Consider the following 101,357-nt stretch of genomic DNA (forward strand, 5'->3'; position numbering starts at 1 on the left):
CAGATCCTGTCCCAGATGGAGTTGGGAAGTTTGGCTCCGGATCTGAAGTCTGCTATACAAGCAGTCCACAACAGGCAGACAAACTAATGTGCCTCCCTCATCGGCTTCTGTGTCAGCTACAGCTGACTCTATTTACTTTTAGCCCAGAGGAGGAACTGGGAGCAGAAGGAAAAGAAAAAAAACCCTTCATTGATATTCACAATGATGTCTTACATGTCCAGCGTTATTTTTGTCCAAGGGAGCTCCTTCAGAAAATGGGAGAAAACAAGTGATTAGGTGGAAGAATGGCTGTCAGGAGTGAAGAAAGGACCCTGTTGTGGAGGAAGGGGCTGTATTACGCTGTCTATTAAAGTACCATGAATCATTTTGATTACTGTGTGTATATTTGGTAACAGAAAAGTAAGGTGGGCTCAGTCAGGGCACCGTGGAAAAACAGGGTTTGTTACCTTAACTAAGTGCCAAATTCGAAAGTTTCTAATGATGGAGGCAGAGTGGTTGCAATTGTGGCTGGCAAGTAGCCGTGCCTTCACCCGCATGGTGAAAGAAGGGTAAAATCTGTCCTTGTCCCCAGTGCCATGCAAAAGAAATGATGTCCTGAACCCACAGCACAACCCCGCTCCAGCCCAGGTTGCTGTGCTGAGGTGAGGTGTCTCACCGTGGGTGAAAATCCAACCGCTGAGCTTTGTAAAGAGAGAAATCACCCCCGGCTGTCTGCCTGGCCGGGGTGGCGGCGGCGTTTCCCAAGCGCCGAGCACGAACACCCGCATCCCGAGCCATCCGGCCCCGCGGCCGCGGGCAGGCAGGCAGGAAGGAGCCCTGCCAGCTGGCTCCCTGCTAAGGCTTTCCAGCAGCGAGAAACCGCTCTGCCTGCATCGCTGCCCGGTGCCCCTTTCACATTTCGATTTATTCCTCATCACTGGGGATGAGGACCTGGCTGGGAGGGGAGGAGGAGGAGCCGGTTTACCTGTGCGCGGCCGCTCTGGATGTGAAGCACACTTGCATTTTTCAAGCCCTGTCATTGGGAAGCAGATTTTTCCGGTACTTTCTCCTCATTTACACGTAGGGAGGGTTTCTCCCTGGCTGATGGAGCTCAATTTTGGCTCCGAGCATGGCATTTACACTGGTGTGAATGATGTCCAAGAAGGCAAGACTCACAGGAAACTTCTAATTGACCAAGATGTGATTCATTAGAAGGCTTGCAGTGTCTGAATTAAAACAGCATCACAAAAAAAATCACTGAAGCCCCCAGGCTGTCTGGCAAGCAAGTGCCCCAGTAACCCCATCATGCTCGTGGGGGATGGCCAGGACTTCTTGCAGGCCGCTGCAGTGCTGGAGCTGCTGCAGCCCCTCGGGTTCAGAGCTGGGGTCTGCCGGGGCTGCAGCTCGAGCTGGGTCCAGCTGAACCCTCCTCCCTCGATAGCTCTCCAGATGCAGCCACTTGTTTTTTGGCAGTGGCTTTGCACAGACCAGAAACAGCCCTTCTCTGGGAGCACGGAGACAGAGGGAATGAAGACTGGGGCAGGAAGGAGTGCGGTGAGGAGGGAGCAAGGGCCAATGAGCCTCTGGTTTCCTCAAATTAATGATAGAATCATAGAAGCATAGAGTAGTTTGGGTTGGGATGGACCTTTAAAGGCCATCTAGTCCAACCGTAGGAGAGGCTGAGAGAGTTGGGGGTGTTCAGCCAGGAGAAGAAAAGGCTCTGGCAAGACCTTATTGTGGCCTTCCAGTCCCTAAAGGGGCTTCAGGAGAGCTGGGGAAGGGCTTTTTACAAGTGATAGGATGAGGGGGAATGGCTTCAAAATGGAAGAAGGCAGATTTAGGCTAGATATTAGGAAGAAATTTTTCCCCGTGAGGGTGGTGAGCCCCTGGTGCATGGTGCCCCGAGAAGCTGTGGCTGCCCCATCCCTGGAGGTGTTCAAGGCCGGGTTGGACGGGGCTGGGGGCAACCTGGGCTGGGGGGAGGTGGCCCTGCCCAGGGCAGGGGGTGGGACTGGGTGATCTTCAAGGTCCATTCCAACCCAAATCATTCTATGACTCTATGATTCTGTGAACCCCTCTGCTGTAAGCAGGGACATTTCCAACTCGATCAGGTTGCTCAGAGCCCCGTTCAACTTGACCTGGAATGTTTCCAGGGATGGGGCATTCACCATCTCTCTGGGCAACCTGAGCCAGGGTTTCACCGCCCTCAGTGTAAGCAATTTCTTCCTTATATCTAGTCTGAATCAACCTTCTTTTTGTTTAAAATCATTACCCCTTGTCCTATCGCTATACACCCTATTAAAAAGTCTGTCCCCATCTTTCTTTTAAGCCTCCTTTAAGTATGGAAAGGCCACAATAAGGTCTTCCTGGAGTCTTCTCTTCTCCAGGCTGAACAGCCCCAACTCTCAGTTGCCATAAACGCAGAGCATCCACTCCAGAAGCACAGAGCAGAGATCTGGGAGGATTTTAGGCAGCAGGAAGGATGGACCTCGAAGGGGACCCCAACTACTGCCTCCAAATTAAGGGCTGGAGTGAGGCTTGTTCTGACTTACCGTCACCTCTGCCTTGTCAACACTCTCCACTCATCCAGGCCCTGCCACGAGGTGGATCGCTTCCCCAGGCCATTTCCCTTCCCATCCATTCAATACAAACTCATCAAAGTGGGTGCGTGGCCCCATGGATATCCCACCACTGCTTCACCAGGCAGCACTGGAGGAGGGTCTACTGCACACATCTGCGTGAGCACAGGCAGAACCAGGCACGCAGAGGTGACTGGAAAGCCAGGAAAGCGACAGGGACAGTCGGGGAAGAGATTTCAGCCCACCAAGGGTGAGCACGGGAGCGACCACTCACCCCTCACTTGGGTTGAACTGAGACAGTTCAACGTTTGCCTGTTCCAGAGCCCCACAGAGGAGTTTCACTGAGACAATTTCGCAAAGTTGAAAAGACGAATGATTTATGGAGGCAACAGTGGTCCACACGATGATGCCCAGCAAGCCCGATGCTCTATCTGGCTGTAGATGGGAATAAACTCCCAGGAGAGGGTCATTGTGAAATCGGGGTCTCCAGATTCACAGGCACCGAGGTGACAAAGTGCAATGGTTGGAAACTCGACAAACAGCCATCACTGGCAGCGCTCAGATCAGCGCTGCGTGTTTGTCTAGCCCAGAGAGGGATTAGTCCAGAGCAGCCCCATGCCAAGTGTCAGAGAGGAGACACAAGTGCCCTTTCAGCCATGGTGAACTTTATCAGGTTTTCAGTAGGAAAAAAAGATTATCTGCTCACAACAGCAGCCTTGTGAGGCTGCACATGTTCTCACCGCTTCAGGCAAACAGAAGTGGAAAGGCTTTTTCCTCTTTTGTATGCGCAGCCGCTATTTAATGTAAATGTACTTACCAGAAATTGAATAACTCCCACGCGAGTAATTTTATACCCATCCAACATTTAAATTATGAATGCAATAATCTGCAGCACCACGAGTTGCAAGGCAAGGCTAGAATTCCCAAGGCAAGAAAAGTCTATTTTTAGACCGTTCAAACTGAAATTTTTACTAGATGTAGAAATTTGCTTCCTTCTGCTGCCTCGGGTGTTAATTTGCGTTAAAAGTTCCAGGGTTTTGTTTTTCAGGCTTTTGGGTGGTGCCTGGTCAAACACCAGCAAAACAAACCAGCTGCTTTCTGCCACCTGTCCTTGGGGAAGGAGTGCAAGAAGGAACGCCCCGCGCGTGGCTCTGCAGCTCTGCCCGGGTAATTGATTGCCTAATGGGGTTACTCTGAGACCAGAGAGAAATGATGAAATTCGTTGTTTCCCTTGATGACATCCTCTGGCTGGGATGTAGCCTGGCTCAGGAGTTGTGCGTGTCCTCCTGGAGCAGGGGCTGTGCTGACCCTCGCCGAATTGTTGCAGTTTTAGTCCGTGTAGCGGTTGTACAACACTGCTGTCTAGAGATTTCGGAAAAGATGCTCCTGACTCATATTTGCAAATACCATTTAAATTCATGTGTTATTTTCTTTTCTAGTTTTTTGAGGGTTTTTTCATATTGCAGGCACTGGGTGTTTCACTTGCTCTTCTTCTGCGTGTGGTACCCAGGAGAGACCAAAACACTGTGCAAACCTCTTGTTACCCACTGGTGGGTGGCAGTAACAGAAAATAAATGAGAGAGAAAAGGATCAACTACACCACAATAACCAGAAGCTCCTTTCTGCTGAGCGCCCCGAGGGGTCTCTGTCATCCAGAGCAGGGAAGAAGCACTGGTTCAGGATGGGCAGCTCAGGGGTGCATCCCTTTTTGCATCACGTAAAGGCATTTATCAGCAGGGCTGATAAAAACTGGTTGGCGAGGTGTGACGCTCCTTCCAAATCAGGACCGTAGAGTAATGTCTTCCACGCTGAGCTCCATCTGGGATTACAACGGGGTGAGAAATCCTGGCCCTGGCACTTGGCACTTTCTTCTCCAGACAAATCACCCCATTGCCATTTCTTAATCAAACACTGCCAAAATGGCGGTGCTAATACTGACTCGTCTGCCCAAACCCAGCTGTGTGGCCACCCAATGGCAAGAGATAAGCACCATTATTTTGCCTCTGAATATCATATTCAGAAACAGATGCTAGATCTCTGTAGAAGCCCAGGATCCCCAATACCCCATGAAAGGCTCTAGCAGAGTAGATGGACCTTAATTTCCTCCCCTCTGCAGAGAAACGCACTGGTTTCCCTGATGTCATCAGGCTTTGGTTGTACTTGAGGGGGGAAAAAAAAGAAGAGATTGTGGCAAATAGAGATGCAATTCTTTTAAAATGTTGTCTTTTTTGAGAAGCAGCAGCAACAAAAATTACATAAAGATCAAAGAGAAAAGAGGCTGTACTCAGGGACAACTCAAAAATAATATAGGGCAGTTGCTGAGCAACTCTCCAATGCAAAGTATTGCTATTTTCTGGTACCTCCCCCATCTGTACAAGAGGGACGGTGTCTAGTATTACTCAAAGAAAAAGTCCGTGTGATTGCCTGAGTACAATTAGATCTAAGGTCTTTGCAAACAGCTTCTATGTGTATGTAAGATGTAAGATCAAGCCATTGATCTTACATCTAAAGCACTTATTGAAAAACAAATTATGCTTTTTTGATCTAATCAACTATTAAGTATTTTTTTCTTCCCTTTTTGAGGCTTGGTAAATAAAATTCTTCCATCAGAACTTGCTTAATAATTATTCTGGACACACAGTGGACCAAATCCTGAGTGCAAAGCAAAGCAATGACTCAGAAACCAAAGGCTGATTTCTTTTTCTCTGGTCTTCTTTTTTTTTTGTTCGAATAGCTATTCTTTAACCAGGCGTTCACACGATTTGGTGCACAATGCTAAATGCATTCCCATAATCAGGGTATTGTCTGTTATCTGCCGAGAGCTGCAAAGCACATGTGCCGCGGGGATCTGCCTGCCTCAAAGTGGTACCGGAGGATTTTACCTTTCTCCTCCCGCAGCTGGTTCATCCCTGTCCTGCTTTTGTGCAGCCGCTCATGCTCGGTTCCAGATGCAGAAATGCTGTTATCCTCTGAGGAGGGGCAGCAAGTATCCATCCGTGGGGATGCTCCAGCATGGAGATTGCACTGACACTATCAGCCGGTGCGTGGCCGCGGGGAGGGCCCGGAGGGGCAGATGCCATGACAACTCCGCAGCAGGGCTGGGACCTAAGTCAGGTCGTCGCCATCCTTCGCTCCTGCTGGGGTCTCTGGGGAGGAGAGGTTTAGATCCCCGATAGCCATGAAAATATATCACTTCATCTCGTTTTGCCATGGAAGTGAATAAACTTGAGGCTCCAGAAAGTGAGGAATTAGCAAGACTGCCTTGGGGCTGCCTCAGGCGAGCCGGGCAGGGGAGCGGGTCTGTGTGTTCAGCTCTCTGCCAACACACAGGTGGGGTACGAGGCCGTGGCCCGCCGCCTGCAACCCCTTGTGTCGCGCACGGAGTGATGCAGGGGAGAAGCCCAGAGCTCCCACCATCTCCACCCCAGCTCACAGGAATACGGGGACCCCACTTTTCCATCACCCTCTCCAGCAGGGCAGGACGGAGATGAGACACAACAGCACGCTGTGCTCCCCGGGAAGGGTCCCCGTGAGCAGCCCCGGAGTGGGGTCAGGATCGGGGACCGGCCGAGCCCCTTCATGGCGCTTCTTCCCAAGGTGATGGACCTGAGGCAATACAAACGCTTGACCCCCGCTGGCACTGGCGCGGCAGGGCTTGCCCTGCTATTTCCCAGTGTTTTTTTAAAAATGCCCCTTTGAAAGCGGCGCAGCCAGCTCGGCTCTGCCTCTTGGATGCTGGCAGGCTGCCACCCTTTAATTAAGTCTGCTGTTATGTCTAACGCTGGCGGCAGCGTTTCAGGGCGGCAGTGCGGAGGCTGTGGGAATCGGTGCCGGAGATCAGGTGGCTGTGGAGCTGTGTGATGATTTCGACGTTCGGGCTAATATGCCAGAGTAATAGTGTCAATATTACCACCCTCGCCGATCAGATCGAACGGTGAGCACAGATCCAGCCGGGGCATGAAAAAATGCCTTTGCCTGCAGGGAAGAGAGTGGCGGGGAGCAGAGAGCATTGGTTTGAAACCCGGCTCCTCGCTTCGTGGCACAAACCACAGGGAAAAGTGCTGCCCGAGCCTTCTCTGAAGTCCCCCGGTATCACGGGGGGACTACACCCCACACCTACACCCCACACCTCGGGGCTGCCGCTGGTCCGTGCCCGGCCAAACTGGGCCTGAGCTGAGCTCCCAGCCCAGGCGAAAGGAGCCGGGACTGAGGAATGAGCGGCTTTAGCATCTCTCACTGCGCTGGAAACCAGATCTCAGGTTTAATTTGGGTAGTTTTGCCTCCACTTCTGGTCATTGCATGTGCAGATTGATGCTGTATCACACACACACATTGTTAAAATTAGAGTCTGTGACCAGCTGCATTTCACTGTTCCGGACACTCTTTCTTGCAAGATTCAACTTTATTTTGGTGCTTTCTTCAACCTCCTTGCTCCTGGCACAGGCTCCCGGGAGGAGAGGGCTGTTCCTCTCCCGGCCACCCGCCCACTGCAGCTGTGCAACCCTGGGGCAGTGTTTTTATGCCAGTGTGCAACGACTGTGCGCAGGACATGGTGACGAGGCACAGCAAAGCGTGTCCCCACCTCAGACCCGGGTTTCTAGCAGCCACCGCACTGCAACTCCCTGTCCCCCCTCTCGGCCGTGCCCTGCAGAGAGACTGAAAGCTGAAGTGGGTGCTTTGGAAAATCAGCGTCACGTTGCAAAGTGCTTCAGGATCTTGGCTGGGATGTGGGACTCTGCCTCCACCAAGTGATCGGCGAAAAGAAGAGGAGAGCAAAGACTGCTCGAGGCGGCACTTGTGTAACCGCGGAGTGGTGCGCAGCGCCCTGCCATTTGTATTCTGCCTCTTGATCTCCATCAGCTGTACCCGCCGCCCTGGAGGAGCTAATCGCTCCCTTGTCCCCACAAGGCAGGCTGATTTGATCTGCTCTGCTTGCAGATAATGCCGTAGACAGAGCGGTGTTGCAATTAAATATTTTCCCCGCTCTATGCTAACGAGAAGCAGGAAGAGCTAACAGAATGCACAATGGCAGATAATTACAGGCCAGTAATTACCGACACAATCCTCTCTTCTCCTTGTCCTCGTGCTGCTTTTTCCACTGCTGCACACTTGCCATGAGCCTGACACAGCGACCGGAGCTGTGAAGATGATGAGCAGAGCAATAGAAAAGCTCTTTGAAGCACATCCCCTGAAGCTCCGTCAGCCCTGATCGTCTCTGCGTGGCATGCTTCTGCAGGACTGCGTGGCCGGGGCGGGGAGGGGGAGGCTGACTTCAGCTGGGCTGAGCTGCTAAAATTAGCGGCATTATAAAAAAAAATAAATCTTAATCATGATAATCGAATTAAAGGAAAATTACGGAATATCTCAAGCTTGTTTTCAAGACAGGCTGCAACTTGCTAAAACTTTTTGAAGTCTAGCTGCTGGAAATAGCAACCCATGTGCTTTCCCAATCGCTTTTATTTCTTGCCCAAGACCGAGTATCTATTTAGGAACTGTTTTTCAAAATACCGTGCACTTTGCACAATTAATTTGGATGTGAAAGCCTGCCAGTGTGTGCCGACGCTCAAAAGTGCTGTGACAGCTTGGGGAGATCACACATATAACGTCGAAATGTGCGTATAAATAAGCACATTTTTATACATGCAAGCTCTCAGGTGGGATTGCTTTGAAACTGGTGAAGTGCTTTAAAACAATGCCATAATATTCTTAAATGCCAAGTGTCTTGTGAAATGTTATTCAGGATCCCTTCTCTCTCCTTCCCAACCTGCCTGCGAACAAGTGGGATCCACAAAGCCCGGCTGTGGGCGCTGGGAACAGCACCAGCTGCCTGTGATGCATTATTAACAACTGGAATTATTAACTCTGTTTCAGAAAACTGTTCTGTGCCTCTACACACAATTGTTTGCAAAATGATTTGGACAATTCATCTTGTACCTGAGCAAATGCAATTAATTTATCGCTGTGCTCTGCAATCCCTCCCTTTTTTGATCACACCATGTCGTGCCGGCAGACAGTGCTGACAGACAGCAGAAAGCAAAGAGAAGGGGAAATAGCATCTGAAGTGACATGTAGAACTGCAAACAACCTAACTCGCAGCGTTAAAGCAGAGCAAGACAAGGGGAAATTAAAAGAGAAATCATACTGCAGTCCTGGCTGGGAGGTGGCAGCAGGATGGCAGGACTGGTGGGAGGTGGGGGTGGCGAATATCCCAGCTCCCCACCAAAAGCCAAAGCTTTTACCCACCAGGGAAATATTAAAGGCAACTGGCACTGGTTTGGTCCCCTCCTCCATTCCCAGTTACCCTGACCATGCTTCGCAAGCCAGCCCCAGCACCGGCAGCAGCTCTGGGAAGAACCCTCTGGCCACGGGAACCATTGGTTTTTCTCTCCTTCAGCATCTGGTTGGGAAATAAGAAAACCCTCTCTGCACAGTGGCAGAGAGAAACCCCCGTGGGAGCTCGATAGCCGCAGAAAGTCTCCGTGCCCTCATGCCAGATGCAGGTCTGCATCTCGTTCCTATTTTTGCCGCTCTCCTCGGTTTTCCAAGCAAATTATTGAGGAATCCTCCACCCGCCTGGCACCGACCCAGCCTTCATCAGCTAATACCACCTGCAAAAATTGCACGACAGAGTTTTGTGTCTGGTTGACATTCATTTTCAAGCTTCCCTGTGAAAGAAAGGAAAGAAGAACAAAAGAGACAGGTGGGGAATTATTTCTCGCTTTCCCTTCTCTGCTAACAGGCGATGTTTCACAGCCTCCGCGCGGCGGAGAGGTGTGGGAAGCGACAGGGTAAGAGGAGTTTCTCTGGCTGCTGGTTTGGGATAAGCGGGTAGGGTTTATCATGCAGGCTAAAAGGAGACCTGGTTCCTGGTATCCCCCCAAATTCTCACTCCTGTAACATGTACTCCTGTGCTACAGCACGAAGGGAAATTGCTGATTGAGCATCGTCCCCTGGAGGTGCAGGATCCGATCGGCGACCCTGTGCACTACCAGCCAACGGCCGGGGGATGACAGCAAACACCCTTCAGAAGGCAGACCTGGCTCCTGCACAACTTGTTTTCCTACAGCTCTTGTGTGATTCAGTCCCTTAATTCACACCGGAGGCGTCTAACATTGTTCCTTGTCCTCGGCTTCTCCCGGCACCTCAGCTCCCACCTCTGCCGCAGCTGCACCCTGGCTGGGCAGAGGTCAGTGCGGGCAGGACGTGATTACTTATTGCAGAGAGGAGGACTTTCGTTTTTTCTTTCTTTCCCCATTATTTGTTCCAGGATGTTCTGAACTCTGCTCAGACCACAGCGACTGTTACATGCGGTGGCAGTTATGTAGCGTTGGGAGTCCCCCGGGGCGGCTTAGCTGAGTGGTTTCACAAGAAGAGGAGTATCATAAATGCAGACAGGAAAACGAGAATCTTCTTACATACAGCACCAGCAAACTCCCTCTCTTTACAGAGGAACAGCCCAGAAACCTCAGCAAACACCAGGCTGGGTGGTGAGATGGATTTTATTGCTACATCACTGGTCGATGCGAGCCAGCCCAATAAACAGACCTGCGGGGAGTTCCAGCTCCTCTCCAGACCCAGGAGGGCTCTGCCTCTTTTGCCCCACACTGTGTCTCTCTGCGCAAACCTGACGCCAAATGACTGGCTTGTCTAGAGGCCAAAGCAGCTCCAGGAATGCCGACTTGGGCTTGGAAGGGGAGGACGGTAGATAGCAGCACAGGCAAAAACATCCAGAGCGTGGCTGCAGCTTCGCCTGCAGAGAGCTGATGCTTCCTAAATGCTTTGTCTTCCTCCTGTCACCGTGTCCCTTTTAATCCCTCTTCCCCACGCTTTTGTAGTGGGATGCCTGACATACTCTCTGTTAGTCTCTGCTGCCTTATAACGAACATCAAAAGGAAGCCTGAAAAGATGAGGAATCAGAGATCAGGACCTAGAGCAATAGCTAATAGAAGGGAATACATTAGGCACACCGAGGCTCAATATGAAATACATTTTCCGTCTGCCTTTGTTAGACAGATCTAAGGGCAGGCTTGGCGCTGTCACGAGCAGCAAGAGATGGGGTTGAGACGGGGGGGGGGTGTATGAGAAAAGCCAGGAGTCAGGGAAAATCCTTGTACAGATGAAGGTCTTTCTCAATGAGACTGCTCTGGAGACTGCTGGCGACCGGCGGCGGGGCTGGGGGAGCAGCAGCCATCCCTCTGCTAGCAAACTTGTAACTGGGGAGCTGCGCAGAATCCAGCCCCTTCAAACACAGAAAAGAAGGGTCACAGTGACTCACAGGTGGTGCGACAGGGAAGCCGGATGGAGGGGCAGAGGGACATGCTCCCCTCTCCCCAGGAAGGATACCTTCCGTTGGAGAAAATGCGCTTGGTAAGTCAGGATGAAGCTGTTGGACCTCACAGCCTTTGACAAGTTGCCCTTGAAAGTGCTTTTAGCAGCTCAGCCACTTGAAATTCCTGCTAGGAGTGACAACAACAACGTCTCCCGTGACTTCTTCCTGCCCTTCGCCCCCGGGATCTCTCGGGAGATGGATCTGCAGGTCAGCCCAGCGTACCCGCCTGACGAAGGTGCTGGTCACAGCCCATAACCCTACAGTGACTTTTTGGACAGGCAGCTTTGGTCCAGCCAAGCCAATTCTGCCTGCGTCTCTGCTTGTACCTCCCCAGCATCTCCCCCCTGCCCTCCTGCACAGCAGAGCAGGGGTTTCAATTTTAATGCCCTGTTCTCCCCTCTTAGGGACAGCCTGCACACAGAGGCGTCCAGCGGGCGTGGGTGTCACCAGTGAGAAGCGTGTACCCATCCCAGGGCAACGTGAGTGCGGTGCCGGGCCGTTCTCGGGGGCTGCGTGTGAACAGGAGCCTTTTCTGTTTCTCGTGGCTGGCTCAGATGAAGAGTCCCCTACCCCGAAGAGATGCAGCCCGGCCTGGAACAGCGGAGACTGCCCTGTCTGCACGGCAGAGGGACTTCTCCCGCAGAGGATGTCTCAGTGAATGAGCGTGCTCTCCATCAGGCCTGGGCAGACACTGCTGGATCATTTCACGGTAGCCACTGGAGAGGGAGAGAATAACAAGCTTCAGTCCCCCTTTCCAGCAGCCTGGAGACACCAGTCTTCATTGTCAGGGGCTTTGCAGAAGTCCAATGGTCAAATAAACAAGTTAAAGCTAGCTAGGCTGCTGATTTTCCTAATCTCAGCAACAAAGAGCCTGTTTGCCTTCTCCTCTTCAGAGAAATACCTTTCCTTCTGTGCTGCGCTGCTTTCACAACTTCATACGCTTGGGGAATAATTACCAGACAGCCAGTCCAAGCTTTGACTTACAGAAAAGCCCCTCCGACATTGTGCCTGAAGGACCCTCCAGTTTGTAAGAGACCGAACATCTGATGGGCGGGTTTGGGGACAACTTCTGCTACGCCAGCATGACTCTGAAGGCACTCTCTTGGTTCAGGCAAGTTGTACAGAGACAAGAGCAAAGTTTTCTTTGTATTTCTGCTTGGAAATGATCTGGCAGAAGGAGGGCTGCGTTGTCCTCTCTGACGCACACAATGAACTAATGCGGTTGCATCTTTGTAAGGGAGAAGAGAATTGGGCCCACATTGAGCAGCGGTAATGAATTAAACTCAATTAAATTTTGATACATATTAGAGATATGTTAGTTACTATATAAAGTAATATACTTAATTAGCCCAGGAAGTCTGTTAAATATTATATGAGGTTACCAATGAGTTCCCCACCTCCAGGCCCCCGCGGGCCAGCGGGAAGCGAGGGAGCTGACATTTGTAGGTCTTCTCCCATGAGAACCTGGTGAAGAAAACCATGGACTCCATAAGTGGGCTTAAACTCTACCCCTCTAATTGCTTAGTGTCATGAAGTTTTATAAAGTTTGATGACGTGCTAAGGAGCCCACTGTGCGGCAGCTCACACCAAAGCCCAGAGAAACCCGGCTCATTTCTCTACAGCTGCTCCGTGTTTCCGTCTGCCTGGGAACAGCACTGGCTTCAATTAGAAGTTGTTTAGTCCTTCTCAAATGTCCTCACTTCACTCCTAACCCACAGCACTTACCGCCGTTAAGAGTATTAGAACGAAGCCCAGCCCTGCTCCTTAAACAGTCTCCTGATGGAGTACCAAATTTAATGGATACTTTTTCAACAGAGCTTTAATGTTTACTCCTCCATGTGGCAAAATGCTTCCAGCGTCGTTGGTAGCAGCTGTACATGAATATCATGTCTTGTTATTCAGACCCTGCTGTCTCTCTCTTAAAACATCTATTGGTCTTAACAGCAGCCGCCAACTCGGTCCAAGCTGACAGATGCAGGATGACTTTTGTTTTTATTCTCCTTGTGCTCTGAAATTTTCGTTTCAAAATGCAATATTGAATTGGCCTTGACAAGAACCAGGTGTTAATTCTTATCAGACAGTTACTTCATTACTAACTGTATTACTCATCCTGCTCTGCTGTGTTTTCCTCCCCCAGAGTAGCTAAACTCAGCATTTTCATGCTCGCAAAAGTGCGGTCGGTTTGCACAAGACTAGAAATGTGACTTTCTTTGATGACAAGGTGATTTGTAATTTTAAGAAGTTAGTTCCCAAGAAGCCAAAGACAGCCACGGCACTTTGGGACAGGTCCAACTACAAACAGTCTCCTTGCGCTAAAGGATACATTTTTTGACACTTTGGATTTGCAGGTTACAGCTACAGCTGGGAACAGGGGAAAAGAAGGAAGGAAGAAGAGGAAAGAAGGAAGGAAAAGAAAGAAGTAAAAAGGTGTTGGGCTTTTTTGAATACAGACGGATACATACTGTGCCCAGGTCGGGGGTGATTTCCCTCCAGCATTTGTGGTCCTTCTCAGAGACCCAGTGGCTTTGGTGCGGTTGGTGCCATGCGGTACGGCTCTCAGCGTGTGCTGCTTTGAGAGCAGAGATGTTAGTGCTCTTCTTACCTTCTTGAAGGCTGGTTCACAGGGTATGTGAACCCTCTTAGCATTTTTGAGGACTACTCCTGTCATCATCATCTTTATCCAACATTAAACTTTCTCAATTAAGTCCCTTGCAATATGGCAAGGAAAAGACCTTCTTCCACCAGCAGAAGCCATAGAATCATAGAATCCTCTAGGTTGGAAGGGACCTTTAAGATCATCATTGTTAATAAGTCGTTTTGGCATCTGGCTGAGCAGCAGGATGAAGTGCACCCAGCAACTGGTTTCAAGATGTCCCATCAAGGTTTGGGGTGCCATGCTATTTTTCAGTCCTAATAACTCACCAAGTCTGACAAACAAGTTGTTGGTGGTTTTGTTTTTGAAAGAGAAATATATATCAAAGAGTAGCATTTCACTGGAAAGGCATCTCTAGAATGGGAAATGCTCCCCTGGCATTTTCTGTGTCCTATCCTCTGATGCTCCAAGTAAAAAATTCATCTGGGGGCTTGGCTTCCCCATTTGTCCATGGTCTCCATGGTCTGGCAAAGCAGGAGCACAGGGGCTCCTCCAGAGACTTCATCCTCAGCCGCTCTGGGATCTCTTTTCTCTGCCACACTGCCCTTACCCTCACCCACGTCTGCTGGAAACTTGTGAGGGAATTTTCCAAACTGAATAAACTTTTCCCATGATGAAAGGCAGACGAAAAGGAAAGAAAAGAAAGGGACGGGTTTCATAGTGACAGATACTTGTGTGAATGCCAGAGGACTTTCAACCCTCATCAGTAAAGACACGAACACAAAGAGGTTTTTTAATCATCTCTTTCTTTAAAGTTTGTTTCACAGACAAGCTGGCTCCATGGGACAGAAATAAGCAGTGGAAAAACTACAATTCATGCTTACCAATAACAGCATCTCTCCTGGAGGTGTGAAGCTTGCGCTGCCTCCAGCCCTGCACACCCTCGCTGCCCCCGGACAAGCAAACTCCTCCATGGAAATGCAAAGACAGACATACACCCAAGAGAAGGTGTCAGGAAAGCCCTCATTTCCCCATTAAATGTTACTGACACTAATATGTCTTCTGATTTCCACAACTCTTGATTTCGGGACACAGCTGTCCTCACTGTGTAATTGCAACGATGCGTACCTAAAGCTGTACCACGGTGCAAATTCCTCCGTGGGAGGGTGGAAGGAGCCAGATCAGCATCCAGAGGACGTTACTTCTGTCCCTATGGATTATGAATTGTTATTTGTTAGCACCTCATTTCCTGGGTTTATTTGATTTATTGCAGGAGAAAGTGGAGTTTCCATCTCTCCCCTTTGCCAAGAAGCGAGGGAGAGCCGTGCCCAGATGGGCACACATGTGTGCCCTGGCACAGCTGAGCTCGCCGGCGGATGGGATGCTTTGCCCACACATCTGTGCCCCGTGACGGAGGCACTTCTACTGGTGTCAAAGCACCTTGTGATTCCTGAGCTGGAGCCAAGCACACCAGTGCAAGCGCTGAATTATAGATGTGCCTGGAGGAGAGGGGCAGCAAATTTTTGAACCTTCTCAGCCATCTGTCCCCTCATGGAGTCGGGGGTATTTGTGTGTAGGATTTGGCTGTGACCATCTCGGTTGGTTTGGATGGGGATGTGCGTGAAAGCAATTTCAGGTCACGTATTCTCCAAGACAAACCACAGGGAGACAGTGTTTATTAAGTATAAATTTGTTTTTGTTTTAATGACTCAGGCATGATTATCACTCTGTCACTTGTAGAAGATCACAGTCTCCGAAGGTGGGAGATGCTGTCAATTATGTAGCAATATTTAATCAGCCAGCTAAAAAGGAATATCCTCCCAGCTCCAGGTTTACTCTATAGAAGAGCTACCTGTGCGCAAGAAGGTGCTATCTTTAAGAGACTCTTTAATGTACTCTTCAGAGCTAAAAAGACATTTCATGGAATAAAACTTAAATGGATCAGATAAAAATAACAAAGCAAGCCAACAAAGTTGTCTCATCACAAACATACTGACATGCCTCCCTGAGCGGGGAGCAATCCAACTCCTTGCATCTGGATTTCTTGGTTCGTTAGAAAGATAAGGAGCACCTAACGAAATCTAAGAACCTAAACAAGCATCCAACAGAATCTCAGCATCTCTACAGCACTCCTAAGAAGCTGAAAACAGGTTGTGTAGCACGGTTCTCCACATCTAGTGTCTTGGCTTATGTCATCCTGAGATTTTCATGAATTGCAAATAAATGCATGAAGTAACGAATGACAGTGGTCCAAGACAAAACACACGCATGTATAATAGGCTCTGATCTGACATGGACTGTAGCATATGTCTTGTAACTCAAGGAATCCCTTGACTATTACAGTGAAAACATCTTGAACTGCGTGTTTAATAAAACGATGTTATTTTTATAATATGGGAATTATGGGGATTTAATAAAACTATGGGAATAATAAAACTAAATTTTAGAATGAAGGAGGATTAAACCTGGCCTGTAGAGGAAGGTGCCCCACTGGGAAGAGTGGATCCCAGCACTGTGTCTTCGGTGCATAATCAGTCTGCATGGAAACTTTATTTATTTGGATGAGAGTTCTTGGAGAAGACAGAACTTCTCCACACCTCCTCTGTCCAGCTTGTAAATCTATGTGCAGTTCTGCAAGTCACAGGAGAAAACATAAATGAGATGCTGAACGGAGGAAATATATCTGTGCGAAGGAAACTCCAAATTGGTCCCTCTAGGACCTTCAAACTAAAATAATAAGCAACAGAAACAGAAGCAAGTGGCAGTAAGCCACATGCATACAAAGCATGTACAAAACACCCCATGAGTCAGCCCTGTGGCCTGTTTCCCCACAGTAACCAGTACCAAGCAGAGAGGCGATGGTCACCAGCGAGGCTGAGCGGAGCCGGCAGCAGTTGCCGGTCCTCAGGTGCTGCTCTGTGATGTGGCACTACACAGACTTCACAGTGCCCAAAACCCAGGACAGGGACGACTGCTAAATTACATTCAAAGCTCGAGTTCCCTAAACACCAGGAGGCTGCAGAAGCTGTTTGTCTCTTAGCCCGAAGGCTTCACATCACAGAGAAACTCCCCAGAACAGCCATCTTACAAGAGGGTTATTCACTTCTTACTCACTCTCTGCTTGAATGTGAAACAACTTTCAAGCACAGACTCCTCTTCCAGTACAAAGCAGCCTTAAAAAGCCACATATTACCCTTGCCCCTTTTTAGAGATGTAGAACATCTGCAGAATTCATGTTCCAGCTAAATGCTTCTCAAAAATCCAGGAGGGAAGGAAGCAGAGAGGGGAGGAGAGCTCCCCCCCCCCCCCCCCCCCATGCTCAGGAGCCCCCAGGAGAGGAGTTGCTTTGCAGGCGGTGGCAAGCGGGGCTGCCCCCAGCTCTTCCCGCTGCCTGGGGGCTTCTAGGGCTCGTCTGCTCGCGTAGCTGAACCTTGCGTGTGTGTTCAGGGACCGCTGGATTACCCTGGCACCCAGGCCGTGAGCTGTGGCTCCTCCAGCGCCTCGCTGCAGTCGGCTGGCACGTCCCCGTGGCAGGGCAGAAGCCCTCCAGAGCAGGCTCGGGTGGGAGCTCTGGGCCGGGACCTCTGCATGTGCTGTCCCCGGTCCCTGCTTCTCCGTCACAACCTTAGAGTAAACAGAAACCAGGCGCAGGAGAGCTTATAGTGAGCTATAGCTCTGACCCACCCTTGTGGTATCCCCCAGAGCTCAGTGTTGGGGCCACTCCTGTTTAATACCTTTATTGATGATCTCGATGAGGAGATTGAGAGCACCCTCAGTAAGTTTGTGGACGACACCAAGTTAGGTGGGAGTGTTGATCTGCTTGAGGGTAGGAGGGCTCTTCAGAGGGACCTGGACAGGCTGGATCCATGGGCTCAGGCCAATAGTACGAGCTTCACCAAGGCCCAGTGCCGGGTCCTGCACGTGGGCCACACCAACCCCATGGACGCCACGGGCCTGGGGAGGAGTGGCAGGAAATCTGCCTGGCGGAAAAGGCCCTGGGGGTGTTGGTGGACGGCCGGCTGAACACGAGCCGGCAGCATGCCCAGGTGGCCAAGAAGGCCAACGGCATCCTGGCCTGCGTCAGGAACAGTGTGGCCAGCAGGACGAGGGCAGTGATGGTCCCCCTGTACCGGGCACTGGTGAGGCCCCACTTCGAGTGCTGCGGGGTTTTTGGGCGCCGCAGTATAAGAAGGACATTGAGGTGCTGGAGAGGGTCCAGAGAAGGGCAGCGGAGCTGGTGAGGGGTCTGGAGAATAAGTCTTATGAGGAGCGGCTGAGGGAACTGGGGGTGTTTAGTCTGAGGAAGAGGGGGCTGAGGGGAGACCTTATCGCTCTCTACAGCTCCCTGAAAGGAGGGGGCAGAGAGGTGGGCGTTGGGCTCTTCTCACAGGTTACAACCCATAGGACAAGAGGAAACGGCGTCAAATTGCACCAGGGGAGGTTTAGGTTAGACATTAGGAAAAACTTCTGAAAGGGTTATGGAAGACTGGCCCGGGCTGCCCAGGGCGGTGGGTGCATCGCCATCCCTGGGGGTATTTAAAAGCCGTCTGGATATGGTGCTCAGGGACGTGGTTTAGAAGTGGGCCCGGTAGAGTTAGATAACAGTTGGACTTGATGATCTTAAAGGTCTTTTCCAGCCATAACGATTCTATGATTCTATGAAAGGTCCCATTTTGGCCCCTGTATCTACACAAGGATTAAGCAGTATTCAGGCTCTGAGGCTGCAGAAGAGGAGCCCATGAGCTGACTGCAGGGTGGTCAATACTCCCTATATGAACATATATAAGCACTTATGAACATATAGGATAACTATATGTGGCACAAGTACTGCATAAGCCAGGTCAAACCTTTCATGATCATACCACTTCTTTGCATGTCTGTATGTAATCTGCTTTAACTACCCCTTCTAGGTTGGGTGATTTCCTTTGTTTTATTACCAAGATAGCATGTTTCCTGAAAGATAGTAGAAATATATTTGCAAATCACTTTATAAATTAGCTTAGGTACGAAGTACGGTTTCTGTTTTCTATCTGGATGGTGAAAACTCTGAATAATGAATGACAGCTTACAAACAGCAAACAGCTCCTAGTGATAATGCCGCAACATGCACACAATAATTTGGAATTTGTAAACATTTCAGTGAATACTAATGATTGTCTGAATAGCTAGAGATTACAAATAACACCAGACCACAAAGAGTCGCAAAATGAAAGTGGTCTGTGGGTTCATTAAACAGGGGAAAATAAAGAAACCCTTTCTCCATCACATCTGAGACAATATGCACAAAATTCAGGTCCTCTGCGCTGCGTCTGTGCTGCAGCTGCACAGCTGGGCTGCTCACCGCCCCAGTGGGAATTTGGTCGGGTGCATCTTTAAATCTGATCTTCCTCCAAGCAGCGCTGAACCCATGCATGAAGTTCCTCGAAGTTTCCCATGGGCGCACCACACCCTCCAGCCGTCACCCCACCACCCTGGAGTTCCTCGCACACGCAGCATCCTCTGCTCTCCCACCCGCAGCTCCCACGAGCCCACAGTGACATCCTCCGTCGGGACGCGGCAGCGGCGGGGACCCAGCCTTCCGTGGAGTGGGGTGGCCTGGGGACACTTGGCTCCCTGAGGAGGGGCCACACGGTGTCGAGCACAGCCTGCCTGCTCTGCCCCTGCGCGGCGCCTGCAAAAAGAAAGCCCAGATCTACACATGGAGCCAGCAGGTTGTCTCAGTGCTGGGCAACTGGGCAAGTTAAGGGACAGGACAAGGCCGGTCCTTGCTGGAGGTTACCTTTCGAAGGGTGCCACCAAAGGCCACCCCTGCGGGAGCGCTTGGCGAGCTCCCTGCCTGCGCCGTGCCGAGAGGTGCTCTCACCTCCCAGCTTTGCTGGCTGCAAATGATTTACCGTGATTTAAAAGAGCCCTTTCAGCCTCCTCCCAGCAGGATCAGCATCTGCTATCAAGATAGTGGCTGTGGTAGTGGGTTTGAAGAGGAATTCTGCGAGGCTGTAACAGTTCCTGATGTGAAAATAGCTTTTGGAGTAATCAGAAGGCAGCAAACCCCCTGGGCATTAGCTTCATGCGTGTTTCTGGGTTTGCACAATTTTCTTGCCTTGCTTTTTTAATCCCTGTGCTTCACAGATATACACAACCTATCAGACTTCCCCAGAAAGAAAGGCGCTCGGCCAGGGTCTCCAGCCCGTATCCCACTCTGGTTTCCAACGTTTCTGCCCCACGTATCCCCATGCCATTCCCCAGAGGTGGTGATTTTGGTGAGTGGATCCTACGCCGGTGACAGGACACCCGTGAGGACGTTTCTACTCCTGCAGTCTGGAGCAGGCACTGCACACAGGGCTTCTAGAGGTAGGTAACTTCATCCGGGAGCATCACCAACTGGAGAAAGTATTCAGGTAAAAGTTATTCTCCTTAGATATGAAAAGCTAAAGAAGTGGAGGGAGGAGGGAGCACTAACCATCCCCCTGGAGCTGGGGACTGTGGGCAAAGGCTCCTTGGTGTGCAGATCGAGTGACATGGGCACTTGGCAGAGTTGCCTGCTCCCGGGCAGCTCTACCTCTTCCTCCTGCTGCCAGTGAGGGGCGAGAGCATCACCCGCCTTGCTCCCCCGGCCTGGGGAGCACTCCTGGCTGACCCCTGAGTAAAGGACAAGTTAAGCCTTGACCTCCACTCCTCTCCACTAAGGCAGAGACCCTGAGGCAGGAACCATAAGCACTCCCCACGGCCTCTGTTGTAGGGGTGATATGTTGGCGAGATGTTCCTGGGGGAGAATGCAGGGATAATCTAGGAGGATTCAAGGATCTTCCCAGGTTGAGAGGGAAGGACGAATGTAGGGGTGCTCTGGGGGAGACAGGGATGTTCTTGAGGGACACAGAGTGGCTCTGAAGGGATGCAGGGATGTTCTGGGGGGATGCAGGGATGCTTTGGGAGATTCAGGAGTGCTTTGGGAGGTTGCAGGGTTGCTCTGAGGGGACACAGGGATGCTTTGGAGGATTCAGGATTGCTTTGGGAGGTTGCAGGGATGCTCTGAGGGGATGCAGGGATGCTCTGGAGGGATGCAGGGATGCTCTGAGGAGATGCAGGGATGCGCTGGAGGGATGCAGGGATGCTCTGAGGGGATGCAGGGTTGCTCTGAGGGAACTCAGGGTTGCCCCGAGGGGACGCAGGGACGCTCCGAGGGGACGCAGGGATGCTCCGGGCTGGAGCGCCGGTGCCACCGGGCGCAGGGCAGCGCGGGGCTGCGGCCCCCGGAGGGGCGGGGAGGCGGGGCGGGCCGGGGCGGGGAGGGGCGGCAGCCCCGCGGCGGCGGCGCGGCGCGGATCGCGGGCCATGGAGAGCGGCGGGGCGCTGAACGGCTCCGCCGCCGCCGGGCGGTTCGCGGCGGCGGGCACGGCGGCGCTGGGCGCGCTGATGGCCCTGCTGATCGCCGTCACGGTGGCGGGCAACGCGCTGGTGATGCTGGCCTTCGTGGCGGACTCCAGCCTGCGCACCCAGAACAACTTCTTCCTCCTCAACCTGGCCATTTCGGATTTCCTAGTAGGTAAAGTGCCGCCCCCTCCCCCCCCTCCCCGCGCCCCGGCCCGGCAGTAACTTTGGCGGCGGACACCGGCGGGGCGGACACCGGCGGCGCCCGGGCTGCCCCCGACCCGGCTGCTCCCGCGTCCCCCCACCGCCACCCGCCGGGTCCCCTCCGGCCCTGCCCCGCTCCTGCCCCCCCGACACCCTCCGGCAGCCCCTGGGGTCCCCCAACCGGGCACCCCCCGGGCACCCTCCCCCCTTCCCCCGGCCGAGCGGCGGCCGCCGGCGGGTTCGGGGCTCTCGGAGCGGGGCCGGAGCCCGCGGTCCCCCCGGGGGGGGCAGGCGCCGAGCGGGTCCCCGCGTCCCCATGCCGAGGGAACCGTCTGGTTGCAGGTGCCTTCTGCATTCCCTTGTACGTGCCCTATGTGCTGACGGGGAGATGGATCTTCGGGAGAAGCCTCTGCAAACTCTGGCTGGTAGTTGATTACCTGCTCTGCACCTCTTCGGTCTTCAACATCGTACTGATTAGCTATGACAGATTCCTCTCGGTGACAAGAGCGGTGAGTCCTGTCATGGCAGCTGAGAGGGGAATAACTCTCCTCCCGCTCTATTCTCCAGATTCTTTGTAATAATTAAAAGCCCTTTGAATCCTCCAGAAATTAGGAATCTTTCAGCCTGGTGATGGAAAGCAATAATTACCCACAAATACATAATTCAGCTGTGGTTTCAGATTAGTATTTCTGGCACAATTAAATCATTCAAGGTTCAGACCCCATTGTGCAGGTGTTCCCTTCCCAGATGACAGGACAGTAGTGTACAAGTGAGTCAGCGAGGTAAGCAGACCTATTACTAACTTGCAGGGGCTTATTATCTCCAGGACAAACAAGCGGATTGCAGTCGGACTCCCAGCTTCTCCCTGGCTACCAAGGCAGTAGATTGCAGTACCGACTTTGGCAGGGCACAGACAGCCCTGAGGTCTCTGGGTGCGTGGAGAGATGAAAACTCTCAGCCTTTCGCAGGAGGTAACGAGCAATTCGCAGGCAGATCAGCTCCATTGCTCTCTGCTTGTTCCCCAACTCCAAATACAATGCGGATTAGCTGCAAGGCTCGGGGAGAGCCAGCGCTAGGTGCCTGCCCAGCCCAGGCGTTGGAGGCGTGCGTCTCCCCGGGAGTCGCAGGGAGTAGCTGGGGACAACTCGGGCGAGTGGTGATGTGTGGTGGACTGCCGCGCTCCGACCAAGTCAGTACGTTTCCACTAAGCAGAAGCCACATCTGGTTTTGGAGCTGCAAGATGAGGGTTCTAAGTCTTCCCTGCAGGAGTGTGATTTATCTAGCAATTGCTCCTGTTGCCTATGGCATATGAATTTGTTAGACTGCTGGGATATTGCCTAGCAACTTTACCAGGAACGCTAACGGTTCATTTGTGAAGAGCCTCAACCAGTTGGGGTGTGTGGCCATTCTTAAGAAAAGGTTTCCCCTTCGCAGGTCGCCTACAGAGCCCAGCAAGGTAACATCAAGCGGGCGGTGCTGAAGATGGTGATGGTATGGGTCTTGGCGTTCCTGCTCTACGGACCTGCCATCATCAGCTGGGAGTATATATCAGGCCGGAGTATCATCCCCACTGGGGAATGCTATGCTGAATTTTTCTACAACTGGTATTTTCTCATGACAGCCTCTACGCTGGAGTTTTTCACCCCTTTCATCAGTGTAATGTTTTTCAACCTGAGCATTTACCTGAACATACAGAAGCGTACCAAAATACGCCTGGATATTTTCCACGAAGTGCACAACCAGTCCTTCACTGAAGAGATGGAAATGAGCCCAGAAGCAAAGCTTTCTTTGAAATGCTGTAAGTGGGAGCAGAAGGAGCCAACGGAAACCCTCGACCTCTCTAAGAGCAAAGCTCAAGCGGCAGCCTCCACTGCCAGCCTGGGTGCCAAAGACCTGCTGTCAACAAGCTCCGAGACCTCCGGGAAACCCAAGTGTTGCAACAAAAAGAGCTGTAAAAATTCAGCATCCACTCTGTCCTTAGAGAAACGGATGAAGATAGTGTCCCAGAGCATGACTCAACGCTTCAGGCTCTCTAGAGACAAGAAAGTGGCTAAATCACTGGCAATCATCGTGGGCATTTTTGGGATTTGCTGGGCACCATACACTCTCCTGATGATCATCCGCGCTGGCTGCCATGGCCACTGCATCTCTGACTACTGGTACGAGACTTCCTTTTGGCTGCTGTGGATCAACTCGGCTGTCAACCCTGTCCTCTACCCTCTCTGCCACTACAGCTTCAGGAGAGCTTTTATTAAACTCCTCTGTCCCAAGAAGCTAAAGATTCAACCTCACGATCCCCTTCAGAACTGCTGGAAGTGAAGCCAGCCCTGTGTGTGGACGAGAAGAGCCTTGTTTTAATCCACCCATGTTATGGAAAAGTACTGTAGCTTGCTTCCTCGGAAGAACCGGGGAGCAGCGCTCTGGGCCATGCGAGGAAGGCAGAAGTGAGACCATTATTCATTTATTCTAGTCCATCAACAACAAAATCGCGCGGAATGGAAGGGTAAGGGGTTTTTTTGACATTAATCACAGGCAGTGGAATCTGTGTCCTCCACTTGCAGGTGCCACGAAAGAGCTCTGCTGCCACCTAGTCAGCCGGAGCGGCACCAGCATTTTGTTAAAAACTGAAAAACAAAAGCTGACAAAAATAAATACCTAACCTAAACCCACTGGACTAAACTACATTTTACCTGCTCGCAAACCTGATGTTTCCTATGAATGGGAGGGTTTTTTTCCTTACACTTAAGATATTAAACACGTGTGATGATACAGAAAGAAAAGAACAAAGCAGAAGGAAAACACCTCATTTCTCATTACTGCTACAGCAGCTCCAGCCGTAGTCTAGATGTCCGTTGCATGTGGTGCAATCGACGTCCCTTCCACTCCCCAAGAAGGGACAAATCTCTACCTGAAGGAGCCTCCAGCCAGACTCGGAGGTGCCGAGCACCCTGAAGCTCCCTGTTGGCATTCCCTGGTCCCTGCTTCAATACCGACCCGGTTTCCTTTGCGTCGGGCCGCCCGCGGAGCAGTGCTCCCGCAGCACCCGGCGCACCGCCGGCCCTCCTGCCCGGCGCTGGGCAGCAGGAGCGAGGCAGCCCCTGGCCTGGCCGGGCACGGGAGCCCTGGCGCACCCCAAGAAGAGGGGGAAAGGCGCCAGCGGGGCAGCGGCTGCTCCACAGTCTCCCTTGTGATGACCCAAAGACTTTTTAAAATCTCTTCTGCCAAAAGAGTATTTTTAAGATCCTGCAATGTGCTAGAGAACGACAAGCACTGGGAGAAGTGAAACTTGTGTTCCATTTTTTAAAGTTTGTTTCAGACCTCTTAATTTTAGCAAGTTCCAGAACTCTTGCATGCTTCCTTTTAAAATACGTAATTTGAACGGAGACCAGGGTTGAGCTGATCCAGGCAACATAACCATAGGTTTTTTTTAATTTTTAGTTTTTTTTAAAGCAGTCAACTCTTTCCACAGACAGAGCACCAGATTCAAGAGAGCAGGGGTCTAGCCTCAGTCTTAACATAAAATCTTGGGCATTTTGTTGCTGCTTCCCATCTCGTGCTTCATCGTGCTTGTCTATTTATTCTGTAACCTCTTTGGGAACAGGTGTGGTATGACCATAAAGCAAAAGACTTCAAGTGCCGATCTCTGCTGGCACTGCTCACTGACATAGTAATACAAATGTGTAATTAGTTGCCAAGGCAAACACTCATATTTAACAGTACTGTACAGGGAAGTTCAAGATCATAAGTCTGAAAACTACAATTACAAATAGGAACCCAAACGCTGTAAAGTAGTACCCAAAAGCTTATGATGTTGTGATTGCCAATTACACTCCGCTGTTGTACACAAACTGCTGCTTGGCTGCTGCTAGGAACAAAAGCAAATGCAACTTTATTCCAGTCATACTTGTTGAGTAGATCAGTATTGTCACCTAAAGTCAGGTTTTAAATGATGTCTTGTTTTGTGTATATGATATTTCAGTCTTGTGATATGTTCAGTCAGACTGCTATATATGGGTTAAAATATATCCTTTGAAGTAAGTGTACTGAGAATTGACAGTTTGTGCTGTTGAGTCTGCTTGTACCTCTCCTTGTGTCTGCTACCTTCTGAAAACCCCAATAAAGTATTTTTATATGAAGCTTGCCAAATATTTTATGGTAAATAGGGTGTTGCTGGAAATGGTAAAATCCAACTGAAAGCAAAACATTGATGGATTTGCTGGAAGAGACAGTTAAACCCTATACGGTTCGCAAAAAAAAAAAAAACCAAAAAAAAAACTCCTGAAACAGCTGAGTTTCTCCTACCTCTGATGAGCAGGTTCCTGACCGCAGACTAAGGCGGGGTGAGCGCACATCTGTTAATTGTTTCCAACTCTGGTTCTTTTCCGGAGCATGTTACATGCAGCTTAGATCTGAAAAAGTTACACCAGCACCAAGTCCTGTGACCCATGAAATCCACTGGCCTGCCTAAAAAAGCCAAAGTCATAATGGGAACGAGGTACCGGTTTCCAGCTGTGGTTCTCTTCCTTTGTTCCTAAAGAGAGGTGGCACTACTGGATTGTTCAGTTGGGTAAAGAGAAAAGCTACAGGCTGTGTTAGACCTTAAGAAAAGGGTGGAGAAATTGTGTCTGTCTTTTTTCTTAACCTGGTATTAAATAGTGGTTACCCGCTCCACGTTCTCATCCTCCAGGAAAAGGATTTTGTCGTCTTCTTTTCCAGACTACGCTGCATGATCTTCACTGCATCAGTGGAAGGTCTCTGAAATGCAGCAGAGACCAAGCAACTGTTAAAATGATACTAAAGGGAAATAGCCCCATTTCATCATTTCTTCATTCCATCATTCAAAGAGCCAGCTTTCTCCAGGAAGATTTTCTCCAATTCTGAAGTCATGCCCACACCACTGGCTCCTGTACCACTTCTTTCACCCCAACATGACACAAAAGTCTCTTTCTTGTACCTGTAGAACACACACCCCTCTGGTTCCCCCGATTTCTCCTCACCAGTAGGGCTTTCTAGTAGAATAAAATAGGAAGATGACAGAGGGGAGTGGGTTTGTTTTCTTATTCCCTCCACATTCCAATACACCTCCAGAACATTAAAACATTATTATGCAAGAAGACCAGAGCTACGCAACAGGGAGCATGTACTGAGTTATTTTAGCAGGCTTTTCTTCACCCCTTTCTATAAATTTCCCCTTCTTAAAGCTTGAATTCATTGAATCAAATTTAAAAAACAAAACAAAACAAAACAAACCCCAACACATTAACACTCCTAACTCCAGAACTGGTTTTCCTGCACATGATGAGCAACCATTTAAAAAAAAAACATTTAAAAAGGGAGTTGCAACTGTACAAATTCTGAATGTGACTTTTTTCCAAATAGTCTGAGCCTCCCATCTCAACTTCTTCGCTTACGATTAATTATCTGCGTACCGAAGGCAAACAGCAGGTTTTCCCCTACATCCACTGGTGGTACCTCTGCTCAAAAGCGATGAGACCCGCTTTAAATTTCAAGGTGATTTTGCAAGCACACGGGCTAGGAATTCCTTTCTTTCCCATGTTCACATAGTCAAAGAGCTAAAGCTGTAAGCAAAATACCCAGTTTTGAGAGACTCATAAAATTCCTAATTCTCACAGGGAGTTGGTGGAGATTGGTTTTGCCTCCAGTGATCCGTAAGACCACAATGTACCTGTGTTGAAGGGCACATGCCATCTGTGCCAGCACCGCGCTTTCTTAGAGTCCCACTGGTGACATCAATATATTTCTGAATAATTTAAAATCCTAATGGCACTTTTCTCGGAGCTTTCAGAATGCGCTTTTGGTCTTAAAGTCCTTTCCCCAACGAGTAAAGAAGTGGATACGTTTCAACATGAGCCTTTTGCACAGTATTTTTACAGTCTCTGACCTCCATACAGGCAGCATTACCTAAACTTAGCTGGAAGTAATTTTATTCATTGGTGGATTTTGCAAGGAAGATACTTATATTCCTTCCTGAAAGAAGAGCTCTTGCCTTGCCAAATAAAAAAGAAAAATAACTACTTATGCTTGGACATGAGGTCACACCTGAGCCTGGTTTTCATACTGAAAATGTTATAAGCTGGTTTGAAGTTCCAGAGTAGCTGATTACCAATTCAAATATGCTTGAAAGAGTATTTGAGTTCTGCTGATTTTTAGTGTTCAGAATATGAACGTCTGTATGCACTTGGAAGAGGCAGGGGCTGGGGAGCTCCTAGGCATAATCACATATGAACTCTGAAAACACGGTACCCTTAGGCAAGGTAGGGCTTCTTGTCGACTAGCCTAGCAAAACACCTATATATATTTTTTGCTACCATACCTGCTGACAAAACCACCCCATTCCTATTGCCTAGACATAAACCGAGCAGGCAGGACCCGTTTTCAAAAACTATGAAAGGAGACTTGCAGTAATTAGGAACACGCATCAAGCATTTGTGGAAGCGCATAGACTTCCGCACAGAAAAGACACCCGGCTATTTCCAGAGAGAAGTACCAAATTTATGCACGGAGTGTTAGTAAACAATGCTGCTGCAGCTGTAAATCGTACCCAGGAGTTTTTTAAAGAAACGGGCTTAGTGTCTTCCCATAAGACCTGTGCAGAGGCGACGCCAGTTCCCTTAATATAAACCTACACCCCATTGACTCAAGGATGCAAAGGGCACCATAACGAGGTCTGCGGTCCTGTCACAGAACAGCGTCTGCATATCAATAAACTATCAAGGAACATTTTTCAGCACAGCACAGCTACTTTCTTTTTGGCTCTGTAATGCTTCCTCCCTAATCACCAATAATGAGCGATCTCTTTACACGAGTAGAGGAACTCTGCTCCCGCCACCTCTCCTCGGCACCCTTCCTCAATTACCATCCCTCGTTTGTTCTCTCCAACCTGTAGTTACACAAATTGCTCTGTTGTTCCAGAGGCATCACTGAAGCTTCATTTGCTCAAGTAGGAGGCTGGAGAAGAAGAGAGAACGCAAGAAGGAGCTTTTGTTGAAAAACACCTGTCTGGGATAATTAATGAGGTTTGCCGGGAGGGATGGGCTTTGAAATTGGGAAGATGAGATTTTATTTTGATTTGAAAGAACGTTAATGGTTTTCCTTCCATGTTTGTAAATGAACATTCATTTTCACAGCAGAACCAGGATGGAAATACAGGCGGTTAGCGTCCTTGCTAGAGAGAAGTTTAACAACACGATTTTTATGAGGGGGGATTAATTTTTCATAACCCCAGCTCCCGTGCAGTGATACCAGCACAACTTTGCAGTATAGACCTGGTCTTGAAAAAGACCTACTCCACTCTACAGAAAATAGACGGAACACAATAAGGAGTATGAGTATCTTCACTTCTGATGGGGGAATTGCAGGCAAGAATGAAAACACTTCGCTAGCCACCCTGGATGAGTGCCACAAAAGGGAAAAGTGCTCTCGATTGCCAACCCCGCAGAGCTGGCCTTTCGCGCAAGATTTCCCCGGTGTCCCGGTGGGTGGTAGAGAAGTCACAGCACTTCTGTGCTCCCTTCACCTTGATGTAAGCCTCCTCCTTTCCTCCGAACCATCGCACAACGGACTTTTTTGCCAATATAGCTGTATTTGCAGGATTCAGGAATTAGGGGGTTTAGAAAAGCAACTAGGAATTCTGCAGGGTGAGAGGTATTATCTATAACGTGATATCACCATTTTATTGAGATATAAAACTATCATTGGCATTAAATTGAACAAACCCAACTGCTACCTGGGAGAGGAAGACTCGTGCACACCTCAAAGTCAAGAAAACCCAGGTCCGTCCCTAAACTTCTTGCTGCGAGCTCAGGAATGCTGATGACTCATTAAATCAGCACCATTTTTATTGCTATAGCCCAGGATGCATGAGCATTACTTATTACTGGGTATTCACAAGCTCCACACTTTTACCCCATAATTTACAAGCTGCTTGCACAGTCTGGCTACAAAAGGGAACTAATATTTAATCCAATTACCGAACATTATAGGTAGAGCTATGCACGCACATTTGTGGGGGATGAACAAGACTATTATTTTTCCATCTGTAAAATTCTACAACCTGAAACAATTTTTTAATTGACTCAGATGCACCAAGCAGCACTTTTTGTTGTGTTGTAAAGGCTTTTCTTATACATCAAATACCTGTCAATAACTCCTCGGACCCCCTGCCATAACATCCAATGGTTATATATTAGAGATGGAAAGGAAAGGCTATGAAGGTAGGCAGTTGTGGTGCATGTGTGTACAAACACCACAAGTATCCCTCCTGCGCACCTAAATGCACAATTCATGACAAAAATGGAGTTTTTATAAGCAGACTGTGCCCACAACTTAGGCATCTGTTCTTCTAAGCACAAAAATGCATCTGTGATGCGACACTGACTTTTGTATGTTTTTTAACACACTATCCTAGGATTTCGCAGTACAATTAACACTCAAGGAAAACTGATTGCAAAGTAGTTAATAATCTCAATCAAGATATCTCTGAGAATTCACAAACAACAAGCTCTCTGCTAGGAGGGCAATGACAGTTCTGGCAAATTTTTTAGCCGTTAAGTAACAGCTCACACACAGCTTTAGTCATTAGAAGCTGTTTATTGAACAACAAACAATAATGGGAGTTGCATATATAATTCCTTGAACATGAGGTTGCACGTACACCCTGCAGTGTTCATGAATTGATGACGGATTGACAAAGCAGAGCAATTACCTTCCATTACGAAAATAATTTACACTCTAAAAAGCACAAATTTAATAGACCATTACAGCTAAAGCACTGTTTAATATCTCCGATACAGCTTGTATTCAAAATATACAGGGATCAAATAATATGTGTAATACTTGCATGAAGCTTATGTTAAGCAGTCTGAGAAGGAGGAATTAAGCTGTTATTCAAGAACGTTTGTGAAAGTAACAGTTTGTTGCCGTTAATACTTTTAATCTATATGAAGGTTGTAAAGTACTTTATAGGACTATAAAGACAGAAGAATGCTGACATATAGCTAACTGTAGAGTCAGGGAAAGGCTGAATTCAAACATGCACAGATGACTGCCATTGCAAGTACACAGCGACAAGGTAAATTAAAATCTCAGCAGAGGACTAAACCACCCAACGTATCCTTTCTGAAGTTCTCACTGGGAAGAACTCATGCAGGCCGAAGTATGCACAACAGTTCATTTATTTCGGAAAGACAGAACTGAAATCTCTTAGCAATTCCCCCTCAAAAACGCCACATGCTCCTGACCTCTGCTTCAAAACGACCATCTCAAAAATTGTTTCTGAGAACATGGCTTTTATAGTAATTTCCTTTGAGAAAACTAGAAATACAACCTTCCTTCATCCACCTCTTGAGCGGCTGCCCCAGCTAACGTACTGAACAGAAGACTAACAGGGAAATCAACTATTTAAGGTCATTATGATCAACATGTTTTCACCTCAGCAATTATTTCACTGAGTACTATTTGCTATGCATCACTTCAGTAGAGAGCCTTTCAATCACAATTTATACATAGGGAAAAATTCTAATCAATATTAATCACTTGCAACTGTGGCATGACAAGTTATCAAATCAGCAGGCAAAACAAGGGGAGAATTGCCTCCTCCACACCAAAGCAACACACAACATCAACTTCAGTTAGCCTAAATGTAACTTGGTCTCCAGCCTCTGAATATGTATTTGTGTGCCAGCAGGATCTACCAAACTGCCTTAGAAAAACAGATATATTAACTTTCAAAGACAAGAACCAGCATAAAATACTTTCTGAGAAAATCTGAGCAAGTTCCTTCTTTATTCAATTACATTTGTCACCCTCTACAATTATTTTCTCCATTAATACTTAAGCACTCAGACTTCACCTGCATGGAAGTAGGAATATAGCTATTTTTAGCTTGAATATTCACTAAAAGCAAATTTCCGACTGTGCGACCGTTCATCAAGCGACCTGGTTAGTTAAATGCATTATTGGTTTTGTTCCAGACGAAACACATTAGGAAATTATCTTCTCTAGCACTAACTCAATTTAGTCTTAATAAACAATTCTAGAACTGTTCTGTGTCGATCAGTTTCAGAAGCCACTTCAATGCATTTAATAAGCATTAAAAAAATCACTATCTTTAGAACATTTAGTTAGTGGTAATTTACACGAATTAGTAGCACCAGCTAATGAACTGTACATTTCACATGGCGATTTTTATTACCCACCTACAAATCAAGGTTTATTTACTGTGAAAAAAATCCTGAATGCCTTCAGAAAAAACCCAGGCGGTGTCTTGAGCTGGCTCACAGAAAGCTCCCGAAGGCTACGCCAGGCTGCAGTACCGTGAAGAGGGCAGAATGGACGCCGGAGGATTTCGTGGAGGGCCGATACGAAGCAGCACGCTGAACTGGGCACCTCTTCAGTGAGTCGTGTGTTTCTGTGCTGCTCTGCACACATTTAGGTGAAGTACTTTGAAGCTACAAATGCAAATATGACACACACGGTTACCTCTATGGTCTGCTTGATCAACACACCTAGAATAAAAATAGTAGCATTACAGGACTAGCACTACGCTCAATTTTTTCCAAATTCCAGGTCCTCTGCCTTGCCACAGATTTCCTACATGACCGTGCAAGTCACTGGGGTCCAAAACCAGACACATTTAAATTCAAAATTGCTAAAATTCAGTGGAATGTAGGCTTTCCCCAGTCTGGCTAGATGGACCTCAGCCTCCTGTGATTCAGTTTCTACCAGTGAAAGAAGGTTAATAAATCACTCTGAAACATAAGGTATTGTAATATTAAAAAAAAAATAAAGAAAGAAGATATGATGTAAAACACATGAAATTTTCATCCCTCAAAGCCATTTTCCTAATGGCGATAAATTAGTTAATGAAGCTAGAAAATTTCAGTTGATATAGAAACAGAGATGGGTTAGCTTACCCAAATAAAACACATTTCTTACACCTATAGTTACAGGAGCCATGAGGACTTTGCACAGCTAGCATGGGACTTAACCCATAGCACACATGGGAAAGCTTCAAATCCACAACTTCTGGCACTGAAGTTATTAAATGTCACCAGGTTTTGTTTTTCTAGACAGAGCTCACGTCCCAGTAATTGTTTATGTGAACTACTGTTCTAAACTTCCATTATATGTCTGGTGTGGGGGTGGGTAAATGAGGAAAGTAAACATTTTCTAAAATAATGCAGTAAAAAAATGTTGATTTAATACGTTGACCTTTTACCAAGTTATTTTTTAAATGTGATAAATGCGTGTCCTGTCTGGACAAAGCAAACTAGCTGCTCAAACTCATCTTCCTGATTTGTAACAGAGGAAAACAACAGGAAATGAATAGCCACAAAACAGCACGATTTCATGAATAAGATAATCAAAATATGGATACTTCATCTATAATATCACAGATGTCTTTTTGACAAGCAGTGTTTTAGCAATTACATCGCCTCATGCAAATATTTTTCTTCATAAGCATTTTCCACTTTTAGTGGAAGATTAATTTATCTGGATTTAGCCAGTGAATAGCTAACTTCTCTCAATGGTTAATTAGTGTGTGTACAAAGGATGTACGGGGTGGGGATTCACATGTCTTTGGAAAACAGTGATGTTCCAATCTCAATGGTAATTAAGCATGAGGAACCAAATGTCAAGATTCAAATGAAAAATCTTTAAAGCTATGACCAAGCTTTTCCATATGCTAAAATCAATCCAAACCCCCAGATGTTTTCTAAAATATTGACTCTCACCTACACATTAATTGACTATCGATTTCTCCAGTTACAAAGACAAAAAGGCACTCACTGAGGATTTGAATAACAAAAGATAATTTGTTCTGCAGTTAATTTTCAGTCCTGCTTTTCAGTCAGTGCTCCTAAGTCCAGATCTAAGTGCATTTCTAAAGCGTGTATTTTACAAGGTGATTTAGTCTGTATAAAACATTTTCAGCATATGTGAATAAGCACAAGGCTCTTCATGTTTTGTGCCTTATTTTCCCCAATAACGATGACATAAAATAACAGCATTTTACCATACTGCAATGCTACATTCAGGTTAAAAAAAGAAAAAACAAAACCCAACCTGGGCCTGGGTCACCACTGCATTATGCCAGAGTGATTCCAATTAAAATGAATGGAATGTTACCAGAATAAAATGGATTGTAACAAAGTAACCAGCCATACCCATTACCTCTTGCTGAAATTGAGCAGGCAGACATCAGTTAGTTATTAAACCATAATTATATGGTTTAGTGGTATGGCTAGTCTTTCGTCTTTACTCATCATTCGGGAAATACATATATAATACACAAATACTGCCCACCCTAGTCACATAGCAGTATAGCTACAGCAATAAACAAAGAACAGAGCTTAACCAAGGAATGCACACTTCAAGGAGTCAAAGTGATATTTCATATAAACAAGGGCAGAGGAAAAAAAAACAACCCGTGGATAAGAAATCAGATGCTGTTAAGGCCTCCTTGGACAATTCTATTTCAATCAGGAAAGAGGAGATGAAAAATTACTCTCAGTGGGAAAATGAAGGGCAAACACAATCTCAATATTAAAACAAGGTTGATAAAAATCTCCCTGCCTTTGTCCTACCAGCTATGTTTTGTGTCTCAGAAAAATGGGCATATACCACATAATAAATTTCAGAACGGCATAGAGAAAAATCAAGAGTGCAGCCTGAAGGTAGCTTTGTTCTATTATCAAGACTTGCAAAATCAACCCTTATCATTATTGGCACACACATATAACCTCCCCTCCAAACATTAATAACTTCAGTCTTTCCAGACCTCTGTAGTGCAGGCACAATTAATCCCTATTTAACAAGTCAGGGAAACTTGTTAATGGGGAACAGCACTGGAAACTGCAGGATAGAAGACAAACAGAAGAAAACAAAGCTGTTCTTTAAAGGCCAGGCACACAAACTTGGGAGGAAGTTTAGCACTATCAGGATGAAGTTTTAATTTATACCAAACCCATTTTTACAATGGTGATGAACTTCATTATTAACGGAAGTGGACCAAAACCAAAACACAACTTTCACAGGAGCGACAGGGCTGTAGACCCATTGAAGAGATGCTGAGCTCCAAACTTGCCTATCTTCCCTACACACACTGTACAAGGTCCTACCTCTGCCAAAAAGCCTCATCTCTGATAACTTGCACGCAGGACAACAATCTCCAGGTTATGGGTTACAGTGTCCCCAAAAATAAGAGCTGCCAAAGTAAAGGTAATCTTGCTACTAGTAAAAATGCATTTTTACACAACAATGATACTTGTGGAAAGTTTAAGCCAAAGCATATATTCATTGTCTTTTAATTCCCGTTGCAGAGTTAACAAACAATACATTAGCATTCCAGCAGCCTGTCTGCTATTTATGTTCCACCTGCCACTCAATTAATAACTCATTAAGTTGCACACCTGCAACACACCTGACCTCTGGTCCCAACATTAACCTTACATTACAGGTGGCAGCCAACGAGCCCAGTTAGCAATATCCTGTGGAAGACAAGACAGCAGAGAAGTTAGATTGTACAATCTGCTGGATACAGAACACCAAACGTGCCAACTGCAGCAAGCTCCTGTTCTGCCAGTGGTAGCACCTCTGGTTCATAGCCACTCCTGTAATTCTGTGATTTCAATCAGCATCTAAAAACAACAGGTTACGAGTTTTTAAACATGTTCGACTCAGAGTACCTATTCACCTACTACAAATTTACTTAAAAGTAAAAATCATTATGAAGAGGCTTAACAAATACACATAAAATAGTGAAAGAAATTTCCTTTGCGATGGAAAAAGAAACCAAGTGAGATCTGGCACTCGTGGCAGCCTTCACTTTTCATTGCATTTCAGCAACTGGTGACCCACCGCTACTTTAATATCAAGACTCTAAGCATACATATTATCAGAGTGACTAGACGCAGACATTACACAGCATCTGGTGTCGTGTCCTACACCTCCTGTCCCGTACCGAGCCCCGGAGCAGCGCTACCTGCACGGCCGCCCCAGGGCTGCACACAGGGGGAGGTGGCCTCGCTCTCCTCCCAGCATGGGGCTGCAGCAGAGCAAAACCCCTGAGCACAAGTTCGGAGAGGGTCTCGTTTTTATTGCTGTCAGGTCAACCCACTGCAAGCACATTCTGATTCACCTTAAAAAATATTATGTAATCCCCAAAAAAGTGCTTAACAAGACCAAATAAATAAAGCAGATTGCAAAATACACCATGCTTTATTTAATGTACTGCAATGAGTCCTCAGTATCCATGTTTAAAAAGTGTGATCCTTTTTAATGCTTGGTTTTGTATTAGCATTTCTTTTTCTGTTCGATTGATACCACCTACGCTTTCCAAGAACCTACAAAAAGGGGAGGGGATTGCAAATAAGTATAACCCCCCCAATTAGCACTAAAGTACTCTTGTAATCACGTACTAAAAAACGTATTCAAAAGATGAGTACTAGAACTGTAAAGTGCTAAACAAAATTATGGCTCAAGCTTGTATAGGAAATATAAAATAGACTGGACTGCAATTCACATTAAAATAAGTCTTATGTCAGAATGAAAAATAAAATCCCCCATCTCTTTCCTCTTGTCAACTTGAAAATCAAGGACAACATCAAAGGTTTCAGCAGAGGAAAGCAAAAGCTAGTTAAGGAAAACGATGGAGAAAAAAGCCACCAAACCCCCTCCAAAACCTAAACCAAAACAAGCTTGCCCACCCCAACCCCAGCCAAGAAAACAGTGGGAAGAAATCCTATAGGGCATCATTCTTTGAAACAATTCATTCTCCTCTCTTTTAACCTGATGATGTTTTCTTCTTCATTCCTAGATGTAAAACAAGTTTCCATTGTAAATACCTTATTTTCAGCAGAACCAGAGGTTACTCCTCAGTTCTGCACTTTGTAATTAGAATGGGATGCAAGAGATAACTCATGCTAATACTGAAGGAGCACTATGGAGAAATGTGACCTGAGCTCTTCGCTCTGCATTGTGCCGAGCAGCACACAGCCGCTGCCTTAGTCTGGCATTAACATAGGGACCTTTAGCATATGGTTACTTCATTTGCTGTAGATGTATACTGACATAAATTCAAGCTCCTACAAAGAGTTGTTACAACACTAAAGCTGGAGCTATTTAGCACTTTTCACGGACAGATGAAGGAGCATCAGCTCCTGTAAAGCCTCTTTGAACCCTACAAGCACACGGTTAGGAACTGGTACTGTCATCTCAGAACAGGTGGCTGAAATGTTAAGAACAAAGAAACCAATTACACGATCAATAGGACGTTCTGTCAAGCTATCTAGCAACCTGCTGTGCTTTTTGCACATCAGTATGAAAAATACCCTCCACTCCAAGAACTGAGGTTGCATGAGCACTGGGAAGTAAGGGTGAAAACTCCTGTCAGTACAGAGGCTTTTAAAACAGCATCTGTCATTCTCAAAGAATGCCAAATACTAAAATACAGCCAGAGAGAGCACAAAGCATTTGTAGGTATCAAACGTTCTGCAAAGTGGCTGCCCCAGCTTTTGTGATCAGGCAATCTTCTCCTGGTTTTAGTAAATGTGGCTGAAAAACACGTAGCGATAGACGGAAAAACAACAGTGAATCTTAAAAATGCTGCACAAACCCAAGCAGAAGGACAGAACTGAATATTAATTTCTACCTAATTCAGTTTGGTAAATCCCAGGGATGAAGCAAATATGAAACAAAACATGAGAGCAACTTTAGGATTTAATATTTGTTTTCTTTTTTTCCTGATCATATTTATACCAATATCACTGCTTATAATGCATAGATTACTTTTCACACCTGACCACAGCTAGAAATTCTCCAAATACGAATTTAGGAGAAGTAAAGACCAGGTTTACCCATGATTTTTATTTAATAATTCAGGCATTTGAGTAGACCTTGCACTTTTTCAGAATAAAAACCTGCTGCTCTTAAGAATAACAAGGGGCATGCACCTTCTTTCTTATACAGGCAAGGTTAGTTCTAATTCATAATCATAACCGCAGAGCTGATCCAAACACTGATACAGCAGGAGGGCGTAAGTTGAGCTTTAATTTAGAGATTGAACAAGACTGCCCCGTTCCAATCTTCACTCATGGAAGCCGAGAAAGCCAGCCTTTTAAAGATGCACCATTCAGAAGCTTTAGAGATGAAATCAAACAAAATATGCAAAGTGACAGAAGCAGAAAGAATTATCACCTTCACTGAAGTGTACAGAAGGAAGTAGCTAGAAGCTACAGTTGATTTTTTTTTAAACCCACCGAGTAATTCCTACTACTGCTGACTGAAAACAGCCAATTTTAGTTTAAACATAATGAAATCCTTACTTGTAGCTAATAAAGCTTAACTGAAGACAAGTCATAAGTTCATGTTTTATAATGCACCAAACTGTCCTTAAAACTTAACTGTTGTATTTCCAAAAAAACCAAAGCCAAGTTTATGAACATCGTATCTTCTGTATTATGATGGTGCTAATGAGTTTACTTTGTACTTCACTGATGTGACAAAGTATGTGCAAGATCTGTAATTCCAGACTGATGGTTTGGAAGGCAAAGTTAATCCGCTTTAAAAATCACGAAACTTAAGTAAAAGCTCAAGAACAACTGTTTCTCTTGACTACTCAAGTATTTGTGTCTCAGCATTCCACAAGTCTGTCAGGGTCCCTTATGAAAAAGCTTAATAATGTTTTGATAAATTTTGACTTTTCACTGTCAAGATAATCATCTCTTACACAGAAAATAACCAGAGTATAGAGAACAGCTCTTCTTTCAGCATAAGGAGAGGGCAAAGACCCACTGTTCTAAATGAACATTTCTGAACTTCTAGAGAACAAAATTTAAGAGCATTGTCCACAAAATGACATAGTAAGAAAAAAAAAACAAAGCGGGGGGGGGGAAGGGCAGAGAACTGTGTTTTTCTTTTATTTGGAATATCTAAGTTTAGGATTTCTCAGAACATCATTTGAGGTTCCTCATGGAAACTAGAGAAGAACTCCTGACTAGTTTATACAGCTACTTAAAGCATTTAAAGATAGTTAATTATTTATACTAACAAGGAAATAATTTCAATCATTAATTGCAGCTGTTTCATACTCCTCCTCCCTAAAAACACTGAGCAGTTATGTCTCCTGAGGGAAAAAAAAAAACAAAAAAAATAAGGGAAAAGTTTAAGAGATGACTGGAAGTGGTTATGGTATAAAAAACAAATAAACGTGGGACCACCTTATTTTTATTTTAGAATTTTTGATTAGTGAAAACTGAGAAGCCATTTGTGAGCAAACAAACAAATCTTTCAAATGCAGCAGTCCAAAACAAATCCACATGCTGTGGCCCATACATTAAAAAAAAGAAATCCCAAACCACACAGATGCCATCTAATCAAATGATGATTTTTTTTTCTCCTTCCAGTACAGTTCACAGTAGTTCTGGTTCCTACCACTTGCCTGGGCTTTGCCCTCGTGACTGTTCTGTCTTCACATAAGTGTCATACAGTTCTCTCAAATGCAACAACAGTTCCTCTAGGTTGTCTCCTGTCAATGCAGACAGTGCAATGACGCGGTCATCTATCTGTTCTTTAAGGAGTGGCAGATTGATCCTGGACTGAGCAAGGTCAATCTTATTCCCGATGACAATGCAAGGCCTTTCAGACAATCCTTTTTTATATTGCTCCAGTTCATATTTTAAGTCTTGCAGTTGAATCCATGGCTGAGACACGGAGAGATCCACCACATATAGGAGAAAGCGGCAGCGTTCAATATGCCTTAGGAAGGCTATCCCGAGGCCCCTGTTTTGATGAGCACCTTTGATTAGGCCAGGAATGTCAGCAACTACAATGAGAGAAATTTTACAGTGAATCCCACATATCCAACAAAACAAAAAAAACCCAGTCATTTACTGACCAGTACAAGTACTTTTAGAACTACATCTAAATGCATCAACATTAAAGCTTACCTCATCCTAAGTTTGGCTGCCTTTATCTTTTAAAAGCCCTAAATTTACATTATTCCAGTGAAGACAGAATACAGATTGCTAGTTTGATATTAAAGAGCACATATAAGTGAATGTGAAATGGGCTTTCAGCATTGTTTTGTTTGAAGTTCCTCAGAATGAGCAAGAATTCTACAGAAGTACTAAACTTACTTCTGCAGCAATTCAAAGAATAACCCAGGTGATGCAAATTGCTATCAAGGTACACACAACATACTACAAAATCTTACCTGCTACTTGTTCATAGTCTTGATAGTGGACAATGCCAACGTGGGGATTTAGGGTTGTGAAAGGGTAGGCAGCCACTGCTGGCTTTGCCCTGGAGATTGCTCTCAAAAGTGATGATTTGCCAGCATTGGGAAAGCCCACCTGGAATACAAACTCATTAAAGCCCCAGTTGTAGACTAATCCTGATAAAAAGAACTGTAAGCTTTTGCAGATGTGGCAAGGTTCTTCCAGCACGAATATTACAACATTAATTTTGTGTACTTAGTTCTGAAAAGCATCCTGGTTCCCCTTTTTTGTTTCGCCTAAGCTCTGTTTTATTTATATGTGTATTTTCTCACAAACATTAAACAGATCAAACATAGAAAGGTCCCCTTAACTTTTTTTGTGCCATCTTAAGTATTGAGTATGTTCAGAGTCAAAAGGGTATATACCATAAGATCTCTTTTACCTTGAAATAATGTTACAACACTTTGTCTTGCACTTCCCATTTTATCTGTATTCTCTAACTCTGATGCATTATTTCCCAACATAATTCAAAACTGTTACTGATTCAGTAACATAGTTTGGCCTGCAAGTAACCAGAACATGTGCAAATCTGGGATTTTACAGCTCTTCATAGACTCAACATCGAAGAACTACATTGAAACTTGCCTTTCTGGGAAGAAGACAAGAATTTAAACAAACCTATTCCAGAAATGAAGTTACTCTGGGATATTCTATGGTTGATATATGATAGCCATATAATTGGTCAATACTACTCAGATGAAAGTAGATCAAATCCTAAATTCTCCTATTTGCTGATGTCAGACACTCTGAATTCTTGAGGAAGTGAAGTGAAAAACAGATTCATCTCAGATTTCCAAATTAGTGCCAAAAATGTGAGAAGTGGACCAGAGTGTCCAGCTGGTCAGAGAATTAAGTGTATTGATCCACCAATGCCAACTCTTTTCTTAGTCTCTAATTAAATACACAAAATTCTGCTAGACCAGAAAGATATTCTGCAGTTGTTGAACTACAACAAGAACTCTTTGCAGCAAATGCATAATTTTAACTGCTTTGCCAGCTGGTGCTAAAACATTTCCATATTTAAGAATGAAAACAGCTTAAGCCCTAAATTGACTCAGCATTCATGTTTAAATAGTATTTTCATTTCAGAGGATGCTAAATCTGGAACTTAAACTAAAATGTTTAGTATGTGTAAAAAGAGAAATAAAAGAATAAAACAGAAGATGATTTGAACTTTATCAATTTCCTTTAAAAAAATAAACAAGAAAACAGAAATTAATTTTGAAGAACTCTCCATACTGTACTGTTCATCTGCAGTACCGGCAGACAAAGCCGGCTGTACATCATCAATGAGTCTATTAATCACTGATGAATCTTGCACATTGCTTTCCTATATATAGTGTTGATTTTAGTGAAAGTAGGATGACGTCAAGTAGCAAGAGAGTGACAGCTCTGCAAATCACTTTGGACACCCTTCTACCAAGTAACAGCAAGAAAGCATTGAGTTGCATCTCTAAACAAGCAAGCAAAAAGGCTAACAAAAATGTTATCAAACATTATTTCTTCAGTCAGTCAAGTGTCATCCTACAACAATAAGGAAGTTGAAGGACCACAGCGACACTCACCAATCCTGCATGAGCTGTTGTCTTGAGTTCCAGATGGAGGACCCTTTCCTGACCTGGCTCTCCCGGAGTAAATAATGTTGGAGCTCGGTTCTCATTGGAAAGAAAAAAGCGATTACCTTTCCCTCCAGCTCCTCCATAAGCTGCAACGTACTCTTCACCATGTTGAGTGAGGTCAGCCACAACGTTTCCATCCTCCTTCACTAATGTACCTACAGGGACCTTAAAGTGAAGAGAGATGCAAGCATTACACTTGAAGCTCAAAGTCTGCAGCACAGCTGTATTCAGCAGATCCTTTACCAGCTGATTTCAGATTTGTTGAAAATCAGCCCTCCATATTCTCAAGCTAGGGAATCCAAAAAAAGAAGTGTACTTCATGAGGATCACTTTCTGGACCCAAACAGCACTGTCAGACATTTACGCTTCATTAAGGTGTTAACAGCACTCTCCTTTTATGCAAAGAAGCCTAAGCATAGTAGTGAGCTAAGAAACGTACTGTAGGTGTACACCAAAACAGGCATGTTGAGGAAAGAAAAAGGTTTGCTCCTATTTAAGAAGTTCTGTGTTGTGATTGCTCTAGGCATATGACCCCTAGAAGTAAAGCAAATCAGAATGGTATTTTGGCCAGATGTACTTTCCAAAGAAGTCCAATTTTTACAAACAATTTAAACCAGCTTCATCTGCCTGTGTGCCAACCAGCTCTGTCTCAGCAGAGACAGCACACAAGGCTCCCTGAAATCACATGAGATTTTCTCACAATAAGGTCACCCAGCTTGAAGATGTGAATTTTGTTAATACAAAGCTTACAGACTAGCATGCAATCTTAATCTACTTACTTTAACATACACATATGCACCACTAGCTCCATAACAGTTTTTGCTTCCTCCTTTCTCTCCATGAAAACCCTGGTAGAAGGGGAGGACTGAAGAAAGTGATTTAATTTGCCGGTCAGCTGTAAAGCAAAAAATGCGTATTTTAAACTCACTGCATTAGCAGAACAGACACAGAAAAGCAAGCTTTTGACTGTTCTTTCCCTTTCTGAATATTGCATAAATGCACATCCTATTTACTGCTTCAATAGTAACATATCAGGGAAAACTAATATTAATGTAAGTTGTGATGAAGTTTAACTGCCTTTACTTAGGTTTATTAACCATGGGCTTTATTATGTGGTCATTCCAAAATCAACTGTTACAAAATACTCAGGAAAACTCATTTGCTTGATTAGCAGATTTTGCAGCAGGGTGATGGCAGAAGCAGCTTTATCCACCTTAAGGGTAAAATTTGATCAGAACCCAGCCTTATCACAACATAGTCAGGCACTAGCCACTAAAAAGCCTGCAAAATATCGTGATTTTCAAAATGCTTTCTAAGGCTGTCAGTGTCATTTATGTCCCTGTTACCACAGCTCAGGACAAAGCTTAAAAAGCAAAGACATCCTATACAGAAATAACCATTTTAACACTTTTGACATTTACCAGCTCCCACCATAGAGTGTGTTGTAGGGTTCTGTTTGCTGGAGGGTGAGGTGTTAAGTGATAAGACAACATGAAACAAAAGAGATTTAGCGAGTTTTACCTTTCAAAATGACGTGACCCCCATCACCTCCATTTCCACCATCCGGACCTCCAAATATTTTTCTGGGTTCACTATAAAAAGAATGACCCCCTCCTCCTCCTTGTCCTCCAATCACACGTACTTTCCGGTGATCCACGAAATAGCGCGTCTGTAACAAGGATGGGTTTTGTACCCCTTGAGTTTATCAGAGTCATCTTCCAACAAGTTGATTGTTCTGAAAAACTTAGTAATATGCAGACCTGTTATGTCATGAGTTCTATTCAACAGCAAAAAAAAAAAAAAAACCCCAAAAAAAACCCCAAAAAATCAGAATTCTGCTATCATTCGCAGATCAACTAAATACAGCACTCTAAGTATATTATTAAAGAAAAACAGATCTCATTTTTAAAGTATTTTTAAGAACCCCCTTAAAAGTACCTGCCTGAGGCTCTGTCAATATAACCTAATGCAGCAGCTCAGATACCAGAAGGCAAAATTCACATTAATTGGACTAATAACAGGAAAAGTATCCTTTTAATACAGTTATATAACGCTGACAGGTAGCTCATGAGAGCTGCCACATTATAAGCCAAACATCACTCAGTAACTGTGTTCCTACTCATGAAAACAAAAATTTTTTAAAAAATTATATATATAAACTTTTTATTTCTTTAAATCAAACTGAACTTTGGAAAAAAAACAAACATAGTGCATGTGTGGGAGGGGTATTCTCATCCTGATTTACGCTTTCTATACCAGGCGATGAAATCAAGGCAAACTTCAATCTTTTAACAATTAAGAGAAGTATTAAAGACAAAGAATAGAGAGCATTTGCAAAGAAAGTAAGCAGAGGAAATCTTAATATATGCCACAACCATTTGCTCAGGGGCTAAAAAAATACAGTATAAAGAGAATTTCAGCTCTTGGCTCTATTTCTGACATTAACTTATTATTTGACTTCCAGCAAACTAATTACGCTGCACTATGTTTCAGCTTTTCTGTCAGCAAAAGAGGTTTGATGATATTTACCTGTCTCCTGGCAGCAGGCTGAAACCCCCAAGGGGAAAAATTAGAGAAGTAGATTCAAACAGGGAGGTGAAGTTGTTTACATATGGGGATGAAAAGAGAAAGCATGACCTTGACTGTGGGAACATTCCCATTCTGCCAATTACTGAGGGACTTCACGAGAATGAGCAGAAAGGGTCACTTTAACCAAACAGCCCAAACAGTATGCGAGGGAGAAAAAGTCTTATTAGTATTATGATACCAAGATAAGCAACTGAAAAAAAAAAACCAAACCCTTAACTCTTGATAATCAAAGTTATACGACCAGTGATTTCTTAAAAAGCCTCTTTTAGAAAAGTATCTGGCACCACCACACGGCGAGAGAGTAAACTATCGCTTTAAATGGGAAGTGATTTATTGATCATTAGAAAATAAGATTTTCCCTACACGCGTGAAAACGACAATGAAGAAGTCGTCCCAGGACCCTGCAGTTTCCCTGACATAAAATGCTGCCTGTTTGGCAGCTGTCTACGGCGTAAGACTATAAAACCACTGAGAAACAAAACAGTATTTTAGATTTAAAGCTACATAAGACTTTCTGCTCTCCCGACCCACGGACGCTTTCGGCCGCGGCTAAAGGCACCGGACGCCGCCGCGGCCCCTCCGCCCACCGCGAGCGCCACACGGCAGACGTATTTCCTCACTATTCACAAAGTTAATCAGATTTTAGAAAAACAGCCCCTCACATCAAGAGCATATATTTGACCGCTGTGAGGAGAGACCGGCAAGGAGCCGGTAACCTGTTTCCCGAGGCGCGCCCGGGAGGCGATCGCCCAACGAGGCAACGGCGCCGCACACCGGCACCTCAATTTCTCCTCAACTTACCAGTTTCCTTTCCGAAATGACCCTTTTCTGCCTCAGCCGCCTGTTCTTTGAGCACCTCGCGCAGCTTGTGGAGAAACTCGGCTGCCGCCCCCCCGCCGGCAGCGGCACCGGCCTGAGGAGGAGAGCCGGCCTCCACGGGGCCCGGCCGGCCTCCACGGCCCGCCACCGCGGCAGCACGGCGCCGGCAGCCACCGAGAGGACCCGGCTGCCCAGCACGGCCCGCCACCGCGGCAGCACGACATCGGCAGCCACTGGAAGGGCCCAGCCGCCCAGCACGGCCCGGCACCGCGGCAGCATGGCGGCGGCAACCGCCGGCAGGGCCCGGCCGGGTCCCGCCCCGCCCCGCCCCCGGACGCAACGCGCCCCGCCCCGCCCCGCCCCGCCGCGCGCGGGCGCAGCTGCGCCGCTGTGGAGAAAGCGCGGGAAGGTGCGTCCGGCTTCGCTTCAGGCAGCGGGGCCGCCCGTCCGCCGGTTGTGCCTCACAGCGGCCGCTCCAGGCAAAGCGTCGAGTGTGGGCGTCGGGGTGTGCACAAAGACCGGTGGTTACCCGTGAGGATTGAGTGGAAGAGGTGGCGCCGCGCATGGCGGGGCTGAGCCGTGCGGGAAGGCCTGCATTTGGGACCCCTGTCCCTCAGGGGCGCGCTGAGTGTCCTGCCCGCTTCGGCGTTAGCAGGGCTGGAAGTCACCATCCCTGCAGTGGCCCTGGAGCGGGCCACGGCAGCTGAGGTAACGCGGTGCTGGCAGTGGGGCTCGCTGGCTCACCCACGGGGGTCTCGGCCCCTCGAGGAGTCCCGCGCCATCGGTCAGCAGGCCGCTGTGAGGTGCGCTCCTACCTACACACAGCCACTCCGCACGCACACACTGCCTCTGATCCTCACACATCAAATAATTGGAAAGCCGGGCCCAGCTTTCAGCATGTATCTATGAAGTGTATCAGAGAAGTAGGGGAGAAGGCGCAGCTCAGAGGAATCTGCCCTTATCTGTTGTTCCCATTCAAAAGTCCGTGTCGCAAGAAAAGTACCACCAACTTCATTTTCAGGTAATTTTTAACCTAAACAATTTTCAAGCATTCTGTATTACAAAACAGAAAATGATACAATTAATGGAAGAGGTCAAAATGCTGGCATCACTTTGTTTCCACATTAATACATAAAAATGGACAACACATTAAATAAACATTTTGTTATTAACAATTAGAAATATTAACACCAAAAATCATGTATAAATTAGGAAATAAATGTACAAACTATTTCCAAAGTGCTCTTTCAAATACATTATATACACAACATTCAAGAGGTTCTTAATGTAAGACATTTCAGATTGATGTAATGTTGCTGTTTCATTTTAAGTGTTGTTCATATTCTCTCAAAAGTATTTCAGCACTTTCAAAAACCACATAAAAGGCTTATTTCCAAGCTGGCAAAGACCAATATTCGATTCTCCTGGCTACCTGTAATATTAATATATTGTAAAGAAAACAATCTTCCTTTCTGTTCCTTGCTATTTGAGAGTACTTATCTGTATGAAAACACCAGCAGGAAAGACGAGAGAAATGAGGACTGACTTAAAAAAAGTCTTCTATTTTATCAGTAATTGAAATTATTAATTTAGCAAGGGCAGTGCTTGGACAACATTTAATAGTAAACTCTTCACCTGTCCAGTTAAAGACTTTCCTCTACAGAAGAAAAAAAAAAAAGTCATGAATTGTGAGATCTTTTACTTTACTTGTGGTCTTGGTTTTTCAAAATATAAAGTACTAGAACTTGAAATCCCATAAATACACCATTTCAGACAACGAAAAGGCAAAAATCCCGCAGAGGATGTATTTACTCTATATTGCAAATTTGTAGTTAATCTCATATTAAAAAATGCTCATGGAGTATAGTCATCCTAGCTTTTTGCCTCAGAGAAGTTTGGTATTTCGTTCAGCGCTGACATAAGTACTTTATAAGTGCTTTTTTCAACACTTTATAAGAACATACAAAACTCAGTAGAAGTGACTTACATTGTTCGTACTGGCTTTTACATACCACTAGGTTTTACTTCTAAATTCTCCCTCTATAGGTATTCTCTCACTGGTTGACCCCATTAATAGTTCCCCTCTCTATATGCATAATATTGTTTCACAATTAAAGCTGAATTTATTTGCTCATCTGCAATAAAGATGGATTTTTTTTCCTTTTACTTCTGACCTAGATCTGTCAAGCTATGAGAAAAATAAAAGTGATGATGAGCTGTAAGAACAGTCAACCAAGAGATTTGACAATATTTATGGTTATAATGCTTGCTGGAAAATCTGAGCAAGGGCTATGGAAGAATCAGAAATAAAGGAGGATGCCAGCCACCTGCTTGTGAAATTTGGCATGAAAATGTATATGCGAGTTATAAAATTTGGAGTAGCATGTTTAAGACTGGAGTATTGCCAGATGTTTTTCTCAGCTAAGCACAATATGAAGCAATATTGACATCTAGTAGGCTGACACTGCAGATCTCAGAGCTCTCTTCTATTTTTCTTTCCACAATAGAAATACTTTAGTTTACATGGGTATATAAAAGGTGCCTCTAGTGATTAACATTTCCTTGAATATAGGTTTTGATCGTCTTTCTGTACCTTTTACAACAGAAATGTGGACTTATGCAGATTACTGAATTATAAGACTTGGGTAGGTAGGTATTACAGAAATTGCAGTTAGTTTTATTTTTATCATATAGCATAGAACTGTCTTCACATAAGGAATGTATCCATCCCCTTCTTCTTAAGAAGTAAAGTTAAGAGCCGCGGATTTCAGAGGCTGGCAGGTAATCTTCAATGCATTCAGTTAAAAACGATCAATAACCTACCAGAGGATACTTCCCTGGACTGAGATATGACTGAATGGCTTTGTATTGAGCCAGACTGCAGAATAACCTGGCTGTTTTCCAGAATGGGGCACAACTGTGATCAAATGATCCTAAAGCTATTTAGAAACATCAAGAATGGGGTGGGGTGGGGGAGGTAAATGAAAAACTTCTGCATTGTATCAACATACAGTACTATACACACTACCAAATATCAAACCATTAAAGCATTGTCTTGTTACCTGTAGTGCACTGCTTCATATCCAGCATGAAATGAACACTGTTCACATACAGACGCTGCTTTGTGCTAAGGGGTAACCAACATAGTACAATTAATCAAAACTGCCTGTACATCCAGTTCAAAAGATGGAGATGCTATTGAAATGAATCTGACACAGGATCATATTCTTTTATTGCTGGTAATTTCCATATTGTCCCTATAAAAAAGAGAAATAAAAATGTTGGAGAATAATATATCAGAGGTTTACAAACAGTGAGTTAGACAATTTCTTTTGGTCTATGAATTTTGAAAGACCCACTGAAGTATCACCAGTATGCCTGCATCAAATTATCAGATAGATTTATGTGTGGCACTAACAGCTAAGTCTGCTTTTTCATAGCAGAGGTTTAGACAATTTACCTGCTCATAGCCGTAAGGCCTCTGTTGCTGAGCGGACGGGCCTGTCTGAGAAGCTCTGTAACTTCCGTATTGCTGCCCCTGTCCCTGTTGGTAGCTGGAGTACTGTGAAGAGGCTCCTTGTGCAGGACCTGAGAAGACAGTGAAATCTATTACTAAGGCTTGATTTGCTAGGGGGATTTCTTATGATTAACATAATTTAGAACATGATAGTCACAAAGTAAGCTCTGTGAGTATGAACTGTGAGTAAATTTTGCCTACACCTCCGTCTAGCTTTACACTAGAAAGTGTTAATACTAATAATGATCCAGTTGCAGTAGTATAAACTTCAGTTCAGGTTTTAAACTGCGCAGAAAATGTGAAATATTTTTAAGTTTTTTGCCTCCCTGAAATCTGTATTGGCACACCTCAATTGTTACCTGTATGCAAGCTACCTGGCTTTTATCTTAGTAACAATTGCATGTTTAACTTCCTATTTAATCTGGCTGTGCCACCATAAGCACTGCTGACCAGGCAGAACCTAAGAAATCTCTTGCATATAGAGATACTTTTAAAAAACATGTAAATCAGACACACAGCTGCACAGGGATATTGATTTCCTTTTATTTGGGACTGTATATTCTGTGTATGAAATGCTATGTGCACTTCCTAGCATTATTGGTAGATTTTTACAAAGAAGAACCTTTAAAAAGAGAAGGCCAGATTTTAACATCATAAACTGAATTTTGGGTTTAATTTCACAGAATATGTCTGGTTTAAGTAGTCCAAACTATCTACTAGTACTGCAGAGTCAGGTGTTAATAATTTAATTCATTTTTTAGGCATGTAGGTTCTATTTCATGAGATCTTACATTTCTAGAATGAGTTTGCCATTTATACCAACATCAATTTATTGTTTGGTTAACATTGCCAGCTCAAGGTCAAGTATCACCACATCTGGGAGACCCACCAGAAATCCCTTGCCTTGAAGCTAGGATTTAGATTATTCCAATATCTCCAGACCCTGGTTTTGAACTAAATAACCTGAAAGGGTTTACCCAAAAGCAGAGGATGCAGACAAGTTGCCTCCAATCATTCAGAAAACTCAAAGACAGCCATCAAACTCAGATTCTTTTGATGACAGTGGGGAACTCTGCCCCTGCTGACCTCAAGGGTTCAAAAGCCTGTTCAAAGCACTTCTACTTTTTTCCTTTCGTCTCAGTCCCTCACCAAGGAACAAAACCCCGATGATGTTGCAAGAAATCTAAGCGAGGGAGTAGTGATTCTCTGGACTGTTGATGTTATTTTTTCATGTCAGTTCAGAACTATAAGATGTGCAGGAGGCCTGAGAATCCAGGCAGTCATCTCCTGCCAACACTTACCAGGAAGTCACCATGAGGCAAAAGTATATTTTCTAACTTTCTTTCAAAGGAGAGAGGGATTCAGGATGCTAACATAAAAGCATGGAATGCAGTGCTACACTAACATATGTTACTACCCACAATCCCTTTTCATGCCATGCTCTTTGGCTAGTTTTGGTATGTGGATATCTAAGGTCAGTCAAGGAAACAGTTTACAGCATATTTTAGCTGAGGAATGGAGGCATCAGGATGAAGTATTGCAAACACTTCACCAGTCAGTTTTCTTACCGTATCCTTGCTGTTGTCCTGGGTAACTTTGTTGATTTGGGTATTGCTGCTGGGAATATGTTTGCTGTTGTGCAGCGCCCTGTTGGTATCCTGCCTGCTGCTGGCTGTACTGAGAATTTCCTAAAGAAGGAAAAATTGAAGTAGTTTGGTTAGAGATGAAGCAGGTATTTCACTGTAGATGCAAATCATAAGGAAAACAAAAGAGCCTAGGTCTGGAACTCATAGACAAGTACTCTTTTCAGAAACACGTTTGCATTTTGCCAATCATGATGAGTTTGTGTCTTCAGTGATTTTTAGTTCTTTTGAACAGTAAAGAGTTGTGTATTTATACACATAACTAAACAAACAAACAAACAACTTGTTCCCCAAAGGATTTTTTTTACCCCAGAAGTGTTTCAGAAGAAAAACACAGAGTCACAAAGATAAGGGTGTCAGGGTAAACAGCCAGTTTCTCAAGAAGCCCTCCCACTGTATTTTCTTCCAGATAATGACATTTATTCATATATCCCAGAAAGACCACTTATATAGTTGTTACTGGTATTTTTTGAGATACCTATGATGGAAATTCCATTTGCAGTATCCTGAAACAATAAAAAGAACGGAGACTATATAGATGACATTGCTTTTCCTAAATGCCACTTCGCTGTATCATAATTAAGTTAATACTTTGCAGTTAATTTAGAGTTCAGAATTCTTAATGGTATCACTGAAATTACTGATGTACTACTGTTGAGAGTTTTTTAGTGGTACAATTGCAAACTCACAGTATTGGTGATTTTCAAAGATTGGTTTCATTTAACCCATTGTTTTTCACAGTTTGTAAGGTGAATTAAGTAAGATTAAAAAAATTGGTCCTGGAATTAATCAGTAGGCTTTCTTACTTTAGAGAAATTTCCATTTATGGCTGCCATATTTTTCCAGCTCTGAACTCCATCTCTAACTGGAGCACGTTAGTTTCCCTTTGTCAGCATAACCTTTTACTTAAACACAGCCGTTTTTACTTGCATTATATAAATTGTTTGTTAAACAGTGTTGTAGGAGTGAAGGATACTGATATCCTGGAAGTCTTTTCTCTTACTGCAAAAAAAGTTCAATATCCATAACTATAATTCCACATGGCTCAGCTACAACTGAGGACCACTTTTTCTAATGAATATGAGGCTCTGCACAAGTTGTTAGTGATCCCAAGAGGCTGCACAGCACGACTGCCTCACAATACAGTTACTTACATGATACAACGGATACAGCCTGATATAGTCTCGGTATAAAAAATGCTATACATAGCTAAATTCTATTTCCTAGAAACTCCTTGAGTAATAGCTAAGTAGCAATTAGTGATACAGAAATTGCAGGTCATATTTTACATTTTCATAAGCATTTCATTCGTATTTTAGGGGATTAGAGCTTTGCTTTACAAAGATTGCCAATATATTTTCCTACCTCCTTCATAATAGTGTTGTGTAGAGTCATCAAACGACCTGTCATAGCTCTGCTCAGTATAGGATGACTGCTGATAGGCATAATCACCATGTCCTACAAGGAATTGCAAAGATTTATCAGATACGTTGTTAATATAACTTGAGATGTATTGTTGAATATGTACATTATGAAGCTGCTTATGCACAATGATGAGGCTGAGAGGAAACACAGACCCCTTAGATAGGAGGTTGAATACATGGCAAGGAAAGCTATACCTATGGATAAATCTCTTGCATTTACTAATCCAAACTTGGTTTGTGCTCTTTTTGAAGCAGTTTGGGTAGCAGGATGCAGTGATGTGTGTGTTTGTATACCAGGCTCCCGTGCCCTGGGATTAGAATTTTCTAGCATTTGAATTGGAAACGAATCATAATGGATTTGCCATGTCCTTGGATGTGGGAGTCATGCTGGTCTACACTTTAGCAGTATTACAGTGACTACAGCTCAGAGGAATTACCATCTGGATAATATTGCTGATTCATGGGTTCTGAGGAGCCTTGTCCATGACTGTACTGTTCACTGTAATATTCTTCCTGACCCATGTACTGCTGCGAGGACCCTGCAAGGCAAAGACAGGAGAGAGCAAACTGAGCCCGTGGACTCCTCCAGGGATGTTTATTTTTTTTTTTTTAATAAAATCATGTTTACATCTGCATAAGTAAACAAGCTATGTATGTTAAGAGCAGTTTCAAAGATGTTTTGCTCACTAGAAAAAGGAAATAAATTTGTATTCTCAGAAAACACTGGTTGAAACTGAAATTATGCAATGCTCAGTAACACGTCCTAAAACCATTCACTTCTGTGGCAATACCAAAAGTAGTGGCTACATTTAATCTACTAATCTGAGTTATTAGAAAGCACAGGAATGTATTCCATGCTCAAGAACACAGACAGAAATAAATATATTTTAATTAATGTATGAATTTGTTTCTTAGCAAAATTCAGTATATGTTAGAATCAGTCTAGCAGCTTTATTACCTCTTAGAACTTTTTCCAGAGAGGTCTTAGAGCATAGTAGTTATCCTCTGGTGTTTTCCTTTCCTTGGCCTAATTTTTCGTACTAATTGCTGGCAAACTATATCTTCTTTGCAGAAATCTGTTCCTTGTTAACTGTGCCATGTTACGGCTGATCCAATACCATTTGAAAGAACTGAAAAGATTCCCAGTGGCTTGAGCTGTATGTCAAATTGTTCATCTTTTCTTTAGAGATATATGGTCCCTTTTAGACAGAATTATTTTTCTAAACACCTGAAATAATTAAATAGATAAATCTTGAAAATAGATTAAAGTTCATCTGATTGTCATGATACTTCCACCATTTGAGATTTCCTGTTCCCAGATAAGATTCCCTGTTCATAAATGTGACCTGGAAATTTTGTTGACTTACCTACCCCACAGGATGGACTGAATATCATCAATCTAATAATAATTATATCAATAATCCAACAACAGATTTTACCTTGCTGTGAAGCTCTGTAAGGGCCCATTGGTCGCTGACCCATCATGCTGTTGCCTTGGTTGCTTTGACTCATCATGGCAATGGAGGACTGCCCCTGGTAATGTTGGCTCCCTCCTTGCGCCGAGTTGTAATGTGACGTTGCTGCTTGCTGGTGCATCATGGAGACTACAATGTACATGGAAAATACTGTTTTCTAAAAGAATGTGACAGTTCTCTCCCTAGTCTCTTTGGAAGCAAGTTAAAACCTTCAACTAGCATGCATCCTGATAATTCTGCGAATTTTCCACAGGGGGAGATGTTTTCCTACTGCATGTATTTAACTCATCTGCACTGTAATCCAAAAAGGATGTTATAACATGGTCAGTTTTTGCCACTTGCTTCAGACAGACATTTAAAAATACAACTAGCCTTGATGATTATTAGTTTATTTAAAATAATGTAATCATTATTACAGTAGGAGTAAAGAAAATGAGAACTGATGCTTGTTCCTCTCTACCTCCTGACTAATTCATTGCTGCATTTCTTTTCTAATCAACTCTTTCTTCTACTTCCATCTTATTATATACCTGGTGATTACACAGTTTAAATAGACCAACATTCTAGGATTTCTTTGATCCCTAAATTTCATATTGTTGGAAAGAATTCTTAAGCATTGGACATACCATTCAATACTCAGCAGCAAACATTTTTACAAATTAAGAAATTAATTCTGAGTTATCTGCTAGTCTTTCTATGCCCTGGAAGCAGTGTAAAGTATCAATAAAATAACAAAAAGGGGTAGTAATGTACAGACAGTAAATGTGTATTGCTCTTTGGCGGGCTCTTTCAGCTAGGATGAAGGTGCTTCTCAGATCCCTCCCATGGTTGAGGGATTTGCTGCCAGGGGCTATGAGATAGTGCTGCTGCACTTTGAGCTAACCCTCTTTTCCCCAACTCATTGCTAACCATAGCAATTCAGTGTAAGTTAAAGCAAGTTTGAAACTGTTCTCTGACTTACACTGATGCCTGACACCTTGAAATTCAGAGATGTTTTAAAGCTGTCTTTTCCTCTTGTATGTTTGTCCCTGTCTACAGAAAATATTTACAGAACAAATTCATGTGTGGTAAACCTCTGAGGTCACTGAAAAGTCAAGTTGGCCCAGAAGGAGGAAGAGGGAGTTTACCTGGATTAGACTGCATGTTGATGTTTGTTCGAGAGACATAATTGCCTATTGACCCCTGGCCTTGCATTGGCACATTCTGAGATGCAGGCACTGTATGGCTATAACCAGGCCCAGTTCCATGACTGCTGACAGTCATACTCAGAGAGGTCGTGGGCATAGTGTTCTGGCCTGACTGCTGCATAGACACGTGATTAGGACCTAGAAAAATTAAAGAGAGCAACAAGAAAATCTGTGCTATTATTGGCAACATACAGTGAGCATTAAAGCCCTCACGGCCTTTCTAAAATACCTTCTAATAAGGCAAAACAAACAAAAAAAAATCCTCATTATTAAAATTCCCTGTTATATACAGACAAATTAAAACTGCCTACTGCACAGTTAAGAGTGATCCTCCTCTTCCTGGCAGCCAAATCCAGGCTGTACAGAATTGCAGACAGGAAGAAGAAAACCAGCAGCAATGCCCTACAACCAGCTCCTCACAGGCAGCAAAATTAACAAATGCCAGTAATTTCAGATACTTCAGAAAATACATGGACTCTGGAAACATCCTAGCCTTTGCAAATTTGTCCTTTCCTTTCTCCTGTCCTGCTGTTGACTCCTCTTCCCCCTTCACACAGATGGTGACAATGGGAAAGCACAGTAGTGGCTGAGAAACACTTCACACATTGCTGCATCCATCCGGTTCCTTTATAACCAACTAACCTTCTTAGCTGGGGCTTATGAAGTACTGAGGGACCCTCTCCTCACAGGACAGGCTTGTCTCTCCCTTTCCTGAAGTTTCACTGAAAGTACCTCAGACTTTTGGAAGATAAATTTTCCAAGTCACCATAATAACCCCTGTTGTTATATTCCCTTTCCAAGGTCACCATATGTAATCATCAGACTGCTCCAATTATACCCTGGGTTTGTATCATCCTGCTTACCTGACAGTATGCTTATTTTTTAAAATTCTCTTGCTGTTGGGTAACTAAAATTGGGGAGAATCTAGTTCTTATTTTTTGTTGTTTGTTGCTGTAAATACTTTTATGAATGAGTTTTGGAAAGTTATTTTCATTGTGTCTAAATTGTGACAGTGTGTCTTGTTGTCTAGCTAAATTCAGCTCTATTGTTGTCAATCTAAATTAATTTAGGTAGAATGGAAGACATGCAGAATCCCTAGAAGAGACAGAATTATGTTGTAATGTTTAGATAACGATATTTTAATTCACAGTTATTAAGTGTATCTACAGCCTCTGAAAAATGAGACTAATTCTCTTAGTACAAGCCTCATTAATTACTCTTAATGGTATTTATAGACATCAAAATGAGACAATTTGCTGTAGATTATTATATTTTCCTCGGATGGAGAGATGCAAGCAGCATTTTCAACAAGAGATAAAGAGAGTCGGCTCCACTGAAATCAATGAAATACCGCTAGAGAGATCTGGCCCTGTGTTTTGCTCCGGTTTTTGTATGTCTTGCAAAGCTGATACTTCTACTTGTGCAACACGAGACCACGTGGTGTTTGAATGGAGCTAGCAGTTGCTTTGAGTGAGAGATGGAGTGAAGCAAGTGTTGGTAAATTTTGCCCTGTTTCCATGGGAAAACTTAGAGAATCTTGGCCTTCTTCAAAGCAAAAAAAGAGAAAGGTTTAGCTAATTTGCGATTGTAAGGGAAAATATGAAAGCATGACCAAAAGTGTTTAAATAAAACCAATAAAACAATAAGATAAATACAAAGCATTGAACCTCTTCCATACTTTCATGAATCTAAGGCAGTTGGATTTTTCTTTGAAAGGCCTCATTCATGATTTCTGAACAGTTACAATTCTGTCTGGAGGCAGACGAGTATCACTGGTTGGTTTATTGAATCTAATGGGTTTGCCTACAGGGCTGTGCCATGAAGAGTCACTGACTTGTGGATTACTTGAAATCTCAGTGGGTTGTCCCCATCAACAGAATTATCTATTGATAATTTTGACAATTGACCTAGCTGCCACTATGGATAGTTATCGTGTATGTAGGGAATTATGTAGTTACTGTCCTGCAGAGGTGATCCCTGTAAAGTCCTGACTGAGGACAATAAAGAATAAAATGTAGTAGCTTCTATGGATTCTTCTCTGTTCTTCCCTCTCTTACAGTGCTGTACCTGTTCATTACAGACTTTCATCTCTACTGCCATTAGATGAGAAATTTTCACAAGTGCTAGAGCCCTATATGTTTGAATTGTTTGTGCATATTTACTCCTAATTTCCAAAAAATGCTGTTCACTGATGTGAAATAATTTCTCCATTTCTACATCCAGACTGCTGTGTCATCTAGCATCATTGTGCTAACTTGATTCTAGCTGGCACAGAGACAGTAGCAGTAGAGGCTGGCAACCAAGGGGAGCATCCCCAAGCCCAAGGGTGTGCGGGTCCCATTGGCAGCGGAGCACATGACATCGCTGCGACTGTTACCTAGGCTACTCAGAAGATGCAAGCTACTGCCTTCTCTGTCACACCTTCATTCTGAAGTCTAGCTATGTCCTCAGCCTGGTTGCCAGTGGACTGACATTTTTGTGATAAAATACCTGGCACTACCCAGGTGACAGAGTCTCAGTGACTGGGCAGAGAGTGAACTACCCTGAGACCTCCCCAACTCAGGGTGGGTTTTAGCACTGGGTTGGCGCAACATGAGGTAACAAGCCCTGGCCGCTTCCGTTCTGCGATGACTCAAATCTCCAGGACTGCCAGTCTGGTTCTTTCAATAAGCACTAAATTACTACAAACAACTGGAGGATGGGGGACAAATAAAAACCAGCAACAATAACACTGAAAATAGAGATTCTTAGTAACACAGTACAATGTTTTGGCTGACTTATTAGAATACTTATACTAGGTAATAAATCTTTCAAAAAGAAGGCCCAGATAAATTTAATAAGTTCACTTTACAAGCTGTAACTGTTTAAAGTAGGTACCTCATCCATTAGTTTAAAAGGTACTATCAGCTTGACCACAAATAGATTTTTAAAAAGTCAGAAGTGATTTCATGGCTTGCATCTGCTCTTGAGTCTCCCTGCCAAGGTCTGTGATTTTACAATCAGATATTTCTATTTATAGAAACTGTTTTCTCTCTCTGTCACTCTGGGAAATACTCACAGAAACAAGAACTCACTAAATAACGATGAACTACAAAATAAATAAACACATTATTCATACTATAAAATGCACAGAGTAAAAAGAAAATTTGTTTTTCAATTAGTTTCTTTTTAGTTGCATGAACAAAAGAAACAGATAGACAAAGTATGTTATCTTATTCATCTGAAATCTCTGTGCAAACTCTTTGGCTGTGTAGTACAATCTCTGCAAGCTTCTGTAGAGGACAGACTGAGACAACACCAAATTATTTTTAAGGCGGCATGCATCCTGGAAGGTCTTTGCAATCTAAAGGCTTGGTTGTGTGGTTAGTCACGCAAGCAATTCCATTTTACCCTGGCCAACCCCACCACTTTCAAGAGAAAAATACCATAATATATCATTTTTCTTACTAAAAACTTGGATGCATCTTTACTTGGTGATTTTCATTATGCATTTTTTTACAAAATGTTTTTAATTTCCCCTCTAGAAATACTAAGCAGATTGGAGTCCTTGCAGAAGCCAACATCATTACTGACTGTAGCCATTTTGTGATGATTTCAGCATGTGCCTGAAATCCCCATATGCCTGAAAGGTGAGTTAGGAGAGGTCTTTTACAGCTCTGTAAGTATATTCTGCATTAATGATTTTGTTGCCAAGCAACAGCAAAGCAGCACAAAGGGGACCGGAGCTCACCATTGCTAATCTGACTCTGCATGAGGGAGGAAGGAGGAAGGCCCGTCCCAATTGCATCACTGAGATTGCTCTGTGAATGGAGAGATTGGTTGGATGCACTCTGAGTCATTCCTCCTGGGCCCAAGTTTATGTTTTGCGTTGGTGGCTGCAAATAACAAGGAAGAGAAGCAAATTTTTGGTTAGGTTTTAATTAGAAAAATAATAACCCCCAAATTAGCCTGACTATGACTAAAAACTGCCTCAACTAAATATGTGCTTCCTTCACTTTTTGGGCTTGCTTGCGTAAACCTTTCTTCATGTGACTACTGTGTGAGTGACATTCAGCACGATACAGAGAAGCCAGCAGGCAGCACAGTGGAGATCTTAAAATTGTGCTTATAATAGTCTGGCTTCTGTGCCCATTCTTCCGTACTTACATGAATTTCATTTTGTGCTGGTCAGAACATAACTGCGGATGGGATATGCATTAGCAAAGACAATACAGAAGTTTGTTGACAAACCGACCTTTGTGATACCTCCAAAATCAATCCATTTAGCAAGAATAACACAATGTTTAAAGACAAACCAATGCCCAAATGCTGAATTAGGTTTTTGACATAAAATAGTGGCATTTTTTTCCTGAGTAAAGAATACAGTAAAAATAGGTAAAGAACAATGAATCTGGAACAAATGGAGCCTGTTCAGATCTGTACTACTGCACCATTTATGGTATATAGAACTTGAGCTGTGGAGAAAATGTCCCAAAGAATGTGTTTTAAACACAGTAAAAGTAACTTTTGATTTGTTTAGTGGTCTACTTGATCGCTTCAAAATTTTAAGCTGGAAAAATACTAAAAAATGGTTTATTGACAGTGATCAGTAACAGAATCAACGAACATTTCCTCTGGCATAGTAAATGTATCTGATGGTAGCATGGGTACTTACAGCGGGAAGCAAGGACTGCATATTCTGGTTAGAATCTGCTATTGTTGCCAAGTAAACCAGGTTTCTGTGCAAGATTTGTTGGTATCTACAGAATAAGGAGTAAAGCTTATTTGGAAAGTGTTAACAATACAGAAAATTCCAAACCTTTCTCTTTTTTTTTCTTTTTTTGCTATTTACAAATTATTACTTAAATTACATTATCCCACTTTTCATCTGACATAATAAATAGCAATAGTAATGACCTATATCTATGCTGTCATGCTTTTCATCGAGGATTAGTGTGTTCGACACTTCTTTTACAAATGGGTAAATGTGGGGGAAGGGAGAGGCAAAATACACTCTCCTTTGAAAGCAAATTGAGCAAACTGCGAAGCTGGGACCTCAGTCTTTGAGTACTGACACCCAGTCAGCTGCTTGAACAATCAGCCACTTCTTCCTCTGTTTAACAAGGGTCCTAGTAGTAATGAAATTCCAGAACTCCAAAACCCCAAACCTGTTTGCCCTGCCAGCAAGCTGAGAAGAACAAGTTTTTTTTCAAGAGCGCTCTAACTGGAGTGTTTACTCAAGTAAGCACCACCAGCACCATTTATGCTTCTTCACAGTTCTTGACCAACTGGAACAGCTCATAATAAAGAACAGGAGGGCATCCAAAAGCAAACTAACAGCTGTGTCACGGAGCAAAGTGAAGAGTCAAACTTTTGGAAACAGGGAGGATTCCAAGAAGGCAAGAGAAAATGCTTTTTAGCATGAGTATTCTTCTGATAAGGGGAAAATGGCTGGGAAGTGGGAAAAGTGGCAAAAAAGAAGCCAGAATGGTGACATGACATTAGCAAAGGTATCTTTTTTAGACTATTTTTTTGGAAGTACAGTTTTCTGGGTTTGGCCCCATAACTTGACATTTCAAGGGGCAGATTGATTATTCTTCCTGACCAAGATTTTACCCCTAGAGTCTATAAAAGTATTTTGCTTTCTAGGAATAGTAAGCAGTGCTAGAAACTGTCTACATGCGTATTGTTTTTGCCATAGATAACCATGTGGCTGACCCTTAACATTTAATTACTTTTTGATGAAAATGTGTTATTAACTTTGAACCTGATTCTACTTTTATTTAATGAATCTGCATAGAGCAAATGGTCCAATAACCATAATTGTTTATAATTATTTTAATAAATTATGTTAAAAATATTGTAAATACTACTCAAATACTTCAGAAAAAAACCCACCTCTGTTCCAAGAACAATATACATTTCTTACTACAAGTGAATCTAAAAAAATAGTCCAACTATTTTCTCAGTGATCAGTGAACAGAACTGTTGACAGTACTGTTCTTGAGTACACCAAAAATTTCTAACATACTCCAAACCTCATAATACTCACTGAGTACATTCTGCAGTTTTCCCCTTGCTCTGATAATCCATAATACATTGTATTAGGTGGTGATTTTCATCTAGCATCTGCATAAAAGAAATACGGTCAAAACACGTTCCTACAAGAATCGTATTAAAGTCCCGTGTTTTTGTGATACTCCACATTCACCCTTCTTGGCAGCGGATGGTGTTTTGTGCAGTTTTGTTGCCTTAGGATATTACAGAGTACCTACACGTGACTTTATTGAGCCACAAGATTGTGCTTTCCAAGTCATTCACTTACGAACAGTTCTCTTTAAAGGAGTTAGTTGAAATACGCAACACAGAAGAATTAATGGACTTACCTTTTTTGCTCCTTAAATGGCAGATGGATTTTTATGCTGAAGAAGGAAAACACTTTTGCTATGAAATACCTCTGCCTCATTCTAAAACATCACCCAGCCCTTTCCAAAACTTCAGATTTTACTAACATGCCTACTTTCAAATAAGAAATATACTTTCAAGCAATTTAAACCTACAGGTTTTCCTGCATAGGACTAGCGTGTATGGAGTACTGAGCTTGATGAAGTATAAAACTTGCATTACTGGATCTGCCGAAACCACATTTAAGAGAATTACATCCCAATGCGCCCTTTGGGGTAGTTCAGTTCTAATACAGGAAGGACTTCAAATGAAAACACAGAGTTATTATCTATCAGTTAATTTATGTGTATCAGTGGCTGCTAGCTTAGCATCATTCAATAAATTCTAGTGACTGACTTGTTCCAAGAAAATCAGGGCTGCTGGACAAAATGACCACTGACCTTTATTTAATGGACTTACAATACAATTAAAAGCTTAAAATATCCTTTGATTTGTTTTCAATTTTCAGATACAATAGCTTTTCTCTTTCGCCCAGCTTTGTGGTGAATGTGGCAAGCTTCCTGCAGGTGAATGAACTGAAAAATAACAACAGTATTTACAAATCTAGATTTCCCTCTGGCAAAAATTCACTAGACAATAGTTTGTAGGTACCACTGCTATTAAGTGCTTGCAAGATTGGGCCTTTGAGCCACCAGGTTATCAGGACAGAAGAACTCTTGAGGAAAAAATAACAACATGTTTTCATATGAGTTAAATGTGAATTAATCCGTGTAGGGATGTGTTCTGATCAGAACAAATTCTTGACTCATTCAGGTGCAAAGAAAGGGCTAGGTGATGGGAGAATGAGTAGAAGAGTCTTTTGGATACACAGGCAATCTAGCTAGTCGCTCCCTTGGGGAACTCGCCTTGTCCTGCTTCTTGCTTGTAATTTACAAGTTGGTCTTAACTTTGCCGGACCCCCTTGTCCCTCACAGGCTCTGACTGCTGAGACTTGCGGTGACAGCCTGTAGCTCACGTCAGGGAGGGCTGAGGAGCAGGGGCGTTGCTGTGGCCTGCCAGGGCAGGTCGGCAGGCTGCTCTCTCCAGCGCTGGCGGGGAACGTCACCACTGTGTCAGTCGGGAATCCATGTTCCTCCTGCGTGCATGCCTGTGCTCACATGGCAACCCGGGTGCAGCGCATAATTTTAGGAGAAAATACTCCTGCCTGATGCACAGTGCAGCTCTTTGTTTCACGCTCTGTTCGCATTGTCATACTGAATTTTCACCTGTCTCAGTGGAAATCCTGTATATAGAATTAGCAAAGAATAGAAACCCGTCCTTTTCAAGTTTCCGCAACAGATATCCCTGACAATATTTTCACATTCAGTTAAGATGCATATTAAGCAGCAAGAGTCCAAGCAATAGTACAGCTGTCTTCGTCAGAAAAGGGCTATGCTTCTACAATTACCTGAATAACATTTTGCTTACTGAAAAAGGAATTGGGAATAGCTCTTTTCCTAACTTACTAGGAAAAAAGATCTGAGTTCTCATCTCCATCACACAGAAGAAACTGAAGTTTACTGCCCTGCAATTTGATGAACTATTTCAAAGCACCACCGTCACTGCTGTCTTGTCAAAAGTTCTAACTTCCTCCATGTGGAATCTATTTTAGGAATAGCTGGTACTGGGATAAGAACAGCTTTGAAAGACTATCAAAATTGAGTTAATAAATAAAAATAAGCTGCTTATATATTACAAACGCAAATAAGAATAATCTTGGTTTTCAATGAAATTGGTATGTGTTCTGAAAAGCTCACTTGAATGAGGATTTTTTGAGTTGCCAGCCCAGCACCTGCTCCTTCTCTCGCTGCCCCGTCGCTATCCGTGCCCATACAGCCCATGCAGTTACTGCGCCTGCAAGTCTCTTCCTCAGCATCACCGCTTGTCAAAGTCCCTGCCAACAGCCCAGCACTGAGGAACCCTCCTGAAGTTCCGTGCCAGCAAATGTACCTGAGATGGGAAACGGTTCCATGCATTATTGGTAAAGAAGTAATACTCTGAAGCTTCCATAAAGTCCATGAATATACAAAGGAAAGTGCTTGAAAATCACACCCAAGACACTTTGGCTGCCCTTTGTCTGTGGATACTGTCATGGTTTTAAGTACAAACTATCTGAATTGTGAAATTCTTTCCTAACCCCAACCAATCTGGAAGTTAGCAAAACACTTACCCACTGAGTCTGAAATATTTTAGTATTTAAAATTAATTGGTTCACAATACTACACGTGCTGCAAGAGCTACACAGAATGGGATTAGTTTCCACACAGTCTCCCGAGATTCAAGTCATCTCTCCAGTCTCTCGGAAAGCAGTTTGTGCTGCCGTAATCTCTGCTCTGTCACAGTCTGCCACTGAGGTTTGGGTTTGTTTTTTTTTCCCTAGAAGGCATAAATTGGCACCAGATAATGGTTTGGCTCCAGCCCCCCGCACCGGTGGTTAACTGCTGCACTGGCAATGGCACTTCTTCACTGGTGGCTATTTCCGAACGGGCCACGAAGAACAGGCGCCCCTCGCCCCCACCACAGGGCACGGCTCCGCGTACACGCAGCACCCGCGCAGCAGGGAACGCACAAAAATACGCTGTACAAATGACAAATAGCGGTCAAAGTAAAAACATGCATGTTCTTTATTGACATTTCCAGCCTCTTCCTTACTGCCCGCGACCCTCTGCCGGAGGAAGGGGTGCCGGCGTGTCCCTGCTGTCGCTCCTGCGGAACGGGGGGCAACCCCTTCCCAGCTGGCAGCCCCCTGCTTGGGCCTCCACAGCTGAGAAATCTTTCAAAACCTTTGTTTGCCATTGGACGTCAATAAACGCATCACAAATAACAGTAATAATCATCATAGTATATAAAAAACGCCAGCGATTGGTGCTCCCTCTATCTTCTGAGGGAGTAAAATTCTGCATCCCAATACAAAAGAGAACCCTTGCAAAAATCAAGATTTTATTTTAATTCGTTTTTTTCGGTTGGACTCGGGGTGGGGGTGGGGTGGCAGAAGCTGACAGGCCATCAGAAATTAAACCCCGTATCGGCAGATTTTATTGCAGCGTCCCGGCGCGCCGCCGCCCCCCTCCCCGCGCAGGGTGCCAGCCCGGCTCCGCTCCCCGCGTCCTCCTCGCTCTCTTCGCAGCGAGCTCAACACCTTCGCTTTGTTCCTCCTCCTCCTCCTCCTCCTCCTCCTCCTCCTTCCCCCACCTCTCTCTCCAGCCGTCCGTCTCCGCAGCCCTGCCAAATTCACCGCTCCTCCTGCCCGCCCCAGCCTCCAGCCGCCTTCCTCGGCGGCCGCGCCGCGGGCGGACCCCGGCGCGAGAATTCTCCGTAGAAAAGCATGCTTTTTACCTTCTGGATAGTTTGCTGGGTCACCTCCCCTTTGCCTCTTGGGCGAGCAGAAGCAAAGGCAACCGACATGGTGGGGGTGGCTTTTTTTTTACGTGTCTATAATATATCGGTTCCCGGCTCTAATAATATTGTTATTATCTGGCCGCTCTCGCCGCGTACAGGCTCGCCGCAGTGCACGGGGCGGGGGGGTGCGGGAGGGGGGGGGGAGCCGCTGCAGATGGTACAATCTGCGCCCCGCGATCGGCCACCGGCCCCGCACCGCCGGCCGGCCCGCGCCTCCCCGGCCCCGCCGCTTCCTTCCCCCGCCGACTCGGGGCGGGGAGGCGGCGGCGGGGAGGCGGGGAGGGGGCGGGAGGCGGCCGCCGCCGGCCCGCCGCCTCTCCCCGCCCGCCGCACATGGTGCGTCCCGGCCGCGGGGCTTCCTGTCGCAGGCGAGCGGCGGCTCCTGCCTCCGCCGGCAGCCGCCAGCTGCGCCAACTGCGTAGGGCGGGCGCCCTGTACGCTAAGAAGAGACGGGGAGGCCGCCTCCGCTGGGTGCGTAAGGCGGACTCCCTACGCCAAGAGCGTAGATGAGGCCCCGCCTCTCCGCGGCGGGCTTTGGGGTGCAGCGTACGGAGTTGGCGCAGGGGGCGCCGTCGGCGTGCCGGCGGAATGGCGGCGGGCGCCGGAAGCGGCGGGCGGGGGATGAGTGTGCTGTTTTGAGGGAGGCGGCTGGTTCCGGCCCCGCGGGGACGCACGGGCGGCAGCCATGAGCTACGACCGGGCCATCACCGTCTTCTCGCCGGACGGGCACCTCTTCCAGGTGGAGTACGCCCAGGAGGCGGTGAAGAAGGGTTCCACCGCGGTGAGTGAGCGCGGGGCGGGCGGCCGCGGGGGCGGCGGGCGGGCTGAGGGAAGGCCCGGGATAGAGCCTGTCCCGGCCTCACTCCCCAGCCTGCCGGGCCCGGGGCAGCAGCGGGGCCGGCCGGCCGGGCGGGCAGGGGCGGGCAGCCGTGCCCCGTTGCCGGAGAGATGCCCTGAGGCCGCGGCGGCGGTCGGGCGGGATCCCGGGTCCGGAGCCGCTGTGGAAATCTGCGTACCCTGCAGAGCGGGCGGTGTGCCGTCTGTAGCGCTCGGGGCCTGTTGCGGGCCGCTACCGTGGCTCTTCGGCTCTCTTCGGAGCCTCTCTATGCGTTGAGGCTCAGCAGCGGCGGGTGTCCGGTGCCCCCTGAGGGGCCGGGGCTGGTGCTCGCCCGCCGGAGCGGCGGTCTGGGCCCTGTGTGGGGTGCCCCTTCCCAGGGGACCGGGAAAGGCGTCAGTGAAGGCCTGCAGGGGCAACTTTCTGCCCCCTGGCTTCCAGTCGTTCCCAGGCTTTGCTCAGTGAAAGGTTTTTTTCGCTCGGGGGAGCGAGGAGAGAAAAGTATTAGTTCCCAAAGTATCTGGATGAAAATGTACTGCCTTTGGGATGGGAATAAGCGTAACAGGACGTAGCGCCAAATAGGCTTCTTTTCCTTTTCAGAAATGAAAAACGCTGTAAAAGTGGAACTAACCTGCAATATAATCTACCTCTGTCTTGTGTCTTGTTGAGTTGAGCTCAGTGTTTTTGGAAACATCAGTCACACACTAACAGCAGGGCCACCCCGTAAGACAAAATGATTCCCATCACCCTATGAGTGGCAGTGGGAATGAGTGTGAAAGGTCAACTGTGTTTTACTCCCTGATGTTGGAAAAGGTGTATTCAAAGTAAGAATTAGGACGTTAAGGCAGCAGGCTACTGGCAGGCTGCTTGTAGGTTTTACTTGGTCTGATTTTCAGTGCTTTGGGTTCTGAGTTGAGCAATACCGCTGGACTAACTGTAGTGGTAGTTTTGTTGTCGATCCTGCTTCTGTGGCTGAGGAAATGTGAATGCTGGTATTGGGGAGAGTTGGGGAAAAGACAGTTGGTAAGAGGAGTGGGAAGATATCTCTTGGGAGCTACACGGATTTAAATTGGTATGAACCGATTATGAAACTGCACCCTGGAATCTAATGCAAATTTTGTTACATCAGTTCTTTCTCCAGGTTGTGGCAATAGGAAATAAAATATTGACCTCAAGTTGAAAAAATGTTTACAATGTGGGGGGTTTGTATTTGTTTGTTTTTTCCTACTCTTTTCAGTAAAGTCTGCAACAACTAGGTTTTTTGGACCTAGCTTAACTTTTTTCTTTTAATGTGTTGAAGGTTGGAGTAAGAGGGAAGGATATTGTTGTTCTTGGTGTGGAAAAGAAGTCTGTGGCAAAACTTCAGGATGAAAGAACTGTACGGAAGATCTGTGCTCTCGATGACAACGTCTGCATGGCTTTTGCAGGTATGTGATCCCTTTGGGGGGTTTGGCAGTTATTGGAACGCCTTTGGGTATGTTTATGGATTCTGAGAACATGAAATACTTAGCATAACTGGCTGAAGACTGGGGAAAGAGTGTATTTCCACGACTGCTTATTCTGTTTTAAATAAGAGCAGGCTGCTGTGTGGATAAATATAGCGAGAGCCAGTGGTCTCATGAGAGGAAATACATGTTGAAGTTACTAAGGTCCTCTAGGTTTAATGTGAGGATGAAGACTGAGAACTGATGTCATTAGCACAGATACAGATATATACTGTTTAAATATATATTTAAATTTTTTTATATATTTACTTAATATATTTTATGTATTTAAAACTAAATATTTATTTTTATACAAAATATGTATTAATAATACATACAGGAGTATAAGAAACATTTGTCAGTTACGAGGGCCTTTTCCCACATGCCAAAACAGCTAAATTTTGCAGTCTTGCATAAAACAAAGAAAAATCTCTGTTCTAGTTCAGAAGACTCTTTCTGAATGAACAGCTCTGGATTTGAAGCTTAAATATTCTAACTCCACATTCTTCCTGTTCCAAATGTCTCAATTTCCATTGTTGAAAGCTTGAACAGGAGGTGTGAAAGTTAAAAAACCTGACGTAAATGGAGAGAAAATGTATTTCAGAAGGTTTCTCATCTCTCCAAACAGTTTAGAATCTTTGTGTCAGTGTTCGTGCATTAAGGGGAGAGCTGATTTAACCAGCAAAACCAATGGATTTTAGATTTAGTGTGCTGCTTTGCTGCCTTAGCTAAAGGTTGTGATGTGTGTGGGTGGGTTCACAAGCTTGAAGAAAAGTTCTCTAATAGAAACAAGGCTGTAAATTGAAAATGGCATCATAAGCTAAAAAAAGAAGATAATAAGTTTCTTTTAAATTTTTTTTAAAGGGTCATGCTCGTTTTTGTCAACTAACATGCTGCTGTAGCCTCATCAACTAGACAAGACTTGCTGTGCAGAGAAAGCTGCCTTATGGTTAGGGGGACCGCATACAAAATAAAACCAACGTGTGAGAACTGACATGGCTTTGCTAATTTGCTGTTAGATGGAATGCTGTCAGTCAGTAATATTCCGATTCCCTGGTTCAGAATTGCATGTGCTATCTAACTCACAAACATGAAAGCTGTAAACTAAATCCTCTGGTTATTTTGGTACATCAGCTTCTTTCTGTTACCTTGAAAATGTTATTCTTGCTCAGCAAACCTGAGAAGGTGGGATCTCCCGTTTACTTTTTTCATTGCGGTTGACACGGACCTTGTGAGCCTTTTGGGGTAAGACTAGCTGGTTTATGTGTGTGTATGGTATGAAGCATGAATCGGAGAATACACTGTCGTTTCAGGGCTGACGGCTGATGCCAGAATAGTTATAAATAGAGCTCGTGTAGAGTGTCAAAGCCACAGACTTACCGTGGAGGATCCTGTCACCGTGGAGTACATCACGCGTTACATTGCTAGTCTGAAACAGGTATGTTGGACTGCACAGAGGCTCTTAACATACGTCCTGATGAACAGCACTTCAGACTAAGGGTGTAAAATGTCTGTCCTGGCCTTGTTCTACTCATCTGGTAAAAATCAGCATAACAGAATACATCGCGGGTGTTTATTGGAAATAGGGATATAGTAATAGAAAAGGAGGCTTGATTACTGTTAGGGTTTTTTCCCAAAGATTAAGAAATTAAATAGTACTTGTAAGGACTGCATAATTACATTTGTGATATCATCGGGAACACTCGCTAATCTACAGCTCTAATTCACTCTCATAACAATGGTGCCGTGTTATTGTCAAAACGTCTTGGTGGCTACTGTTCATTTTCCCTTCTACTAAGCCATTGCAGGGAGGGGTGAGAGGGGAGCAAAACAGCATGGTACTTAATATATTACATTTGATATTCATGAATTTTAAATGATTTACAGGATCAAAATATGCCCGTCTGCATTCTGTGATGAAAATATTCATTTGCCAGTGTATTAAACTGATTTTCAGCAACTAGTGGGGATTAGAAAAAGTCTGATTTATTTATGCACAGACTTGTGTTAGTATAGTGATGGCAATAATCATGTAATTCTTGTAATAATCACCAGCCTGCCAGCGCAAAATAGCATTTTCCAAAGTTTCACTCCGTTCCTCTACAGTAATCTCACATTTATGTCTCTCGTTCTGGCACACTGATGATTTCTGTAGAGCTGGTACAAACCGTGACTCTCACACAATATCCCTGCTGTGGGAGTGCTGCTGCTGCTGCTGCTGCTGCTCGGCCTCCCTCTTTGTGGGCACTTCTGCCATGAGACGTGGCAGCAACGTTGTTACCCCTGTGTCAGCGGGAGGGCTGTAACAGGGGCTTTGCTGTGGCCTGCTTATCGCCACCGATGAAGCTGTGCTTTCTGATGGAATTATTACAAATCGCTGGTGAAAACTGACTTTGTGTTCAGGTGTCATCATCCTCTTTGGCAGCCTAAGCACACTTGCCAAAGCGGAGCACTGCACCTGGGCTGGCTGACTTGGCATGCTCTGCCTCTCGGCACCACCCAGCGCGCAAGAGGCATTCCGCCCGGTGTCAGGCAGTGAACTTCAGCGGGTGTTAGGAACAGGGGTGAAACAATAACCGCCTCTTCCTTGCCTTGCCTAAGATCTTCTGTAAGACACGGCACCCTGACTTTGACAGGTAGATTGGTAAGAGAGCCCGCTAAAAGTATTTCTGGTGGCTCTTCCAGTTGTAACTTCTACAGTGCTTTCCACTTGCCAAATGTTTTTGGAACCGCTGCTGAAATAAGTGTCTCTTCTTTCTGATCAGAGGTACACACAAAGCAACGGTCGCAGACCTTTTGGTATCTCCGCTCTTATTGTGGGATTTGACTTTGATGGAACCCCAAGGCTGTACCAGACCGATCCCTCTGGTACATACCATGCTTGGAAGGTGAGCTGATTCTGTCTCTTGGGGAGATGTAATGAAATGTTTATGAGTTAATGTCTCCTTTAAAGAGAGACTGGTGTAGAAAGGAGATCTCACTGGCCAGATGGTGCTGGCTCACAGCTGCAAAAATCCTTAATGATCAAATTTACTGAGAATGGCAGTTCACAGTTCAGCTTTACTTGGGAAATCTTCTCCTGTTTCCCCCCTGAAAAAACAAAACAAACAAACAAAAAAAACCAAACAAAAAAAAAAAAAAAAAACAAAACAAAAAAAAAACAAAAAAACAAAACCAAACCACCCCACCACCTGTGCCTGACAACTGTCTTTTTGTGTGACATGTGGGAAGTAACATGTTCAATGTCCTGAAAAATACATGGTGATCACAAAATGGTTTCAGGTTGTGTAATTGCACAATTTGTATTTCTTGCTTGTTCTGTAAATGAAGTATTTTCTGAACTTCCATTCATTATCTTTTTTCTTCCTCGATGTTCCCAGGCTAATGCCATTGGCAGAGGAGCCAAATCTGTGCGTGAATTCCTGGAGAAAAACTATACTGATGAAGCCATTGAAACAGACGATCTAACTATTAAACTTGTCATCAAGGCACTTCTTGAGGTGAGTCTGTTTTGGGTCCCCTGTGTGACTGTTCACTGTATCTCTGGATTAACAAATTAAATGTGAGTACGTGAAAATCTTCGTGCATGGCACAGGAGTGCTATAAAAGAATCTGTGAAAAACAGTCATTGTAGCCCATGGCTGTGGGGTTCATTCCAGGTTCAGAATATTTCGGTAACAGTTTCCATAGCTTACACAGAACTCACTGGCAGTGCTCTGGGGAGGAAAACAGACCTCAGTTCTGGGTGTGAAAACAAACACACCAAAGATGGGGTAAACTACATGCAGAATATTTTACTTTTGTATTGAAGTTTAAGATATAGAAAATATCAAAAGGCAGATGGTGGAGACGAGGTGTTCTTCACCAGCCGCTGCGTGCATTGATGCCAGAGGAAGACCCTTATTTTTTGAGAGTCATGCTGCTACTGGAGCCGAGAGCTTAGAGCTGATGAGCAAAACACTCCCCATCCGTATTTCTTCTCCTTCTGAAAAAAAAAAAAACAGAAGGTGTTTGTTAGAATGAACGGACACGCTGCTAATACCTACATGTTACTCTTGTGAAGGTTGTGCAGTCTGGTGGGAAGAACATTGAGCTGGCGGTGATGAGGCGAGAACAGCCGCTGAAGGTAATGTCTCTGTTCCACTTCTTTCCCCTTGCGGCCGGTTCCTCTGACGCTCTCCCTGTTGCTCTGCGTTAGCTGCCAGCCCTTCCTGTCACAAATGCTTCTGTTTATTATCAGTGGCCAAGGAATGCTGTTGTGTCTGCGCAAGGTGCCTGTGTCTGGATAAACACCAGTTAACTTTCTTTCCATGGCAGAACTAGAATTGCTTAAGTAAAAGCCTCTACATTGTATTAGTGTCTGGAGGGTCACCTGTGTCTCTGTTTTAGATCCTCAACCCGGAAGAAATTGAGAAGTATGTTGCTGAAATTGAAAAAGAAAAGGAAGAAAATGAAAAGAAAAAACAGAAGAAAACATCATGATGAATTTCATTCAACGGCTTAGCTGCTTCTTTTTAATTCAATTGATGGGTTACTCTGTATACAACGTGTAGGCATTCCACTTACTCATCCTGTGCCCTTCTCAAGACCTACAATAAACCTACTGATTTCTTTTTTTTAAAACTGTTGTTTTAAAAAAAATCTGTCTGTTCCTTAGATTTTAATTACCTACAATTATTTGGTTGGCTACAAAACAGCAGTAGTGACCCATTAAAGGACAAAGACTTTGTTTGCATTTTTTTCCTGGGACACTTCAGTTTGTTTAATGATTCTCTTCTACCGTGGCTCAGGTGGTAGTGTCTTTTTTTAAGTAGCTGTCTCAAGGGTTGTTATGGCCTCAACAGAATATAACTTAATATGGAATTAGGCTTTTTTTCCCCCTAACTAGCATCTTCAAGTGTAAATGGCTGGGGCCTGGATGTGAGCTGTGCGAGCAGAGGTGCTGGGCAGCGCAGGGGTGGGGGGTGATGCTGGGGGAGAGCTGCCTGTCATTGTCCCCATCTCAGGCGTGTCGTCACGGCTTGGTGCTGACATAGACTGTGCATGATTCATCTGATTCAGAATAAAGTGCTGCTGTTGTGAGTGCCCACAGTGGGATTTACAGACCAGTTGCTTCCTAATGCTAAAAATAACTGCAAAGAATGTTCTGTACAGCACAGCTAAACCATAATGCTCTACTCCACTTTCTCCCTCTGTATTTACCCTCACACTGTGTGCCCCATCCACCTCACCCACTGGAGTTGAGTTGGGTTTAACTGGGTTTCTTGTTGAGCCCATTTCCTCTGCCAGTCCCAGCAGCGCTGTGAGCAATTCTCTTCCCTTTGGCACAGGGGGATGGTTCAGACGCTGTAAGGGATGTGGAGACCTGCAGCTGCACAGCCATGTACCAAAGTCATGTTGCTCTTGAGAGGCAGGATCTGCTCTGTGCCATCAGCTTGCTGCACACATTGACATGTAAAATGCAATAAACTTAGAAATATATAAATCTGAAGGTGTCAGGTGACAACTGTGCAACTCAAATGCTTTAAAACTAGCCCACAGGCAATGCTGTTTGCATTGTGGCATCTCCACTCCAGTTCTGGCCCTGGGAAAGCTCTTTCCAGTGGAGTTGTCTGCTGTCACCCTCCCTGTGCTGTAGGGAGGCCGAGGAGGGCAGCACTCTGGGCACAGCAGCAGGTGCTCCAAGGCCCCCATGCCATGGAGAAGGCAAGATGGGGCAGGGGCAGGATCCTGCTGGGGCCAAGACTGGCCCAGGGGCCTGAGCTGCTCCAAGACAAGGCGGGTACAGAACAGAGCACAGCTCCCCTCCCTCACACTGCAGGATGGGCACCAGCCTTTTATTGTGCTGTCGCTATGGTGAAAAAATGTATTTTTGTTGTTACTGGCAGTTTGTTTCTCTTTCAATACAACCCTTAAGCACAATAAAAGGCTTTGTCCATCCTCCCTGTACTCCTCAGGGCATCTCTACTCCCAGCTTTCAGGGAAGGGGAAGTTTGTCACTTCAGTTGTGCTGCCTTGTCCCATGCTAGAGAAGCCTCAGGGCTCTCCCCAGCTCTTTCCCACAAGGCTCAGTACCTGCTCCCAAGAGTAATTATAAAAGTTTCCCTGTTTACATCCACCAAGCCCTCAAAAGCAGCTCTTCATCTGCTACTGACAACCAACATGTGGTTTTACAGCTACAAAGCAAGCTGGCAGCAGCACAGCGCAGACCGAGTGTCCCAGGCCCCTGCAAGAGGGAGCCGGGCTGCCTGAGCCTCTGCCCCGGGACATCTTGCACGCCTGCAGGCCCCTGGGGAGACTGCGCCGGGCAGCAGACACAGCCCTGCAGTGCCTCACACACTCCCTGGCCTCTCACACCACAACTAAGCTGTTTACAGCAAAATGCAGCAAAGCAAAGTGTGGGCAGAGTATCACACAGGCACCAAGGCCAGGAAAGCTGCGGTGCTCCTTCCTCCTGCTCAGGAAAGCATTGGACCACAGCAGCTGGAGAAAGGGAGTTGCTGGAATAGGGTGGTGTTTCATTTATCAGTCCTTGGACTGGAATTCTGAAGTTAGGAAGGCTGTTTGGTTCCCTCACGTTCCACAGCTTCCACTGGGAAGCCAATAGGGCTGGAGCAGAACCCCAGGGGCAGCCCCAGCCCTGGGAAGGAGCGTTCCCACAGGAGAAAGGCTGCAGTGGACGAGCCGGGGCTGAGCCTCCCCAGGAGCCCCCACACACTGTGCCGCCATGGCTGTGGCCACAGCACAGCACCTTCAGCACTGCTGTCAGGAACTGTTGTCTCCCGTGTTAGAGCTAAGGCTTTATTCTAGAGACGGGGAACTACTGACTTAAAAATAAATAAAAAGGCATTATTACACAGAAGTGAATGATGATTTCTCTTTTTGCCACAGCCACCTCAGACAAGTCAGCCATGCAATTCCATCTTTACACCTGATGTCACACCGGCTGTTTTGCCAGTGCAGAAATTAGAGGTTTGCAGCAGCTTCCAGGGGAGCTGTTCCAGCACACGCCCTGTTGTGCCGGTATGGGCCCAGCTACTGAAGGCATTTGTGGCTACCGAACCAGCAGTGCTGCCACCCAGTTTAGCCCCAGCAGCCACGGGACTGGGGCTGCACCAGGCAGGCACAGGGAGGTGCGCTCACGGCGGTCTGGACAACAGAACACCCACGAGCGCGATTCCTCAACAAGAGCCAAAACATGGGTAACAGTAACGAGGGTCAGTGCCTGGATTAGGGGTTTTAAGCCCTTTGCAAATACCGTGTAATACCCTCCAGGCCTGCCCGAACCCTGCAGCGCGGTTTTCTTTGACTCAGCCTGGAGCCCTGCTAGGACCGACATCTGAAGAGCTGCCCGGGTGGATGTTACTGAGCTACGTAAAGAACAAAAGTAGGAGGGAAACGTTAAACATTTACATGTTTATTATAATTACAATTTACATTACTCCAAAGAGCAGCCCCACTGCTATGTTCTAACTCTTAGCAATAAAGTCCTACAAAAATAAATCCAAGCTTTTACAGTAACCTAGGTCAATGCATAACTAAAAAATTCTAGCTATGTAAGGGGTTCAGTCATCAAGGTGCTTTTTCGACAAAATTCCCTACCAACCAAAAAAGGGACACATGCCTATAGCAATTTAACCCACTTATTCATGCAAACAAATGTAAACCCCCCTCCCAGCCCCTCTCCCCACATACAGATTTTTAAAAACAAAAGAAAAACAACTAAACTATTTACAGCATGGGGGGGTATAGAGGAAACAAATTAAACATGCCCATCTGTTAAGCTTCATTATATGGACTCCCATCCCTAGTTTAATGAAAACATTCCATAGTGTTCCACCACAGTCTACTAGTGTACAGAGAACTGTTTGCGTTTGGTACTACCTACGAGTGAGGTACAAACTGAGGCGAGAAGTCAGAGCTTTGGATCTCCTTCCCAGACAGTCACCTACTGCCAAAAACTTTTTATTCGGAGCACAGCAGGGGAGACGCTTGCTGCCCCTATCCTGCCAAGGGCACGGCGCACCATCCCCCAGCACCGCCCTGACCCAGTGAGGAGCTCCAGGCCTCCGAGGAGCACCTGGCACCCTTCAGCTTGAGGGAGAGTCACGGTTCCATCAGCCCGCAGCACCTCCACATTAGTACCAGCCGCCAAACAGTTGTACAGTCATTTACACTACTACATGATCAACAATCCAGTATTCCCAAGTGACAATATACATAACTCCTCAGCACCAGGAATCCATCCTTCCAGATACCAAGTGCTACTTCACACCTGCTGCTGAGAACAGCCAGACCAGCAGCACCACAGAATCCATTTGGTTACCCAAACAAACAAATTGTAGCTGGTTTATTTCAAGTGAGCTTTGGTTCCATGTTAAAATACCATGATTTATCTTCTTCAGGGTTCAGAAAAGGAGTCTGACTTTAAGCTTAGACTGTAGCAGCCTTTGAGAGACCCAGAAAGAAGAACCATGTAAGTTAGTCTGCACTTAAAAAAAAAAAAACAAAAACAAAACAAAACAAAAAAGACACCCTGAAGAAGGTACCCCTGAACACATTCCCTCTTCCAAAGAATATTCCAGCTGACAGTTGCTGGTTCAAAATAAGTCCAGAATATAAGCAGTAGTAAGTACATGAAGTTCTGTCGCTTGAGCTGAGACAGTAAACAATATGAACCATTTTCCCACATTAGTGCAGCAGTTGGTTGTTTTCTTTCTATATACAGATTCATCCTCTCAGGAGAGATGTTAGAACCTATTCAGAAAAAAGGTAGAGTTAGATTTGATAACATGGGGATCCTCCCCCAGGAAAACAAAAGCAGCAAAGTTCATAGCCATGTATCAACTGAAATGCTTACTGAAGCCCCAGCTCAGACGGGCAGCTCTTGCTTCCACGGGCACAAGGCTAGCCCATGGGCACAAGGCTAGCCCATGGGCACAAGGCTAGCCCATGGGCACAAGGCTAGCCCATGGGCACAAGGCTAGCCCATGGGCACAAGGCTAGCCCATGGGCACAAGGCTAGCCCATGGGCACAAGGCTAGCCCATGGGCACAAGGCTAGCCCATGGGCACAAGGCTAGCCCATGGGCACAAGGCTAGCCCATGGGCACAAGGCTAGCCCAGGGAATCGACAGAACAATCAACATGTCAAAGAACACGTTAAAGCCACTCTTATTTTCTTCTACTACTTCAACAGACAGATCAGAAACAGTAAGGAACAGTTCTTGTCTATCCATGAAACTGAAGAGCAGAAGAGGTTGCAGACAGTTCAGGCAATGAATGAGACAAACCTGGCTCAGAGACAGTATTTATTCTTGCTAGAAAACTTGCCTCTGAAGTTACACTCTGCCAGTACCAGCTCTGTGAGTGGTTTGGTTTCGCCTTGCTGCTCCGCTACCCCTTCCGCCTCGAAATCCACCACGAAAGCTGCGGCCACGAAGGAACCGTCCAGACACGCCAAATGTCTCTGTATTGAGCTTCCTTTCTTCAGCCCATGTGGTACGCCTAGAACTGAACAAGACTGCATTCAGATTTAATATAAACATCAAATAGCCACCAACTCATTTTAGCCAGGAAGCTTCAAGCACCCTATTTTGTGGAACTAAACCGCAACAAGAACAAAGTGAGCATTCCTCTGCTAAGTGTGGATTTGAAAGCAACAGCTGTTGGCTTCTGTAAGCCACGTTCATACTGGAAAACTAAAGATGGGCCTAGAAAAGGGCTGAACATGGTCTCACTGGCATTTTAAACTCTGTCTTGTTTTCCTGTAAACCACAAACTCCTGACTTGAATGAAGCCTCTCCAGGAACCTGGGAAGCCCGGTCACAACTGAGGTTCTGCAGGCTGCTACCGAGGCAGCTCCACAGCACTGGGGTGTTCCCTCCTTAGCAGAGCCCACCTCGCTCAGAAGCTCTGCTGAATGGAAGCAGAAACATTACCAACATTCCCATACTGACATTAACGGGATGTCTGACTTCACCAGGCAGTTGATAACATCAGTGTCAGCAGCAAAAGATGAAGCTTTCTTTTAATGTTCCCATTCAATTTAATGCATTTCCACAGACAGACCTGACCTCCTCTCTGCCCTAACTCCAGGTCTAGCTTGCTCCCGTTTGCAAGCTGCACCATCTTCAGCACAGCATGACCCTGATGCCTCCTCCCACAAATGAGATAAGAAATTTGTTTAAAATCAATGGGTTCAAAGTCAGTACTGGGAAACAGAACCGGAAATTCCTGTATCGTAGTTTAGGCAAGTGTATCAGTATCAGCTGAAATCCTTGCTTTTTGTTTGATCCCACTGCATGAAGCTCAGTCAGTACAACTTGTAGTCATTAAGTGCATGGCAATATTCCCTTTTAATAACTGTTTTGCTGACTTTCTTGCATTTTAAGATTTTTGAAGAATTAATCCATGTGATGTTGACTATGGCTACAATTCTTTAGGCATAGAACTGCATTAAAAAAAGCAATCTTCTAGAAAATACTCACCTAGATTTCAGTTCTGAAGAAATGTTGTCAAAGAAAGACTTGGATTTATCATAATAGCAGTTTGGTCCCAGAAGGTCCTCCTCTGCATTACCGTCATTGTTTTGAGTTGCCACTCCAGGGTCCCCTTTTTCTTCCCCCGTCTCTGCTTTGTCATCTGAAGATAATAAAACGTATTACACTTCCTCGATGCATACTGCAGAGCCATCTGTTCTCTTGCTCCCTCAAACAAGATTTGAGATCCTGCCACATGTAATCATGCAGTTTCTCAGAACGAGTTTGTCTATGCAGTGTTTACTACTAGCTCAGCAATTCATATTTAACGAAGCCACAAACCTTTAAAGTTTAGTTTCTTCTTGAATTCTTTATCAAGTTCCTCTCTGTTGAATTGTGCATTTGCACTTTCAAAGTCAAAATCACCTTCAAACTTTATTGTATTTTCTTTCACAGTAGTCGGTCTGTTTTGTCCTCTAGAACGGTTTCTGGTTCTCCTGTTTCCTGAAAGCAGGAGAGTTTAAACACTTGGTAACGCACGGGGAGGTTAAATGACTTGCTCAAGACCAGAGGAAACCATGGTTAGAACTCAGGAGTTTCTGGCTTCCAGTCCTGCGGTTAGCCCACACCTCTCTGAACGTAACTTCTGAACTTGGCTGTAGAAGACATTACAGCAATACTTTAGCTTTCTGAGAAACATTCCTGGATGTCAGTCTCACCATTAAGACCGAGTACACCCAAGTTCCCTTCCAGTGTGAGGAGAGGAAATCAGAACAAGCACTATACCAAGAAAAGCTGAGGGAAGCAGGGAAAACTATCTTTTCTGTCTGCTATTCACCAGCAGGCATGCAACTGTAATTAGCCCACAAACCTGCCATGATGGCAAAGAAGAGCAGGTCACTGGTTTCAGAAAACCCACCCAAGGCTCATCTACCCACAAAGGGAGCTTGTACTTTGTAAAGCTTCTGGGTTCCAGATGAGGAGCTATCAACTCCTTTTTGGAAGAGCTGTGACCCCTTCTACAGTGCTGCCCTCAGGCAAATTAATTTGAAGACCTGAGAGCCTGAAGTTTTGTTTCCTGCCCTTTCTCATTTTGCTTGGGCAGAAATATCTGAATTTAATTTCACTTTCTTTTGACCTGTGCCTAAAATGCAGTCTTGAGATAAGACCTCTGCTCTATGGAAGCAAAGGCTTCTTAAATAGGCTGCCCTTCCCAGAAAAATACTTCAGATTTCAGAAAAATCTAGTTGCTGCTGCCAACTCATAGCGTCAATTTGTATAACACACCTTCAAGTTTTTTCTAGAAAAGAGACCAGAACTCTGCACCTGGAATGTTCTGAACTTCCGTGACTCCAGAACCGGTTTCATTAGGGAAGCATCTTTGGATGCTCAAAGCCTTATCAAGCTTTATTTTGCTCTCAATCTTCTGCCCAATAATCCTTCACTGAAGTTCACAATATTTGCCTTTATGGTTTCAGGTTAACCTACCTGATCTTCTCCTTTGAGGTCTTCTGTTTTCATCATTCACCTGTCCTTGGGTTTGCACAGGTGCTGCCTGAACTGTATCTACTGAACAAGAAGGATAAACTTAATGAAGGAGCACAAGAACAAACCCAAAACAGTTTAGTCTTGCTATAAGTCTTCGACAGATGTGTCCAAACAGCATTTTAAAGACGAAGCGGTGCATACATACCATTTGTCTTACTATTGCCCTGTGGAACCTGCCGTCCATTGCGCTGAACCCCTGGAGTTACTTTCACTGGGGGTGGCTTTTGTGAATTCATGTTGTCAACGGGGCCAGTCTGAACAGCCTGCTCTACCATGGGGCTTTTGCGGACTGGGTGAACAGAAGGAAAGCCAGCACCTGGAAAAAATCCCAATGACTAAGTGCCTCTCAGAAAACATGCCAACACTATTCAAACCCTACCCACTGCTACTGAGAAACCGTTTTGTCAAGAATTACTCAAAGCCTTGAGTGTTTATCATTACATGCTATGTTTAAGTGGCATATACACTAGGTAAGGCACTACTGCCATACAAGTCTTGGCTCTCAAATCCAGAGCCTTAAAGTCAGGAAATTTACCCATTTAGTTCTTAAACAACATTAGACACACATTAAATAAGCAAGCCAGGTCAGTCTCTTAGGCAGTTTATACCAAAATCCAATTTCTAGGTGTATCCTTGGTTACGCAGGACTTTACTTTACACAATACTTTAAATCTGAAGCAAAAATCCACCATTTTGAAACTGCTCAAGAAAGCTTCCCCACTTTGTCAAAGAAGTTTTGCAGCAAAAGCTTAACCACCTCAACTACATCCCATTTTGTAAGCCGCTTTTAGAAGTCCTTCAACTTCATTGCTTATTGTTAGCTTTCAGACAAAGAAAACCTGAAACCAGACCAGGATCTCAAAGTTACCCTTTTAAATTCCTTCTTGGTCAAGGCCAAAGTGTTACCAAGACTTCTGTTGCTCTTCCATCCAGGCTTATTTATTCACACTACAAAACATGTAAATACTTTTCATGGTTTGGTATACCTTACACCAATTATATTAAAAAGTGACAGTCTTCAGTACTCAGAAGAAACACTGCATTCTAGATTTAATTAGAAGTTTCAGAGTACTACAGGTTCATGTAGTTATGCGTAAGAATTGCTTGGAAGCGCACTTTAACTGAATATACTTTAAGAGCAAGAAAAATGAAAAGCTGAAGAGTACACACAAACCCAAGCCACTAACACTTCTGGGTCACCCAAGTCCACATGAGATATACCCAGTAGGTAACATCATGCAGGTTCTCAGTTAACATACACGTGGAAAACTTGCAAGGAAGACAGACATATCCTAAGGATTATTCAGTAGGACAAAGCTGCTGTGCAAGTTTAACATAAGAAAGTTCCAAAGCTTAGCCAGAATATTGAGAAAGTATGTACAGATAGATGGCCAAAACCAGAGAGTAAGTAGAAACAGTTTCATGCCAACACAAGCATACATGCTTAAGTTAAAAACAGATGAAACTAATTACCATGTTTAAATGCAGGCTGCACCTGGTCTCTCTGCTCTGAGGATGGTCAGTCTAGTATCTCTACTTAACCCCCTTTAAAAGTTTTTTTTGTTCGTTTTTATTTGTTTGATTTTTTTTTCACACAGAAGCAAGCACCCAGAACTGTTATCTCAGCTTACCACAACTCAGATATTGCTTACTGTTAGTTGTGCTTTACTAATTGAGAGTCTTGACAAGGTACTATGCCCCATCATGCATAAAATCTATCCTGATATTTCCTCAATTACAGCAATACTCCTAAATTTTCTATTAACCTATGTCTCTAACAGCAAGGCCATCCACAATTTAAGCAGTGTGCTTGTCTTTCCAGGAAAGACTATTTAACTCCTTGCCCAGTCTCTAAGGTGTCACACGTTCCTGGACAGGATGCAGCACATCAACATCCCTAAACCTCAGCCCTCTCCTGATACTCACACAAGAGGATCCGCTGTCCTGTACTTTTTCTTTCTCCTGTCTCTCTAATTGATACTTCTAGGACAGGAGGAATACTTCATGTAATAGAAGGCAAAAACAGCTGAGAACAAACTAGTTCTACTGGCATTACCCATATAAGTACTATCATTCTAGGAGGGGTTAACAAGAACAGAGTGTTTGCAAGTGCCATGCAGTTCTTCCAAATATTTGGAGTCCTCAAACTGCTGTTACCCTTGGAAGAGAGCTGATGGGGCTCTGAAGACATGTCAGGCTCTGAAACAGGTTGTGGAGACGGAGAAGAACTAGGACTGGAAGCAGCTGCTGATGCTGGAGGGCTTACCAATTTCTCTAAAGAGATAGAGGGAAGAAGAGAAAGCAAAGATATACGGATAAGATACAAGGTAGTGAAACATCTGAAGGACTTGGAAAGAGATACAAGAATCTCTAGAATAGCATTAGAGCAGCGTATTTACAGTCCTCTGGGAATACAAGTTCTTTTTACGTGTGATGTACATGTAAGGTACGTTAGGTTAGAACTGAACTGGCCTCAACTGTTAAGTATTCGGATTACTTGCAGAAAGAAACTAGCTATTTAGTTTGTTTCTTTCTTTTGTGTGCATCTGTGTGTGTGTGTATGTGTGTGTGTGTGTAAGTGAAAGGCAGACCTTCTTGCAATAAAATCATTGCACAGTTAACTACTTATGCACTGCTTCTCACAGCCTGACACTCGGCAAGGAATTCAGTCTTAGTTACTGTTATTTGGCTTCACAGTAGCTGCATACAAGAACTATGCCTTTACTCTAGCAAGTAAAGTTTTTACTTACCTAAACCTAACGAAGCTGCGTACTGCTGGCTAAGTAAAGAGCTGGCAGCAAGCTGGCTGTAAGGTGGCATACCTCTAAACGGGCTGTAAGGCACATGTGGCTGAAAGGATGATGTAGAGGCAGAGCCCAGTGAAGACTGTAACAAGACAAAGTACATTTCCATTTACAGTGTCCAGAAGTCAACTTGCTTTGGCAGTGATTCTCTACTTCACATACAGCATTACTAAAGCTTAAGTAAATACTGAGAAGGGTTAGTTTACCTCTTTACGATTTTCCTGCATGCTCAGCTAGGTAAAATAGCTCTAGCTTTTGTTGACTGAAGTCTTTAATGCTGCTGCTATTTTTAACATTACAACAAGAAGATTCAGGATGCTTCAACCTGAAAATTCCTTCACACACTTAGTTGCCTTAATTTTTATAAGTTTAGACCAAAATGAAGTCTTTCATCACCAATGGTTTATCACAGCTTTCTAACTTTCAGGCTAACTTACCTGAACAATGGCAGGATCTTGTGGCAGAGTATGTTGAGCTTTTGGAGGTTCACAGACAGTGATATCTTTGATGTCACTTCCTCGAAAAATAATGTATTCATAGATTTCTTCTCTCGGAGGAGCAGGTCTGTCTGTGGGCCGGTCTTCAGTACCAAAGGATCGCACTTTAGCATTAGAAAGATTACTATTAGTCCAGTATTACCATTGCAGCACTGTGCAAGTTATTTATGCAATTAAAAAGTACTCTTGTAATACTTGCCAAAAGTAACAAAAAAGGTTACCTCCAGAACCCTGAATCTCCTTATTGCACACATCTGTTACCTCAAATGCCAACTTTTTCAGCAGCCTGCATAAACAGTTTTGTTTACATCAAACTGTGAAGGTAAAGACCATAGACCAGCTGGAGTGAAGAATCCTACTCCAAAACTGAGGACTTCCCCACAGTGCTATGCTACCGTATTCCCCTTCCCTCCCCAGCCCATCCTGTGTAAGCATTCAGCTTGAGACAACTGCCACAGACCACATGAGAGGCTGGCGAAACAGTAAGGGGAAAAAAAAAAAAAAAACACCTCTTAGCAGGCTTTAGAGCTCAAATTTGCACCTTTGGTTTCATATATTTGATCAAACCTTACCTCTATCTGTATAATAACAACAAGAACTTCCTATTAAAATTCTCTCTCTATTCCATGCCACTGGTTTTATAAGTAATATCCACTGATCACAAAGCAAGCTTTTAGTGATAAATTCAAAGCCTCAGTGCCCTACCAGGGTTTCACTGAGTCCCAGCTATAGGTACAATTGAGCAGGTACCAACCAGTGATGTTACACATCAGAGTGGAAAAAAGGCTGCAATTGACTGTGTGGCAACTACCAGGTAGAAGCATAAATTAATTTAAGCCATTAAACAGGAAAAGGTCAGACTCAGACTTACTGGGTTGTTAGTGCAGGAAAATAGGTAGCATAATTACATCAAACACTGACACATGGAAGCTTGAAATGGACTACAGAATGAGCATGGTCCACATGCATAGAGATTTTTTTTCAGCCACAAGTTACAGAAGCTCATCAAGTTTACTAGTCTGGTTGTTTTCTGTCTTCGTGAAGCCTTGCCAGTTCAGATAAGCACTGGCACATACTAGTTTGACGCGTGCTTTCTGGCAATAGAAGAATTCTGTAGTGGAGCTGCATCAATTGCTTCTAACAGGTTACCACAGAAGTACTCAACCCCTCTGCCAGGACACGCCACGACTCCTGCAGTACCTTTACAAATTACATGCTCAACAGACCTTTCACAAACACCTACCATGTCACAGCCTGCGGTGATGTCCCAGCCAACTGCCACTCCCACTACACAGCTGGGAAGATATAAACACAGCCAGCCCTGTGACATGGATGATAGCAGACAGGGGGCACCACAGCTTCCCCAGAAAAAGGGCAGCAAAAAGTGGGTCCACTCAGCCCCGGTGCTGAGCATCACTGGTATACTATACTGTTACTAACTTATTCGGAGCACTGATGGTTGTAGACAGGACTACTCATTAAGAGTCCTGTTCTCAGAGATTAAAAGCTGTGTCCAGGTGGTTCCTCCCACCAAGCAGAAGTTAGTGCTGCAATCAGTGTTCGCCTCTGTTCAACCTGTACGCCAGCTCCCAAGGAGCAGTAAGCTCTGTGTAGAGCACATCAGGGCCAAGCTTTGCCCCCTGATGCTGTTTAGCACCTCAGTTTACACCTAACTGGAAGGGAATCTTAACTGGTGCAAGGACAAGCTGTCAGTCACTTCCTTTGAATGACTGTCTTCCATTAGTTCCGAGGGTATACAACCTCTCCAAGTTATTTTAGATCTCCAGCTGCTGTTTGATCATATTACAGCTGTAACCCAGTCAACTAGAAACAGATTATAAACCGAAGGCAATGCTTGTGGCTTTTTAGACATGAACCATACCACTGATATTCCTGCTCAAGATTAGATTATTACAGCACAGCTCACAGGAAGACATACTAAAGCTATCCAGGGACTACTGCAGAATCCCTCAGCTAGCCTGGAAAGTACCACATCTCCTCTGAGCACCGGGATCAGCCTGGCAGCTTCCACATGGAGAAACACATGACCTGCAAAGCCCAAAGCTGCCCAGGCAGCCTCTCAGTTGGCTGGTCCCAGGGTTTCTAACTGAAAAAATGGAAAACCATGTCTGTCTTGTACACAAAACAGGAGTGAGGGCATTTGACAGGGCTGTACGAGTTGACTACGCCTGCCCCTGCATTTGAAGAGTTTAACGGTTTCTGGCACATCTCAAAGTACAGCTTTAAGTTTCTGTGGAGGTCCGAAGGGCTGTCTCCCATGAAGAGTTACAGCAACTATTGTTTACAGATGAACAGGAAATCAATCCCACACAGCACTGCAGCTAGTGCTTTACAATACAGTTTGTACTCATGCGTAGGGCTCTGTCGAGCTAGACCTCTGAAGGGTCAGGAAGCATAACAAGAGTGACTGGATGTCTGGAAAGCAGAGCTTATGTGGATATCCTTTGCTCAAAAACTCTAGTTTCTTCAGATTGCTACTGAAGGGGGAGGAAGTTACTGGTTCACTACCAACAGGACAGTAAGGGGCTTAAAATTCCTTTGTTTGCAATTTAAGTTTACCATCTAACAAGACAGTAAACTTTCTTGCAGTGCTTAATTAAGCATATAGAATCTCCTTATCCAGCATTTAGGATACTGTGCATGTGTTGAGATTTAACAGGAATCAAATACACATTGAGTGAAATTAACCCTGCTTCAATTAAGACCCTGAACCAGATTCCTTCCTGAGGTCTCTTTCAACCTAAGCTTTTCTTTATATCCCTCAGATGATAAAAAGTAAAGAGAATAGCACTTAAATTACATACTGAAGTTGTCTGAGCCTCAAACTGGGGCTTAATAATAATTTACTAGCTATCTGGACAACTTCAACTGCATGTCAGTAATTCATGGTTCTTAACTCTTCAGAGAAGAAGTGGTTTTAAACCGCTGTGCCCCCTAAGTATGGGGTTGGTGTTGCTGTCACTGACTTTAACATTGTTGCTACGTTCATAATTCCGACACTAATTTTGACATAAAATCTCTAAATTTAAAAAACCCTCTGAGCTAAAATGAAAAGCAGAGTTTGTACTGTAAAGTTTATAGAGCAGCACTTTAAGTGGGGAAAAATGCATTCTCCGTGTATTCTAACAACTACTCCTTAGGCATTCCAGTTCATCAAAACTGAACACTAAGAGACCAATAAATACAATAACTGCCAGAAATCTTATACAGAGCATGTACTTTCTCACACCATAAAGCACTTTAATCACATGTACCTCTGAAACACACCACTTAAGCTCTGAAGTAGCAAGTGCTATGTGGAAGCCAGAACTATGTGAGGAACCATTTCTGCTTGCTGCTAGGTAATGGTGAAGACCCTCCTGTGCATACAGTAAAGGAACTGCATCCTTCCTGTAACCTCTTGGTTACTTTGGGTGAAACAGTAACACAAATAGCTCCATTAGTACATTTAAATAAACAGCTACATTCCTAGAAAAAAAGTGAATTTGTGAAAACTCACAGTTTTGACTTCAGAATACACACTAATAGGTGTCAAATACACACGTCCAGCATCACATAAACATTATACTGAATAAATACTGTGGCGTGGGATGCTTTGAGGATGGCTGAGAATCAGGCAAGTAAGTGTCTGGTGCCATCAGATAGTCTTTCAAAACAAAAGATGTTTGGTTTGTGGACAATCCTGATGGGTTGCTGAAGGCAATGAAGGTGTGAACTTCCCAGAACAGAGAAGGACAAAAGTCAGGGAAAGAAAGAACTGATGCACATTAGCTGAAGTATCCAAGCTGGACATTAAAAGCAGCACAGAAGTAAGATCTTATTTGAGAGACTAAACAAGACAGGACAGGTTTTTCCGAGAGTAAATACGGGAGTTCCCAGCACAGCTGACAACCGAATCCAAATGACACCATTTAAGTAGAAGATAAAGATCGCTATTTCTACAGGGAAACAAGATGGAAAGCCTTGACGAGCAGCCCGCCAGGCAGGGAGACCCAGCCCACGTGCCGATACCCCACAGCTCCGCACCAGCTCTCCCCCTCCTCACCTGAGGTGGGTCCAGTTATCGATCACGAGAGGAACAAAGACACATCAACAGCGACTCTGTTTTCCCCAGCACTGGCCCGGGGCCCTGCTCAAGCCAAGCACCGAGATACTGCCGTGTATCCATGGACGGGCAGAAGGGGGGGGAACCAGACCATGGACTGCGATGCAGACCATCACCTTCCTGGCCCTGACAATAGTAAGAGGAGCCAGCAGCGCTGGCAGCTCCTCTTCTCCAGGGCACCGGTAACTTCCCGTGTGAACCCAGGGCTCCTCAGCATCCTGGGCCCTGCCCGCCCCGCCGGGAAGGCACAGCGGAGCCCCCGCCACGGCCCCTGCCCGTCCCCGCCTGGTGGAGCGGCCTCCCAAGTGCTGACTCACGGAAAGCCAACAGCGCCGAAGGCACGGGGCTCCAGCCCCGCCGCCCCCCTCCCGCACCGCAGGGCCCCCGCCGCAGCCCCTCGGGGCGGGCGGGCTCCAGCCGCCGCTCGTCCAGGCCGGGCTCATTGTTCAGGGGAGGGAGGCGGGGGCAGGCACGTCTCCTCAGCGAGCGGCGGGCCGCGGCAGCAGAGCCAGCCTAGGCCCGACACCCCCCATCCTACCCCCCCCTCCCCCCCGCCGCGCCGCCTCACCCTTAGCCAGCGCCACGGTGGAGTTCTCGGTGTCGATGGTGTAGAGGATGCCCTCATAGCGGATCTGCGCCTTGGAGATCAGGCTGATCTTGCTACCGATGTAGGGGGTCCCCGAACTCATGGCGGCGGCCGCGACGGCGCTGGGCCGGGGCCGAGCTGAGGGGAGGGAGGGAAGGAGGCCGCGCGGGTCGCCGCACCGCTGCGCGGAGCCGCCGCGCCCGCCCACGCACACTGCGGAGCCGGGAATCCCACCGCGCCGGCCTTATATAGGGCGGAGGGAGACGGTCTGGGGGGGGTGCCAGGACGGGGGCGTGCTGCGGCCCCGCCGCGCATGCGCCGCCGCCGCCTGCTATTGACCAGACGGGAGACGGGGTCAGACGCGGAGGGAAGGGAGGGGGGTGAGGGGGGGAAGCCCGGGGTCCGCCTCACGTGACCAGCCCCGGCGAGGGTGCCACGTGCGCTGCGGGCGGGGCGGAGAGGGGCGGGGCGGGGCGGGGCGGGGCGGGAGCGCGAGCGCGCGCCCTTCTCGCGCTGCCGCGGCTGAGGGGAGGGAGGAGGAGGGCGGCGGGCCCCGCCCGGTGGAGGGTAACGGCGGAGCCGGGCCGCGTCACGGACACAGACCTGCTGTGTGTCACTGCCCGCTCGCCCGCGTCGCAGAGATCTTGTCACATAATGCGGAGGGGGAGGATGGGGGGGGTGATCGCCTCCCCGCTGTGGCCCCCGCCGAGCCGGGCTCTGAGGAGAGCTTTTCCCGCCCGCCGCCTCACCGCAGCCCGCTCCCCGCCAGGCCGCCCTGGGGGTCTGCAGCAGAGAGGCTGCCCCAGGGCTCGCCGCGCACGCCAGCGGCCTCACCCCGCAGCAGCGCTCTGAGAACAGGGATGGCCGCCTCCTGCCAGAGCCCCTTCCCCTCCCTCCGGTGCCGTGGTGGTGGAAGCGGCTCTGTGCTGGAAGAGGCCTTGGTGCGTGCGGGGCGCCTGCCCCGTGAGGCGCACAGCCCGCCTTTGTTTGTCAGGCAAGAGGGGATGTGCCCTGTACATCCATGGCGGCAAGTCGCATGGCGGCAGAGCGACCACAATGGTAGGCCGCAGCTGGAGAATGAATCTTTCAGTGCAACGTCTCCCGGGACTTCTGCGGCTCCCCAGCCATCTGCGGGTCAATGAGAGACAACCGGTAGCATCTGGCAGACATAGTCACAGGAGGTGAAGTCACTAACCAACCTGCGGGTGGATGGGGATCAAGCAGGGCAGATACATTTGGGGCAGCAGGTCAGAGTGCACAAATCTCACTAATTTGTGTGACGCAAATGAATAAGATTCAAAACCAGCAGCTGGACAGCAATACAATACAGCAGGAGCCATTGTCTAAATGTAAAGAGGTTTGCTAGAGCTGCCTGTGCCCATGCCTTGGTTACGTGTTTTCCATCAGTGATACAACAGTGACAATACAAAAACAATACAAAACCAGAACAATACAGTAGGAGCCATTGTCTAAATGTAAAGAGGTTTGCTGGAGCTGCCTGCGCCCATGCCTCGGTTACATGTCTTCCAGCCATGGCACAACAGCGACACTGCAGTGCGCAGTCCACAGGTTTATCTTCACGCCAGGACGACCTGCTTCCCTGGGCACCATGGCTCAGAGAGCTGTTCTCCAAATGCCCCAAGCTGTCCACCCTGTGACCTTACATGTTTTATGGTGCTACTCTGCATGCTGTTTATAAAGCCTGGAGAGCAGATCCCCCTGTCTGAACAGGGAAGACACCTTCCTTCTCACTCTCTCACATGTGCAGTCTTTCTCTTGTTAAATTCTCATTGTTCTAGCATGGAGAGAGTTGCTAAAAAAAATTAAAGTAAATGATTTCATATCTATTAATTGGCCAAACAGTATTTTTGAATAAGAAAGTCAGTCCGTAAAGTCATTTTTTTTTAGATTTTTAGCTCAGCCTTAAGCATAACCTATACAGAGCAAGAAAAGATTCCTTTTTTACTGCAGTAAACAGTGCGCTTTAGCAGGCAAATTACTGGTTAGAAACTTCTCTGATGAAAAAACTCATCTAGCTCCCCTGTATGAGGAGTATCTAGTTTAAGAATGCGGAAAAGTTCAAATGGAGAAAAAATAGGTTGAGAAATAATAATAAAATGCTCAGTTCAGGGGCAGTCACAAATAATTATTTTGAATGGGAAAAAGGATGTCGGTATAGGCAATGCAACCAAAGGCAGCAAAGCAGTGCTTCCTCTTTTGGTTTATATTCTCCAACTCCATGATACATTCAACTTGATATTCCTCATGTCCATTCTTAAAATATTTTTTAGAAATGGTAAATGGGCCTCCAGGTTTTTCAGTTCAACTCGTTTTTTTCTTTATGCACACCAAAATGTCACTGAATCACGAGCACCTCTAGTTCCAGTATTTTGTTCTGTATTCAGTAAAAGGTATTATGATTGGTTTATCCTTTCACTTTTTTTTTTTTTTTTTAAATACCAGGAAAGAGAAAGGGACAATCATGTACCCGTACAGCAACATGGGTCCTGCAGGAAGACTAATTAAAGTGATGTGGAAAAAGAAGAATACACCAAAATGGCATAAACTCTACACTGGTAAGGAGAGATATGCAAACATACAGAATTTTAGTTATAATCATCATGGCCATAAATCTACCTGCCTCTGGAAGATACTCTTATTGTAATGAATTTCCTCAGTATATTTTGTTTGACAACAGTCAGAGATAACAAGTGATCAGCAAGAAGAAATATGACACCTGTCATTTTAAATGCCCTGTTAGTGTTATTTACTCTGTTAAAAAGTACAGTTCTTCATCCATTAAGTGTTGAAAGGGGGAACGAAAGAGCATCTTTTGCTGTGTTAATTCATGACAAGTGTGCAATCGTGGGCATCCCTTATACGAAGAGGGAATATTTGGCTTCAAATGAAGAAGCTGATTGCAGTTCACCATGGTACTAGGGTGAAACATAGCAGAGTTGCACCTCGTGGTAGCAGCAGACACAGCTTTTGCAGAGCAACATTTTGGACCACTGGTAACTGTGGTCTTTGGAGACTGGAGGTAGGGTATAGTCTGAGTATGTCACTACATAGCTTGTTCATTTACAGGAAGACTCCCATGGCAGTTGGAATGCAACTACTGGCATTTGGGATGGTCACCACAGATATATCTAAAGACGTATCATTGCAGTTAAAAGATAAACCTGTGACTTAGAGCAATGATGAAAATTTGTGGGGTGTATGACGGTGAGAGAGCACTTGTGTGGTGGCTGATGGCCATGTCCGTGGCAATGTGAGCTGAAATGACATCTGGCAGAGTTAATGGCAGAGGGCAGCTGTTGGAAAGACGTCTGTAACAGGTTCCAACTGCTGGGAGAAGCAAACCTGGCTCACTGGCTGCTGAAGCATCACCTCTTGCGCCTGGGGACAGTGGGATATGTTTGCAGTCAGCGGCAGTAGGAATTACTGGGACACGTGCAGCTGCTGAGGAAAATGGCAGCTAATGGTAGCAGTGATTGAATTGAAATTCTAGGAGTTGGATGGGGGAAGAAATACCGAAGTTGGCACAGGGAAGGCTAAGTTTTCAAAAGGAAGAGGGAAGAGGAGAAAAGAGAGACTAGCATGGAAAATGGAGGAGGTGAAAGTGGAACGGAGATTTGAAATTGGGTGTGGCAAACAAAAATGATACAAAGGAAGGGAGAGAAACACGCGAGCCCTAGAGGAAGAAAAGTTAGAAACATAGTGGTAGTTTCAAAGAAAAATGTGGTAGCTGCAGGGAAGGAGGGTAAGGTCACCAAGTACAAAACACGATTCCATGGTGGTGCAGGGAACAGGTAGTAGAAAAGAGCCTGGGAATGAAGGAGGAATTAGAAAAAGATGAAAGAACTAAAAAGATGCAGAAAAGATGATAAGGAAAAAAAAGCAATCTGTCTATGTAAGTTTTTATTCTAAATAAAGAAAAGCAGAGAAAGTAGAATAAAGAAAAAAAAAACATGTAAAGCCAACTGAAGGAAACTAGAGTAAAAGGAAGAGAGAGGGAAGGAGTAAGAAATAAGGAAATGAAAAGAAAAAATAGAAATGTGAATAAGTAGAAAAAATTTGAAAATTTGGTAACTTTTATTTATATAATATGTGCTTTGTACAATTAGTTTCTCCATTTCCCACAGTCTAAGAAAGAGATACAATGATGCATGTAGGAAATAGTGCTTCATTATATTATTTTGTCTTACATCTCAGGAAAAGGGATATCTCTCCTGAAAAAAATCCATCAAAACAATGGGTGTTGTTTTATTTTTTATTCCAGAAATAGAGAGATTTTAATACATGTAATACTGTTCTGTCCTCTCTCCCCTTTCTCTTTCTTTTTTTCTCAGTTTTGAGTCTGTGCCTCAGACATTTCAATTTTGACATCTTTCATTCCACCCCCATATATCAAATTTAAAGTCAGTTTAACTCCTGGATTTAAATGAAATATTTTATAAAATGTCATAGTTTTAGGCTTGTGTGGGATTGGCTCTCTTAATTAGTACCTCGACTGTGTACGTAGTGGAACTGGCATAAATCTGCATTATTCCATTGCATTTCTGAGCAGTCCAAGTGCATTGCACAGTCAAGACAAAATATATTTTACCAATAAGGATGCGATGGCAGAGAGCTTCAACTTCTTATCCAGACCCACAAAGTTTGTGAGTATCAAAGCAAGACTACAATTTGGGCATTGCTCATTATTTCAGTGCTCTAACTGTATGAAATGTTCATGTGAGTTTGAATGAGAAAAAACTAATTTTGTACAGATACACAGTCTTTACAAGGTATGGTGTCAGTATCTGAGATTAAGCTTTACCTATAGATATTTTAAAAGTAGCATTTTGAATTACCTACTAGATTTAACAGGCTCTTAATCTATACTTTTTAACCAGCTTTATTATAAATACACTCACATTAAAATAGTATATCTTTATTTTCTTGTTCCATGTTCCATTCAATACCACTTTTCATACTGTAGTCAGTTTATCCTTTTTGCTGCTGAATCAATCATTTTCTATAGGGAAAGACAGTTCTTTGCTATAACTCAAAACGATAATTTCTTTTTGTATTTGTGAAAATCCAATGGTAAAATTACAAAAAAATGCTGGAGATTTTTTCTGTTTGTGTAGCACTTCCATGTGGAAGATTCAAATTACCATGTGGGGACTCAAATTACCAATTTGACTTCTAAACAACTTCAGTTTTTTAAGATAGGTTCAATATATCCCCTTAAATTTATGGGATAAGCCAACAGTGCCCTTCTGACCTGTCCAGTCTTTGCTGTTTGTACCTCATGAATCTACAGGTCCTGCTTAAAAAAGTTGTGTTTGATTACCTGAACCTATAGAGGTGAGAAGTCATTGGACATTTTTGATGCAAGAGTGAGGAGGGAACATATGTTTATTTATTTTTATAAAACAAATATCTTGGACATGCATAACATCTTTCATTAGAATGAACTCAGACTGCTATTCCAGACTTTTTTCACACTTGCATCACTACACTACAGTGTCTACTTTACAAGCTGTGAAAATGAGCTTAGAAATGACACTCGGTACAAGACACGAGACCAAGAACACAACCCAAAGTCCTGTCTACTGTTGCAATTCGTTTCATCATTGAAGCATGGGAGGATGGAGCAGTTAGAGAAGTGCACATACCTTTTATACTGAGGCTTTCTGAATCACAAATGGCAAGATGGAGTTATCCTGGCTAATTAGGTGGTGATTTATTCATGGATGTGGAAGCTGGAGATAAGAGATCCTTTCACGAATACAGGTAAATGGATAATGTATATGACACAAAAAAGGTTGACGAAGCTGAAGTTTGCAGTTTGGTCACAAAAATTGAAGGATGAAGCCTTACAAGCCAGACCTAGATTCTAAAAAAGGTGTTTAGGCATCTGTCTCCCATTCAAATGAGTAAGAGGATTCAGACCTAAGTTTAGAAATAATTAGGGCATAAAGAGAGATAGTTGTCTATCTAGGACAGTGGGGAGCACTGAACATAGCCTAAAATACAAAGTTCCTTTAGGAAAAATCTCTGACTTTTTTTTTTATTATTATTTTTCTGTATAGGCTGCTTTTTCTTGGGTAGTGTTGTGCTGAAGTGAACAGCAAGCCTCTGTGTATCCTTCTCACAGATGCACTGATGTGAGGGGATGGGATGAAAGTGGGATTTCATAAAGTTTTTTCAGGCATGAAGGAAGCAAAAGGTGGAGTGAAGAGCATGCTGATAGGTGAATAGGAGATAATAAACAGAGAAAGGAGGCAAAAAATTGTCTTTGAGGGATGAAATGCTGCAGGGGATTAGTCTGCAAATAAAGATTTTGTAGGGTTTCAGGTTTATGCATTAATTGGGAGAATAAGAATCTGTGTATTTAGCTTCATGCCCAACTTTCAAAAAGCTTCAAGAGCTGCAGCGATAACCAATGATCTAAATCCATTTCTAGGCTGAAAGAGTCCAAGTTACAACGAGACTGTCACAACTGACCTACTTGGTACACTTGACAGTAGTCTCAGTGGAGAGACTAAGGAGCAGATGGGAGTACAGCCTGATACATCGCTCTCTGGACAGTCTTTTCAGAGCAAAATCATATGTTTTGGAGAGTACAGTTTGTATTCACAGCATACTTCAGACCCTGGATGTTGCAGACTAGCAAATTTCACCATTGTCTGTACAGAAATCTATCTTTACTAATTGGGTTTGGCTAAAATTCCAGAAGGCTCCATAGCAGTGTTTCTTTAAGAGCTCCTCCTTCTCTCTCTGTACTTCTTTCTCTCTCTAGAAATTATTGAACACATTCTGGCTATCAGTATTGAGAACTATTTCGTTGGCATTGAAGCTTGAATGGGGTTGAACCGAGACCCTAATGCCCGGTTCTTGCTAGTAAAAATCAAGTCATAGGACAACATACATCACTGGGCTGAGAACACAGAGGAAACAGCTCCTTTATTAGATGTTTTAGTTCAGAGACCTCATTTGCATGAATTCTCTACAGTGGACTCTGTTCTTGAGCCAAAGAAATGAATCTTCCTCTCCTTACCTGTTTTACAAACAACTAGTAGATTCTGCTTCTTTCTGTTCAGCAAGGTAACGTATCATTTTACCTAGACTCGGCAGTATGCTGTTCTTTCCCTGCATAACATCTGCTGCAGTTTTCATAGCTTGAATTGTTCTTGGACTTGTTTTAAAAGGCATGTTTCAGAAACGTCTTTGAGGATGTAAATTATCAGTCATTGTCTAGCAGACAAGGGTGTTCTTCCTTTATGTTTGTTAGTCTACTTTTTAAAATAAGACTAAACAGGCTTTGGAGTTTATAGGTTTTAATTCTTGTTTAGGTTAAAGATACCAAGAATGGTAAGGTAATTCACAGCAACAGGATTTTAGTGCCATTTCAGAATGTAATTTTCTTTGGTATGACAATGAACTGGCATTTAATCTCCTTCACGTTTTAGAAGCTAAACTGTAAATCAGTCTTCACATAAACCAGCAGTGTCTCTCTGCCTGGCTGGTTCTACCTTGTGCTTTTCCTTACTGTTGGAATATTTGTGTACACACTTCCCACATACACCTGAAAATTCTGATATTTACTGTTGTGTCATTTGTACTTCATACCTCATTTCTCTATTACTTGATGTATGACAAGGGTTTTATTAGTTAGTGCACTTTTAAACCACATTTTTGTTCTGTAAATTAACCCTAATAATAACATTTGAGATTTGGCATTTAAATTTTCTCACTTAATTCATATTAACATGCTTAATTTTTTCCAGGGAGCCTCACAGCTTCATCTTGGACTCTGCATTTTACTCAACAGCATCCTCAGCATTTACTCTGTCCATGAGATCACCTGTGACAAACTTCTAAAGGCTATCTGAGACATACAATTGTTAGTAACACATTTTGAAGGCAAAAGGTTTGTGCAAGTATAACTCGGAGCATAAATTGGTCTGAAGAATCTTAATTGTTGTTTAAGAAGTAAAAAGAACCCCAAGTAGAGTTGAGGGTGAGGTTGTGAGTTATCAGTATCTTCTTTTCTTTTCTTCTAAACTGAAAGAAATCTGATATTTGCATCTGCAAGAGAATGAACTGGAAGCCCAAAGAGACACCGTACTGAATAACTTTTCAAATACCTATCATCTTGAGCTGTAATAGGATAATAATGCACTCTGGTCTTTACGGGGCAAGAGTTAGTGATTCAGACTCTGTGTGATGCAGGTGGCTCTCTACTCCACCCAGATATAAAAGAGGATGGTGTGGCTCCTGTAGGAGAGGTGATCCTTCTAAATTAAAAAGTTTGAATTTAGAACACCTAAAAGTAGTCAAATTTCAAGAGAAGGTTTAAAGGTTCTGTTTTCTGTGACTCTCTTTTAATGACAGGAAAGCTTTAGGAAGGGGGCAACTTAGCCCTGCACAGGCTTTTTTTTTTCTCTTTGAGTCAGTGGAAATGCTGGTAATAGTACAGGGGTAAGAGCTAGCATGTTGTATGATCATACCAACACAAGTACCAGTATGCAACTTCACATAGCTTTTACAGTCGTGAGGTTGTTATGTTTGATAGGTTCTTGCTGGGGATGAGGGCGTAGCAGGGATGGCTTCAGGCTGCCAAGTCATACAATTCTGCTTGGATGGCTTCATGTCAAGGAATATTAATGAATGAGTAAACTTACTGGCCCACTAAACTGTACAGAGCAGCAAAACTAGCTCCCTTTTTTGCTCTGCTGAAAATAATTAAGAGAAACAAGTTTTATCGTTTCATAAAAACAAACTGACTTTCTGACACAAGGACATACAAATTGTCTATTGCTTCCCTAACTAATCATCTTTCCTAAACAAGATGTTGTATTTGTTGCCTGCCATTTTGTCTGGTTGTTAATAAATGGTTAGTATACACAGATGGATGGATTTACTGTCCTAGCTAGAAAAGTAAGTAATAGTGATGGCAGTGTTGTTATACTTCTGTGGTAATGGAAGAGTATTGCAAGTAACCCCATACAGGCAAAATTGAGAAGAAGGAATAACTTGACATAAAAAACTTGGCCCTCCATCTGGGTGTGTCATTTCCTTTGGGTTGAAAGTTTTCCCCATCTTGTATTTTGAGAGATAAAATATTGGTCTGACTTGCTTCAAAACATGTACTAGTTTCTTCTGTCAACTGTGGGAACACAACCCATATTTAATTGAATTATTAGATTTCTTTGGAGTTTCAAAAATGAGCAAAAGCTCATTAAAGGAATAGGGGCAAGCACTTGAACTCTGTCTCTGATAGTGAGAATTTATTTTAGGTAGTGTAAGAAAGTAACCTGTTGTCTGGAATCATATCCCTAACTATTTCAGACTGCTGGAGAATTCAGAAAAAATCTTGTATAATAGCCTTTTGTGCTGTGTTTTCATTAAGTCTGAGGCAGCTCAATAAAGAAGCTACAGCATGATTTATTTTAATCAGTTATTACAGAGAAGTCATTAAAAAAAAAACCACTTGGCAAAATCTTGCTTACATACTTCTTGCATTCCAAATCCATAAAATGTTTAGATACAATCTCATTTCATTAGAACCAAAACAAACCTCCTGTACTAGATTTCTTTCATTTTTTTCTTTAAATGATGTTTCCATACCTCTTCTGTCTACAAAGGCTTTCCAGTTCAGTGTCTTTTGTGTGTGTCTTCTTTATAAAGTCACTAAGATTAGTTAGGTTGCTCTGAGGGATCCTATCGTCCCATAAAGCTTGGTAAGAGCATTTGGCAGACTATGAACTAGAATTGGAGTAGGGAAAATGATTTAGCCATTTCTGTCATCTGAAGATGACTTTCAGAAATGCTTGCACATGTGATTATTCTTCCAGTTCAAATCTACAAGAATCTGGATTTTGACCTATGTATTGTACATACGCTGAAAGTTTTACCAACTTTTCAGCCTGTTAGTTTCATTTGACATTGTTGAGCTAAAATGTGTATATTCAGGTACACACACAATCCTCTTTTTAAACAACTCCTCTATTTTAAGAGGGGTGCCATGGGGCTATTGAATGATTAAGATAGGGGCACAAGGACAAAGAATGTGTCCGGCTGTGTTCCTGCAACTTACAGTCTCTCCACATTGTGATAAAACAAATCCCTATCAAATTCCATAGGATGAATGTTTTCATCTACAGCAACTACTGTTTCACGACTGACGTGGCATTAACTGTACCTGTTTTGGCACTGACCAAGAACAAACAAGATGAAGACTTATCTTCTGTTCTTTAATTTATTTTTATTTATGTATAAGGTGAGTGAGTGGAGGGAAGCATATGAAGAAAGAGGATAACACTGATTGCCGTAACTGGTCAATTGTTAAACAAGTGTCCAGTAAAAACTCTTATTGATGGAGCAAAAAGGCAATGATCTAAGAACGCTGTATCATGGTATCAACTGGAAAAAATCAAGGAGTCTTCAGTTCTTTAAGGAGTTACAGTTTTAAGAGTGCATGCTGCTCTGCTCTTGATGCACCCAATGGAGTGTGTAATAGCATCAGACCATCTAGGTTCCCATCTGCTCTGGCTCTTGACTTCAGCTGATATGCAGAAGAGTATTGGAGAGATGAGGAAGCAGTGCACAGCAGCATGTACAGCATAATCAGTGATAAGAAAACAGTTACTACATTGACATAGACAAGGAATTTTTCTGTGGCCTTTACATCTCAAGTCATTCTAACTATAACTCTTAACTCTTAAGAGTGACCTGAGTGACCATTACTGTATGTCATATGTGAAGCTGGACAGAGCTGTAAGCGGAACAGAAGCTGCCTTTTGACCGTAGCAGGCTACCAACTTTGTGTCTGGAGGCAACAGACCGATTTGTCCATTGTTTTTTAAATTGGACCAGTGATCTGCACAGCTCAAAAGTAAACAGCACTGGTGGAAAGAATGTTAGATATTGAATGATGCTGGAAAGCTCAGGGAAGAACTAGAACAGCTCTGAATCAAGAGGGTGCGAAACAGTCCAGAACTGGAATATCCATTGTATTAGTAAACCATTTAGGTTGTCTGAGGCTATATTGTTGATAAAACATCCTTGGCAGGGTAATACTTTGCTCACAAAGGATCCCAGAAGAACTGAAGCAAAAACTGCCAAAGTCACCTCTCACTAAAAAGAAATATTTCTAACATATTCTAAAAAAGCCTGACTGTAAAATGTGCAAATTGGTTTTCCAGTAATGAGGCCCATCAGTAGGCACATTTTCTTGACATAGTCTGTCAGAGTATCCCTTGGAAATAGTGATTCAAGTTTCCAAAAGTTACTTTCATTTGCTTAAAGAGGAAAGCATTTTCATTTTTCCCAGTCAGCTCTGATAATTTGCTAAATTCCAAATGTGTGAAATTCCTGAAGCTAGTTGTAGTGACCAGAAGGACCACTAATCTTAGTAATATTTTTTTCCATGGATCATGTAGATTTGCACAAGAAATTTTTCTAACAGATAAAACACAAATCTTTGTTGACATGCCTGCTTCTTGTCTCTTCCACAGACACAATTCTGGACATTTTCTAGTAATCTCCATTCAGAAGATTTGCTTAAAAAAAATTCTACTAGCTTTTGGGGTGTGTAGTTGGAAATTTCCATCTTCTTTTTCTTCATAAAGTTCCCTAGCTCTTCCCTTACAGATGAGTCTGGATATTGATACTTCCTATCTTGGCAGGCAGTAACAAGCATGATGAGTGCGATTAAGAGCAGTTGGGAAGGAAAACCAGTACTCCATAGCTCTTTTATACTGTAAAGCCTTGAAGGCTTTTAAAAAATAATCCTTTATCCCATAGTATATTCTCCGGGCATCTTCTGTTGGGCATAGGATGTTGAACTGCATGGGCTTTGGTATGCCTCAGTACAGACGTACTTAAATAACTCCCATGTGAATTGCATGTATCAGTGACACTGTCTCCTACCTGTTTCATAAAAACTACAGAAGATTGCCAAGGCAGTTGTGTGCTCGGCTAACTTTTTTTTTGTACATCAAGCTCATAAGTAGTCTCTCTCTAACAGGTATTTTCTATATATTTCCCAATTAATAACTAGGTATTGTTAAATACCTTGTTTTTAAAAAGAGGAGGTCCCTTAAGCTGTCACATAATACATTTATTCAATTATATCTCACTGTAATTAAATCTATTTTATAAAAAAATTAAAAGTTGTTTGTTTTTCTGCTCCACTTCTGGAGTTCCAGTAAGTGTGATGTAGATATAAACACTTAAATAAGTGGTTGGTTTTGCCATGCCTCTTCTATAGAAGCACTGTGCTAGGTGTTCTGTCCGGAACACTGAATTGCAGTCAAAGGGTTGGTGCAGAAATGGCCGACGACGCATCAGGATAGACACTGTCCTCCAGTGGAAATAGGAGCATAGGTAGTTGCGATTATTGTAAAATAAAAAGGGACTGTACAGTTGCTTTCCAAATCTACTGTTCATCTCTATTTTACAATGCAAGGATTAGGGCATTTTCCTGGAGCATACCATACTTAATTTTGAGTATTAATCCCTGAATATTAGGAGCAATAGCAACCCGAATATTAGGAGCAATAGCAACCTCTTCAGGGATTCACCTAAGGACAGCTGAAGTACATGGGATGATTATAAGACCAAGACTAACAGTATTTTGAGTATTTGACACCCAATTTGCAGAAGAATCAGCACATAGACTTTCAAGTTTACCAACTGGGAGCTTCTGCATAGGAAGCATCATCTTCAACCAGGGTTCCAGTCCTTGTTCTCCTCCTGGCACTCTGTAGTTATCAAATTGTCCATTGAGCTCTTGTGTTCCTCAGAAAAAAATGGAAATGGGGTACAAGGCAGAAAGGTGGGGTGGGACACTGCCTACAAGGACAGTGGAGCTTTCTGAATGAAACCAAAATTTGTGTGGATTCTGTCATCTTGTTTGACTGAACACGTGGAATCAAGGCATTACTGGTTAAACCTTCAGCTCCTGGGTGAGGAGCAGAGAAAGGGGCAGGAAGGGAAAGCAAAAAAACACCAGTCAAAACTATCGCTATCAGTTTTTCATCTATTTATTGATGGGACTTTAGTATGCTGACTGGTCAGTTAAGACTCCTAGGAGCTGTGTACAGACAACAAAAAGCGACTCTCCTCACAAACCACCTGTAGGTTTCCCTGATATGTCCTTTTTCACCATAATCCAGCTGCTGTCACCTCTGTCAGATGCTCCTGTGATGAATTCTAGGCTAACTACATTTTTAGAAAACAAAGAGAATTGCATTAACACTTATATCTCAACAGACAGTCTCTGTGCCATGATCTACATAGGCTAGTTCTAGGGGGGGGGGGAAAGTATTTTAAATAGTAATATACTAAAAGGAGCAGGTTAAAGGAACTGACAGTCCTCCATTTTTCCTGTATAGCTCCTGCTAGCTTCTACTCTTTGACACTAGAGAGGATCTATAAGTGCCTGTGATGTGCAAGATCTTTTGATGTAATTGCTGATGCGTGAAATATGTAGCATTCACTGTATATTGAATCCGTTTCTACTCCACCACCAGTGATCACCAGTAATCCATCACTAGAATTCTCATGCAAGTTGTTCTCTTGTACCATTTACAGCAGAAGGTGAGCAGTACAGTACAGAGGAGCTGGAATCCCAGTCCTGAAGAATCCAGTCCATAAAGTTACTTCCAATGTCAAACGAGGCAGAGAGCATGAAAAGATAAATTATTCAGTAATGAATCCTACACACTTGTAATGCAGAAGTTGTAATGAATCTCTTGTAATTTTGTAAAGTTGTTTACCTAATATGGTAGATATGCCATATGGTACACTAAAGAGAGTGTTAGAACAAGGACGTGAACATTTCTAGGTTTTTATGTCTAGTTTTGTATGCAACTGTAAACTACATTCAAGCTGTCCTTGAATGTGAGCAGTAGAAAACAGGCTGCTCTGACCCTTCACACTGACTACTGCTGCCATTTGGTAATTTCACCCATCTTCCGCGTCACACTCTTCCTCCGTCACTCCTCGGGCACTGTGGCCCGGTGTTGAGCTGCACTCCCAGGCAGATGCCACGGAGGAAAGACTTGCAGCCACTCTGCACCTTCAAGCTGGTTTAGCCCAAGTCGAGCTTTCTTACCCTTATTAAATCATTTGAGCAGCAGATGCAGATTAACTCTTCCACTGGTCAGGGAACGTGACCAGAGTTCTATTCTAGATAGTTCTTTGGTATCTTGCTTATAGAATTTCACCATAGCTAAAACTAGCAATGTGCTCCGCTGTGGCAGCAGCAAATTGGTCAGGACTACCCTGCTTGAGGCAGAATTCCTGTCTCGTAAGAAATGGGCAACATGACCTGCAATGATGTCTGTAAAATCACAGCTACTTTGCAGCATTGATTTTATCAATTTTTGCCAAATTACAAAGTTAAAAAGTCAGGGAGAAGGAAAGAGCATTTTCTTTCTCTCCCTTCAGTTCCAAATGATGACTGAGAAAAGCTGCAGAGTACAAAACATTTGAGAACAAGAATGAAAGATGAATATAAAGCTTCTCAGAGAAGCTAGGCAGTCCCTCCTAGGATGCCACCTGGTGAAGCGATCGGAGCCTTCGGAAGGGCTCAGCGTGCTAATTTTTACTCAGCACCTGAACTCTACTGCAGGTGAGAGGACATGAAAAACAATAACATCCCTTACCATAAGACTTTTGATTTAAAGATGCTTATTCACCTTATTATTTGAGGCCTATATGTTAAGAACAAATGCCTCTCAGTTTTTATGTTTCCCCTGCGAGCTTTTGGCAAACAGCCTCTCCCTTGTAGACAAGATGGCATATTTCGGGGCAGGGTAAGGCATGGGACAGTGCACCCATCACTCACAGGGCCAACTAGCAAGCAGAGCCATTTAATTCACATTACAGTACGACAAGTTAAACGATCACCACAAATATGTGATGAGGGAAGCGTCGACACCCATGTTTGGGCAACCCTAAGTAGGGAATACTTTGTCTCTGACCTATTTAAAGCAATCCCTTCTCACAGGTAACTTATGGCTCTCACTCTTCTGAGTCTCCACCTGCGCAGCCTTCAGTCAGCCACTGTCAGGCCAGGCCATGTCGGGCATCACCATTAGCAGGTGCCGGGTCAGCCCCACTGCACCAGTTGCAGCCTCTAATCGCACCCATTCCCAATGCCAAAGGGCAAAAAGCTTCTTTTATAATACTGAAATAAGATGTGCTATTTTAAGCTTAAAACTTACTACATGCTACGATTTATCTTTCAGTTAATATTGTCCCAATAGTTCAATGTTCTGGGGAAACAGTGCCTGGCAAGGGAGCGTTTATTAAAAGGCAGGTTGTATTTTTACTTTAACTATATTTACTTCCTTTACGACGGTTGCACAAGAAGGTCAAAGTGCAGCTCCCTACTGTACGGCCGACGCTCAGCGAGACGTGCCCACCTGCGCCCGGCCGGGCCCCCCCGCGCCCCGGCTCTCCCCCAAGGGTTAACGGCGGCGGGGTGTGACACACGGGCGGGGATGGCGGCAGGGCCCCCGCCGGGCTCGCAGCTGCCAGTGGAC

At 44.4% G+C, this 101,357-nt stretch overlaps 5 protein-coding genes across 5 annotated transcripts; 2 read left to right on the forward strand and 3 right to left on the reverse strand.

Moving 5' to 3' along the window:
* Window positions 1–20,761: 20,761 nt before the first annotated feature.
* On the forward strand, window positions 20,762–23,371 carry HRH3 (histamine receptor H3; the record flags this gene model as incomplete). Its single annotated transcript, XM_082491316.1, has 3 exons — window positions 20,762–21,023; window positions 21,395–21,561; window positions 22,487–23,371. The coding sequence occupies exons 1-3, from the start codon at window positions 20,813–20,815 to the stop codon at window positions 23,369–23,371; spliced, it is 1,263 nt and encodes a 420-aa protein (XP_082347442.1). The 5' UTR covers window positions 20,762–20,812.
* Window positions 23,372–38,290: 14,919 nt separating this feature from the next.
* MTG2 (mitochondrial ribosome associated GTPase 2) lies at window positions 38,291–44,657 on the reverse strand (the record flags this gene model as incomplete). The annotated part of the gene is made up of 6 exons (XM_082490922.1): window positions 38,291–38,897; window positions 39,288–39,426; window positions 40,917–41,135; window positions 41,750–41,865; window positions 42,492–42,639; window positions 44,361–44,657. 6 exons carry the CDS (start codon window positions 44,655–44,657, stop codon window positions 38,503–38,505), a joined length of 1,314 nt encoding a protein of 437 aa, XP_082347048.1. The 3' UTR covers window positions 38,291–38,502.
* A 2,951-nt stretch (window positions 44,658–47,608) lies between these two features.
* Window positions 47,609–63,502, reverse strand: SS18L1 (SS18L1 subunit of BAF chromatin remodeling complex; the record flags this gene model as incomplete). The annotated part of the gene is made up of 11 exons (XM_082491317.1): window positions 63,384–63,502; window positions 59,656–59,732; window positions 58,279–58,363; window positions 57,355–57,499; window positions 53,565–53,762; window positions 52,402–52,566; window positions 51,400–51,501; window positions 50,904–50,996; window positions 49,464–49,583; window positions 47,839–47,966; window positions 47,609–47,635 (listed from the first exon to the last, which is right to left on the reverse strand). The coding sequence occupies exons 1-11, from the start codon at window positions 63,450–63,452 to the stop codon at window positions 47,609–47,611; spliced, it is 1,209 nt and encodes a 402-aa protein (XP_082347443.1). The 5' UTR covers window positions 63,453–63,502.
* Window positions 63,503–64,029: 527 nt separating this feature from the next.
* Window positions 64,030–70,500, forward strand: PSMA7 (proteasome 20S subunit alpha 7). Its single transcript, XM_082491114.1, has 7 exons — window positions 64,030–64,227; window positions 65,582–65,708; window positions 67,079–67,203; window positions 68,531–68,653; window positions 69,146–69,265; window positions 69,829–69,891; window positions 70,155–70,500. The coding sequence occupies exons 1-7, from the start codon at window positions 64,132–64,134 to the stop codon at window positions 70,245–70,247; spliced, it is 747 nt and encodes a 248-aa protein (XP_082347240.1). The 5' UTR covers window positions 64,030–64,131; the 3' UTR covers window positions 70,248–70,500.
* Window positions 70,501–73,166: 2,666 nt separating this feature from the next.
* Window positions 73,167–85,958, reverse strand: LSM14B (LSM family member 14B). Its single transcript, XM_082491279.1, has 10 exons — window positions 85,789–85,958; window positions 81,035–81,198; window positions 80,544–80,679; window positions 79,951–80,067; window positions 77,939–78,109; window positions 77,734–77,811; window positions 76,588–76,749; window positions 76,255–76,408; window positions 75,098–75,277; window positions 73,167–74,522 (listed from the first exon to the last, which is right to left on the reverse strand). The coding sequence occupies exons 1-9, from the start codon at window positions 85,907–85,909 to the stop codon at window positions 75,106–75,108; spliced, it is 1,275 nt and encodes a 424-aa protein (XP_082347405.1). The 5' UTR covers window positions 85,910–85,958; the 3' UTR covers window positions 73,167–74,522; window positions 75,098–75,105.
* Between the last annotated feature and the right edge of the window lie 15,399 nt (window positions 85,959–101,357).

Source organism: Vanellus vanellus (assembly GCF_965231255.1).
Source record: "Vanellus vanellus genome assembly, chromosome: 15".
In the NCBI taxonomy this organism is placed as follows: domain Eukaryota; kingdom Metazoa; phylum Chordata; class Aves; order Charadriiformes; family Charadriidae; genus Vanellus; species Vanellus vanellus.

Bases quoted from the DNA above. Each gene is read 5' to 3' on its own strand.
- PSMA7 (XM_082491114.1), top strand. From the start codon at position 64,132: ATGAGCTACGACCGGGCCATCACCGTCTTCTCGCCGGACGGGCACCTC. The intron at 67,204-68,530 runs GTATGTTGGACT...CTTTCTGATCAG, and splicing joins ACATTGCTAGTCTGAAACAG to AGGTACACACAAAGCAACGG. The intron at 68,654-69,145 runs GTGAGCTGATTC...CGATGTTCCCAG, and splicing joins GTACATACCATGCTTGGAAG to GCTAATGCCATTGGCAGAGG.
- LSM14B (XM_082491279.1), bottom strand. From the start codon at position 85,909: ATGAGTTCGGGGACCCCCTACATCGGTAGCAAGATCAGCCTGATCTCC. The intron at 81,199-85,788 runs GTGAGGCGGCGC...CTAATGCTAAAG, and splicing joins CACCGTGGCGCTGGCTAAGG to TGCGATCCTTTGGTACTGAA. The intron at 76,409-76,587 runs GTTTGTGGCTTC...TATTATCTTCAG, and splicing joins GAAGAAACTAAACTTTAAAG to ATGACAAAGCAGAGACGGGG.